Source organism: Macaca nemestrina, chromosome 8 (assembly GCF_043159975.1).
Source record: "Macaca nemestrina isolate mMacNem1 chromosome 8, mMacNem.hap1, whole genome shotgun sequence".
Taxonomy (NCBI): domain Eukaryota; kingdom Metazoa; phylum Chordata; class Mammalia; order Primates; family Cercopithecidae; genus Macaca; species Macaca nemestrina.
The window spans coordinates 134,262,968-134,400,312 of record NC_092132.1 but is presented as its reverse complement, the minus strand read 5'-3'; the positions used below and the strand labels follow the sequence as shown (position 1 = coordinate 134,400,312).

The 137,345-nt window shown below is 47.0% G+C and overlaps 2 protein-coding genes and 1 pseudogene across 3 annotated transcripts; 2 read left to right on the top strand and 1 right to left on the bottom strand.

Moving 5' to 3' along the window:
• Positions 1 to 9,111: 9,111 nt before the first annotated feature.
• Positions 9,112 to 32,337, top strand: LOC105482118 (ATPase H+ transporting V1 subunit B2). The gene is made up of 14 exons (XM_011742062.2): positions 9,112 to 9,274; positions 16,595 to 16,650; positions 19,716 to 19,814; positions 20,638 to 20,731; positions 20,861 to 20,938; positions 21,807 to 21,946; positions 22,280 to 22,381; positions 22,732 to 22,829; positions 23,421 to 23,544; positions 25,482 to 25,632; positions 27,088 to 27,170; positions 27,878 to 27,982; positions 28,796 to 28,925; positions 30,903 to 32,337. Exons 1-14 carry the CDS (start codon positions 9,139 to 9,141, stop codon positions 31,040 to 31,042), a joined length of 1,536 nt encoding a protein of 511 aa, XP_011740364.2. The 5' UTR covers positions 9,112 to 9,138; the 3' UTR covers positions 31,043 to 32,337.
• Positions 32,338 to 40,766: 8,429 nt separating this feature from the next.
• LOC112426709 (U6 spliceosomal RNA) lies at positions 40,767 to 40,862 on the top strand (annotated as a pseudogene).
• A 17,702-nt stretch (positions 40,863 to 58,564) lies between these two features.
• Positions 58,565 to 117,169, bottom strand: LOC105482117 (leucine zipper tumor suppressor 1). Of its 2 annotated transcripts, none has more exons than XM_011742058.2 (4): positions 116,930 to 117,169; positions 67,246 to 67,724; positions 65,209 to 66,012; positions 58,565 to 62,769 (listed from the first exon to the last, which is right to left on the bottom strand). In XM_011742058.2, exons 2-4 carry the CDS (start codon positions 67,588 to 67,590, stop codon positions 62,128 to 62,130), a joined length of 1,791 nt encoding a protein of 596 aa, XP_011740360.1. In that variant the 5' UTR covers positions 67,591 to 67,724; positions 116,930 to 117,169; the 3' UTR covers positions 58,565 to 62,127. The 2 variants fall into 2 exon arrangements, with proteins under 2 accessions (XP_011740360.1, XP_011740361.1); XM_011742059.3 differs by lacking the exon at positions 116,930 to 117,169 and adding an exon at positions 80,725 to 82,669.
• Between the last annotated feature and the right edge of the window lie 20,176 nt (positions 117,170 to 137,345).

Genomic DNA, 137,345 nt, shown 5'->3' with positions numbered 1-137,345 from the left:
AGGAAGGGCCAGTGTTAATGTCTCTTAGACAGAAACGGCATGTTTTCTACAAATATCTTCTTAGAAATACTAGCACACAGAAAAGCAGCATCTGAATGATCAGTTTCAGTCCTGGGTCTGCCATTCACTTAGCTGTGAGACTTTGGACAGACTGCCTGATTGCTCGGTACTTCCATTTGCTGACTTAGAGCATTCTTGTGAATATTCAAAAAAATAAATGAACAATAAACACTTAGAAGAGTGTCTGGCACAGAGTGGGCACATAATGTTTATCCTATGCACTTACTTATCAGAAAAACAGTAAACTACTAACTCTGCTCTCACTGAACTCCTCTTTATGTTGAGGAAATTTCTAAACACTAAGTTCCCTAAAATAAATTCCTCTTCTAAGTGCAGCATTCACCGTGAAATGCTTCAGAACTCTTATCTCATGCTGACCCTGAGAATGCATAAACCTTGCTCAAGACTTACTTCCACCCAGTATTGTTCCTCAAATCCAAATCCTTCCCAAGTTATGTCTAACTGAAAAAACCCACCTCCCCTCCCCAGCCCCCCGTGGAGAACCACCTGACCTAAGCCACTCCTCTTTGACCTTTCTCTTACCAGGTAGACAACCCAGCATGCTCTTCCATACTGTTTTGGATGAAAAATCATGTGTGTCCATCTTATCTCTACAATTCAGCCTTTAGCTGCTTTGAAATAATGTATTACATAGTAATGTCGCCTTTGCTTTAAAGATGTAACCCAAACCTAGAGGCACAGAGCTAGTTAGGCGCAAACCTGAGGCTGCTCCTGCAACTCTCAGTCCAATGTACTCACCACTGAGAGCAGAAACATGTCCTGTGGTCCTTCTGCAGTTCTGCAGTTTTCAGCATCACGCTGAGTTCATGAGCACTGCTCACTCGGTAAGTACTTGTTGATAGAAAATGTCATTCAAGTGCTTTGACTTCTCTAATGAACACATCATAAATAAGCCAGGAATTAACGCCCTTTCTGGCAATGGTCAGATTCAGACTTTGAGACAGTGTTGCCACATTGCCATGACAACTGGTGGAAATGATCCAAATTAGAATACGTCCCTAGAATTTTTCCAGATACTGTCCGATGTTATCAGTCCAGTTGGTCCCCAGGTCATCTTTGACACAGAAAAGAGGCTTCAGGCAGATGTCCAGGTCAGAGCCCGGGCCTTAGATTTTTTATTTCAGAGGATCAGACACCTGCAACCGTCTTAGAAATAATTTGATCTTCCAAAGTTCCCTTAGATGGGGTTAGAATAGACCCTCTATAATTACTCTGCATCAGAAAGGATCTCCCAGACTTACCCAGATTTGTACACAAGCAACAGGGCCAGAACTAGGTGATTTCAGAGGCCAGGGAGGGAAAAAGGAATGGTCTATGGTCTAGAAAGCTTAGATGGCTGGTATCTCACTTCCAGAACTTAGGAAAATCACTTTACTTCCCTAAGATTCAGTTTCCTCATCTGTAAATTAGGGAGTTAAGTCTAGTTGAGTGCTAAGATCTATTCTAGGTTTTATAATCATTCTGGTCTTAGAGGTAAAACAATGAGTTCTCATCTAATGTTGACTCTGTCATCTGTTACTAACCCCTTTGACTTGATTTTTACCAGGCTTCTGTAATATAGAACTTTTTTTCTTTTTTTGAGACAGAATCTCACTCTGTCACCCAGGCTGGAGTGCAGCGGTGCAATCTGGGCTCACTGCAAGCTCCGCCTCCTGGGTTCACGCCATTCTCCTGCCTCAGCCTCCCAAGGAGCTGGGACTACAGGCGCCCGCCACCACGCCCGGCTAATTTTTTGTAGAGTCGGGGTTCCACCGCGTTAGCCAGGATGGTCTCGATATCCTGACCTCGTGATCTGCCCGCCTCAGCCTCCCAAAGTGCTGAGATTACAGGCGTGAGCCACCACGCCCGACCTGTAATATAGAACTTTTAACTTATGGGATTGCATGCTTATTTTACCACCAGCCATAAAACCTGCTCCCTGTTAAAGTGAAAATTACACCATTTTAAACAGAATCACCTTATTATTTCTCATTGTACTTTTGATTCAAAAGCATAATGAATGTTCATGCCAAAATGTGACAAATTAAAAAGGAAAGCAAAACATCTCATAATTCAGAGTAGTCACTGTTAATATCAGTATCTATTCCTTTACAATAAGTTCCAAGTGTATGTGTACACAAACAGATAATACAAATTATATTGTGTATGCCACTTCATATAGAATGCTCTACTCAGTACTACATTACAAAAATTTTCCCATACTTAAACTGTTTTTTTGTCCATCTTAATGTCTGAATACTTTTTCCATCAAATCAAAGTATCTGATTCCTTTTTGTTGGAACATTTGTGATGTGAAAAGGTTGTCATGATCTGGCAACAAAAGAGGGTCTTCGACAAAGGACATTTGGAGTTTCAAGGACAAGTATCCCCATTTCAGACAGCCAGACAACAGGAAAGCAGCACTTGGTAAATGACCTTCCATCTATCAGCTACTTCTTGGTTTTTATGTTTAAACATGTGCATCACTCTCTTAAGTAGCCATCGTTCTGATCATAGGAGGCCCTCTGCTCTCTCCTCTCTATTCTACAACACATCTGTGACCCCAGTGACAAGGAAAGTAATATGGGATATGGAAGAGAACCAGAGATCTCAGTTTTAGGAGGTCAATGTACAGTGTCCAGCCTATACACCTCACTCTGCATCTGACGGTCAGAATTTAAAAATAACCAACACGGCCAGGCGTGATGGCTCACGTCTGTATTCCCAGCACTTTAGGAGGCCGAGGTGGGTGGATCGCCTAAGATCGGCATGTGGAGACCAACCTGGACAACAGGGAGAAACCCTGTCTCTACTAAAGACACAAAAATTAGCTGCGTGTGGTGGCGGGCACCTGCCATCCCAGCTACTCAGGAGTCTGAGGCATGAGAGTTGCTTGAACCTGGTAGGCAGAGGTTGCAGTGAGCCGAAATCTTGCCACTGCACTCCAGCCTGGATGACAGAGCACGACTCAGACTCAAAAACAACAACAACAACAACAACAAAAAAACAGCCAACAACAAAGTATATAAAAAATGAATTAGCTTCCTCTGCCATATTATGCTGAAAATTTTGTATTGACGATTTTATATTGGCATATGCCTTGTTACATAGAAACACCTGAGTCTATTTATTTAATCTGTTGTGGTTTGTCTTCTTAATATTTTCCTTGATTAGAATTTTCCAGCAAATAAAGAGAGATACCCGTTATATGGGAAAATTTCAGTCACTGGCATGAGATTGTCTTACCCCCTCTTCTCTATTTTTCTTCCCCAATAATCATTTGTGATAAGAGAACAAGAGTTTGCATTTCTGTCTAAGGTGTTGACTTCTGGAAGCTTCTTTTTAAATTCTTGAAAAGCAGGCATGACATGAAATCTTCCCAACTCACAGATGGAGATTCAAAGAAGGAATTGAGGATTGGCCCAAGGTGGCACTGTGCGTAAGGAGACAGTCAGCAATGAAACTGGGCTGGTGATTCTGAGTCTCATGTTTTGACCACATTCCCTACTCCTGGGGAATTCCTAGGATTTTTGCGTTCCTTGGGAGTAAAACAAGGATATGATTTCAGCAAATAACAGGAGGACAATAGCCAGTATACAATATCAGTAGGGTGACTCCTCCTTGGGGCGAGGGGGGAACCCTGCGTATGGAAGAATAAGATCGGAGGACAACCGTTCATTTTTCAGAAAAGAGCAACACACTTTCATTTATCTAATAGATATTTACTAAGCACTATGTGCAAGTTACCTTGCTAGGTACTTGAGATAGAAGACAAGAAAATAGGATATGGTCCCTGCCTAATATAAACTAGTCAACTAGTCCAGGAGACATGTCATTTCGCTTTTAGAAAAGAGCCTGACACGGCCGGGCGCGGTGGCTCACGCCAGTAATCCCAGCACTTTGGGAGGCCGAGGTGGGCGGATCACGAGGTCAGGAGTTCAAGACCAGCCTGGCCAACATGGTGAAACCCCATTTCTACTAAAAATACAAAAATTAGCCGGGCGGTGGCAGGCTTCTGTAATCCCAGGTACTCGGGAGGGTGAGGCAGGAGACTCGCTTGAACCCAGGAGGGAGAGGTGGCAGTGAGCTGAGATCGTGCCATTGTACTCCAGCCTGAGCAACAAAAGCAAGATTCTGTCTCAAAAAGAAAAGATAAAAGAAAAGAAAAAAAAAGAGCCTGACACATATTACTTAACATAGTCTATTAATCAATAAATCAAAGCAAGTAATAATAATGTTAGCTAAAACATATCTAGCCCTATTTGCCAAATACTTTGCATTCTTTATCTCTTTTAATACAACAGTTTTATGAAGATAATATTATTATTCTCATTTTATAAACTAGAAAGACGAGATCTAGAGAGAATAAATTTTGTTCAAAGTCATAGAACTAATCAACTCAGGACTTAAACTAAGTTTGTCTGACTTCAGAGTCCATACCCCAAGCCCCTGATAAAAGAAAATCTTCAGGTGAATTAAATTTAAAGGCGCTTAATTGAGCAAAGAATGATTTGCGAATCAGGCAGCCCCCAGAATCACGGCAGATTCAGAGAGACTCCAGGGATGCCTCATAGTCAGAACAAATTTATAGATAAAAAAGGGAAGTGATGCCAGGCGCGGGGGCTCACGCCTGTAATCCCAGCACTTTGGGAGGCCGAGGCAGGCGGATCACGAGGTCAGGAGATCGAGACCATCCTGGCTAACACGGTGAAACCCCGTCTCCACTAAAAATACAAGAAATTATCTGGGCGTGGTGGCGGTGCCTGTGGTCCCAGCTACTCAGGAGGCCGAGGCGGGAGAATGGCGTGAACCCGGGAGGCGGAGCTTGCAGTGAGCCGAGATCGATCCACTGCACTCCAGCCTGGGTGACAGAGCGAGACTCCGTCTCAAAAAAAAAGAAAAAAAAAAAAAAGGAAGTGACCTACAGAAATCAGAAGTGAGGTGCAGAGAGAGCTGGATTGGTTACAGCTGGGTGTTTGCCTTATTTGAACACATTTTGAACACTCAGCAGTGTATGAGCAGCTGAAGTACCAACTGCTGCAATCGACCAAGACTCAGCTACTGTTACAGGCGCAAACTCTTAAGTTAGGTTTTCCATTTTGTCTTCCTATTAAGTTAAGTTGCAGTTTATCCACAAGGACTCAAATACGGAAGTACAGAGTCCTTCTCAGGCCATATTTAGTTTGTTTTAGCACCTCTTACCCTTAATATTGTGCAGGCCCACCCACCTCCAGGTGATACTCTCTCTGTGTGAGTATATGTGACTTTTGGATATTTAATACACAATTTAGAAGAGAAAAAGATTTTTCTTTCCAAATTGCAGCATCAATTATTGACATCGCTGCAGAATTTTCCGCTTTTTACCAATGTACAAACGTGTTTTACACTATTGCAACTGGTCTATATCCGTGCTCAGGTTTCACTCAATATTATTTTGCATAAATAGTTCCATATACTTAAATCCCACCAGCTATATATCATATTCATGTCAGTATCTATTAAATATACACTACTGGTGCAGTTTACTATTACGGGATATTTAGGTTACTACTTCATTTTCACTGTGATGAATAGCATTAGTATAACAAGGTATAAACATTTATTCCTTTGGTTAATAATCCCATCATTGAGATTACAGAATCAAATTATTGGATCAAACTGTGTGAACAAGTTTATGATCCCTAACCTATACCAGGTTTATTTCCAGAAGGGCTGGCCAATTTCCAAAGCCATCAGAAATGAGCTGGTGCAACGCTTAGCCCCGAATCCTGCCAACACTTAAAAAAAATCATTTGGTCATTTTTCTTAATTTAACAGATATAGTAGAACCTCGTGGTCATTTTAGTTTGGATTTCTTCATTACTAGAGAAACTAGAAATTTTCTATATTTTCCGAAATGTATTTTTCTATGCATATAACACTTTATCCTTCGTCTTTCTTACATATTAAGGGGATAATTTAAAAAAAACAAAAACAAGGAAAAGTGTTTATATAATGTTGCTGTAAATAATTCTAAGAAACTCTCAATTTCAGTTGACTAACAGTTTTGGGTTACCTGCACTTTGCACAGGTACCACCATAAGATCCAAATAAATTACACAATGTTTAAAAATGTAGTTGTCTGAGAAGTTAGAGATGGTGTCAAGTAATATCAACTATCTGACACAACTATTTGGCAATTTGATTAAACACTTGTGATTCCATAAAAGGCAATACCACTCTCCCAATTTGTCAGTGATGGTTACTTGATTGTTTTCTTTAAGAGTTTCAGGCTCCTTTGACAATCTGATAGAAGTCTGTGGGTTATTTCCACGGAAAATGTCCATATGCACACATTTTGCACAAGGTTTCACAGACTTCTAAGGGTCCCAAGTTAATAACCTCTGTTTTATAGCAATCTTGGACTTATTTCTATCATTTTTTTTTCATTCGAAATGTTTCTTGCAGCTGCACTGTGCACTACATCCCTCTTGCCAATCCCCCATTCCATATCTAAGGTTACAGAGCGGAAAAGTGAAGGAGAAAGATATATAAATGGTCACTCTTTAATGGTATCACTATTGCGACGAGTTCTGTGACAGAGCTGAGGCCAGCGTGCTATGTAGGAAAGCCATCATCTGGTTTGAGTCTGTGTTGCTCTCCCAGACAATCACAATAGCTTCCTAACTGGTCTCTCAATTTTTCTCTTGTCTTCTGCACCAGCTCATATTTTGCCTAGTAGAACAACATGTCTCTTTAAAGCCTAATCAGATAATATTCCTCCTTCATAAAATTCTACAATCACTCTAAGAATATAATTCAAACTCCTATCCGCATAGCCTCCAGAGCTCTACATGATTGGCCCTGCCCTCTCTCCTGCTGCTTTCTGCTTAACTGTGTCCATTCTAGCCCCACTTTCCTTCTTCTGCCTCAGGACCTTTGCACTTGCAAAATCCTCTGCCTGCGCCACATGTCTCCTGGAGCGTCCCATGATCTGCTGCTTTCTCTCTCCATTCAGATCTCAGATGACTGAGAAGTGCATTCCCTGATCACATCATCTAAAATCTTATCTTCATCTTGATCACTCTTTTCTCCTTATCCTGTTTTATTATTTTTCATCATACCAGGCACTTTATTTACATGTTTGTTTTCTGACTTTTCTCCCTCCAATAGGTGGCATGAGGACAGAGACTTTGTTTATTTACAAATATATCTCCAGGACTTAGAGCAGCACCCCATAGACATGTGTATTTTCTCAACAGATGTTTGTTAAATAAATGTTGGGGTTACCACTCTACTTATACACATTAGACCACAACTAATTTCTATTACCAGAGTAAAAAGTTTAAAAAAGGTTTTTTTAAAGTAAAAGCCATGAAATACTCCTAAAATAATAAGATAAAAATTGTAATAACTGTCTGATATTCATATATGAAATTTACCTACCAGTGTGAAAAATTGACATGAGAAGACTAGATTTGTAATTTTTATTTTTAAAAAGTTGCCATGCATTGTATTTGAAAAAATTAGTACAAACACATGTTAAAGGAGTGAAACTACATAGAAAGATTATTAAATTAAAAATAAAATTTCTCCTGCCGTTTACATATTAATCTACTTTACATGGCATTTTGCAATTGCTTTTTTATTTTAAACCTAATAATGTGTCTTGGGCTTTAAAAAAAAAAAATCTCAACATTTGAGGCTCCACTGAATTCTTTTCAAAAGTTTGAGAAATACCTTTGACTTAATAGGGTATAACTTATGAATGGACATTTAGATTGTTTCTAGGTTTATGCTATTACAAAAATGTTTCGTTGAATATCTGTGTGTATGTATAAATAAATGTATATGTCTGTAGATCACATATAATATATACCATATAGTGTATAATGTAATGTATTATATATAATGGAAAATATTTGTCACATATACTGAGTGGATAGATAGATATAGATATATCTACAAAGAGAGAGAAAGATAAGTTCCTAGTAACAAAATATTTGAATGAGATAGCACCAAATTGTTCTTCTAAATATCATACCAATTGTGCTCTTATCAGTACAGTATTACAATTCCTGTTTAATTTTACTCGTGCCAACTTTGGACATTAAACTAAAAAATTATAAACGGCTGGGTGCAGTGGCTAACGCCTGTAATCTCAACATTTTGGGAGGTCGAGACGGCTGGATCACTTGATGTCAGGAGTTCGCGACCAGCCTGGCCAACATGATAGAACCCCGTCTCTACTAAAAACAAAAATTAGCGGGGCGTGGTGGCGGACACCTGTAATCTTAGCTACTTGGGAGACTGAAGCAGGAGAATCGCTTGAACCCGGGAGGTGGAAGTTGTATTAAACCGAGACTACGCCACTGTACTACATCCTGGGCGACAGAATGAGACTCCCTCTCAAAATAATAATAATAATAATCATCATCATCATCATCATCATCATCATCATCCATTCCGTTGCTCCGGTTTCCAGCCTGGGCTGTCATCCTACACTAGTCCCACCCCTTAGACAGCTTCCACATCTATTCCCGTTTTTCACACCGCTACGCACATCCTATAACAAGTCAATATATGTTTGTTGAATGGATACATGCGTGAACGAATTGGTAGGGAGTAAAGTGAACTAAATGATGCCACGTGTGTTACTAATCACTGAAACATGTTTTCCATTGCTTCTGTTTTTCAAAGCGGTTTTCACAGCTTGAATTCTCTCCATTCAGCGTCATGAAAGCCCATTCGAAAGGGACATCAGCTGACTTGTGCCTGCACGCATTTGCCTTCCTCCCCTCCCGCTTGTCCGGCTCTCTTTTGGCTGGTTTTCCTCTTTCCTGCAATCTGCCCTGTTTCGCTTCCCTTCCCTCTGCGCCCGCGCCCGCCTCCCAGCACGCTGGTCAGCTCCTCTCGCCCGCAAGCCCGCCAGGCCCAGGCTGCGCGAAGTCACGAGGCTGGGGGCGGCCGGCGGCGAAGGGGGCGGGGCGAGGCCGGGGCGCCGCAGCGCGCATGGGCGGAGCCGGGGGCGCGGGCCTCTTTGGTATATCCGCGCGTGCGCGGCGTCGCTGCTGGGCCAGTCGGGACGGAGGAGACAAGATGGCGCTGCGGGCGATGCGGGGGATTGTCAACGGGGCCGCACCCGAGCTACCCGTGCCCACCGGTGGGCCGGTGGTGGGAGCTCGGGAGCAGGCTCTGGCCGTCAGTCGGAACTACCTCTCCCAGCCTCGCCTCAGTGAGTATCAGAGAGCAAGACGTCTCCGGTCTTTGCTCCCTAGCCTAGCCCTTTGCTCCCACTCACCTGCTTAGCCAGCGGGTAGGGTGCAGGATTTATTTTTCCCTCCCGCGTCTCCCCTCCGACCCTGACCCACTTGTCTCTTTAGAAGGAGATTTGCCTGTACCTAGTATTTCCGGGAGGTGGGCAGAGGGCAAGAGCACCAGCAGGAACTTTTTCCTGGGGTTGGTGGGCTCCTGGCTATTGCCCTACACCCTTACCCCCTCCCCTCCCCAGCTTCCCTAGTGGGGAGCATTCTCAGGCAGTTGCTTCCCGTCCCCGAGGGCCACTTCTTGTCACTCCGATCTTAATCTTCCCCTGACTTCATTTGGATATCTAGGGGTCGAGGGAACGCCCCTTCTTCTCCCCTTCCCCTGATGAGGACCTCAGTGGGGTTTTCAGCTACTGCGGAGGGCAGACGGTAGAGCCATCGCTGGCGTGGTCAGGCCTTTCGTGGATGGAGGTCAGGCCAGTTAGCCAGAGGGAGATGTGGCTTGGTGTTCGGTGGAGGGGCTGCTCCACAGAAGGACACCTAGATATCAGAAAACGCTAGAGCTGAAAAGTACCTTGCAGGTCATCCGGTCCAACCCTATCATTTTACAGGTGAGAAGCCTAAGGTTCTGGAAGGGGTAGAATTTGCCATGCTTCAGACACTTATTGGCAGAGCAGGGACTAAAAATCCAGGTTCTTAAATTCCCGCTGGGCCTTCTTCTACCCTTGCCTCTTCATTTACTGACCAGTTAACCGAACTTGGTTGAGTGCAAGGTTCTTTGGGGAAGCCAAGTGGCTTTGCCCATAGATGGTGCGTGTGCATAGGCTTGTTTACGTGTTGTGATTATTTAAATAAAAAGGCCTTAATGAACTAGGTTTAAGTGGATGGCTCAGCAATTCCGAAAGAAATGGTTCTTGATTACTAGGGAATGCAGTTGTGTAGCATCTAACTTCACAGCGTTCTTGGGAACTGGCAATGAGCCAGTTCCCAGTTTTTAAAAAAGTCTCGAAATAGACTTTTTTAAAAACTGGGAAAAGCACATGATGTTTCCCCGGGTGGTGAGGCTGCATTTTCACTGGTTAATTGCCAGAGTGCCTGTCTGTAGGTGGCCGATTGGTTAAAAAGGATTTCAGATGAAGGGTGTTAGCCTGGGCGATCTGAAGCCTGACTAATCCACATCCTGATCTGTCACTGGGTCATGTGATGGCACTGCAGTGTGAAGAAAAAGGAAAACATTTGATTCGGTGGATTGCTGAGATGTGCCTTTTACCCTGGGAATTGTTCGAATTAGACAATGTATGTTGGGGCTTATCTGAGCTGAAGTAGCTACTTCAGGAAATCGGCAGATGTTGCATTCTTATGCAAACCTTGGCAATAAATTTATACCTAGGAATTACAGATTCTCTTTTATTAATTACATTTGTATGCATTGCTTTTCTTTGGGCAGAACAGATAGACGTTAGTGGTGCCTCTCAAAAGAGGTTATAAAGGTGCAGTAGTCAGTTTCCATATAATTAATCATTTCAGAGAATATCAACTGAAATAATGTTGTTTAAAGATACTCCGTGATTAAGATTGTAAACCTTTAAGAGAGATGAACGTGATTTCTCCATAGTTCGTACGTACTTAGCCAGTTGCTGAAGAATTTTTCCAGACATTATTCTTGACAAAACTGTTGTAGCATAGGGCTTCACACTGAACTGTTAGAGGTCAGGGATCCTTTTTATCCCCACTGCCTAGCACAGTGCCTGACACATAGCATGTGTCTTGTAATTGTGTAACTTGTATTTAAACTCCTTGCTCAAATAATTCAGTGGATAGATTGTGAACATGGGCGGAATCAGAGCAGGGAGTTGAAATGCCTGGTTGAGTTTCACTTGTATATCCGTGTTATTCTAAAAAGCATAAATGATATCGTACTTAGGCTAACAACTAACAGCATTTGAATATCTTCTTCTTTTGCCATATTTTTCATTCTACGCAAAAGTTTTAGTTGCTTCTGAGTAAATACTGATTAACGTCTTAATGTTTGTGGTTTTGTTTTGTTTTTTTGTTTTTGACGGAGTCTCACTCTGTCGTCCAGGCTGGAGTGCAGAGTGGCGCGATCTCGACTCTCTGCAACCTCTGCCTCCCGGGTTCAAGCAATTCTCCTGCCTCAGCCTTCTGAGTAATTGGGACTACAGGCTCATGCCGCCACGCCCGGCTAAATTTTTGTATTTTAGTAGAGACCGGGTTTCACTGTGTTGCCCAGGCTGGTCACGAACTCCTGACCTCAGGCAGTCTGCCCCGCTAGGCCTCACAAAGTGCTGGGATTACAGGCATGAGCCACCACGCCCAGCCAACCTCTTAATTTTTGTAAATTGATTGATGATATAATTTAAGGGGATATGTAATTATAGTTATTTTGTGTGTGTGTGTGTGTGTGTGTGTGTGTATGTTGAGACAGGATCTCACTGTTGCCTAGGCTGGAGTGCAGTGGTGTGAGCTCAGGTCACTGCAACCTCCACCTCCCAGGCTCAAGCGATCCTCCCACCTCAGCCTCTCAAGTAGCTGGGACTACAGACGGACACCACTACCTCCAGCTAATTTATTTTTATTTTTATTTTTTATTTTTGGTAGAGATGGGGTTTCCCCGTGTTGCCCAGGCTGGTCTCCAACTCCTGAGCTCAAGAGATCCGCCCGCTTTGGCCTCTCAAAGTGCTGGGATTACAGGTGTGAGCTACTGTGCCCGGCCTAAAGCTTCACACTGAACCTTTAGAAGTCAGAGGTCTTTTTTGTGTCCCCACTGCCTAGCACAGTGCCTGACAAATAGAATGTGCCTTGTAATTGTGTAACTTGTATTTAAACTCAAAAAGTTGTGGTTTTTGAATGAAGAAATGGAGTAATGTTGACAGCTCCACCGTACAAATTAGATCCTTTTTAAAAATAGCTTCCAGATTATAGGACTTTTAACAAGAAATGGAAAACATAGTCAGGCTTGAAATTAGGAAATTATCTTGAGCATTTTAGTTGAATTTCTGAAGTCACAAGGAATGAAAACTTGATTTTGTCTTAAAAGGAAAGGTTCAACAACATACGTAGAGCTTTTGAATGCTATATATTTTTAATTCGGTCGTCTCCATTTTTCTTGAGACCCTAAATCAACTGACCTTAAGTTTCTTATAAGGCAGAGCTAGCCCTGCAAAAAGTCAAAATAGGAATCTTCTCCTTGCTTTTTTTCTAGAACCTCTTCTTTAGGTGCCCACTGCTCATGGTGTGGATCTTTACTCTTCTTTTACAAGAGAGGATGATTACTCTGGGTTTTTGTTTTGCTAATAAGGTGGAGGCTAAAAGACTAGGACACATTATGCAATGGCTGTCAACTTTTTTTCTGAGTGTTTCATAATCATTAAATGGTGTTAGTAGTGTTGAACAGTCTCCTGTCCTGCAGGAGGAAGAGGATGTCGTCTGACAAAATACGTGCTCCTTAAAACCTCTGTAGATTTTGGGTTTTAAGTGTTACTTCATAAATACTTGTTGTCTGCCTGATACGATAGTTCAGAATCAAAGCCAAGACATTTTGGTTGTAAAATATGTTAAGAATGTAATGTATCTTCTGTGTTGTCAGAAGTTCTGATTATCCCCCGTACACCCACCTACGGACTCAAATTCTTGTTCATTTGGAGAGGAGTGGTCAGTATTTTGGTAAATAGAAATATTTAGGTAATTTGCAAATCGGTTTTTGTCTTTTTTGAAGGGCAACTTAATGTCTTTTACCGCCATACTGTAAACTGGTATGTCTGTTTTGGGCTGTTAATGGTAATGGTGAGGAAGGCTGGATAAATACTGTCGAGAGATAAAAGGTAGTGTTTGTTATCATTCTGCTTGGTTTTCTCTCAGATAGTTTTAGTACCATGGAACAGAGCTGTAGTTTTATATAAATTGTCTTTTAGTTCCCACTTGTAGTCCAAGTGCTGGAAGCTGTATGATCTCCATACTTTTTAATTGTACTGGAGACTAAGGCCAGAAATAATATAAGGGTCATAGAGTACCAATCCTAAGATTAAAGAAAAACAAAACAGTTAGAAGCCTGGCTCCCCCATTTAAAAACAAACTTATCAGGGCCTTAGTTTCCTTAGGGTGCATCAGCCTTGCCTATTGTGTTAGCCATTTTCTGTTCCTTTTAACAGAAAACCTGAAACTGGATAATTTATAAAGAAAAGGAATTTATTTCTTAAAGTTCTGGAGTCTGGGAAGTCCAAAGTGGAGGGGCCGCATCTGGTGAGAGCCTTCTTTCTGTTGGGACTTGAAAGAGTCCCAAGGTGGTTCAGGACATCACATGGTGATGGGGCTGAGAATGCGGAGGCACTAGCTCAGGTCTCTCTCCCTTTTGTAAAGCCACCAGTTCCCTTCACAGGATAACTCATTAACCCATGAATGGATTCATCCATTCATGAGAGCAGAGTCCTCATGACCCAGTCCCCTCTTAGAGGCCTAACCTGTCAGTACTGCCACATCAGGGATGAAGTTTCAACTTGTTTTGGAGTTTCCGAGGGGATATTCAAACCCTAGCACCCACCTCGTTGTGTTCTGTGAAGGTGAAATCAGATAGCCTATCTGAAGATGCTCTGTAAAAACATGAAACTCTTTCCAGCTATAAAGCTGGGTCACATTTTTATCTTATTTGGATTATAACATGTCTTAGCTTCGTTTTTATATGTCAGTTGAATTTAAACCAAGCATGTTTAACCTCTGGTTTGTTTCGAAGTGTCTCCTCATCGCCTCATGTTTTTCGTGATTTTCAATGCAGGAAGATGGCTGAATCACCTCCACCAGATTCTCCGTTCTCTACTTAAACTCTTCCAGTAGCTACGACTCCATTGGAAAAAGATTGTTTTGTGATTATGACAAAGCGTAGACACAGGGAAATATTCCCTGATGCGAACAGTAAAAACCTGTTTTTCATAGCTAAAATTGCAGGCTTGCGAAACTGTTTTGGGTGATATCGCTTCATAATTCTTAGAAGATACCATACCACAAAAAATGGACCAGTTCAGTTTTAGAATTTGGGCTGTAGTAGAATCAAAGGATAAGTGGCCCTGGAGCTAGAGTGTGCACGTTCAGAGCCTTGGGCTGGTTGCTTGTGTCCTTGGGCAAGACACAATAATTTCTCTGAGAATAATTTTTCTCTTCTGAAACTTAGAATAATGATAGCTAACTCATATGTCCATTATGGAGATTAAATGAGAATTCCTGAAAAGTGCTTACTAAATGTATGTTGGTGTTATCAGTTAACCTGCAAGGTTACTTATTGGCTTTTTGAAAGGCTGGATACATTATTGCAAATTTAGAGACTTTTGAGGAAGTAGAATCTTGCCTTCTGTAGTAGAAGTCAACTTGATTTACTGTTTCCAGGAAAAGCTATGATTAGTGTTTCTTTTTCTTGGTCATACTTTTGCTCGTGACTGGCAAAATTTCATGGTTTGGAATGAGCTTGAATTTTAAATATGAGATTCTGAAGCTTTATTGTTGTAGAAATTAGACGTATAAAGGAGATACAGTCTTGTCGAATAAAAGATAATTTTAAGAACCTGATGTATTTTACTGATGTTTCATTTTATTCAAAACAGTTTATCGTAAATCTCAACACCATATCCCCTCCCCGACCCCAGCTGTTTGGTAAAGGTTTTGGAAAGGTCTACGTTTCTGCATTTCTGAAAACTGGTTTCAAGAAAACATATTTCTAATGTAGCTCACTTTCCATTTCCACTTGGCAATTTTAGAAAGTCATTGAAAAACAATGTTGGGAGTCTTTTTAAAATGAGAACAATGAAGAAATCTTTTGGGGGTTGGAATTATGTTTTTTAAGAGTATTCGATCATTTTAAAACAGTAGGGATAGTTTTCATAAAAGTGGCAGAGTGGCAAATGGGGTCTTTCTAGTAATCTAGGGGAATGATTAATCCTTTCACATGACCATCCCTCCAAGTAGCTTGCTTTTTATCTAAAGTGAAAAACAAAAAAACAAAAAAACACTTCAGTTGGGGGCCTCTATTGAGACACAGTACAATTACTGATATATTCAAGCAAATATGTGATGTCTGGATTTAAACGTCCGGTTAGCAGGAAAGATGGAAGCCCTGACAGCGCTGTCTGCTCCGTTCTAGCATTTGTACCAGGGCTCTGGCTTCCCAGCCTGAGGCTGAAGGAATTGTAATTTTAAATTCCAAAGCCCCTTGAGTGGACAGACTGGTTAGTAAATGGTTTCCTCATTCCTGGGAGTCCACATCTCTGCCAGGAATCTCTGTGCAAACTCATTATAAGACCTCAAAAGAAATCTAGCAAGTGACAAATTCCCAGTTGCTAGACAGCTTCATATTAATTATTTTAGGCCTTAGAGTAAATTTTCTTCAAAACTTTGGTTCATGTATTTTTTTCAGTTGTTCTGCTTATGAAATTTAGTGAATTTTGTAGGTGTCTGGTAGAATTACTGTCCCCTGAGTGTTCTTATACCTGATCCCCCTTTCACTTGCCGTGCAGGTGTGATAGGCGAGGGCTTTGGGTAGGACCTGCTGGGGTAGAGTAGCAGTTTATTCGTAGGGCGCACTTTGCAGTGGAAAACAACAGTTTCTAACCTGGCAGTAACATTTGACTTTTTTTTAAAAGGATACTTTTCTTATCTTGTTTGACCTCTGGCCTTTCTTTCCATTGCCTACTCCCTCCTTCAAAAGCTCTTTTCTCTTAGTTTTTATGACACCGTTTAATTATGGCTTTTTACCTTGCAGGCTATATACAATTTCTCCGATTTCCTTTGTGACTTTGGTCACTTCTGCTTAACATTAAAAATTCCCTTTCCTCATCTAATTAGCTAAATGCCACCTCCTCTATAAAGTTTTTACTTTTCTCCCTGAGATGAGAACTATTGCCCTGTTTCTGCTGTGCTCCCACAAACCCTCTGCAGGCCATAGTGAGAGCCCTTATCACATCACATTCTAACTCTCTCGTAAGACCGAACTTTCAAAGGCAAGCAGAGTCTGTCCCTCTGTGTCTTGTTTTTGTATGCTGGGTGCTTAGAACAATGACTTACTCTTACTAAGGATTCAAAATATTTTTGGTTGGATGACAGTGAGTTATGAAAAGTTCTGTAGGCACAGACATTTTTATAAATGCATTGAAAAATTTTGTAACTATTTGAGTGTTGCGTATTCTAATAGATATGATAACGTAGAAAGGATTTTTGGTAATGCCAGAGAGCTAATTTAAGCTTTTGTGCTGTTTGACTAAAGCTGACTCTTCTGTATTTCTTTCCAGCATACAAGACAGTATCTGGAGTCAATGGTCCGCTAGTGATCTTAGATCATGTTAAGGTAATACCACTATCTCTTATGGTCTATTTATGTAGTTAAAAATGTGGCATTAGGTCCTATTTAGTACACTTTAAATTTTTGTTATGATTTTTAAGCCATGCTTTAGACTGAGTGTCAGTCAGTCTAAAGCCCAGATACCCTGATACCCTTGGCTGTCAGATACCCTGGGCTAAGCTTTTTACCTGAGCTGTTTGACCAAAGTGTCATCCAAGAAAATAATTTCTGTAATATGTTTTCTAGAACAGTAATTGTACATTGGTTACTGGGGTGGGTCAAGGAGAGGCATACAATTACTAGTTTGTCGAGAGAGGTTAATGATGCGTTTGTGCTTGGCATGTGACCCCTCTGGAAGCAGAAGATACATCGAGAAACATTTCTTAAAAGAAAGGGGCAAAGTGCGTTGCCTCTTCTGCTTTATCACTAAGGTAATATCTTTGTGTGTGATAAGGCACCTGTAGAAACTAATCTCAAGATGAAACCTAGCGACTTTACCTCCTGACTGCAGTTTGATATGTGCTGAAGATTGATTCAAAGCCATAATCAAACTTAAGTTGTACAAGATTTAGGCAGGTGCCCATTAACGTTTTGTGAAAGAATACAGCCTACTCTTTTGTTTTTTGAGAACAATGTTAGGAAGCTTTGTTTGTTTCTGTATATTTTAATTGTTTTCTATATTCTTTGTTAAATAAACTTTTGGACTCATTTTTAAAATACAAATTTTTTAATATTACTAAGTATATTATTGAAACAGCTCAAAAAATATTTGGGCTTAATAGTGTTAAGTGCTGAGCCCCGTACAGAAAATAAAATGGTGAACAACAAGAATGGGGTCTCCCCTAGTTGAGCATAGTATAATGGAGATGCAGATATAGTATCAATGTCTACTTGGTACGTGCTGTGAAGAGTCAGGGTGCTGTGAAAGATTATACTGGGAAGGACTTAGAAACCGTCTCTGAGGAAGTAATTTTAAGAGACCTAAAAAAGCTTCATTGAATGTTACATTGGGGTATAGTTATAGGTGAGGGAAGACTGGTAAATAAATTTTATGTAGTTGTAGAAAAATCTATTTAGATCGTGAGATTTATAGTGATTTGTTTTGATTTTAGATTTTGGCTTTTGTTTTTAACATAAAACATACAGGATCAAGGAACAGATAGTCTCAGGCAAATTATATCAGAATAGAAGAAGATGAAGCACTGCTGCCCACTGATTTTGTGAAGTTAGCATATCTTTGACTCCAAACCAGAAAAAGTGTAGTATTAGAAAAGAAAAATAGCTGTTCTCACTTATAACACAGATGCCAAAATTCTTAATACATTCATGTTAGATATTAGCAAAAATACCTATGTAAAATATCAGCAAAAGTAGGCCGGGCGCGGTGGCTCAAGCCTGTAATCCCAGCACTTTGGGAGGCCGAGACGGGCGGATCACGAGGTCAGGAGATCAAGACCATCCTGGCTAACACGGTGAAACCCTGTCTCTACTAAAAAAATACAAAAAACTAGCCAGGCGAGGTGGCGGGCGCCTGTAGTCCCAGCTGCTCGGGAGGCTGAGGCAGGAGAATGGTGTGAACCCAGGAAGCGGAGCTTGCAGTGAGCTGAGATCCGGCCACTGCACTCCAGCCTGGGCAACAGAGCGAGACTCCATCTCAAAAAAAAAAAAAAATTACATTTAAAAGCGTAGATTGGCAAAGATGGAAGGGATACTTTTTTACACTGCTAAGGAGACTGTAAATTAATAAGGTTCCTTTACAGAGTTAGTTTGGCAGAAAATGGGCATAGCTTGTATGTGGCCCACCAAATGGCTTTGGGAAATTCTGGCTTGTATGAGGAGCCACATGCAAGAATGCTCATTGTAACATTTTTGTGTTCGTGTAAATTTGGAACAACCCAAAACTCCACTGGTAGAAGAACTGCTAAATAAAATGTAGTGTAGTTATCTAATTTAACTGTACGTCCTCTGTTTTAACATTAATTCTAAGGTGCCCATATCTCCAAAGGGTCTTACAACCAATGGCACATCATAGTTTAATTGGCATTTTTTTTTCCACATCTCACAGAATAATGATGCATCTTTCAATTGTGTTGATAAAATAAGTATTAACGTGACAGAATGTCATGTTAATATCAGGTCAAGTGGAAAACAAATTGCGGAAAACAAATTGCAGAATGATAAGTACATTGCCATTTACGTAAATCACCAAACTACATTTTTTGGAGACATGTCTTTTTAAAGAGTAAAAATGGGTTGGAGGAATATGTATCTTGTTAGGAGAACTAGATTGAGGATGAGACTTAAGCATTATCTTATTATAATAGTAATTATTATTTAGTAACTTTTTTTTTTTTTTTTTTTTTTGAGACAGAGTCTTGCTCTGTCAGCCAGGCTGGAGTGAGTGCAGTGGCGTTATCTTGGCTCACTGCAACCTCCGTCTCCCCAGCTCAAGCAATTCTGCCCCAGACTCTTGAGTAGCTGGGATTACAGGCATGTACCACCATGCCCGGCGAATTTTTGATTTTTAGTAGAGACAAGGTTTAACCATGTTGGCCAGGCCGGTCCCCAACTCCTGACTTCGGATAATATGCCCATCTTGGCCTCCCAAAGTGCTGGGATTACAGGCGTGAGCCACCGAGCCTAGCCTATTTAGTAACATTTTATTCTTCCCCTATCAACCACACCTGAAGCACACAGTTGATTATACACACAACCTAGAAAGCAATCATCAGTTCTAGGTGGTGGGAACATGTTTATCTGTACCTTTCTGTAGCCTCAAAACTATAAAACATGCATGCAGAGGAAAAGCAATACATTTAATTGCCATGTTTTCAAGGATTTAAGACCCTTCTTCTGTACCTTATGCTTTGTTTGCCAATATACGTGTCAGTGATGTGTGTTGAAAGGACTTAAACTACCTGAGGATATTGAAAGCTCTCAGCCTAAACCTGTATCTGTGGAGAGTAGGGGGTTGCACATTCGGACACACCATGGTAGAGACAGAGCATGTGTAGTAATTTGGAGGGCCTTTAAAATGTGGGTTATTGATCCTTTATTTTTTTTCTCTTTAGTTTCCCAGGTATGCTGAAATCGTCCATTTGACCTTACCAGATGGCACAAAGAGAAGTGGGCAAGTTCTGGAAGTTAGTGGTTCCAAGGCAGTAGTTCAGGTAAGTTGCACCTGGCCAGCTGAACTGTTGCCTAGCTGCCGACACATAGGGAACGCTACGTGTTTCTTTCTGTGATGATCATTGTATAAGTGTTTTTAGAGTCTTTAGAGATTGGTTACCGGCTGCAGGGAAAAATAATTATCATTGCATGTTTTCTTGCTCATTGTCAGCCACCTAGCTCCACTTAATCCGACAGCAACACAGTCTGGCATTTTTGACCAAACTAAGGACTAAAATTTGGCATTTGACTAATTTGAAATTTAAATGGATAAAATTAGTCATGTAGAAGGAGAGAGATGAAAAGCAGAATTCAGTGATGATGTGATGAAACCAAAAGAGCATCTGTCTGAGTCTCTTCTTTTAAATTGTCTCATACAGTTCCTAGTTTTTAATGTTACCTCACTATGGGTAATGGCAGTTTTCTCAATAACATGTTCCCCTTAAAAATAGTCTAAAGCAGGGATTGGCAAGATTTCTGTAAAAGGCCAGAGAGTAATGCTTTTAGGCTTTGTGGGGCCAACTAAATTCTCTTACATATTCTTCCTTCTTTTTCTTTTTTTTTGAAACAACCCTTTAAAAATATATATATTAAAAAATTAAAAAACAAAACAAAACGTACTTAGCTTGTTTATCAGGCTTGGCCTGTAGCATGAACCCTTGATCTGAAGGTTGACAATTTGATTTATTATATGTCTTTGCTCATTATATCAAAAGTAGTATACATTCGTGTATTTTATTTTATAAGAGCTGTTTAGCAGATGAATAAAATGTAAATGCCCATGATCTAAATTACTTTTACCCTTCTGATTCTTTTTCTTGATAGGTATTTGAAGGGACTTCAGGTATAGATGCTAAGAAAACGTCCTGTGAGTTTACTGGGGATATTCTCCGAACACCAGTGTCTGAGGATATGCTTGGTAAATGGATATTATTCATTCTAAGCTGAGATCTGTTTCCTTTTAAACATATTTCCATAAGGTCTTTTAAAAATTATGAACGTTTGAAAGTCAGCATCTACTTTGTCCTGTCTTGTTACTGATTTCTAGGTCGGGTATTCAATGGATCGGGAAAACCCATTGACAGAGGTCCTGTTGTACTGGCTGAAGACTTCCTTGATATCATGGGTAGGGACAGTAGATGGGTTTCTGTGTTTGGGATAAAATAGCCTCTCTCTGTCTTGTACCTTTGCCAGATAGAGAGTGGTGTTTGTGGTATCATTTCAAGTAGATAAGCAACATACTCCACAGGTTATAAATTATTTTATTATTTAATTGTATTTTCTTAGAAATTATCTTAAAGTTTTATGTATTAATATTTTAAGATACTGTAAAATATCTAGGATGTGTCTGAAATGTATATGGTAAAACCATGAATTTGAAATTAGGACTTCTCGGCACGGTGCGGTGGTTCACGACTGTAATCCCAGCACTTTGGGAGGCTGAGGCGGGCGGATCATGAGGTCAGGAGATGGAGACCATCCTGGCTAACATGGTGAAACCCCATCTCTACTAAAAATACCAAAAAAAAAATTTAAAAAATTAGCTGGACGTGGTGACAGGTGCCTGTAGTCCCAGCTACTTGGGAGGCTGAGGCAGGGGAATGACATGAACCCCGGAGGTGAAGCTTGCTTGCACTGAGCCGAGTGAGCCATTGCACTCCAGCCTGGGCGACAGAGCAAGACTGTCTCCAAAAAAAAAAAAAAGGCATTAGGACTTCTCTCTTATTTGCTATACCTTTATTTTACTTTAGGAACTTGAATTCTATTACTGTTTATTTTGTGAGTCTACAAAAGAGTAAAGGAAAAAATTATTTCAAGTTTTGTATTTGAAAACTAACTGAATTTTTTTTTTTTTTTTTTGGTAGTAGAGAGATGCTTTATGTAGTTCTGGTCTCCTGGTGCTTTTTCTTTTCTTTTAATTTGATATGATTTCTAATTTCATTCATGAATATTGTGCCAACATGTTAAAATTTTCCTTTCTGGAAATACATTAGGTCAGCCAATCAACCCTCAATGTCGAATCTACCCAGAGGAAATGATTCAGACTGGCATTTCAGCCATCGATGGAATGAACAGTATTGCCAGGGGGCAGAAAATTCCTATCTTCTCTGCTGCTGGGCTACCACACAATGAGGTGAGGACTGGGATCGGTTTGCTATGAAATTTAGCAGACAAGAATTTCTAAATGCATCACTGTTCCTGAGAAACCAAGTAAAGGATTTTCAAAATAAATACTCAGTGTTATTGTTTGTATAATCCAGTTACCTTAAATCTTTATTTATGCACATGTCTTCTTGCTTACTCTTGCATATCTTTGCAAAAAGTACAAAATAGTTTCTTTGAATAAATCCCCTAAAACGTCCTGGTTTCATTTATGATTCAATTCCAAAAAGTTGACAGTAAAAGTTATTTTGTTGTAGAAATGTTATTTTAGATTTCAACTGAATTCTTCTACTTTGCTCATCAGATTGCAGCTCAGATCTGTCGCCAGGCTGGTTTGGTAAAGAAATCCAAAGATGTAGTAGACTACAGTGAGGAAAATTTTGCAATTGTATTTGCTGCTATGGGTGTAAGTAGATTTTTTTGTTTTAGTATGATATATAAAATTTTGCTTGTGTTATGAGAACAATGTAGTAAGCTGTACATATATAGTTGAATTTTTCTTTAGGTAAAGAATTTGCAGTCTGGCATTTTTGACCAAACTAAGGACTAAAATTTGGCGTTTGACTAATTTGAAATTTAAAAATAATGTTGTTTGTGCCCCAAACCCGCTCTTTGTTCTGTTGGCTTTTGTGAAAACTTTTGGGATACTTGAGATTTTAAAAGAAGGAACAATTCAAATCTGTAGCTTGGCTTTCATCAGAAATAAATGTTCAGGATTTTTCTTCTCCCAGCACTGATGAAGTTATTGTTATTTAGGTAAACATGGAAACTGCCCGATTCTTCAAATCTGACTTTGAAGAAAATGGCTCAATGGACAATGTCTGCCTCTTTTTGAACTTGGCGAATGACCCAACGTAAGTAAACAGAGCTATTTCTTTCTGTGGCCCAGACTCGGGATCAAAAATGTTTCTTAAGGTTGGGGAGGTAAACCGTGGTAATAACAGCATTTGGACCTAGCGGTGAGGTAACCCTGTATTTAAAGTCCAGCCCTGCTTCCTGATACTTATCTGGCATTGGGCAAATTACTTAGGTTCTGAAACTCGTAAAATGTGGCAACTGATACTTGTCTCATGGAGTTGTTTTGCATATTAAATGAGATCATACTTAATAAATTACCTAATACACAATCAACTCTCTGTAAATGATTTTTTCCTCTTACCTGAAAAATCTGGCTTTCATTTCTTCCCTGTCTCTCTCCTTCCTGCCCCCCGCCCCGCCCCACCCCAGTGTTGAGAAACCAATACAACTGAGAAATTTGAGACATTTATAAATAACTGTTAATACCTTACTTAAGAATTTGTAAAGCAACAATTGCTTTGCTCTCCTGAATTTAGTTAAAACTTTAAAAGGGGAATTGTACTGTTGTTTCCAGAATCATTTCTTTTTGTCTTTTCTTTTTGGTCTTTTGGTTTGAGTGGCCTAAGACTTACTAAGTTCCCTTTCAGCATTGAGCGAATTATCACTCCCCGCCTGGCTCTAACCACAGCTGAATTTCTGGCATACCAATGTGAGAAACACGTACTGGTTATCCTCACAGACATGAGTTCTTACGCTGAAGCACTTCGAGAGGTATCTTGTTCATGTTTTTCCCTCCGTTAAACAAAATTGGTTAATTTTCAGGGTTAACTTGTCGCTTTGCAAGTTTTCATTATTCTTCAATTATGGTTTTTTAATTCCACCGTTCATATATTAGTAGAATGGCTTAATAAATCAGAAAGGAAAATAATTCCTTTTTGTCAACTTGGTAGAAGTGATTAGAGGATAAGATTTAAATGGTTAGCCTGTGTATCTCATACTGTCACTGTCTCCATGGATTAAGAAATGATTGTAAAATGGAGTAAATAATTCAAGCTGTTTATTCAGTTACTCTCCTGGGAAGTTCTGTTTCTGTCCAGACTATTAATTTTTAACTCTTTTTATAATTCCATTTTTAATGAAGTTAATATATTATAAAGACCATACTCTGAAAGTACTCTCTCCAGCACTTTTTTCTTCAGAAAACCTAATGTTTAGGAACAGTATTAAGATTCTAGCAGACTGGGCATGCACGGTAGCTCATTCTTGTAATCCCTGCACTTTGGGAAGCCAAGACAGGAGGGGGCACTTGGGATCAGGAGTTCACGACCAGCCTGGGTAACATAGCAAGACCGTGTCTCCACAAAATATTAAGAAATTGGCCGGGCATAGTGGCACACACGCTTGTGATCCCAGTTGCTCAGGAGGCTGAGGTGGGAGGATAGCTTGAGTCCAGGAATTCGAGGCTGCCGTGAGCTCTGATTGTGCCACTGTACTCCAGCCTGGGCAACAGAATGAGACCTGTCTCTCAAGAAAGAGATTTTGACAGTTACCCCTAGAAGTTTTGGGGTATTTTTTCGAATACGAGTTACTGAAATTTTGAGTAAGTTACTCTTTTAAGCACATAAAAAGACTTCTGAAGAGACAGGCTGTATCAATACCTCGCTTCTTAAAATTCCCTCAGTGCTGTCACCATATCTTACTCTGCTATATTGCTGTTTCAGACTAACTCTAGTCAAGGACTAACTTTTCTCCCCCATCCATCACAGACCAATACTTTTGTAAAATACAATAAAGATGAGTTATTAGAAAAGTGAAGTTTTAAATAGATATATAATTTACAAATGCAAATTTTAAAATTATTAGATTCAACAGGCATAAAATTATTCTGCCAGATTGCCCTGAAAGTTTCTAAGTGCTTATCTTACTTTCTCTGTGATCATTGCGCGTTGATAACAGCTGGTCTGCAGACCGCGCTGTGAGGAGCACTGCTGTAGCACTCTCCTTTGAATATATCAGAGTAGCACTTAGAAGTTGCATTTCATAATGCTTTAGGGTTCTAGTTGATTGTAGGTTAACATGCACGCCTGTAGTCTAGTATCCATGTCTCTAAGGGAAAGATCGTTTATCACCATTCTTGTTTTGTGCAGTGGAATGGACTCCTGACTTTGTGACCCTCAGAAATTGTTTAATTTTTCTGACCCTTGATTCCAACTGTAAATTGGAGGTAACGCCTTCCTCATAGGGTTGCTGTGAGGATTAAATTAAATAATGTTGTAAAGCACAGCAGATGATTCCTGGTGTACATTTCCTTCCCTTTTGACCTTTTTGGGATTAGGTTAGATAAATATAGCTAGTTCTACCACGTGGAATAAATCTTGTGAACCAACAATCTTTTCTGTTTTAAAATTAACTTCCTTTGATTTATAAAATTGCAAACAGATTTTCTTCTAGCAAACTATTTGAAAACTTACATTATGGCAGTATGAGTTTAGCAAAAACCTTGTGGTCCCCCATTGTCAACATTTTTGTTACGGAATACTTTGAATTCATGTTGCCGGGAGATTTTTCTAAATCATTCTTAAGGACAGTATTTAAAACGAACATGATGGGATTTTCAACTTTGTACTTCGGCATGTTCAGACAAACGTGTTCTAACCAAGCTCGTTATAATCTGGTATGTGATATTCTTCTCCTTGACCTGCTGTCAGGTTTCAGCAGCCAGGGAAGAGGTTCCTGGTCGACGAGGCTTCCCAGGTTACATGTATACAGATTTAGCCACAATATATGAACGCGCTGGGCGAGTGGAAGGGAGAAACGGCTCGATTACTCAAATCCCTATTCTTACCATGCCTAATGATGGTAAGTTTTGGTATTTGGATTATAACACACCTAATCTTTTTAAGGAGAGAGAAGACCCATCTTTCTTTTCGAGTTGAAATTATTTTGAGAACCCATCCCCTAAGAGTTTATCTTGGTTATTGGTGGCTAAATAAAACATTTTTCATTTGAAAGTTACCCATAGTTATTATCCTTTTGTGGAGGAAAAGCAATTTTCTTCATAATTTAAGTTTTTAACTTTCATTTATTAGGTACTATTGAGTGTCTGCTGTTTGCAGGACACTGTTCTAAATGTAAAGAATTTTTGAAAAGAATTTATGATCTCTACTTAATGTAAGTTACTCAGTCTAACTGGGGATGTTTTTTATGTGTGTGCCCCGGTAATTTAAGATGGCCACCATGTTAAGTGCCGCATGAGGAGTACAGGTAGTAAGCTCCACAAGACTTAGATTTTTTAACCAAGGGTTGGTTAAAAATGACTTTCCAATGCCTGTCTGCGTGTGTGCTCAGGGTGGCTCCTGGGGTACAACTGTTTAGAATTCCTCTCCTGTATTGCCTTTTTGTCCTTATTTCAGTTTTTCAACAACACTTTTACAAATTACGGTAAGTTATTACTGTAATTGAGCACTGTTCTGAGTGCTTTATAAATATTCACTCATTGCTTCTCATAGCAACTTTGAGGCAGATGCTGTGTGAGGCACAGGGAGGTAAAATGATTTGTTGAGGTTAGCAAGTGATAGATTTAGGACCCAGTTTGAGTTCATAATTCACACTGTTACTCTGTACTGCCTCTGACGTGAAAATGATTTGTTCCAGGGGAGTAGCTACAAAATGATGTAATTTAACAGATTTGGAAATGTGTTGCTTTGTGTGACCTTTTTGGTGCAGCCTGGCTAGTGTTTACTTCTCTGTGTTACATGCCTACATTTTGCATTGTGAAATGTTGTGTATCCATCTGACATAGTTTATGAACTAAGAATGTTCTCAGTATACATCAGGTTGGCAAATTTCTGTAAGGGAACTTCGAGTTTAAAATGAAACTTTACCTATATTGAGAGGGGAGAGCACTTACCTAGGGGAGAGAGTATTTTTTATGAATGCAGCCAGTTTACCTCATAGAGCCAACACGCATCTAACTGCTGCAACCAAACTCAACTGGCCAGTATAGTTGCCATTAGCCACATTTGGCTATTTAAGTTCAAGTTAACTAAAATTAAATAATTGAAATTAAGTTTTTTCAGTTTTGTTAGCCATGTTTCAAGTGTTAGATAGCCACATTAGGCCAATGGCTACCGTACTGCACAGCACAGACACAGAACATTTGCAGCATCACAGAAAATGACTCTAACAACACTCTTCTAAGTAATGTTATAGGTAGTACTGATGGACTTCTTGTGGGTTTGGTTCTGGGAAATGGCCACTGTAAAACTCATAACCTAAATATGCCATGCTTAACGTCGACTGTTCCTCCGGTAGATATCACTCACCCAATCCCGGACTTGACTGGCTACATTACAGAGGGGCAGATCTATGTGGACAGACAGCTACACAACAGACAGGTACTGGACGCGAGCAGTGCTCTGAAACTTGCAGGCTTGCTCATCCATTACTCTTTAGTGACTTGGATTTTGCTTTTGGGAATTGCTTTCCTTAGAAAGTATCAACTTGAATTGTTTTTAATGTGGCTATAAAATTGTCATTTCTGTTATCTTAAATTCTGGTGTGGGCAGAGCACCAGAATTAAGAATCGTCACTTTTCTTTATTGTGTCTTAAAATGGAGTCACTTGCCTCCAACAGCTTTTTTGGGAATTCTGTTCCTTAATGGTATCATCTACCAATCTTGTTTTTAATAGAAAAAAATGACTTTGCCATGCTTTTCTAGTAGATACTGCTAAAATCAGCTTTTAGGAATTACTGTTAATCTTTTTATTTCGTATATAATTTTTTGAGTCAGTTCAGAAGACCATTTTGACTCAATAATGTGGTAGTACTTACCAAACAGATGTTGAAAGTTTAGTTTTTTAAAATAGTCTTGTACAGTATTATAAATGAGACTTTGTTGGATTTGATTCTTGAAAGAAATACTGTGCCATAAAGTGTTTCTTGCTACCTTTTCTTCCCAGGAAGAGACAGTAGAATTCATCTAGGAGACAAATGCAGCAGTTTTCTGTGATTTAAGATGTAATAATGAATTTCAAATGCTTTTTGTAAAACTTGAGTATTGTACTTAAATATAGTATTTTTTCCCCTCTCATTCTACCCAAGATTTATCCACCTATCAATGTGCTACCCTCACTATCACGGTTAATGAAGTCTGCTATTGGAGAAGGGATGACCAGGAAGGATCATGCCGATGTATCTAACCAGCTGGTACGTACATTCTTCTAAGAACGGTGTTTGAAAAAAATGATGCCTTTCTGCTGTCTTGCACCTCTTGTCTTTCACCCTCACCACTTTTCCCCATCCACATGGAATTTTAGTGTAGACTTGATATGAAATACATAATCATTCATTAGAACCACAGCAGCCTTTTCTCATAAGGATAGATGCTGATGATCAACATTAGCTTGAAACCCATGTCTAATGCTATCATGTTTCCAAATAAAAAGCCAAGCAATGAGGTTGTTTAAATTTTTTATTAGCGATTTTAGTGTTAATTATAGAGTATTCCTGAAAGGCTGCTCTCACCTATTTCTTGCTCAACATATTAAGCCATCACCAGAACACTAAAGTGTACAGTTTTATGTAGTCTCTGAAATCCTTGATTTTTATAGTCATATAAGATTGTACACTAACACAAATAAAGAAAAATACTATGGCCATAAAGTAGAAGTGGTAAACTTAGTGATATCACAGATTTTTTTTTTTACTAGAACTTCAAGATGGATTTCTCCTTATGAGTTCTGATTTTCAAGTGGTCTATAAATTTTGAGCTCATTAACATTGAAGAAGTGTGTTTTTTGTAGAGCATTAGGAGTGTCTGTGTATTGTATGCCTGAAAACTCCTTTCTGAGTGAGAATATAGTCCTTCTGGTACTTTCATATGAATTTTATGTGAATTGATTTTGTAAATTCCTTCTATGGGCTCTTGTGAGGAAAACTGGAGCAGTACATTCCTATATCCCAGATGACTGAACATTTTGAGAGCCTCTCTCTGCTGATGGGAACCTTTCTTTTCTTTAGTATGCGTGCTATGCTATTGGGAAGGATGTACAAGCCATGAAAGCTGTCGTTGGAGAAGAAGCCCTTACCTCAGATGATCTTCTCTACTTGGAATTTCTGCAGAAGTTTGAGAGGAACTTTATTGCTCAGGGTAAGATGACTGTTGTCTTACAAACATAAAACGCCTTGTGTGTAATTTTGAAAACTGCTTTCCAAGCCGGAGGGAATTCTCATTGGTTTCTATACAGTTATTTCTCTGGTTAGAGAAGAGGCTCTGTCACCTGCCTGCCTTAACCCTCTGGCTTCTCCTCTGCCTTCTAAATACCTTGGGAAGATCTTGACTTGATTTTCCAGTTACTTAGCTACCATCTCACTGTTTTCCTTCTTCCATCGCACTTCTGAATCCTCCTTCCCAGGCCCTCTGCTGTGCAGCTTCGTTGCCAGTTCTCCTTGCTGCTGACTTCTTAGCAATGATCTGCTTTGACATTTGGGGCTTGGCACTTTCCTGATTCATCCATATTCATCTCTTTTTCTCATTTCTTACCTTCCTGCCTCTTAATTGTTAATAATCGGGAAAGCTCCGTTACCTGTTGTTTCTGCTTTCCCTCCCAGTGCCCACTTTTCACTCTGCTGTGGCTCTACAGTGTGTGGGCCTTCACCCGCTGTCCGGACCTCTGATTCCACGCCTCCAGCCGCCTCAGGAACACCACTGTTGTTGATGCCACCATCCCCTGAGGCTCAGTGTACTCGGACCAGTTTTTTTGCTTTTTCCAAGTGACCTGCCTAGCAGTGCCCTTTCAATTTTTATCTACCTCTGGTATAATCATTGTTCCATTAACCCAAGCTCAGTAACTGGGCATTATTCTTAACCTTCTTTGCTTATTCTCCCGTGATCAATTATTTACTAATTTGTGTTGTTTTCCTTTGAAATATCTTACCCTATTCGGTTTTTATTTCCATTATAATACCTTAGTCCTGTATTTCTTAAACTGTAATATGCTTTTGAATCAGCTGGAAATCTTGTTAAAATGCAGATTCAGATGGAGCAGACCTTGGTGGGGACAGAGATTTTTCATTTCTGTGAATTCCTGGGTGATGTTGAAGCTGCCGGTCTCTGACCACTCTTGAGTCCAAAGGCCCTAGTCCAAACCTTTGTCCCATCACCCTTGGCCATTGGTGCCAACATTTTCACCAGTCTCCTTGACTCCCTGTGTGCCATTGCCAGGGTAAATATATTACTAATTTTATTGGTTGTCCCTCTACTAAAAAAACCTGTAATGGTTTTTATGACGTAGCATAGGCAGGATTTTCAAGCTGTTTTGCTTGGTCTCTCCCATCACCCCTGCTAATGCTAGTGATATTCTCTTAACATCAGTGGTGGTTACAGCAGGTGTGTTTACTTTGGAATAAATGCATCAGGCTGTACACTTAGGATGTGCACCTTTCCAGTTATATGATACATTATTATTCAAATCCCCAAAATATCCACGATTATTGGAATGTTTTTAATGCAGAACCTGAATATCTTAAACAAAATAAAGTTTTCATCTAGAGAGAAGAACCCAGACCTCCAGCCTTGGAATCAAAGAATAAGATTTATGTGTGGGGATAAGGATGATTCTGCCACCAAAAATAATTTTAACAACTTGGAAAACCACTGACCTTCAGCTAGTGATGCTCTGGAGAGGGTTGCGTGTATTCAGGTGCTTGACTGGCATTTATGGCCTTCTGAGCATCTGTGTTAGTTGCCTTCAAATTCAGCCTTTTCTCCTTGTGTGAACCTTCTGTGCCAGGGAGACTTTTCTCACTAATCTCTGGACAAAACATTGATTCTAGTTTCCATTCCTCAAGTATGCTACCCAGTTGTCAAATCTCAGATCTATCTCCCCATCCTCTCCCGCAAGACTGTTCCCTGTCTTCTCAGCCCAGCCGCCTCTTCCGCTTCTCTGGTTCCTTATGATACCGTCTGTGTCCTCTTTTCCTCACTCCTTCTCATTTAGTCTTGGGAGTCCCAACCTTTTTTCCAATATATATTTAATACACTGCTAGTCATGTAACAGTACATACTGAATAACACTGCTAAGTTGGAAGTCATTTGCATTTATTAATTCAATCTCAATTTTTTAAGGTCCTTACGAAAATCGCACTGTCTTTGAGACTTTGGACATTGGCTGGCAGCTGCTCCGAATCTTCCCCAAAGAAATGCTGAAGAGAATCCCTCAGAGCACCCTCAGCGAATTTTACCCTCGAGACTCTGCGAAGCATTAGCTGCCGCTTCTGCGCTGCTCCACACTCTTGTGAAATACTGGTTCTATTTTCTTTATTCCTTTTGCGCTCCCCAATCCCCACCTTTGTCTTGGAGTTTACTGTGTTACCCTGTAATTAAAAACAAAGAATAGGTAACATATTGTGCCAGTGTTGCAACGTTTTAAACTGCTAACAGACCTTAAAATACCCCGTTCAGAAAACCTGGGTCCTCAGTGCTGTGTTTAAAGTAGCTGCAGGGATGGAGTGGCGTTTTCCTATTGCTGTATGTATTGTACATAGTGGAGTAGTTAGTTACCTGATAACGGTCTCATTATTTGGGTCTCTTAGACCTTACCTCTCAACTCCCTCAAGAGTACCAGTCTCTGAAGTTACCATGCTTTGGTCTCTACATTAGGGGCAAGATCCGGTCTAAAAGAAGTCTCCTTTGAGAAGGGCCAAGAGGCTCTTTCCTGAGTGTGTGCTTTCGGTTTGTTGGTGTGCCTGTGTTGCTGGGCTGTGCTGATGCTCGAAGCAGATGGTTTTGACTGTCTACTTGCTCTTTCCTGTATAATGAATAGATGAGTGAAAGCAGTTTTCTTTTTCTCTTTAGTACATATGTATTGGGATTCCTGTGTCTTACAGCTCTCCCTCTCCAAATAATACACAGAATCCTGCAACTTTTGCACAGCTGGTGTCTGTCAGGTAGCAGTGAGGCCCCTTGTCTTGGTGATCCTTACTGGATTTCCAAGCAGAGGAGTCACGTGATTAAAATCGCTAATAGAGTTGTTGTTTGGGGTACAAGATAAGAAGAAAGAAAAACCTACAGCCTTTCTACATTCTGACATACTAACAGTGGTTTCAGTTTCTAAAGTGTTTACCAGATGCCGAAGGCAAGGTGGGGAGCAAACGCACTTACGTTTACGGATATTTTAAACTCTGTTAGAGAGCAGCCTTTGAAAATCCCCAATTTTGTTCTACTTTTTGACCTCTCTCTACCTTTTCAGGGTAATCTTTGTGGCACAAACGATAGCATTTCCAAGCTTTAGAGTTCTCTGAATTCCTGCGCCTTCCTGAACGTGAGCCCTGAGCGATCTTCTATGCAGTTCTGCCATGTGTCCTGTTCGGTCTCTCTGTGTTCTTTGTTACTTGTGCAATAGCGACTTCCCTACTCCGTGCATTCCATCTTTCATGTTGTGTAAAGTTCTTCACTTTTTTCTTTGAGGGGGTGGGGGTGGGGGGAGTCAGCATGATTATATTTTAATGTAGAAAATGTGACATCTGGATATAAAATGAAATAAATGTTAAATTAAATGGAAGTTAACTAAAGTGACTCTGTATCTTCTAACGAGGAAAGCAGCAAGCAAATGTGTAATCACGCATCTCTTCAGTTCACAGCTCTGAGCATCATAACCAGGATTGGGAACCAGCCCTTGTGTTGTAGGGACAAGGCTTCCAGACTGCCCTTGCCGCTCTTTTCAGTACCGTCCCTTACAGCGTGCTGTACTTTGATCCAGGGCTGAGTGTTCCTACAGGTGCTCCCCAGCATTCCTCATTTCAGACCTTGTCAGGACCTGTAGAGCCCATCTGCTGTGAGCGAAAGAGGGTACTAAATAGTGAAACACAACTTGAAGCAAGCCAAAACCTGTTTCACATAAAATCTCACATGGATGTCCAGTGTATAAAGAAACCTGGTGAAAGCACAGGGCGTGCTGTCATGGAGCCTCTCATTTCTCCCCACTCCAGTTCAAGGCAGCTTTCAGGAGATGTAGAGGAAAAAGCTTAATCATAAGGAGAACTTGGTAGACCTGAGTTCTCTTTCTGATTCTGCCAGTACTATATGGCCTTGCTTAGTTATTCAACAAATTGGAGTCTGCTTGTCTGCTTGTATGCCTTTTAGGGTTATTGTAAGGATTGGAGATTTGTGTGTGTAAAACGCTAGGACAGTGCCTGGTCCGTAGCAGGCCACTGTTATTAGTACACCTTTTTTAAGATAAATTTGCCTTATTACTCTTACATAATACTTAGGATTTGTTGGTTATGTAGCACTCTTATTAGTTTGTAACTTATTTTTTAGTGAAAACATTTTCTTAAGGAGCCTTTTTATACCGGAATAAGCCCTAATGAAAAGACCTGTTAGGAAGCCAAGTGTCCTCAAAGGTCAGGCTGAGTGACTCATTCAGCATTTATCCTTGCAGTTGACTGCCACTTCGTTGTGTAAGATTTCCTGTAAGTGAAAAAATGTTTTCAGACTAATGTCATAAATACCTCGCTAAGATGTTTTATTTTTACCAAGTGTGGGGGTACAAATCGTCTGAGGTCAACAGAGCATCCTGTGCTCTTGAAATTTTCTGTTACTCTCGTAAGGGAAAGTTAGCTTAATTCAGTATTAGGAGCCAACAGAAAATAGTTCCCCAGACTACATTTAAAATAGCATTTAGAGACTACAACCAGGAAAACTTGGCAAGGCAGTTCTTGAGGGAAAATTATCCTTTGTGGGGCAACTTAAGTAGAAGGAAGTGAGTTTTCTTAAATGAAACAGTCATGTTCCTTACTCAGCTACCAACTGTAGTTTTATTTCGAGCCATTTTTCCAGTTTGGGGTTGAACACCTGCCTCACACTCAGGCAAACCATGTGGTGTCCCCAGCTGCCCCCTCTTCCGTCTGAAGCCCTGCCGTGGTAACAAGGAGCGGGTGACTGATGTTTGGAAACAATGAGAAATCGCTTCCAGTCACTAATGGGTCACAGAGCTTTGCATCCTGAGCTAGTGGCCAGACTCGTCCAGAAAACTTAGTAAATGCTTTTCAGACACGTGTGAAGGCGAGGATTTGTGGGAGCCTCCCTGAACAGTCTGCCGCATTTCTACTTAAGGGAAAAGCAAAGCATCTGACTGTGGCTCCCCCTGAGGCTGAGGCACACGTGAACAATGCCTCGGTCTCCTTTGTAGGAGCCTGAGGGACCCTAACCTAGAATCAAGCCCATGGCTGTTTGCTGTGGTTAGCAGCTACAAGTAGTGCACATGTGATATGCCACTGTTCTCTAAAGAATTTCATCTCCAAACTACTAGAACATTTTCGAAATCTAATAAATTACAGCATTCCAGGTAACAGTGGTCACATAGCCCTTTATCCGCAGATGCAACTAGAAAATGGCTTGTCCAGGGTCACAAGGGAATGGCAGAACAAGAACTGGAACCTGGGTCTTTAAACCTGGGCTAGTGCTCTTCCCAAAGCACGATGTTAACATCCAACGGCCACTCCACGCATCAAAATGGCGTTCACAAATGTCAGTCTTGCTAGAAACAAGGATTTTGTATTGTGGCTAAAGTTCCGTATCCTGGTGGACAGAATGGTAGCGTGAACGTAAACCAAAGGCCCTGACTATCTGGACCTAAGAACTTCAGGGCCCACACTAAAAAGTTAAGCTTTTAGGGGAAGGTAAGATGGGAATATGTGTACAGACAGTAGTCTCCAAATGCATCTAATTTCTTTTCTAAGCAGTCATATTCTTCATTTCCACAAGAGGGCAGCAGCCCCTGAATGGTGTCGCAATGGCTAAACGTTGAGTTCCAGAAACAGACACTTTCGGCTCAGGGACTGGCAATCAACAGTTCTTTTGGAGCTGCATGTTAGTCTGGGGTCTATAAGGGAACATGCTCTGATAAAAGATAAACTGAAATCGGTGTAAGGAGCCCTGTACTGTGGAATCGGGAGGTCGGGGTAGAGAGATGGCAGGGAAGATCTGGCCCAGCCCTTTCCTGATAACTGAAGGGCCTTCTGAGCATCTGAAGCAGTGAGATCCAGCTTCTGGTGAAGGTGGGACAGTGTCAGGAGGCAGTCCACTCAGGGGTGGGCATCTCTGGTAGTTGGAATAATCTTCCTAAACCAAGAAACTTGCCTCCCTCTAACTTCAGGGAGGGGTATCCTTGGGCTGTCCCCTAGGGCTCTCCCAGGTGTTGACCCTCTACCATTCTGAAGTTAGTTGGCCACTTCTAAGTCTTCAGTCTAAATGTTTCTAGTTCCCTTAACCATCGCTCCCTTTATGAGTAAGGGAGTTACTCATCTCTCTGGTAACTGAACAGGTTTAGAAGTCAGATCTAGCCTCCTGACATAGTACTTTTGTTCTTGAGTCTGTGCTGTCCGTAGAAAATCTCCAAAATCTAGAAGCTCAGCTCTTGGAAATCAAGGCCTCTCCCAAACGGGAAGCTGGAGCTGGAGGCGAGCACTGACCATGGGCCTTGGGACCAACTCACAGAGGCCAGGACTCTCATTCAAGCTTAGGTTGCTGGAAACCTCAATATGCTCTGACCTAAGACATTCTGTTCTCTGGTTCTACTATACTTTTCCGCAGGATCTACTATTTAGTAGCACTCAAGTGTGACCGTAGCACTAAGGAAACTTCATTAGTGGTTTACCTACTAGACGTTCATTGTTCATGTAAAACTTGGAAAGTACAGGTAAGCATGAAGAAGAGAGTTCCATAATCCTATGACTTTGAGGATATTTAACATTTTATCCTATAGAACCTTTCAACAATCATGATTTTACCAGCTGCGGCTTTGCCTTTCTGTCTTGTTAAGCCAAAGCCCACGGCATTTCTGGCTGCTTTCTCCTTGTATATACCGTGTATATATAAGATAATGGGAATCGTGTCAAGAAGATATGTGTTTAAGGTGTAAACTTTCAGTGCATGCGATTACAAAACAGCCATGTGGTTTAATCTGAGGGGTCCATTGAAAAACAAAAGTAATTTCAAAATAACAAAGTTCTGTTGAATTCCTTAGATTACATGTGTCATGAGGGGAATTGTGGTCCTTTAGCAGTACTTCTCAAAAGCCCCTTTCTTCTTCTTTTTTTTTAAATGTCTCACTTTGTCGCCCAGGCTGGAGTGCAGTGGTGTGATCTTGACTCACTGCAGCCTGCAACCTGTGCCTACTGGGCTCAAGCAATTCTCCTGCCTCAGCCTCCTGAGTAGCTGGGATTACAGATGCACACCACCACACCTGGCTAATTTTTGTATTTTTAGTAGAGATGAGGTTTCACCATTTTGGCCAGGCTGGTCTCGAACTCCTGACCTCAAGTAATCCACCCACCTCAGCCTCCCAAAGTGTTGGGATTACAGGCGTGAGCCACTGCACCCGGCCGAAAGCCCCTTGCTTCTCATGGGTCTGCTGCTGTTCCTTTCAGCCACTTTGGTTTTCAGGGAGGGTTCAGGAAACCATCCTCCATTGTGCTGCTTTCTGGCCTTTGCTACCCCTGTTTCCCGTCTTGAGACCCCAGGAACTGAAGTGGTGAGGATGAATCCCGTGGGACAATGAGGAATGAGACCAGGCTGAAGTGTGAGACTCGGGCCCTCCTCCACCTCCACCAGAAGGCAGGGGCGGAGTAAGGTTTGAAGGTTTGTATGCACATTCTTGTGTTATCCAGAGAGGGGAGGAGACAGAGAGTGAGTGAGTGAATGAGTGAGTTACTAGTTACTCTGTGTGTGTGTGTGTGTGTGTGTGTGTGTGTGTGTGTATTTAACAGCTTTACTGCAATATAATTCACATACCATCCAGTTCACCCATTGAAAGTGCCATTCAATGATTTTTAGTCACAGAAGTCACCGAGTGTGCAACTATCACAATCAATGTTATAACATTTCCATATTCTCTCCCCACCCCCAAAAGACTGTACTCATTAGAAGCTACTCTCCATTTCTCCCCAACCCTACCACTGATCTTTCTGTGTCTGGATTTGCCTGTTCTGGATTGTGTGTGTGTGTGTGTGTGTGTGTGTGTGTGTGTGTGTGTGTGATGGAGTCTCTCTCTGTCGCCCAGGCTGGAGTGCAGTGGCATGATCTCAGCTGACTGCAACCTCTGCCTCCCGGGTTCAAGCGATTCTCATGTCTCAGACTCTCGAGTAGCTGGGATTATAGGCATGCGCCACTATGCCTGGCTAATTTTTGTGTTTTTAGTAGAGATCGGGTTTCACCATGTTGGCCAGGCTGGTGTTGAACTCCTGACCTCAAGTGATCTGCCCTCCTCGACCTCCCAAAGTGCTGGAATTACAAGCGTGAGCCACCGGCCCGGCCTGTTCTGGATATTTCTTATAAATGGAATCATACAGTGCTTCTTTCAGTTAGCACAGTGTTTCCCAGTTTCATCTAGGTCATGACACATAATCAGGCTTCATTTCTTTTTATTACCAAATAATATTTCATTAGATGAATATACTACTTTGTGTGTATCCATTCATTGGTAGACAGACATTTGAGTGGTTTCTGCTTTTGGGCCATTAATGCTGCTGTCAACATTCATATATCAGTTTTTGTGTGGATGTATGTTTCATTCCTCTTGAGTATATCCCTAGGAGTGGAATGGCTGGGTCATATGATAGCTCCATGTTTAACCGTTTGAAGAACTACCAAACGACTGACCAAAGTGGCTCCCGCATTTTATATTTTCATTGGCAGTGTGCGGGGGCGGGGTTTTTATGATGCCCAATCATCAGGTTTGTTCAGGAAGCAAGTAACTTCTAGCTTATTTACTGAGCTTTTAAAGATACACTTAATGTTGTTTCTTAAGAAAAACCAGGTCTTTATTTACTATGAGACTCCAAGTGCTTTAATATAGTTGAAACTAAAGAAACATAAATTTTACATTCTGCCTCTTAATTGCATGGGAAACTGCACTTATTAAGTGTTCAGTTTAATGACTATATAACACTTTATCATAAATATACCCTTATTGGCCGGGCGCGGTGGCTCAAGCCTGTAATCCCAGCACTTTGGGAGGCCGAGACGGGCGGATCACGAGGTCAGGAGATCGAGACCATCCTGGCTGACACGGTGAAACCCCGTCTCTACTAAAAAAAAAAAAAAAAAAAAACTAGCCGGGCGAGGTGGCGGGCGCCTGTAGTCCCAGCTACGCAGGAGGCTGAGGCAGGAGAATGGCGTGAACCCAGGAAGCGGAGCTTGCAGTGAGCTGAGATCCGGCCACTGCACTCCAGCCTGGGTGGCAGAGCAAGACTCCGTCTCAAAAAAATAAATAAATAAATAAATATACCCTTATTTTCTCTGTTGTTTAACATTTAGCATGTTTTCAACTTTTGCTTACACTGTGATGGATTTGTTGGTACATAAATACTCATCTGTGTTCTGGGATATTTAAGAGCCTTCCAAAAGTATAGGACAAAGAATATGAACAATACCAAAGCTCATGACTTATATTGGCTCCACTGCTCTAAAAAAGATACATGACAGCCTTTGGTCTCACCATGATTTCGTTGCAGCCTCTCTAGCACTGGGTGTTCATTCTTGTTAAAACACTAAAACCAAAAACGCCTTAATTTTAAGAAAATTTTCTTTTAGAGTAACATACATAGAAAACTGCACAGGTCATTACTGTGATAGTTTGACGCATTTCCACAAAATAGACACACCTGTGTAACAAGACCCAAGTTACTAGACAGGACATTTCCAGCCTCTCAGAGGTCCTCATCCTGTCCCCTTTCAGTGACTAACCATCTCCCCTTTCTCTCCAGAAACCACTATCCTGACTTGTAATAGGGAGAAAAAATCCTTGCTAATTTAATGCATTAAAAAGTATTCTGTATTAAAGTAAACCAAGTTATCACAGAATTCCAACATGTTTAAGCCATCTGTATTTCTTGTGGAAATCCAGGGCCTAGCCATGTACTTTGCAAAGCTAGATTTCTTCCTTTTAAGGTCCCCAGATGGGTGGAGGACAGGGAGCCAACGTGATTTCTACAATCCAGGAAATCTAAATCTGGCCTGCGGCCGGTGTGCCATGGCTGTGCCCAGGATCCCTCTTGGGCAGCACATGGGACCTCTTTCTTGCCATATTCTCTAGGTAATGATGGGCTTTTTCCTGTCCCTTCTATATCACCAAATCAAACTCCAGGGGATGCCAATCCAAGACACAAAGCCAGCAGCAGACCTTTTACACAATGAATGGACCGTTTCACTCAAGGCAGGACACTGCTGAACTCACCGCTCCGCTCCTGATCAATTTTTCTGAGGTGGTGAGCTCCCTTTCTAGAACAGGATAGCCAGGCGCGGTGGCTCAAGCCTGTAATCCCAGCACTTTGGGAGGCCGAAACGGGTGGATCACAAGGTCAGGAGATCGAGACCATCCTGGCTAAGACGTTGAAACCCCGTCTCTACTAAAACATACAAAAAAATAGCCAGGCGAGGTGGCGGGCACCTGTAGTCCCAGCTACTCGGGAGGCTGAGGCAGGAGAACCGCGTGAACCCAGGAGGCGGAGCTTGCAGTGATCTGAGATCTGGCCACTGCACTCCAGCCTGGGCCACAGAGAGAGACTCCGTCTCAAAAAAAAAAAAAAAAAAAAAAAAAATAGAACAGGATAGAATAAATACCTTAGGGGGCCATGGCTCTTTCCCCTACAGACCTGTGCGGAAGTCTGGAATGGGAAGCTCTGGCTTCCCAGCTTAACGACAAGAGGATCTTTTTCTTCCAGACCTGGCACTTTTCCCCAGCTCTGCCTCATGGACTGTGTTCCCTGGTCTTCCCCTTGCTTTGAAAAATACAAATACCAACGTACAGGAAGTAACATTAACACAAATTCAAGCAATTGGAGCTCTCTGGGGAGGTATTTAGTACTCTGCTGCTGCCATGTAAAAAGAAGGAATAAGGAATAGAGTTTTCCTCAAGAGCCCAGGAGAGATTCCAAGTGCATGGCTGTTGTCAGCACAAACCCCCATGCCCACCTCAACCCACTGTCCTCTAATATTGAAGATGGGGCAGGGGGAACATTACCGCCCGCTACCTGAGGTTCAGGGAGGCCAAGTAACTGACCCAGATTTAGTGGAACAACTGGGATTGGAACTCGAGGATGCTGAAATCTGGTGGAGATTCCTTCTGTCACTCTGTGTTCCTGCTGTGCAGAAAGGTCCTCGGATTGTGGTCGCCTAACATGGAAAATCATGGGCTTTGGAAAACAGCAGATCCAAGATGAATTCTGTGTTCTACTGTTACATTATGAGAATTAAAGTTGTTTACTATCTCTGACCCTATTTATCATATAAATGGGGACAATGAACTGTTAAAGATTAAGTGAAAATGCTACAAAATAGCTACCAGAGTATCTGGGTTTGAATCCTGGCTTTGCCTTTTTCTAATTAATTGCATGACAAATGGCAGAAACATCATACAGTAGAAAAGAGAGATGAGAGGTCCTCTAGGTGAGTGGGGAACTGTTTAATCTCATGGCCTCCATTTCTACATCTCTAATAATATACGTTAAAAAAAAAAAAAAAAGCTTAGGGGCCAGGTACAGTGGCTCACACCTATAATCCCAGCACTCTGGGAGGCCAAGGCGGGAGAATGACTTGAGGCCAGGAGTTTGAGACCAGCCTGGGCAACATAACAAAACCCTGTCTGTACAAAAATAAAAATGAAAATTAGTCAAGCCTGGTGGCATGTATCTGTGGTTCTAGCTACTCAGAAGGCTGAGTCAGGAGGATCTTTTGAGCCTAGCAGTTCAAGGCAGCAGTGAGCTATGATCATGCCACTGCACTCTAACGGCAACAGAGCTAGACCCTGTCTCTGAACGAAAAGGAAAAACAAGCTTTATATTTTTATGATAAAATGAATTCACAGTTTTGAGAGATTTAAGGCCCATTCCTCAATGACTATGTCATTTAGCCTTAATTTCCTTACCTGTAAAGCAATCTGAGCAGGGATTATCTCTGTATCACCGGGTGATTGTAGACATCCAAAGTAGGTGCTCACTTCGGCAACAGTATACTAAAATTGGAACGATACAGAGAAGATTAGCATGGCCCCTGCACAAGGATGACATGCTTTTAAAATTTTTTTTTAAAGAAGAAAGAAAAAATCAAAAGTAGATGCAAACTATTTTATGATCTCATGATCTCAAAACAAAGGGAAAAGAGTAAGATTCCTTGTCTCCTAGAAGAATTAGTGATCATAAGTTGCCATGAGTGTCTAGAGGAAGCTAATGTTTTATTGTGTCTCTTATGTGGCTGATGAGAGACATTCTATTTTATTAATGATGGTACTAAAGCCAGATGTTCCGTAACTTGCCCAAGTTAACATAGGTAGTGTGTGACCAGCCTGGCTTTAACTCATGGCTTCTTCTCCAAAGACCATGGTTTTTTGTTTGTTTTGTCTTTGTATTGTAGGGTAAGAAGGTTATGACCAGGCCCTTAAGTGTTATCAGAGAAATAAGGTCAATGGCTATAAAAGTGGGTATGCAAAATTTCTTAGTGGGATGGCTAACCTTAGGGATCCCAGAATTGTATTCCTAAGTAAAACTATTTCAGGAAAGACAGGCTTGGGCCTGGCACCCTTTTCATAAAGAGCAAAATAAAATACCAAACTCTACTGACCTTGTACTATCTTCTCTCCACGTCAACCACCACGACTCCCAACCATATGAAAAGAGAGGCCCCCAGAAAGCTGCCCTGAGGGCGGTCGGCATGGCAGCTGGAAGGTCTGATGCACCCACTAACCCTGAGGACCTCTCCTTTCTGCTATGTGACACCCACCGACGAGCAGGTCTCAGAGGACGGGGATGGGTAGTTACTAGAGAGCTCTTATAGCCTGAGGACAAGACAAGATCCTCGTGGCTCCTGAGGGACGCAGGAAGGCACAAGGAGCAGGTGTCAGCTTCAGAAGCCTTTCCCCTGCAGGTCCCCGAGTCTTGGTGACACAGCCCTGTCCCGTCAAGGAGCAGGTGCCCTTCCCCAAGGAGAAGCTCCAGGGAAGGCAGCCCTGGGCATCACCCCCAGGCAGCAGCTGCTCATGCCCGAGAGAGGGAGCCCACCCTCCCCAGCTCTGGCTGCGCCTTTAGACCCCAAGGCCCAGCCACCACAGCTCAGTTTGGTCATTGACGATGCCTAGAGATTGTGTCACCAGTCCTTCCAGAGCAATAATTAATTCTCAGCTCAGTGCCTCAGGGCTTGAATCCTAATTCCTAGATAGGTGATTGACCACCTCATGGCATCCCCAGCAAGTGCTAATTTTTAAATAGATTTCAAGAAAGGACCAGATATGTCCTTCTCAAGCTGTTCTCTCTTCTCTTCCTCTTTCTCCCCCTCCCACTTCCTTTTCCCAAATCCAAACACTCGGGTGCTCAGAATGACAAGAGACAGCTGTGCTGCCTTTTGGGTTGGCCGGGGCAGCCTGGTTTTCTTTTGCTATTTGGAGGACATAGGGGAGGAAGGCATATTGTAATCAAGCAGCAGCAACAGCTTCTACTCTAGAGATTTTTAGACCCAGAGAGGACTGACTCTCCCCTCCTCTTTTTTTCTTTTTTTGAGACAGAGTCTCACTCTGTTGCCCAGGCCCAGACTGGAGTGCAGTGGCGCGATCTTGGCTCACTGCAACCTCTGCCTCCCGGGTTCAAGCGATTCTTCTGCCTCAGCCTCCTGAGTAGCTGGGATTACAGGCATGCGCCATTACGCCCGGCTAATTTTTACATTTTTAGTAGAGACGGGACTTCACCATGTTAGCCAGGCTGGTCTTGAACCCCTGACCTCAAGTGATCTCCCCACCTCAGCCTCCCAAAGTGCTGGGATTACAGGCATGAGCCACTGTGCCCGGCCTGACTCTTTTCTGAAGGCTGTCCTGGGATTGACCTGGCCCTGAACAGAAAGACGCCCAGCAGCAGCAGCACCATCATGGACCCCAGCGTAAAGCTCTCATAGTTTCAGGTCTGTGTCAGTTGGTATATGTGCGGAAACTTAGAGTGGCCATAGGCGCGGTATCCATGTGTCTGAAGAGGCAGCAGTACTTTTAATCCTGTTACAGAAGTAAAATTAAAAGAAAAACACACACATACACAAAATCTTGCAACTCTTGCTGCATTTCCATTATTTACCATCAGGTGTCAGTAGACCACACGGGAAGAGGGAGCTTTAAGAGCCGGGGTGCTCAAGTTGGTGCCTGGGGAGGCAGCTCCTCTTCCGTATTCCTGTGGATCTCTTAGTGGGAGTCATCCTAGGCACCTCCTTTCCCCGTGCCCGCTGCCCTCATTCCACCCCGGTCTCGTTTGTCCTTGTATTCCCAGCAATTCTACACTGTAAGATACCTTCTGTGTTCTCTGCAGGGCATCCCTCCCTGACTCGGGCTAGCAATGGCCAGAATTCATGCATTTACTGTGTGCCAGCTTGCCCTAATCATCTGATTTACTTATCAAAACAGCTCTCTGACATAGGCACAACTAGTTAGGCAGATTGACAGATCTGGAAGGGGCCTGGAGAGATGAAGGGCAGCTTAGTGGGATGCATGCATGTGGACTGTACCTGGGCGGTTTCCCCAGAGGCAGAGCCATGAGGCAGAGGCGTGAGGCCACTCCTCTCTCCAAATCATGCTAGATCACTGGGCTCTAAGTCAGCTCACAGGACAAGTTTTTGTTTTGTTTTGTTTTTTGAAACGGAGTCTCGCTCTGTCGCCCAGGCTGGAGTGCAGTGGCGTGATCTTGGCTCACTGCAAGCTCTGCCTCCCGGGTTCATGCCATTCTCCTGCCTCAGCCTCCCGAGTAGCTGGGACTACAGGCGTGCGCCACCACGCCTGGCTAATTTTTTTTTTTTTTTTTTTTTTTTGTATTTTAGTAGAGACGGGGTTTCACCGTGTTAGCCAGGATGCTCTCGATCTCCTGACCTTGTGATCAGGCGTGAGCCACCATGCCCGGCCAGGACAACTCTTAATAGTTTCTGCTACCTCATGGCAAAGCCCAAAGACTGACCTTCTAATTCTTCCCAGCACATTACACAGGCAGAAGAGAGACAGTGATTATGCAGGGAGGGCAGCCTCCTTCCTGCCCCAGAGGCCCTGGCCCCAAGCACACCAGTTTTTGTTTTTGTTTTTGTCTTGTCTTCTCCCAAATAAGTCATACTGGAAAGCTCTCTTGCCCTAGCTTTAGGAGAGCAAGTATTAGGGGGGTGCTACTTCTTTGGTCAAAATCCAGCCGGGTGTGGTGGCTCACTCCTGTAATCCCAGCACTTTGGGAGGCCGAGGCGGGTGGATTACTTGAGGTCAGGAGTTCGAGACCAGCCTGGCCAACATGATGAAACCCCGTCTCTCCTAAAAATACAAAAATTAGCTGGACATGGTGGTATGCACCTGTAATCCCAGCTACTTGGGAGGCTGAGGCACAAGAATCACTTGAACCCAGGAGACAGAGGTTGCAGTGAGCCGAGATGAGACCACTGCGCTTCAGCCTTGATGACAGCGAGACTCTGTCTTCAAAACAAACAAATCCTACTCTACACTTAAGTCCAGGTTGAGTAGTGTCCCCTGCCAAAAACTATATATTTAAATCCTAACCCCCAATACCCAGAATGTGACCTTATTTAGAAATAGGGTCATTGTAGATATTAGTTAAGATGAGGTCACACTGAAGTAGGGTGGACCTCTAATCCAATATGACTGGTGTCGTTATGTAAAAACGGACATGTGAAGACAGAGGCCCTGTGTGAAGATTGGAGTGATGCAGCTACAAGCCAAGGAATGCTGAAGGTTGCCAGCAAACCGCTGGAATCTGGGAGAGCTGCAGGAAATAGATTCTCCCTCACAGCCTGCGGGAGGAACCAACCTTGCTGACACCTTGATTTTCAGACTTCCAGAACTGTGAGAGAATACATTTCAGTTGTTGAAACCTCCTGGCCTGTGGTTCTTAGTTACAGCAGCCCACCCAAGCAAAGGAATATAGTTCCTATTCCAATGCCTCCTCTTCAGAGCCACGGGGTCTTTTCCCTGTGGCAGGTCGGGACTGATGTCCCAGAGGGACCCAGGAAGGCACAAGGAGCAGGCGCCAGTGCCAGGAGGCCTTTCCCTCCTGGGAAAGAACAGGCACAGCTCTATCCCTTCCAAGGAGAAGCTCTGGAGAAGGCAGCCCTGGGCATCACCCCCAGGTGGCAGCTTTGCATGCCCGAGTCCACCTTCCCCAGCTCTGGCTGGGCCTATAGACCCCAGGCTCCGGGTGCCAGTGCTGGGAGTTTGTTCAGAGCACTCGCTCAGTGAACCTTGAATTTCAGGCTGTCTTGCTCAGCCTAGGAGCTGTTCAGGTTGGCCTTGTTTTATCTCAGCCAAGACAGATCTGCCCCACTAGGGCCCTAAAAGAGGCAGGTAGCCCAAGAGGTAACGTGGTCATGGCTGAGAAGGGGCAGATAAAGGATCTGGAGGAAGAAAGAAAGAAGCCATCCCTTCTTGAGCAAGGTCTGAGCACAGGAGGCCAGGATGGGGCTACCTGGTGTTTTTCTCTCACCTGACCTCACTCATTTTTGCAGGGAGCAGGTGCCAGGACTTAACCCTTTCTAGAGGCACCTTGGGTCCTAGTGAGGAAAGAGTATGTTGAATATTATTGACAGGTGTTTTACATACAGTTTTTCATGCCCACCCTGTAACGACTGATTCCTGTTTCACAGATGAGAAAACTGAGGTTTGGGTTAGATAACTTAACCAAAGCCCGATGGAGCGCTGGGTCTCACCACCAGTCTCCATAGCTGCTCCTGCTCCTGCTCCGTCTGGTTCCCAAGCCCCAGCTTTCAGAGCAGAATCCTCCTGTCAGTGGTGTTGGTTTTGACTTCTCTTGTGGAGAAGCTCTGGGGTTTAAGGTGGAGCCTCATGGGTGACCCTAGAACAGCCAGCTGGGACCCTCAGCCGCAGGGGAGCCTGGCGCTAAGCATCCTTATCACCAAGGTCACTGCTGATTGTTATCAAAACCACCAAATGTCCCATCCTCCTCCTGCGACCTGCCCGACAGCCTGGGGCTCCTGTAAGTGAGCTGCTGTTAAACAAAGGGCTGCTCATGCCACCCTCCCCCCACCCAGGGCCCAGTGGGGACAGCAGGTATCTAAGCAAATGGGAGCGGGGCCGCAGCTGCCACCCAGCACATTAAACACACTGTTTTCTTAATTCCCCCTCCCTGCTAAGTGCTGATTACCGGGTCTGCCTGGGGCCTGATCCTCCAGCCACCTGACTTCAGCCAGTGGGGCACCCAGAGAACGAGAGCAGCTGGCGGGTCGCACTTCAGGCAGGGCAGCAGATGCAAGACACTGATTATTCTGGGAGGGCTGCACCCAGGGGCCGGCATTTGCACTTCAAAGGGGGATGGGCCCCTGTGCCCCACTCTTGGGACCTGGGTCTATTCTGGGGAAAATCATGTTGCTTTGAGTGAGTTACCCACCCGGGCCCCACCCCCTTCTTAACAGAGGGCGGTTTAAACAACCTCTCGGAGTTCACGGGCACTCGCTAGACACTCCCTGGGACCCTCCCCCGTCTGGCAGCCCTCCTTTTCATGGCGTTTGCTCCTATCTGGACGGAGCAGGAGGGACTTGGGCGTTTAGCAAGCCCCAGGAATCTCAGTCCTCCCAATGCCCCTTTTTATGGATTGAATTGTGTCTCCCCAAAAGACATGTTGATGTCCTAACTCCCAGGATTTCAGAATGTGACCTTATTTGGAAATAGGATCGTTGCAGATGTAATTAGTTAAGAGGAAGTGGCTCTTAATCCAATAGGACTGGTGTCCTTATAAGAAGAGAGACCCAGAGGGGGAAACGCCCCACAGAGACACAGACACAGGGAAGAGATAGCCGTGTAGACAGAGGCGAAGATGGGAGTGATGTGGCTACAAGCCGGGGAACACCTGGAGCCACCAGAAGCTGGAAGAGGCGAGGAAGAAAGCTCCCCTGGAGCCTTCTGGGGGAACGAACCCCTGGACCAAGCACCTCAATCTTGGACTCTCAGCCTCTGGAACTGGGAGAGGATTAATTTCTGTTGTTTTAAGCCACGTGGTCTGTGTAACTCATTATGGCAGCCCTAGGAAACTGACAGACCCCGAACTTCGTGGCAAAGTGTCACAAGGATCTCGCTATGGTGCGATCCCACCCTGAAGCATGGCTGCGATAACCAGCCCTAGGGCTCCCACCCCTCACCCACTCCCCATTTCCCACCCCCCTCCTTGTAATTAAGCCCCGAAGTGATTAAGGAGTAACCAGTGCCCTGAGACCCCAACCGGAAATGGACAGATTGGACTAGACGCAAAGACCACTCCTTCTCTCCCCTCCCTTCCTCTCAGGGCCTCTGAGAGAAAGCAGGGCCTGTCACTGTGCCTGCCCTTCCGGGGACACAAAGCAGGGGGAACCCCACCTCATGCTAAGCCTGCTCCCAGCTCCCCCCACCCCCAGGGTGCTGGGGGTCTTCACAGCCTCCGTGCAGCAGCACGTCCTGCTGTGGCAGGGAAAGCCCTCAGCTGTCCCTGACACCTCCCCCATGGTCGCAGTCTTTTCTCTCTTCTCTCTGTTGGGTACAATAGCCTGGAAACAGCCACTTTCTCTGTCATTTACTGCCTAAAATGGCGGCCTTGCCAGGCAGCCCAAGTCCTTTCCGGGTCACCATGACCCTGTGGGTAGGAGGAGCTGGGCTCCTGGAGGTCAAGGGGTTTGCTGAAGGCCAATTGGGAGAACTGGACATGTAGCTCCTAGGAAGTCTGACTCCCCGTCCAGAGCCCTTCCTGCCCTCCTACTGAGCGTCTGCCGGGGGCCAATGGGTGCTGGGCTGGCTTCTGGGGCCGATGTATTAGAGGATAAGATAGGGCCACCTGTCAGGGGTCACCTACAGCTGAGCTGGCTCTCAGTAAGGAGCCTGGCTCTTGGGCAACCCACAGAACAACTACAAGGAGCCACCTCCGCCCCAGCTCTCTTCCCTCGCCAGCCCAGACTCTGGCTGGACCCCGAAGCACATTGGAGGCATTCAGCCAAGGTTCCTTCTCCCGGAGAGTTTGCTTCCTGTTGACCAGTGTCCGCAAATCTCTACACAGTTGGCTGTGGGGCAGGAAGAGTCACGTGAATGCAGCCCATGCTGCAGCTTGGCCCGGGATGTGCGGTTTGGTTTCGATGCCTTCCATGGAGGGCTTGGGGGGTGGGGACTGGTGAAGGACTCTGCCACATCCATTAGGCGTTGGTTTGTGGGGCAGGGTTCAGAGGCAGGGGGCGCGGCAATGATGAGCGCAGAGAAGAGGGGAGAGAAAGGGGGGCGTTGGGGGACTCGAGGGTGACCCCGATTCCCCTCCAGGGGGAGGCTTTCATTCCCCAGCTGTCGAGAGTGCAGAGCTGTGTCCCTCTTTGAGGCTTGCCCTCGGCTGGAGAGAGCGTCCTGGCCCAGGCACACACCCATCCTAGTTTAGGGAGGGGCCCAGGCACTGGCTGGGGTCTGAGGCTGGGGTAAGGGTGGGGACGTCAAGGCCTAGCCCTCCCACCCCACCCCAGGTGAGGAGCAGCTGGGCCCTCCATTGTGACTGCCCCGTGGTGAACTCGCCTCTCTACCCATCCTTCTGGCTTCTTTTCCCCGAGGTCTTCCCCAGGGAGTTCCCCAGAAAAGGTCTTCCCCAGAAAAGCTTCCCTCAGACAGGTCTGCGTGCTGCGTCCTCATTCGCATCACAGGCACCTCCGTGAGGTTAGCAAGTGCCCTGGTGCTGGTGGGGGTGGGGATGACAAGAAAGAATGGAAGGAAGGCAGCACCTTCCATTTGCAGACACCCTCCAGCCCCTCCTACCCACATCCACACATCCACACACACACACACACACACACACACACACACACACACACCCGCCCTCATGTATACATGCACATACACACAAATGCATACACACATACCCATATACATATACACACACAGATATGCACATATACACACACCCACATGCACACTCACACCTACCCCCATGTATACACACATACACACAAATACATATACATACACATATACATATATACACACACAGATATGCACATATGTACACATACACACACCTACCCCCATTTATACACACACAAATACATACACACATACACATATATATACACACATACACGCAGATATGCACATATATACACATACACCATACACATGCACCTACCCCCATTTATACAAACACACACACAAATACACACATACAAATATGTGTATATACACACAGATATGCACATATATACACATACATACATACACCATATGCACACACCTACCCCCATTTATACACACACATACACACATACACATATACCTATACAGATATATACACACATACACAGATACGCACATACATATGCATACATACATACACATACACTCACACCTACCCCCATGTATGCACACACATACAAATACACACACATATAAATATATATACACACAGATATACACATACATACACACACCTACCACCCCACACACATACATACCCATATACATATGTACACACACATACACACAGATATGCACACACATACACATACACATATACACATATACACACAGATATGCATATAAAACACACACACCTACCCCCATGTATACACACACATGCAAATACACATATACATATATATACACACACAGATATACACATGCCTACATATACACACACAACCTATCACCCCACACACATATCCATATCCATATACATATGTACACACACATACACAGTTTCACACCTACCCCCATGTATACACACACAATACATATACACATACACATATACATATATACACACACATGCACATACATACACTCAACCCACCCCATATACACACACAATTTACATAAACATATACATGCATACACATATATATACATAGACTCACACCCACACATACACACATGCATGCACTTACATACACACACTCACACATATACATGTGGACATACACATGCATGCACACATACACTCACCCCATATATGCATATGCACACATATACATAGACTCACACATGCACAGCTATATATATGCATATTCGAACGCATATACATACCCACATACATACACAAACACACATAAAAACACATGCATGCACACACACAAACACCTCTGAAAAACACATGCATACACACACACAGATACTTTTGAAGTCCTAAGTTTAAAAGACATCTAGAAACTAGAGAAAAGGAGCAGTGCGTGTGTGTGGTGTGTGTGTCTACAGAAAAAGCACATTTGCTTAATAGGCTTTTTCCTTTTCTGATATAGCTGTACCCTTTGGGAATCAATAAGTAGGGAAATTCCTGATCAAACTAGAATATTGTAAGACAGCAGCAGGAAATCGGGCCTGAGCGCGTTCACTGCTCTTGGGCTCAGGAAGCAGGGGGAGACAGGCGGTAACCGGATTGGGTGGCGGGAGCGGGACTTTGAGTGGGGGACTTGCCTTTGGCTTTCTGCAGCCAAAGTCTTGGATGATGCCAGCTCTCCCTGGAGCTGGCCCATTGGCAGGGCTGTGTCCTCTCCCACTTTCTAAGTATAGTCTTGGAGGCCCAGCCAGATGAAGACTGGAGCCAGAATTTCCCTGGAAAGCATTTGCTTCACAGGGGAGGGGCCTGGGAAGCTGGTGAAGGAGGCAGGTGAGGTTGACAGTGGGCAACTGCGCTCAGGCAACTCCTTTCCTCTTTCCAAGGGGTGGGCGGGTCCCAGGCAGCCTTCCTGCCCCCCAGCATGGCAGCAATCCAGATGGGCAGAGCAGGCCAAGCACCTCCCGGCTCAGATGGGTGTTTTTCAGGGGCCAGAAGAAACGGTGACCTGGGAGAGCTGGGCCACTCTGATGCGTAGCGTGGGAGGACAGCAGGGTGACCCTGGCCACCACTGTGTCTCTTGTCCTCTGCTGTAGCAAGGCTGGGAGGAGGAGGCAGTCTGGCAGCAGACCAAGAGCATGTGCCTTGGCCACAGTCGCAGGCCTGGGGCTGCGACTATCCACTGTGCACAGTATGATTTGCCTTGAAGGTGTAGAACGCAGGGGTGCTGTGAGGGTTAAATGCAAGTGACAGGACTGAGAAGTCAGCCAGCACCCAGCCCAGTCAATGCCAGGGACTCCAGGGCACTTCCTTCGTATTTGGCATGGATAATACCCACCACCCCCAGCCTGCTTTGCTGAACCCTTCGAGTCTCTGCCTGGAAGAGCCAGTCAAGCAAAGGGAACCCTGGACCTTGAAACCCACAGGCTATGTGTGCACGGCCCCCGCAACCCAAGAAGCGACCATCTGAATGATGGGCCATGGCAGGCAAATCGTCCTGTTATTTTTGGTGTAAGAAATTTAATTCGCTTCACATGTCACTGATTACAACTGCTGTGGTGAGCCTATTTACCTCTCAATTAGCTGTAATTGAGGCAGTGGGGGGGGGGCAAGGGGCAAAAGGAGAATGCAGGGGGGTGGGGGCTGCACGTGTGCATGCTTGTGTGTGTGTGTGTGCATGTGTGTGCATATGTATACACTCAGGCTGGCACTATGTGGCACAGCTAAAAGAGGAGGGAGAGGGAAAGAGGGGCCAAAGGTGGTGAATAACCCGTCTCTACTAAAAATACAAAAATTAGCCGGGTGTGGCGGCGTACACCCGTAATCCCAGCTACTCAGCAGGCTGAGGTGGGAGAATCGCTTGAGCCCTGGAGGCGGAGGTTGCAGTGAGCAACCTGAACTTGTGAGATCGTGTGGCTGACCTCCAGCCTGGGCGACAGAGTGAGACCCTGTCTCAAAAAAAGAAAAAAAAAAACAAAGGTGGTGAATAAGGATTCCAACCAGCTCCCTTTCGGTCAGTGTCACAGTCACAGGCTGGCCCGGCCCAGCCCTGCTTCCCCACAACCCCCAGCGAATCCCTCCTTGTTCCTTTCTTTCCTCGGCTGTGCCTCTGTACCGGGGCATACCCCTATAAGGCAGCCTTCTGGGGTTGAAACCTGGAGAGAAAAGGCTGCAGGGTGGGGAGACAACTCATCAGAATAAGATCAGTTGTTTCCCACGGGGTAGAGCTTCGCCAGGCCAAGGGAACCTGGGGCACCACTGTAGCCCAACATGGCCTGAAGCAGGGACGCTTTGTTAACAAATACTAATAAGTGTCACGTCACTAAATTGTGGTAGTCATAATAAACAGTAGCAATACTTTAAATTGTATTGAGTATTATCTCATATAATTGTCAAAACAACCCTGGGAAGCCCAGAAAATTTAAGCAATGTATTTATTTTATTATTATTATTATTATTTTGAGACAGAATCTCACTCTGTCACCCAGGCTGGAGTGCAGTGGCGCAATCTCAGCTCACTGTAACCTCTGCCTCCCGGGTTTAAGCAATTCTCCTGCCTCAGCCTCCTGAGTAGCTGGGATTACAGGTGTGTGCCACCTCACCCAGCTAATTTTTGTATTTTTAGTAGAGACGGGGTTCTCAACATGTTGATCAGGCCGCTCTCGAACTCCTGACCACAAGTGATCCACTCGCCTCGGCCTCCCAAAGTGGTGGGATTGCAGGCGTGAGTCACTGAGCCCAGCCTAAGTAACTTATTTATTTTTTGAGACAGGCGCCTCTTTTTTTTTTTTTTTTTTTTTGAGACGGAGTCTCTGCCGCCCCGGCTGGAGTGCAGTGGCCGGATCTCAGCTCACTGCAAGCTCCGCCTCCCGGGTTCACGCCATTCTCCTGCCTCAGCCTCCCGAGTAGTTGGGACTACAGGCGCCCGCCACCTCGCCCGGCTAGTTTTTTGTATTTTTTAGTAGAGACAGGGTTTCACTGTGTTAGCCGGGATGGTCTCGATCTCCTGACCTCATGATCCACCCGTCTCGGCCTCCCAAAGTGCTGGGATTACAGGCTTGAGCCACCGCGCCCGGCCGACAGGCGCCTCTCTTGCCAAGGCTGGAGTGCAGTGGCGCCATCACAGCTCACTGCAGCCTCAAGCTCCCAGGCTCAAGTGATTCTCCCACCCCAGCCTCCTGAGTAGCTGTCACTGCAGACGCACACCACGGCGCCCAGCTAATTTTTATAATCTTTCTGTCTCAGCCCCCCAAAGTGCTGGGATTACAGGATTACAGGAGTTACTTAGGCCACCATGCCTGACCTAAGCAACCTTATCTAACGTCACACAGCTCAACAGCAGAGGAGTTTGAACACGAATGTGGTCAGCTGATTCTCCAGATGAAGGACTTAACCTCTGTACATGCCGCCTCTTTGGGAGCGTCTCAGGTAGAACACAGGACTGGGCAGCCAAGTGGGGTCTTTTCATTAACATTGTGATGGACAACAGGAATCCCTCATTGTTGATGGAGCTAATGGTGATGATAGATGTGATGTTTTAGGGAATGCACTCTGGCCCCTCCCATCAGATTCAAGTTTGCAGAGGTCGGTGTTGGAACCCCACGAAATGGAAAGGCCTGAAAGCCAGCTAAGAGGGCCGGAGATGATTCTGAAGTCAGTGAAGAGCCACTCAAGCTTTTGGGCAGAGCAAGGTCGTGATGGCAGCAGCCCTGGAGGCGTAAATCGGACTGTTGTGTGTGAATGGATTTAATGGGCCAGAGTGCAGGCAAAGAAACTAGCAGGGTTATTAGAGCTGTCAAGGAGACCAGGTCTGTCATCCACTAGCCGTGTGACCTTTAGAAATCCCTCTTGTCTTTCTGGGTCTCCCTTTTGTATGTCTATAAAATTGAGGTGGTGAGAATTAGAAGATGTCTAAGGTCTAAGATGACTTGGACGTTTTGCAATCCTTTGGACGACCTCAGATGAGCTAATAGATGTAGAAAGAAAAGAGGGTGATGGGGAGGGCTGTAAGGAGTGGATAGAGCCTGCAGGATCTACGATCTGATTGGACAGAGAGGATGATGGAGAGGCAGGAGTTAACAATAGCTCCAAACTGCAGTGAGAGACTGTAGGATAGAGACACCCGGAGGGAAAGTCTGGATTATACCGTAGGCAGAATAAACTTGTGCTCGGAGCCCCAGTAAACACATCCCTCCCACCAAAACAAACAAAAAATATTTAGATAAGTTGGTGGGGCATGGTGGCTCCTGCCTGTAATCCTAGCACTTTGGGAGGCCGAGGCAGGAGAATTGCTTGAGGCCAGGAGTTTGAGAGCAGCCTGGGCAACACAGTGAGACCTCATCTCTACAAAAAAAATTTTAAAAATTAGCTGGGTTTGGTGGCTAGTAGCTACTTGGGAGGCTGAGGCAGGAGGATCACCTGAGTCCAAGAGTTGAAAGCTGCAGTTGAGCTATGATTATGCCAGTGCACTCCAGCCTCGGTGACAGAGACTGTCATAGATAGATAGATAGATAGATAGATAGATAGATAGATAAAGTGAATTAAAGCCGAACATTTTTTAATTAAGTTACCTAGAAACTATTTTAATTTCTGCATCTCTATGAGAATTGTGCCATTTCACAAAATTTTGTCTTTAATATCGTATGTGAAAAGAATAATGTTTAATGCTTAAGGCTTTTCAAAGGTCTTTATTGGCAGGTGGTGGGAGGGGTTTGTTTTAGATGGAGAGGAAGGTAGAGATGTCCAGGGGGTGGGAACAAGAAAAGCTGAGGTTAGGGAAGAAAAGTTCAAGTCCCCTGGTAAGATAAGAAGGTACCTGCTGAGGGCTGGCCATGGTGGCTCACGCCTGTAATCCTAGCACTTGAAAGGCCAAGGCAGGTGGATCACTTGAGCTCAAGAATTCGAGACCAGCCTGGGCAACATAGCGAGACCTCGTTTCTACAAGAAATACAAAAATTAGCTAGCCATGCTGCTGTGCGCCTGTAGTCTCAGCTACTCAAGAGGCTGAGGCAGAAGAATTGCTTGAGCCCTGGAGGAGGTGGAGGCTGCTGTGAACTGTGATCGCACCACTGTGTTTCAGCCTGGGTTACAGAGTGAGACCCTATCTTGTGTGCCTGTGTGCTCATACACACACACAGACACAGAAACACACAGACACACATATTTATCTATTGAGACCCCCAGAGAAGAGATCTCTTTTCTCTTTTTTGAGATGGAGTCTCCCTCTCTCTCCCAGGCTACAGTGCAGTAGCACAATCTCGGCTCACTGCAACCTCCGCCTCCCGTGTTCAAGCAATTCTTCTGCCTCAGCCTCCTGAGTAGCTGGGACTACAGGCACCTGCCACCACAACTGGCTAACTTTTGTGTTTTTAGTAGAGATGGGGCCAGGCTGGTCTTGAACTCCTGACCTCGTGATCTGCCCGCCTTAGCCTCCCAAAGTGCTGGGATTACAGGTATGAGCCACTGCGCCCGGCTGAGAAGAGATTTCTAAGAGAAAGAATTTGGCACAGAGGGTGAGAAATCCAAGTTAGAAAAGGACAGAATGGGCTGTCAAGATAGTGACATAAGGTGATATTTGTAGTTCTCCAACTTTCCTTTCACAGTACCAGTTTCCCCACTTCACTCACTCCGCTCCAGTTATAGCACCTCCAGTTTCTCCACAGACAGCTTATATCACCCTCTTTATTTCTTTTGTAGCACTTATTATAATGGAAAATTATTTATTCGTTTTCTTCCAAAGCGTAACCTTAATCAGGGGAAGGGACCTTGACTGCTTTGTTCACCTCTGTATTTCTGGCATCTAGAACAGGGCTGGCAAAAAGTAGGAGCTCAATAAATATTTATTGAAGGAATACATGCATGCATGCATGAAATTGTAATATTTTAGGCCTTGTGGCACCTGGGTTGGGGAGATATTTGGGGACAGCCTGACCTTCCTTAAATAACTCAGAAAACACCTGCTGCTGTGAATGCCTGGGGAGGATCACCGACTGCCTCCTTCTCACAGGCTCAATTGTGCACTGAGTCCGTCTGGGGCTGGATAAAAATATTCTGAGACTGTGCATTCTGTACGGTGGAGGCTGAGGATTGAGCTGCTTGTTGTCAAGGAAGAAGGAGTCTCTCTCCTTCTTTCCATTTCTCTCTCTCTCTCTCTCTCTGCTTTCCCTTTTGTTCTATTCTTTTTCCTAAATTAATAAGCAGAGGGCTGAATGGGGTGGCTCATGCCTGTTATCCCAGCACTTTTGGCAGCTGAGGCGGGAGTATTACTTGAGGCCAGAAGTTTGAGACCAGCCTGGACAATATAGTGAGATCCCGTCTCTACAACAAAACAGGACGAAAAATAAAACAATAAGCATGTTTGGGAGGCTCCAGAAAGGCTGTGTCCTAGGCAGGGCTCTGGAGGAAATGGGGTCAGGAAAAGCCCTCGTTTCTCCACTCTTTTGTCCCCTTTCCTCACTGCTCCTCTTCCAGCTGGAACGGTCTTTCCCACGGCTCTGTGCTTTTCTTTATCTTTTTTTGTTTGTTTGTTTGTTTTTGAGACAGAGTCTCGCTCTGTTGCCCAGGCTAGAGTGCAGTGGTACAATCTCGGCTCACTGCAACCTCTGCCTCCCAGATTCAAGCGATTCTCCTGCCTCAGCCTCCTGAGTAGCTGGGATTACAGGCTTGCACTACCATGCCCAGTTAATTTTTGTAATTTTAGGAGAGATGGGGTTTTGCCATGTTGGCCAGGCTGGTCTCGAACTCCTGACCTCAGGTAATCTGCCCGCCTCAGCCTCCCAAAGTGCTGGGATTACAGGTGTGAGCCACCACACCCGGCCAGCCCTGTGGTTTTCTAGGGGTGCGTTTTTTTGTTTTTTTTTTTTTGAGACGGAGTCTCGCTCTGTTGCCCAGGCTGGGGTGCAGTGGCCGGATCTCAGCTCACTGCAAGCTCCGCCTCCCGGGTTTACACCATTCTCCTGCCTCAGCCTCCCAAGTAGCTGGGACTACAGGTGCCCGCCACCTCGCCTGGCTAGTTTTTTTTTTTTTTTTTGTATTTTTTAGTAGAGACGGGGTTTCACTGTGTTGGCCAGGATGGTCTCGATCTCCTGACCTCGTGATCCGCCCGTCTTGGCCTCCCAAAATGCTGGGATTACAGGCTTGAGCCACCGCGCCCGGCCTCTAGGGGTGCTTTTTTATGTCATTCTGAGCCCTTTGGATGGAGAAAGGCTTGTGAAGTAGCAAGCAAAGGAGCATGCTGATGGGCATTCTGGTGATGAATCTTTATGCCGTGTAATAGATCCCTGACGTCAGCGGTTTAAACACACCGTCATTTACTGTGCTTAGGGATCTGAGGGTAAGGACTGTGGCAGGGCAGAGTGGGGAACAAGACTCTGTTCCCCATGGGGTCGGCTGGGTCCAGGGTAGTCACTCAACTACGCTCAGCTAGATGTGGGACCTAGCTGAGACTCTGGGACAAGTGATCCCTCCTACCCTACGTGGCCTTTCCAGCAAAACAGGACGGTGGGCTTCTTATGTGGCATCTTAGTGCTCCCAAGAGTATAAAAGCGGAAGCGGGCCAGGCACAGGGGATCATGCCTGTAATCCCAGCACTTTGAGAGGCCAAGGTGGGAGGATGGCTTGAGGCCAGCAGTTTGAGACCAGCCTGGGCAACATAGTGACCCCTGCCCCCGATCTCCATAAAAAAATTAAAAAATTAGCCAGGTATGGTGGTGCAAGCTTGTGGTTCTAGCTACTTGGGGGGCTGAGGCAGGAGGACTGCTTGAGCCCATGAAGTCAAGGCCTCAGTGGGCCATGATCACACCACTGCACTCTCCAGCCTGGGTGACAGAGTGAGACCCTGCCTCAAACAATAGAATCAAAGTAGAAGCTGCTAGGCCTTCTAGGCTTAGGCTGAAACTGGCAGAGCATCACTCCTGTTGTATCCCATTGGTTAAAATGAATCTCTGGGCCTGCTCGAATTAAAGAGGAAGGGGTAACCCAAGAGTGTCATTAGTGACAGGCATGTTTTAGTGAGGTCACCAGCCTAGGCCAGGTCTAGGAGGAAGACAGGGAAGAGTTACCCCAGGTCGGACATGACTCCTTTGTCCCAAAGCTGGAGCTTCTATGTTAATCAGAATTTGGCTCCTGTCCTGGCTCAGTGAGTTGAGCTTCTGCGTGGGCCCCTGCACCCTGGTCCTCCTGCCTCTCCAACCCCCAGTGCTGCTCTTTTCCCATCACAGGTGGGCAGGCAGCTGTGTGAACGCCTGCCCCGGAGACATGTTTCTAGTCCTTTCCTCCCTCCCACTCTTCTTGTGTCCTACCCTTGCCCCAAGTCTTCTCCTGCCTGCCTCTTCCCAGATCCCCCAGTCTACACTAACCTTCCCCACCTCAGAGGACTTGTCATCTGCCCCTTATGTGCCCCCTAGGCTGCCTTGCGATTTCAATTTCCTCGTAACATGTCCCTTCTGTCTGTCGCCATCTGAGCAGCAGCCCTCTGGGCCTAGGCTGTGAGCCCGGGATAGTAGGGAAGGTTGTCAAGGGGGCACCAGGTAGGCTGGAACCAAGAAGGCTGGACAGATGGCCATGGTGGTGACTGCACCTGCCCCACCAGGGGGCCCTGGGGCAGTGGCAACTATAGCCATGCTGGTCTTTTGCCAAGAGGCCATATGCGGTAGACCCAGGAGTTGGCTGGTGAGGCGAGCAGCCGGTGGGGCATGCGGTTTGGGTGGGGAGGGGCTGTCTTTTGGAGAGGATGCTCTGACTCTACAGGGGCACCTGTCCCTGAGTCCCTTTTCCTCTCATTTCACAGATAAGGTCCCGGGGTAGGTGATGGGGGCAGGGGCCAGCTAAAGCCTATCTGACCCCTAGCCCCCCCTTTCCCACTGCCCTGTGCCGCCTTCCTCACCCCCCTCTCTGGTGGAAGGGACGTCATCTTTCCTGTTCTGAGGGAAGAAGTGCCAGGGAGCTGCCACACCATAGCGAGGGGAGAGGAGGGCAGACACGTGTGGCTCTAGAGAGCGTGAGAAATGGCATTCTTTATTCATAAATAAAAACATAAAATTGCAACAAATAGTTTACATGGCCAAAAAGTGACATCAAAAATAAAATGAAGCTGTCAAAAGCAAACCAAACCCAACAAGAAACCACAAAGAAAAACAACTATGTACATCTTCCAAATGCTGGTCTGCCCCAGCCTGCCTCTGCTGGGAGCTCCAGCTCTGCCTGCAGGCACAGCACGAAGTCCACCTTGCACAAGAGGTGGGTGAGCAGCCTCGCTGGCCCAGGGGTACAGCCTCTGTCATGGCAGCACCCACTGCATGATGACTTGAGGTCTGCAGGGAAATCCCTCTCCCAAAGCTGCTGCTCCTACAGCCCGGCCTGGCTTAGTTTCGGGCAACTGTCTCACCTAAGACATGGCCCGGGATAGGACCAGGCACAGGAGGCTCAGCAAGGACCTCCTTGGGGAGAGATGCCCCCCACATCCCAGTCTCGTGTGAGCTCAGTGCTATAGGGGCTGCGAGTGCCTGGCAAGAGTTCACCAGGAGAGCTAGGAGGGAACCCCGTGAGAGTCCAGTCATTCCGAGGCCCAGGGGCAGAGTTCGATCCTTGGTGAGGTGGTGCGGAGCGCTGCTCTCTCCTGCAGGCATCCTTTGGGGACACAGCAGGTTGGTCCATTCGAGTGGGTCAGCATGCCAGCAGGCGTGCCCAGAGGGAAGGGCAGGAAGCCCACCCCATCTGGGGCCTGGGGCCGGGCTCTGTGCTTGGAGGCCTCTGCTGTCCAGAGCCTCTTTCCAGAGAGGCAGAATCTGGCATGGTCCAAGAATAGTGAGGGCGCTTTTGGACAGGGCGGGAAAGAACACCCACAGGACGATGAGGTCGCGGGGTCGCGGGACACCTGCGTTCTAGTGCCACTGTGGGCCACTCTGGGGCCGGGGCTGGTGGCAGCCCAGGGAAGACATCTGCCACCATGGATGTTGGACAAGGCCTGGGGGGAACACGTCTGGGCCGGCCTGGGACAGGGCCATGGAGATACAGAGAAGGCTGCGCTCCCCTGTGTATGGAGGGCACCGGGACACCATGGCGGAGCACAGTCTCATGCTTCAGGGCCTTCCCCTCGGTGTGGCAGCCACTTCTTCTCAGGCAATGTCTGAGGGCAGAGCGCTGGACTTTGGCTGCTCTTTCCTGGGGTGGGGGGGGGTCTCCAGCCTGGGGAGGGGGAGCCAGCCCTTTCCTTTCTCTCCATGGGGCAGTCTCACTGGGAGGAAAAACTCAAACAAGGCACAGCCTGGTGGAAATGAAGGAAATGAGGGCCGGGGGGCAAGGAATGGGACATCTTTGACTTGGGTCTGAACTGTGCGCAATGGAGGGTACCGCCCTCAGGCAGGGGGAGGGACTTTTGGCTGGTAGATTCCAGGTTCAAACCTAGCTTGGGACTAAGAGCAATGGTTTGAAATCCCGGAAAACCTCCTCTGTCATTTGAGGAGGGCGGGATGGGCAGCGTTTAACCCCAGGGGCAGGAAGGTAGAGCCAGCCACAGAAAAGGTGACTCTGGCCTCAGCCCACACTCAGGGAAGGGCTAGGACCCATGAGGGTGGGGGGCAAGGAGAGAAGCATCTCCCCACCCCCACCTCAGGGTCTCTAAGGGCCAGGGGTGGGCGAGGCAGAAATGGGGACTGGCCTCGGACTCGCAAGTTCCCAGACGCCCCCCTCCTCATCTCAGCAGGCAGCAGGCACAGGCATGTGGGAAGGACTGCTGTCCTGAGAACAGCAGCTGTGGCTACAGTCAAAAATAGAACATGGAACAGCCTGCTAGGTCTGGCTTGCTTCTGAAAAGACAAGAAAGCAAAAAAGAAAGAAAGAAGAAGAAAAGAAAAATCTGGCCAGGCACGGTGGCTCACATCTGTAATCTCAGCACTTTGGGAGGCCAAGGCAGGTGGATTGCTTGAGGCCAGAAGTTTGAGACCAGCTTTGGCAACAAAATGAGACCCCGTCCCTACAAAAAAAAAAAATGAAAAGTTAGCCAGGCATGTTGGTGTGCACCTGCAGTCCCAGCTAGTTGGAAGGCTGAGGCAGGAGGATTGCCTGAGCCCAGGAGTATGAGGCTGCAGTGAGCTATGATCATGCCACTGCACTTGAGCCTGGGGGACAGAGCAAGACCCTGTCTCATAAAAATAAAAATAAAAACAAAAACAAAAATAAAAATAAAATCCCTGAACCAAACAACAGAGAAACTCCCTTTTATCCTTTTCCACCACCTCCAGCTCTGCACATCTGCAGAGAAACCCTGGGCCCCCTGGGGCACTGCCCAAGCTCCTGAGAAAGGGAGCTGCTCTCCGGGTCCTTTAGTCTGGGACAAATGGGGGCATGAGGTGGAGGGAGGATGGCTGGTGGCCAGGCTATGCACACGGCTGTGTATATGCCTCTTTTTCTTCCTGCTTGGGGCTCTGGCTCCCTGGCACTCTGAGGAGCCGTCCTGACCTGTAGAAACCCAGAACTCAGCCCTGAAGGCGCTAAGGGGGGAAGGTGTGCCGCCGAACCTGGCTGTGGGCAGAGGAGGAAAACGCCCAGATCACACATGTGCCATCTTAGTGATATGGGCTCTTCTGGATCAAGGAAAAGCTTGATTCTGGGGAAGGAAAAACATTCCAGAGTAGCCGCTGGCCACTGTGAACCAGGTAGGGATTCCCAGCCTCTGGCCCCAGCTGGACAGATGGGGAGGCTCCCCGAGGGCAACTGGAAAGCCACACCCTCTGGTTCATGGTGGCTTCAACCCTCCCTTCCCAGCACCCAGCCGGGGGTCTCAGGGTCTATGGCTTAAAGAATGATCACTGAGGTCAAAGGCCACTGGCTGTCCAGAGGCTGCTCAGCTCCCATTCGCAAGAACCAGTAAACAGGGACTGGGCCCCAGGGGTTGGCCATCACCCGCCACTGGTTCCCAACCCTTGGATTTTCCCTCTGCCCTCCTCTGGCTGTGGCAGCGTCTCCACACTGCGGGTTGCCTGGCTCTCCCCTCCTTCCTGTGGCTTGTCGAGCCCAGGACAGCCCTGAGGTTTCAAAGCCAGCTTCACCACAGCTCATTTCACCCCTACACCTCTGCAGCCAGAGAATAGCTCAGGTTCTGATGGGGCCGGTTCCAAGGCTTCTGGTCATATATGGCTTCTTTCTATTTCCAAGGCATTCCGATGTGTCCAGGGGGAAAAAGAGGTTGGGATGAGAAGTAGAGGGGAGCCCCTGTACTTGCTGTGGCCACCTTCCCTGGAGGAGGGGGAGAGGATATCTATTTTGAACAAAGGCCAAAGTTTAGGGACCCCTTAACCAAAGCAGAGAGACCCCTGGACCCATCTCCTGGGAAAGCCAGAGGAGTCAGGGCCTGAGGCCTGGTGGGCTGCAGGGCTGGTGAACACTGGGAAATCAGAGAGGGAAGGAAAGGCCATCCTGCCCTCCCCTCGGGGGTCCTGGGTCTGTGTCCCAGGGAGTGGTGTCTCTCAGAGGGGTCTGAGTTGCTGAGCAAGGGGGAGGCACAGGAGAGCCCTGCCTCCCAGTGCCAGGTCCCCAGACTCGCCTTCCCAGGCAGCCCCTCAGATCTCGGTGGCTATGATGTCCTCATAGGGGATGTCAGCCCCTTCCAGGTCAACCTCCAAGGGCTCCCCGGCGCTGTCCCCGCGTGCCAGCTGCTGCAGGGCCTTCTCCAGGCGCTGGTTCCGCTGGTACATGGCCACGTAGCTCTGCTGCAGCTGCTTCTGGTATTGAATCACCTTCTCCTTCTCCTCCTTCCACACCAGCCGTTCGTGCTGGAAGCCCGAGGACATCTGGTCATGGCCTTGCCTCTCCTCCCGCAGCTCGGCCCGCAGCCGCTCCAGCTCCCGCTGCAAGGCGGGGACATCCTCGGGGAAGGTGGGTGGCACCATGTCGCGGGCCAGCGCGGCCTGGGCCCGCAGCTCCTGCAGCTCCTGCTCCAGCAGGTTCACCTTCTCCCGCAGCAGCTCTGCCTCGTTCTTCTTGCGCTGCAGCTCATTCTCACAGACCTCCAGCTCCAGGCCCTTGGTGCGCAGGGCCCCCTCCAGGTCCTGGGTCCTCAACTCCAGGCCCTCCAGCTTGCCCCGCGTGTCCTTCAGCTGCGCCTTGAGACCCAGGATCTCGCTAGCCTTGGCGTTCACCTCCGTCTGGGACTCCTTCAGCTGCTGCTTCAGGAGGGAGATCTCGCCTGACTTCTGGCACACCTGCCGAGGGCGGGATAGAGACAGAGCGCCAAGAGGTGAGTGTCCTTACCCAGGGAACTGACAGCTCAGCTGCCTAAAATAACCAAGCCACTCCGGATGCGGTGGTCTGGTGTTAAGCATTCCAGCCTTTGTCCCATCTGAAAGTAAGCTGGACATTGCTGTGACCCTTTCCCCAGGTTATTGAGCTAGGCTATATAGTAAACTGATAAAATAATCGTCATCATGTATAATGACACATAGTATATTATTATTGTTGTTATTTGAGAAGAAGTCTCACTTTGTCACCCAGGCTGGAGTGCAGTGGTGCGATCTTGGCTCACTGCAACCTCTGCCTCCCCTCCCGATTCTCCTGCCTCAGCCTCCCAAGTAGCTGGGATTACAGGCACCTGCCACCATGCCTGGCTGGTTTTTGTATTTTTAATAGAGATGGGGTTTCATCATGTTGGCCAGGATGGTCTTGAATTCCTGACCTCAAGTGATCTGGCTGCCTCGACCTCCCACAGTGCCGGGATTGCAGGTGTGAGTCACCACGCCTAGCCACACGTAAGTATATTATAAACATACTTTCACTAATAATTTATAGTGTTATTAAGTGCCAAGCCCTACATTTGCTCATCTATTCCTTACAACTCGATGAAGTAGGTACTATTACTAAGCTTCAATTTACATCAATGAAACTGAGGCACAGAGAGGTTATGAGAGCAAATAGCTGGTGAAGTGACCAGCCTGAGGGCATATATATATATATATATATATATATATATATATATATATACACACACACACACACACACACACATATATATAATATATAAAGTATAAGAGTAAGGGTCTGATCCTAACAGTTTAATCACTACACCCCATTGCCACCATGGCTAATGTATTTAGAATCACCTGGATCATAAGCGGTCAAGCTGAGGTTCAAAGCCAGGCCCATGCCTCAGCCATGACTGTCACTCCCTTCATGACATGAATACAGGGTTGGCCTTGGAATGAAATTCTTGGTCCCAAGCAGGCATCCTGGGTAGGGTCGGATTTTCTCCAGGACTGTGCAGAGTTTCACTGAGGGCAAGGGGACATTTCTACTGGGAAAGGAAATGTGAAGGTGGCTTCCAGGCTTGCTCCAAGAATCCATTTTGTAGAGCCACATGCTCTGGCCTTCATTCACTCTTAAGATTCAGTCAGACTGGCCTTGGTCTCCCATGACCCCAAATGGCCAAGATCCAGAGACACATGGTTCTAACCTGTGGCTTCGGTTTTCATCATTGCTTTTGGCCAAATTTTGATGGGGGATAGGAGTGGAAATAGAGAAGAAGAGCAAGAGGAGAAGACAATGATTCCTCGTTTGGCAGATGTGGACTGGGCTCTGCATCCAAACCAGCATGGTACTAGTCACCGGGTACAGCAGTGAATTTGCAATGTAGTCTTTACCCCAGTAGAGAGGAGAGAGGAAGGCTGGGTGCATGCAGGCAGGGGTGAGGTCAGAGGGTGTGAGTATAAACATGGATGACAGAAATCAGGCTGACACAGAGACCAATACAATTGGTGTTAAATGGGGGTGATACAGCTGCCAGCAGTGGGCAAGTTAAACCACTGGTTGTTGACTTGTACATAAACAGGGATTTGCATGTAGATTGAGATTTGAACTCTGAACTGGGGGTGAGGCAGGCACGTGGACGGACCAAGCAGGGTGCGAGCATGTAAAGAGCCTCAACGATAGACTTCAACTCCATGGGTCATCCAGACCACTGGGCTGGTGAGAAAAGCTGGCTTCCCGCTAATAGGATGCAGAGGTTATGGGGTTCTCCAGCCCGGTCAGGTCCGGATGCCCCATTTCCAAGTGTGACCAGGTGAGTATGTGTGAGTGTGTAAATGTGCGAGCGTGGGACTCTTTCCTTCCTCTCCTAGGTTTCCATCTCAGCTCACCAAATAGAAGTTCCACTTACATTTCTGCAAAGAGTGGCCACTTCCATCACTGAAACCTGCCACCAATGGGGTGTCTCTTCCTAGTGGGTGTGGTCCCTCCCTCCAAAGCAACAAATACATTCTGTGCTCTCTTGGGCTCCTGGCCCTGCGTGAACTCAGGCATAGCTTGTGCTTCTTCTGAGCCTCCTGTGAGCAGATTGAAGGGAGGATGGCCCACAGCCTGGCTGAGCCTTGGTCATCTGGCTTCCGGCTTTTTGGTTCATGGCTCACTTGGGGAAATTGAAATCTAGGGGACATGAGGGTGATGGTGGGGATAGAAGGAAGCTCAGAAGTAAGTCAATCCCCCAACATGGTTTGCAGGGAACCCCTTCTTTGGGTGATAAAACCAGCACGTTAGCCTCACTTGCCTACACGGTCTGTGTTTGCACGCTATTGGCCAGCACCAGAAGGAGAGGAGGAGGACTGGCGCCAAACCGCTGACCACCCAAGCCCGTGAGCGCTGCGTGGCCTCACCTCCCACTGGGTCTCCTCCAGCGCGGGGCCGAAGCTGGTCTTCTCCCTCTCGTAGGACCTGAGCTTGGTCTCCAGCAGGTCCTGCTCCTTCATGAGGCTCTCGAGTTCCTGCCGGAGCTGCCGCTTTTCCTGCTGAAGCTGCAGTACCTGCAGATGCAGGACCTGCTGTGCGCGCTGGCTCTTCTGTGAGGCCTGCTTGAGCTTGCTGCCGCCTTTGGGCTCCGGGCCCTCCAGTTCGTCCCTGCAGCGCCGCGGCCGCTCCTCGTAGGCCAGGCTGGAGGCGAGCTCCTTCTCCTCCAAGCTGCGCTGAAGTTTCTGGAGGGCGCCTTCCCTCTCCAATAGCTTCTGCTCCAGCTCCTGGATGCTGCACTCGTCCGTGGAGATGGGGGAGCGGACGCACGAGGGGCCCTTGTCTGCCTTGTTCGCGTGGCCCAGCTTGCTACCTCCGTCAGAGAAAGACAGAGCCTTCAGGCTCATCATGTTGCTGTCCTGGAGGATGATGCCCTGGGTGATGTTGTGGGCAGAGCCCCCAAAACGGCTGGTGGGTCCCACGGGTGTGACCAGCGGGTCCAGCTGGTAGCTGCTGCTGGTGCTGTGTGTGGGCAGGCTGGACATGGAGTTCCGGCCGGAGTCAGACAGCGCCCCAGAGCACAGGCCAGGCTTCAGCTCCTGCTCCTTGGGCTTGTCTGGAGGGGCGGGGTGCAGCTGGTGACTGGCACTCTCCGGGGAGGAGTGCAGGATGGCTCCTGACCGCGGCAGCACAGGCTTGAAGGCTGTGGGCCTCACTGCACCCTTCTCGGAGCCCTGTAGAGGAAAAGGACTGCGGTGATTCATGCCTCCCCTGCACGCGCATTGCACCCTCCCTCCCCCAGCACGTGTGCCCACCTTGAGCCAATCTGGGTTCTCCCAGCACATGCGGCACCCCTCTCGGTCACTTGTCTTAGCATACCTTGCCTGTTGCTTTGAAGCAGCTGAATGTGATAAATCTCTCTTAGGAAAGAAAAAACCCTAATGGTGACTTGGGCACTTTGTTCCATGAAATAGCAACCTGCCACCAGCGTGTTCCAGCCCTCCCGAGGTGATAAACACCATCTTGAGGCTCTAGGTCTCTGTGTGGAGCAGGTTAGGGCATTAGGTTGGCCGAGCTTGCTGTCCCTCTCTAGGTCCGTCCCTTCTTCCTGTTCACTGCCTCTTCCATTAAGCCTGGAGCAAGGACATGGACCTGGTCTCCTTACAGGGTTGGGAGCCTCACTCCAAATCACAATCCTTTTTTAAAACTGTCATTTTCCCTGGTAAAGTGCTTTGCAGTTTACAAGCCCCTCAGTTTGAAAAGCTGAGTGCTCTATGCAAACATAAGAGGCTCTTTCCTAGTAAATCAAAACCCGTGATTCATTTCCCCAGGGCAAGGGGCAAAGGACTGAATAGGAAAATTTATTTCAGGGTCCACTCGTGGGACGCATGAGGGCTCGGGCTGGTGTGAGGGCTGGATTTCGGAATGCCTGGGCCTCTTTTGCCCTCATCTCTGGTAAATGGATGACAAAATTCCAGCCTGTATTCAAAGATGCCTCCAGGCGCAGCTTAAGCAAGGAGCTAAGGCACACCAGGGCAGCAAATGAGAAGACCCCACCCACCCGCACGAGTCTTCTGGGGAGAGAAGTGGTTAACTCCCCGCCTGCATCCTCTTCATCTGTGCTTCTAGATGAGAACAGGGCTCCCTCTCCTTCCCGAGGTGTCCTGCGCTGACAATCCAGCTACATTCCAGTGGGACTCCGGACAGCTTACGTGTCCCCTGCGCTCTTTGCTTATGGTCTGACCTGAGACTTCTGCTTCAGGGGACTGAGCAATGCTCTGATTCCTTTGTGCAACCTTTGATCTCTGCCGTGTGGCCACAGGCTTCTGCCGCACCCCTGCCGCTCTGGCTTTTTGGAGTCTAAATGCTCAGGTCACCACTCCCCCTGAACCCCCAGGCTCTCCACCCCCATTTTGCTCTCTCCCGCCTTTCCAACCCACTCACCCTTGCCAGCGACCCCCACTTACCATTTCTAGCTGATTGGAGAAGGGCATGAGCTTGGGGGGTGTGGACGGGTCGAAGTCCACCCCAGCCTGGCCCCCTAAGTCCCCGCTGGACAGTGCCGTGTAATCTGGGTGGTGCGAGCCCCGGGCTTTCTGGCTGACCTTGATGTAGAAGAAGTCTTCGCTCTTGCCCATTTTGGAGCTGGACTTGCCATGACCCGAGTCCTGGGAGAAGCCAAACCTCAGCAGCCCGTCGGAATACCGGTTGAGCTTCTTGAGGTGGGAGGACTTGCGCAGCTTGTACTGCGAAGCCCGGCAATGCTTGCTGTGGAAGCTGTGGCCGGAGATGAGGCTACTGACGCTGCCCATGGTGACTCGGGGCTGAGGATGGGGCAGGGCGAGGCGGGCACCTGGAGAGGCTGCGGCAGCAAGGGGCAGTCCTGGCTCCGCGAGGGGACTGAGGTCATAGCAAAGCCCTCACAGAGCCTGCGAGAGCCGGAGACCTGGAAGAAGACACGAGACAGAAGTCAGCGTGGGTGGGAGTGGTCACAGCACAGTGCTTATTCCGACTTCCAAATCTGGGCAGTAAAAAAACACATGTCAGAGCCCAGCACTGTCTCCACCAGCGGGTGCTCTGTTCCTTCTTCCTTTGTCTGATAATTCAACAAACATCCACCAGGAGCCCCCTTCAGGTGAGCCTCTACTCTAAACACTCAGGACCAGCAAGTGACTAAACAGTCACAGCCCCTGCGTTCCTGGAACTTAGGGTTACAGTGGTGTGGAGAGGCCAGGAGCAAACCAATGTATACTATAGCAAGTGGTACCAGTGCTGCGGGGGAAACTGCAGCAGAGAGAACAGAACAGAATTCTGGGAGGCGGCTGTTTTATGCAGGAAGTTCTCTTTTGTTGGGGTAGCATTTTAAAAGGCCTCAAGAAAATGAGGGGGGTGCCAGGCATGGTGGTTCGTGCCTGTAATCCCAGCACTCTGTGAGGCTAAGGTGGGCAGATTGTTTACGTCCAAGAGTTCGAGACCAGCCTGGGCAATTTAGAGAAACCCCGTTTCTACTAAAAATACAAAAATTAGCTGGGCATGGTGGTGCGCACCCATCATCCCAGCTACTTGGGAGGGTGAGGTGGGAGAATCATCTGAGACCCGGGGGTCAAGGCTGCAGTGAGCCGCAATCGTGCCACTGCACTCCAGCCTGGGTGGACAGAGTGACACCTCGACTCAAAAAAAAAAAAAAAAAAGGAAAAGAAAGAAAGAACAGAAAATGAGGTGCAAGCATATGAAAATCTCAGGGGAGAAGGGTTACCAAAAGAAGCCCAGGTATAAAAGCCTGAGTCCCTGAGGCAGAGGGAGCTTGGCTGTGAGACCCGCACGGCAAGCAGACTGGCTGGAGAACCATTAGCAAGGCTGGGAAGGAGAAACAGAAACCAGGAACCAGCAGACTCCAGACAACAAGGATGCTGTGCAGCTGTAAGAGCTCTGGCTTTCTTGGGTTGAGACAAGGAGCCCTTGGATGACTTTAAGCAGACGACACCTGGATCTGCCTTAGGTTGGGGAAGGTTACCTCTGGCTTCCAGCGGGGGAAGAGGCTTTTGAGGAGATGGGGATAGAAGTGTTGGCCGATTACAGACTAATAGAGCTAGTCTAGGGTGGTAGTTGTGGATTAAGTTTTAGATGTGGCGGTGGCTCATGTCTGTAATCCCAGCGTTTTGGGAGGCCAAGGCAGGAGGATCACTTGAGGCCAGGAGTTCAAGACCAGTCTGGGCAACAGAGTGAGACCCTGCCTCTAAAAGGCAGTTTTCAATGTAATTTTGAGGTTGAGGTGATAGAACTTGCTAAAGGATCAGATGTAGCGAGTGAACGAGACAGAGGAGTCAGGGACGATGCCAAACAGAGGAGTCTGGTTGAAGCCTTCAGTTTGCAAAGCCTATCTGGCATCCGGGGAGTGATGGAGAGTAGGCAGGAGGGAGAGTGGGCAGCTGCTGGGAGCTGCAGATGCACTCGTCAGAGCTGGGAGTGTGGACGTGGCTATGAGACTAGACGGGGTCACCAAAATAGCGGACGCAGAAAGACAAGAGAAGCCTGAGGATGGTTAACGTGGAGTACTCAGCATCCAGAGGTCAGGCAGGTTAGGAGAAGTGAGGAAGAGCAGCAGAGGTTTTCAGGGGGATGCGGATATAGAAGACCTAAGAAAGCCAAGTCAAGAAACCGTTTCCTAAAAATGGTGTCAAATGGTCAGGCGCAATGGCTCACGCCTGTAATCCCAGCACTTTGGGAGGCCTAGGCAGATGGATCACCTGAGGTCAGGAGTTCAAAGACCGGCCTGACCAACATGGTGAAAGCCCGTCTCTACTAAAAATACAAAAAATTAGCCAGGCAAATTGGGCATGGTGGCATGCACTGGTAGGGCCAGCTACTCAGGAAGCTGAGGAACCTGGGAGGCAGAGGTTGCAGTGAGCTGAGATCACGCCACTGCACTCCAGCCTGGGCAACAGAGTGAGACCCTGTCTCAAAAAAAAAAAAAAAAAAAAAGGGTGTCAAGTGCTGCTGAAGTCAGACAACAATTGAGAATTAGTCAATGCATTTGGCCATGTGGAGCTCTTTGGTAACCTTGACAAAAGCAGTCATTACAGCCTGAAGTACCCAGCTGACTTGGTGTGCATTCTAGTTATATCACCTGCCAGCTATGACATGGAAGGTAAATTGTTCAACATCTTTAACCTTCAGTGTTACAAACTAATTCTAATATACCTTTAACTTTTTTTTTTTTTTTTTTTGAGATGGAGTCTCACTCTGTTGCCCAGGCCGGAGTGCAGTGGCGTGATCTTGGCTCACTGCAATCTCTGCCTCCTGCGTTCAAGTGATTCTCCCACCTCAGCCTCCCAGGTTGCTGGGATTACAGGTGAGCACCACCATGCCTAGCTAACCTTTGTATTTTTACTAGAGACAGGGTTTTGCCATGTTGGACAGGCTGGTCTCGAACTCCTAACCTCAGGTGATCCACCTGCCTCAGCCTCCCAAAGTGCCAGGATTGCAGGCGTGAGCCACCAGACTGGGCACATTTTTTTTTTTTTTTAAGTAATAGGATAGCATCTAATAATCAATGCTTAAACAATAACAACCTTGTCAGTCACCAGACAGGAGAAATTGGGATGTCAATGCCAGTACATGTGCAGATTCAGACACATCTCTAAGGTTAGATCACACAATTTTCAAAGCTAGAAAAGGTTGTGTGATTGTCGTGCACCGTGAAGTATTTCTTAGTTAAAAGACAGATGATCCAATTAAGAGGAGGAAAGTCACAAGTTTTCATAAACCAGGAGATGCGGAAGGAGCCTCTGTTCTTTGCTCAGCTCTAAATTATACCATCCATCCTAAAGGGGCTAAAGAAATCCCAGGTGGAACATGGAGAACCGCATGGACACAGCTGAAAGGGAGCCAGAAACTCTCTGACTCTGTTTTTTAATTGTAATTTTATTTTACATATATTTTGTACAATTAGCAGTTGTGCATGGAGACTCTCTGACTCTGAATATCTAGGCTTTGATTCAAACTTGCATTATTATCCTGAAGAATAAACAGGTTATGTTATGAATGAACATGTTCTATATTTCATTAGGAAAAGCACAAGACAATGAAACTTCATCATATAAGTTTAATACATGTTTTGATGTGAAAAGCTTTTATTGAATTGATGGCTTTGTAGACTTAAGGAAACACAGTGAAGCCTACCTTATAGGATCATTATGAGAAATTTAAGAAATACCACCATAAGATAACAGCTGTGGAACATTTACTCAATACTTAGTACATAGTAGGCACTCAATAAATGTTAGGCATTCTTATTGGTATCTGTTACCTATCGTCCTTGCCAGCATCCATCATCCCTATGGATCTTGGGATCTTCAATGTCCACATTCACTTTCCAAAACTAGTCCTTTCCTTCTAAATGGAACCTTTCTGCCTCCCATTCCTGCGAGGTGTGACTTAGGAGCACAGGGTAGCTCTGCTGAAATAAACTTGACACTGCCAAAATGTGTTTTCATCCCCCTAGGTCATCCATCTCTAGCTTAGCTGAGACCTCTAGGTCCTATGGGGAGAAAATATTACTCTGGTCCACATGCAGGGGTGTCATTTTGGGTCAAAAGGCCCTCCCACGCTCTGCGCAATACGCTCAGCTCCTTCCATTTTTGCCATGCAATACACATTGACGAGCAGCTCTACCTGCAGCGCTGTACAGACCAGACCATCGGCTGCGGCATGGGCAGGAGTTTGATTTGAAAATCAATCTCTCTGAGGTTTCTTCATTTACAAAATGAAAATATTAATATTAAATAGGAACATTAGGGAGATGCAACAAACGAACAGAAGGAAAATACAATGCCCAGCACGTGGTAGGTGGTCTTCAGATGTGTGCACGGTATGTGTTGCCTTCAAGCCTGTGACACCACTAGAGGCTATCGACAACATCGGTGCTGAAGGGATCTGTTTATGGCTCTCATCCATCTCCTCTCACCTCCATCTCCTCTCACCTGGGCCTTTCCCCAGTCTGTTCATCAGACACATCTGAAGCGTCCAGGTCATAGCACTTCCTAGTGGAAACCTTGCAGGCTTCCCACTGTGTTAGAGTACAATGCGGACTCCTCACCTTGTCCTGCATGTCCACAGGGACAATCACACTCATCTCTTTCCCGGTGGGCGAACACACAAAGCCTTGACCCATCTAGGAGTCTCTGCACTTGCTGCTACTTCCCCTGCCTGGAATTCTCCTCCTGGGCTCTTCACACACATCAGCCTTCACATACATCATTTTCTAGTTCTCAACTTGAGTCTCACCTCCACAAGGTGGCTTTCTCCAGTTACCTTGAAACCCCTGCATCCCTCCCCCATTACTTTCTACCAACCTGTTTATTCCCTGCGTAATGCTTGCTCTCACCTGTACTAAACTTATTAATTTTTATTAATTTTTAAATTTTACAAACAGAGTCTCATTCTGTCATCCAAGCTGGAGTGCAGCAGGTAACAGTGATCACAGCTCACTGCAGCCTCCAACTCCTGGGCTCAAGTGATCCTCCCACCTTAGCCTCCAGAGGAGATGGGATGACGGCACATACCATTACTCATGGCTAATTAAAAAATTCTTTTGTAGAGATGGGGTCTCTCGCTCTGTTGCCCATGCCAGTCTTAAACTCCTGACCTCAAGCTATCCTCTCACCTTGGCCTCCCAAAGCACCGGGATTACAGGTGTGAGCCACCACATCCGGCCATATCTTTCTTATTTATTTATTTATTTATTTATTTATTTATTTTTAATTGAGACAGAGTCTCACGCTGTCGCCCAGGCTGGAGTGCAGTGGCATAATCTCGGCCTACTGCCAATTTAGGGTTTATTGTGTGTATCTCTACCAGAATATGAGCTCTCTGAGAACAACGGTTTTTGTGTCTTAGAACAAAAAAAGGGAGGCTGAAGCACAGACTTAAGAGGTAGGATGCCATGGCCCTGGCCACTCAGTGACCAGTGACAGAGGTGGGATTGGAACCCACGCCCAAATGCCATAATCTCCATGCTAAAGTCACACGCTGCGACTGGGGACTGTCAGTGAGACCCAGAGATGTTAGGGCTCCCGTTCCAGATAGCGAAATGAGCTTCCTGGGTTAGGAAGAGGAAGCCTAGAGGAGGAATCAAAAGCAGACTTCTTTAGCCAAACTTCATTTCCCTTTCGGGCCAACGCCAGCAAGGTTGTAGGTACTCGGAAGCTCTGTTATTCACCTGGGCAGCTGCCCTGTGCTGCGTCCTAGAGGGTCAAGAGGAAGAAGATGGACAATGCCAGGAGCCCAGGAGAGGGTGGCTGAAGAATGGCCACCTCCAGGCCTCCTGAGAGCATTTCTGTCCCTCAGCCCAGACACCCAGCTCGCCAGTCCCCAGGTCTAGACACACAGAGGAGCTTTGAAGTTTGCGGCGACTTTGGGATCCACTTGAAGCTAAGCTCATCACCTTTAAGCGTCTAGACTTGTTTCACTGTCAACTTGGAGATAGCATTACACACAACTCAGCTGTGTTCCATCCTGGTTCCCAAATCCATCTTCTCATCTGCCCCCATCCACCTTGCTGTCTCTGCCCTCCATAAGAACAGGGTCAACAGACACATTTTTATTTCTGGGAAACAAATTCCCACTGACTGGGAGTACCTATACTTGGGGTGAAAACAAGACATCGCACAGATGTTGGGGATTCGGGAAGGGGACAGGAAGAGGGAAGGATGGAGAGAAGGCAAAGGAACAGCAGAGCCTCACACTCCACATGGCATGGTGACCTGCTACGTGAGTTCCTACGGAAGGAATCCAGCTAGAGTTGGACTTTAGACCTTAGGAGAAGAGAGAAAAAGAGAAGAGGAACCCAAAGCCGCTGGTGGAAAGGGACCATCCAGCCTACCCGTCTCAGAATCCAGCCCCAGGACCAGTCCCAGCCCTCACACCCCTCCTGACACGATCTCCCCTCTGCTAGCCCACCTCACTGTGGGTGGCTGCTCCATCAGAACGGGGAGGGGCCCGGGATATTGTGGGAAGCCCTCACTTTTGAGTGGCTTCCTCTCAAAAGTAGTGTGAGCACCTGAGCTGCCCGGTCCCCACCCCCATTCTGCATTTTCCTTCCCAAAAGAAACCGAGGCTCGAGACAAAGGGAGAGCTGCCTCGGAAGGTCCCTTTCGGGAATGTGGAGACAGAGGCATGGAGTTGCAAAGTGTCTTTCTGGGTGCAGAGAGGTGTGAACTAACCTGACTCATCCTCCCATCCCAAACCAACAGTCTCCCTTCCCATGAGTTGAAGCAGCTATGCCTTGGCCCACGCCAAGTCCCGGGTTCTGGCTGGGAAGGGGAGTGGAGGATTCACACAAGCCCTCCTCCTCCTCTGCCGCCATGCAGTGTGAAGAGGTCACTCGCCAAGCCGGAGATGCTCAGCCTCCAGCCACCCCGCCTCCTGCCTCCCACTCAGCTTCTGTTATTTCCCCTCCTGCTCCCTGACATCCTTCCCTCCTTCTCCCCCTCTCCGTCCCACACCTCCTCCCCTAAGCTGTAAGGAGCAGGGGGAAAGGCTGCCAGCACTCAGCAGTGAGCTCACGGCTGCGCTGTGCTTCTGGTATCTCTGCAGTCTGCACTTGCCCCCTCTTTACCCCATCCATTCCCCGCAACACTTTTGCCCTTTGCAGGCCCACAACGATGCAAGTGTTGTGCTGGCCGCTCCCCAAGCCCACTCAGCCAAGTGTGTCCTCAATAACTGCTGTGCCAAGTAGGCTGTTGGCAGGACTGAGCTGATGCGGCTGCACTGTGGGGGTACATTTGGTCATTTATCCAACAAATATTTATTCAGCATCTGACATGGGCTAAGTACTATGCAAAATGTACAGGATCAGGTGAGGAAGAGGGGAGGGGAGAAGGAAGGAGAATAGTTACCGAATGGTAGATAAAACAAAAGCCAAAGAGACAGGGAGGACAAGTGTGTGAGTGTGTGTACATGTGTGCACATCTCTGTGTGTGCACGTGTGAACGTGTGTGTGTATATGTGTGCATGTGTGTCTGCTACTTTAGATGGAGTGTCCAGGAAAGCCTCTGAGAAGATGACATTCGAGAAGAGCCAGCCTGATAAAGTGGTTTTGTAAAACGAGCCGCTCATCGGGAACAGCAGGTGCAAAGGCACTGAGGTCTGGATGAACTTGGGCTTAGTATCAGAGCAGCAGTTCTCAAATGGGGGTAGTTTGGCAGGACCTGGAGACAAGACATTTCTGCTTGTCATGATGGGGGTGCTACTGTTATTCAGTGAGTAGAGGCCAGCGATGCTGTTAAACATCCTACAATGAACGCACACGATAGCCCCAAGACAAAGAATGATTTCAGGCCGGGCGCGGTGGCTCAAGCCTGTAATCCCAGCACTTTGGGAGGCCGAGACGGGCGGATCACGAGGTCAGGAGATCGAGACCATCCTGGCTAATGCGGTGAAACCCCGTCTCTACTAAAAAATACAAAAAACTAGCCGGGCGAGGTGGCGGGCGCCTGTAGTCCCAGCTACTCGGGAGGCTGAGGCAGGAGAATGGCATAAACCTGGGAGGCGGAGCTTGCAGTGAGCTGAGATCCGGCCACTGCACTCCAGCCTAGGCGACAGAGCGAGACTCCATCTCAAAAAAAAAAAAAAAAAAAAAAAAAAAAGAATGATTTCACCCAAAATGTCAATGGTTCTGTGGTTAAGAAACTTGGTTTGGGGGGAAGAGAAGGAAAAGATGTGTTTAAAACCCCAGCTGAGTCACTGATTCAGTGTGACCGTGGGCCTGCTATGTAACCTCTCTATGCCTCAGTTTCCTCACTTGTAATATAAAGGTAACCACACCGGCTCTGCCACGTGACTTCAGTAGGGAGAGGAAAGGAAGTAGGAGCTTAGAAAGCATTTTGAAAAGTCCCCAGTGCTGGTCATTGTTAATTTTCTTTCTCACTATTACTCCCCAGGAGAGCTCGCGGAGATGCTCTGTTGATTTGAGAAGCATTGCGGGGCTGGACTCCCAGGGCAGAAGCTGGCCTGGCCATAGAGGTCTTAGTGCCACTGCCTGTACCATGACCACGTTGAACTTGGAAGCAGGCGGAGACTGGGCAGGGAGATGTGGGTCTTCCCTTCACTGGTGCAGAACTTCCAGCCCCCTCTGGGCTCCGTTTCCAACCACAGCACAAGGGTCTGGATTCATTTCAGTCTTTTTTTTTTTTTTTTTTTTTTGAGACCTCTTAAGAATTTAATGAGAGCTGTCAACCCCCTCTTCAGAAAAATGCACCGCCTCCAACATTTTGGCTCGGACTTCTAAGGGTTCCCTGACCCCTAATGCCCCTTGACTGACCTAGTTTAAAAACATTAATACATCCTGCTCTGGGGGATAGAACATGAACTTTGGAGAGGAACAAATAACGTGGTTTTGGATTACTGACTTCACTTTAAGGACTCCCTGCTTCCCTTTAGGAACTGGAGAGACCACTGGAAGTGAAACCAAAGCAAATGTGTTGCATCCTCTCAAGGCAGCCCCATCCCTCCACAGACTCCAGCCTGCAGCCAGTCCAGTCCCCAAGAGGTGGGCGGACCTTAGACCACTCAAAGTGGGGTACGAGGTGGAAGAAGGGGTCTGGGCGGTCAGATGGGCAGGCCCTCTGGACTAGCAAGCAGGGCTCAGGGAACAGTGTCTCCCGAAGGCTCGCCCGATGCTCATCGGACATCCCCCGCGGCAGCTTCCTTTTCCTTGTGTTTAACAAATTTTTAAGATATGGAAATATGTACAAAAATAACCCAAGTACCCCCATGCAGAATCGACAATTGTTAAAATGTTGCCATATTTGTTTCAGAAATGAAACAAACAGTCTCGGAGTTGGAGTCCCCATTCCCTATTCCTTCTCCCCACTCCTAACGGTAATCTCTCTCCCTCGGGGGAAAATTCTCATGATTTGAGTGGGAACATTTTTGGATCATTAAACATATTTTAATGTCTATAATACTATATGTTTCTCACTTTACATAAATGGTATCGTGTCATATATATCATTCTGCAACCTTGATTGTTTTACTCGACCTTTTATTTGATACTTGGGATCCATTCATGTTGACAGTATGTAGAGCTAGATCTTCCCATTTGCCCGCTGTGTCATATTCCACCTCATTTCTTTTACTATTCCCTATTTAGATGTTTCCATTCTGTTGCAAAAACTCTCTTACATATGATTATTTTTCCACATGTGAAAGCTTTACTAAGATTTATTTTATTGGGGTCTCAGAAGCTGTCAGTTTTCAAAGCCACCTTCCCTAAATTGTCCAGGTGAGGTGACATCTAGGACCCCTATTAGCCAAGACATCAAAGGAAGGCAGGAGCAGTGAGACAGAGAGCCCCTGAGTCACACTTGGCTGTGTTACCCTAGGGGAGGGGAGGGGAAGTTGCTGTTACTCAGAAGAGTGGCACTGGCAGAATTGAGGCCCAGGGAGGAGCCCTGTGACCAGGTGTGGTGAAGGAGCTTTGGCCGAGCAGAGGAGTTGACCTGCTGCCGGTACAGAGGAGCCCCCTGCTCTACGGCAGCCTGGAACCTGAGGCACAACCAGCCAGGCAGGACCTCGGCTGTCTTCTGCCCCAAATGCTTCACTACACCCTGAGGCCAGAGCGGAAAAGGGATTTGCCAAGCTCATATCACAAATTCCAGGCTCCAACCCGTATTCTGTCTATTTGACTAACAGGACAGGGCCCACTGGGTTTCATTTCCAGCTGAGGGAAAGAGGGAGGGGGGAGAAAGAGCATCCCCTGATCTACCTGGGCACGTGTGGAAAGGGGGGGTGTGGGGTGTGTACGTGTGTGTGTCAGGTTGTCTGATACAAATGGGAGTCCAGCCTGTTGGGTTCACCGTGCTGCTCCAATCAGAGACGGTCACCCGTGGGTTCAAGTGCCTGGAAGGCAGAGGAGGCTGCAGCTGCAGGCCCAGGTCAGGGAGCAAGCTTTCTCCAGGAATGGCGAATGGCCGGTGGTTGCCGGGCAGGGATTAGAGTTCTGCCTGTAGCTCTCTCCTTCCCACTGGGGCAGCATCACCAGCCCAGGGTAATTTCTAATCTTAGCCATGGGAACCACGCCTTTGCATTTTCATGCTCAGTTCCATCTGTGCAACCTGGAGAACTTCACACTCACTATTATTCATTCACATTGTCCCCCAGAGTAGCGGCATGGCAAGCATCATGTTGACTGCAGAGAAAAAGAGGAGCAAGGCGTCTCATAAAGAACTTGCATCTCAGCTAGGCATTAGTGGCTTATGTCTATAATCCCAGCACTTTGGGAGGCCAAGGCAGGAGGATGGCTTGAGGTTAGGAGTTTGAGACCAGCCTGGGAAAAATTGTGAGACCCTCCCTGCCATGTCTACAAAAGATTTTTTTAAAAAAATGAGCCAGGCACAGTGTCACAATGCCTATAGTCCCAGCTATTTGGTAGGCTGAGGTAGGAGGATTGCTTGAGCCTAGGAGTTGGAGGTTGCAGTGAGCTATGATCATGCCACTGCACTCCAGCCTGGGCAACAGAAAGACTCTGTCAAAAAAAAAAAAAAAAAAGGCCGGGGAGAAAACAACAAACAAGAATCTCATCATGAAACCTCAGCTTCCTTTCCAAGAAAGAATACAGCCCTGTTTCAGGACTGGCTCCCATCTCCCTGCTCTGGGCAGAGGGCAGGAAGTTCCCTCGGCCACAGTTGCTCCTTAGTGCTCAGCTCCCTTGGCCCTCAGCCTGCAGACAGCTCTTGCATCATCTAACTTTTCAGGGGTGAAAGTCTGTCATCCCACTTATCTTTAAACCCTCTTGAAGGCAGAGATAGGGCTAAAGCTTCTTTGTATCACACACAGGGTCAAACACAGTGCTAAGAATACAATAGGTGCTCAATAATTTTTTTTTTTTTTTTTTTTTTTTTTTTTTGGAGACAGAGTTTCACTCTGTTATCCAGGCTGGAGTGCAGTGGTGCAACCATAGCTCACTGCAACCTCAACCTCCCAGGCTCAAGAGATCCTCCTGCCTCTGCCTCTCGAGTAGCTAGGACTACAGGTATAAGCCACCATAACTATCTAATTTTTAAATATTGTGTAGAGACAGGGCAGTGCTTGCTATGTTGCCTAGGCTGGTCTCAAACTCCTGAGCTCAAGTGATCCTCCTGCCTTGGCCACCCAAAGTGCTGGAATTACCAGTGTGAGCTACCACGCCCGCCCCTCAAGAAATATTTTTAATAAAATCAGCTCATAAGGAGGCACAGTGACTACTGACCTCGTTCACAGAAAGGAAGCTGAGGTCCTGGGAGGGCATGTGACTTAAACTGAGGTCTCCACATATGTAGATAACGAAGGCAAGTCTTTACTACCAGAACCCAAATCTGGTTTTCGCCTGAACAGTCATCACTTAGACTTTGAGACAACTGGTCACCCGGGGGGAAGTGCATCCATCCCCTTCCTCAACAACCAATCCTGTTCAGAGTTTTGGACCAAGACAAAAAAAATACAAGGCAGAGTTTCTGTTTTGGAGGATCTGCTTGAGAGATCTGACAGCTATGTACATCTAAACAAAAAGGGTTTAAAAAGCACCACAAATTTAACTGAAAATACAGCTTTCTTAGGAATTTGCTGAGTTAGAGCCAGTTTGTCTCTGCCTCTAGCAGGTAAGTGGTTTTTAATTTTTTCTTTTGTAGAAAAGGAGGTGAAAGTTACTCTCTCGGTGAGGCGTGGTGGCTCACACCTATAATCCCAGCACTTTGGGATGCCAAGGGGGGCAGATCACCTGAGGTCAGGAGTTAAGACCAGCCTGACCAACATATCTCCACTAAAAATACAAAAATTAGCCAGGCATGGTGGTGCACACCTGTAGTCCCAGCCACTCAGGAGGCTGAGGCAGGAGAACTGCTTGAACCTGGGAAGCAGAGGTTGCAGTGAGCCAAGACTGCACCACTGCACTCCAGCCTGGGCAACAAAGTGAGACTCCATCTCAAAAAAAAAAAAAAAAAAAAAAGTTACTCTCTTATCTGCCTCACCTCACAGGTGCCCTGGTGGAAGATACTGTCTGGGCTGTCAGGTAACCTGGTTTCTGGCATTGTCCTTGTGTTCTTTTCCTCCAGGTTCTTTGTCCCCAGGGTGCTGAGAGCCCAAGAGTGCAGACCTGCTCTCCATGTTGGGGGCTGGATAACAGAGAGGTGCGGGAGTCAGAGGGTGCTGCAGTCAGGGAACCAGACACAGTTGTAGGTCCTTAGGAGGAAACCATCAGGCATCATTCATCAGAATTCACACTTGGTTTTTCGCTCGTTTGTTTTTTGAGATGGAGTCTCACTCTGTCGCCAAGCTGGGTGCAGTGGTGGCGATCTCGGCGGCTCACTGCAACCTCTGCCTCTCCGGTTCAAGTAAGTCTCCTGCCTCAGCCTCCCAAGCAGCTGGGACTACATGCACGCACCACCACACCCAGCTAATTTTTTTGTTTTTAGTAGAGACGGGGTTTCACCATGTTGGCCAGGATGGTCTCGATCTCTTGACCTCATGATCCACCCGCCTCAGCCTCCCAAAGTGCTGGGATTACAGGCATGAGCCACCATGACCGGCCCAGACCTCACACTTGGCACACACTTTACTTGCATGTTCGCATCAGGCCCTAGACAAAAGATACCAGACCGATGGATCTGCTGTATCATCAGGCATACGATTCAATCTTTCAGGGTCTCCATTTCCTCATGTGTCAGATAAGCACAGTTGATACCAACACCCAGCCACTGACAGGATTAAATGCAATCACAGATATACAAATGCTTGACCAGTGAGAACAGTACACGTTGGATGCATTGAAACCGAAGTGCACGTGAAATTATAGAGCAGTATGGAAAGATGCTAGAATTAGATCCCCGCATTTCTTGAAGTTAAAAGTGCAGGTCCTTTAGGAAGGACTCCCCACCCCCATCCCCACCGCCACTCCCATTTCACCAGACCTGCCTCTCGGCCTCCAGGAGCGCAGCTGCTCTTGCAGAGATGTGAGAGCTGTCCCCAGGCATCTGCCAGCTGGGGCTGGGGGCCCCAGGCTGCACCAGACTGGTGGGCGGGCCTCCAGCCAGCTCCCCAGCAGAGGTCTCTCTGGGGCTGAATGGGGCACGTGCCCAGGGCTAATTGACTCCCCTTTTATGATGATTCTCCCCATTCCCCCTCCCCCCATACATACTCTGCCCGATTCAGCTTTCCTTATCTGGAATTCCTCCTCCTGTTTGTATTCCTTGTCCTTGACCCTTCCTCCCATTTGCTGCTCTAGATGAGGGGGAAAGGGGTCGGGGGGCCAGGGCTGGGGCAGGGGTGAGCCTTTGAGCTAGTTAATCATCTCAGCCCAGGCTGCAAACCTCCCAGTGCTCAATTTGCAGACGCCTGAAGGGCTACATGAGCAAAGCTCGATACAGATTTTCTGAGTGAATGCATGAATGAAAAAGAGGCGAGAGTGGAGGAGGAAGGGGGGGGGGAACGTGGGCAACATGAGGAGGGGCTGAGGTTGCTGAGGTGCTGGGGAGAGAGGCTGCTGGTGGGTTGGGAGCAGGGGCCCACGCAGCTCTCAGTTAAGTGCACTTGGATTCCGTGGAAAGGCAGAAAGTGAAAGGGAAATCGCTGGCAGGCTGAGTCATTCCATCGGGTCGAACAATCGGAAGCAATTCGGCTTCCCACTGCTCTGGAGGAATCAAAAGCCACTCTGCCGGGCGGGCTTTTGTGCGCAGGTTGTCAGCGTTCAGCTGCCGGGGAGCCTTCCTCCGTCCCGGTGGGCAGCTTGTGTCTTAGCAGCGTTGATTGACATTTCTCCCCAGGAACAAGATTACCCACCAATCCCAACCTGCCCTTCCCCCTTCCAAAAATAAAGCCACAGTTACATGCAAAGCTCATGCAAATTTCACCCTGCTGCTGTTTGTGCTGCGGCTGGTCCCACGTGAGAGAGCAGAAGGCAGGCTCATCCGCATTCATGGCTTGGACACCAGGGCCCAAGTGAGCCGGGCACCGCCGGAGGAAGGGAGCCTCTTCCGACGACCCGTGATACAGATCTTAAACCGGGGAGTGGGTGTAATCTCGAGGAGGGCTAGGCATCTGGCTAGGCTCCCTCCCATCTTACCTGGACAGACAGAGACTGGAACCTAGGAGCAGATGGGACTCTGGAGTCCAGAATGCTGGGGGCAGATGGCCCCCTGCCTGCCAGGTTTTTAACACCCAGAGTTTTTTTTTTAAAGATCCCAGGTCTGAGTCTGAGTGATGAACCGACAAGAACCAATAGGGCCTTGGATGGGAATTGAAACATAACTTTTACCCATTGACCAACTGGGTATTCTGAGGCCAGGTTTAAGCTCAGTAGGGAAGAATCAATGGAAACAGCGATGGCATGCATGGGCAAGGAGAAGGGGAGTGGAGCTGCTGTGAGCTCCCTAGGCAGGTTGACACCTGGTTAGCCTTTGGCAAATCCGACAATCCCAGATTGGGTGGGAACTCTCTCAACGGATCTCTGACTTTGTGGGATGCCTTTGTAGCTTCCCTCTCTCCAAAATTCTGATCTTCCTTCACCGTCCCCAGGTCCACACTGTGGTCCTCTTCACTCTCTAGACCAGGGTCTTCCATGGAAGGAAGTGCAGCAGGTGCACGACTCTCCATTTCATGCCAGGAGATGGGATGGGCACAGGAGCCTCTCACTAATGGGCACCCTCAAGCAGACAGAGGGTGTTGGGGCCCCTTCAGGGCATCACAGAGGTACCCACCTCCTTACTCCACCTATGCCTGAGGCCCTTCCTGAGCAGGCAGGACCAGGCGTCCCAGGCAGTCAAACGAGTTGGCACCAGATCACAGATGGAACCACAGAATGGAGAAAAGCTGTTAAGGCCAGCGATGCTTCAGTGCTCCACGAGTCCCACAGAGGGTAGGTGACATGTCCTAGGCCACTCAGCAAGGCAGTGGCAGAGCTGGGCTGGAAGCCTGACTCCCCCCCACCCCCCGGCTCCCTCCCCAGTGCTCTTTCCTTTTACATCGTTCTTTCACAACAGAGCAGGAAGGAGGCATAGGTGGAGGGGGAAGATCATTCTATGCTGAGAGGCACTGCTACAAAAATACTCCCATCAGACTAAGGATGAAGCCAGGTCTTCCGCCCTGCACCCCAGCAGCCTGCGGCTTCCTGTGTCATCAGCGATCAACAGTGGCTGAGGGCAGGTGATACGTGCTGTCTTTCCACGGAAAATCAAGGGCAATTTGGAGCTTGCGAGTTTGGATGGGGCAAGAGCATGACGAAGGACAGAGGTGGCGAGACAGCGTAGGAAAGAAACAGGCAGCCTGGAAAGCCCTCTGACGCCTCTGCCACCCCTGGGAGGGCTCTGCTTTGGGCAGGGAAGAGGGAGAACTTAGGACAAAAGGCGCAGACTCTTCCAGGAGGTGGGCAGGTGTGGGAGAAGATGAAGGGTGGAGGAAACACAGTACAAGTTTTAAAGATGTTTCCTCCCCTTCTGGCCTTGCCCCTCACCCCTACTGCAGTATGGCTCACCTTTTAAATGTACTGAGTGTGTGTGTGTGGTGGGGTGAGGGGTGGAGCAGGGAGACCTGGTTGATTTCAGATTTCTGGGTTTCAGAACCCAGAAAGGATTGGGATCGAGGAAGCCCCGGCAGGAGGCACAGCTCAGATTCCTAAGTTTGGGTGATGGAAATGACCTGGTGTGGCACAAAGAGTTTAACCTGGTCCCTCAGCGAGGGCAGCTTTGGGTACCTGGCACTGTCTGTGTGTGCCTGAGTGTATTTTTGTGTGCTCAACAGCATGGGAGTCTGTGTGCACAAGCCAGGAAGCCTGTGGCCGTTCCCAACGAGTCTCTGCCTGTCCTGAGTTAAAGCTCTCTTGGTACCCTTTGATGTGTCTGGCTGAGGAATTTTGACTTCTGTGTCACCTCTGCCCTGATTCCTCAAGCTGCCTGCCTCCTCCTCCAAGGCTCCTCGGTGAACTAGAGGCTCACATTTAGTACAGGAGCCACTGAGCCTGGGTTGAGCATCCGGCCATGTCTCCACTCTCCTGGAGCCTGCAGACCCCACAGCCCCTGACAGTGAGATAATTAACCTCTTGTTGGAAGCCCAGGGCTCCTGCAGTGTTGGCCCCGAACTACCACCTAAGTCCCTCAGCTGTGCCCCCTCTGTCTCCGTGAACCTTCCTGGTGAATGTTACCAGCTGGCAAGGCCAGAGGTGCTTAAAGAGGCTCCGAAGAGCCACCTGTAGATGCCAGCACGTCAGGGTCACTCCCGCTTTGCTCCTGAACCTCCTTGCCCTTCTGGCCCCGGTGATGCCAAGTGGCTTATAGGCCCCATATGCCATCCTCTCGGTGCTTTCCCACCTACTCTTCCCTCTGCCAGGAACAACTTCCCTGACCGTGGCTGCTTCACCTGTGCAGGGATGGTGGGAAAGCGCCTTTCCCTCCCTCTTGCCTTCCCTGACTGTGTCTGAATAAAGCAATACCAGTCTTATGCTCTGTTAAGAATTCAAACCCAAGACTATGCATTTCCATTGCCTGTGGTTTGGTGGGTGCACGGCGGCTGCTGGACAGCCTAGCCATAGGCAAGCAAGGTGAAAGCAGGGCCAGGACCCGGCTTGATGTGCCTGGTGGGGCAGGTGCAGTGGGTGGGGGCGGGGGTCATCTCCCAGTACATGTGTCAGCACTAGCTTTGACAGGGAGAGAGCAGCCACTGGAGGGGTGAGCTGCTGGGAGCACCTGTGCATTTTTTCAATATTCACAAGTACTTATGGAACATTTACTGTGCACAGTCTCCATCAGGGCCCTGTAGACATAGCACTGAATTAAGAATCTGCCTTAATTGAATCATGTCATGAATCACGTCAGAGAATGAACACATTTAACTTGGCATCCAAGGTCCGATGCCATCTAAGCCCAACCTGTCTTCCCAGGTCATCCCCCACTATTTCAGGCTAGAATGACTAGGCCTGCTTCTTGACTGGTCCACGACGCGCAGTCACTGATACTCTGGGTCACATCTGACCTCGAGAGTGACCTTATTGGTGTCCCTTGACCACCCTCAAGGGCCTGTCTTGCCTTTTCCCTCCCCCGTGGCTTTGCTCATGCCAAATTCTCCCTGCTGAGCCCGACCCCCCATCCCAGATCAGGTCCTCATTGGTTTTCCCTGCTGAGTGGACTTTGTATTTTGAAGTGGTGCCTTTGTCCACTAGATATGGAACTCCTTTTGAGCCCAGATGTCGATGGGGATCCAAGAATCAAAACCTCCTAGCTGACCTGTGCTTCTCTTGCTCCTTTTGCGTTTCTCAAATCCTATCAATCATTTGCCACTTACGAAGCCCTGTACCCACCTCTGCTGCCATACTCCCTGCAGACAACTTCATCTCTATAATACAGAGATAGGCAGAATCATTGGGAAGAAACTCCCTCAATTCCCTGAACTCATAAACCTGCAACTGACGTGACTGCTGCCTCCTCTGTGCCTGTCACCATGAAACAGAAGTCTGTCTTCATCTCAGACTAATCCTTCCAGCCATGGCGTGACTCTCGTCAACGCCAACCTTCTCACTTCCAGTTTTCTATTATTCTCTCCCATGAGCATTTAAACGTGCACAAGTCTCCCAGTTCAAAAATAACCTACAAGCTCCTGGACTCCATGTTCTTCTCCAGGGACTGCTGTCTTTCCTCCTGTTCACAGCCAAACTTCTCGAGAGACACAGAACATCATACTCACTATTGCTGCTCGCTCATTTCTCACTGGCTCTTCAAGCCACAGAGGCCCTGGTTTCTGTCCTCGCCAGTCCGCTAGAACTGCCCTCCAGGATGTTGCTAAATCCAAGGGACCTTCCCAATAGTTTGCAAACTTGACGTCTCAGCGGCTTTGTCTCTTTCTTTTTCAGTCTGTGTTTTCTGAAACACTGCTTCCCTGGCTTATATGAAACTATGATTGCCTGGCTTTCCTCCTGTTGCGCAGCCTCTCCTTCTCTGTCACCTTTACCTCTTTCATTCTCTAAATATGGATGCTTTTCAGGCTGCATCTGAGACCCTGACCTCTGCCCCTTCTGCACGGCTTCAGCTGCATCCCCATGGGGATGATTTTCAGATCGGTATCTGCAGCCAAATCCTCTCCCCTGAGCTCCTGCCCTAAACATGCAACTGCTCTTCCCTCGGAGGAGCCACATCTCACCCTCGCACATCCACTGTGGAATTATTCATTCTCTCTTCCTTGCCAGGATCCATCTGCCTTCGGCGTGCTCTTCCTTCTGGAATCCCAGTGTTAGTGAATAGCACAACTGTGAACAAGCCAGAAACCGGTCCCACGAAACCTAAGCAAACCAGGAACTTTTGATTCCCATTCAGCCCTCAGCCTACTTCTGACCAGCCACCAAGCCCTGTCTTACCATGGCTTTTCCTCCAAACCAGCATTTCCCTGCGATTCCACGGCCACTGTCTTAGTCTTAAGTTGCTATCATACTTCCCTTGGGAAATTAATAGACCTGCTATTTGTTTTTTTTCTTAGTTCTCCCAAGGATACCCTACGGCCCCCAAAATAAAGCCCAAATGTCCTAACATGGCAGAGAAGGCCTTCATGACTGGGACTCTGTGTATCTTTGTATCTTCATGTCATCCACCACCACTTCCTCTCCTCCTCTCCCCAATCCTGCCCCCTGTCTATTCTGAGACTGGAGTGTGTAAATCTGTCATTTTCTCCCTCGGGCCCGGCCCCAGGTTTTCCCACACTCCTCCCTAGGCCCAAAGCCCCTGGGACTTTGCTCAGAAGGCACTCTTCCACTATGAAGCCTTCCCGTGTCTGTGAGGCCCCTTCTGCGTCTTCTTATAGTGGGCGTTAATCACTCTGTAGCACAGCTGCTCTCTGCTTTGAGCTCTTTCTCAGTAGATGGCAAGACTGTCTTTCACCCAACACTGTACTCCCAGCCTCGAGCACAGCACCCAGCCCAAGACTCAATGCTTGTTTGTTGAATGAATGGATAAGCATGTGTTTATGCATCATATTTTATTTTATGGTGCCTGGGTTCTACCAGCTACCCTTTCCCAGCTGCAACATCACAAAACACTCTACACAGTGGGTGTTTACGAACTTTTCATCCCTTCTCCCCATCCTAGGGAACCCCTTGGAATACACTAGGTAGCTTGGAGCACAGCGGCAATCATCTCCATCCCAGTGTGTGATGAAGGCTTCTCCATGTGGGCACTCAAGCCTCAGTGGCACCCCGGCCTGGGCACTGGGTTCAGGGCTGTGGACGTGTTGGAGTCTGTGGGCCTGAGTGTTAGACTCCCTTTATGTGGAGATAAGATCATAGCTGGACGATGTTACCCACTGGGGTGTACGTGCGTGTACCAGCGTCAACACTCCCTTGGTGTTGAGCTTTTCTGCACTCCAAGCTCCACTTTGTGAAAAGATCTGCCCGGGACTGTGGGAATTTCTGGGACGTGGGATGTCAGTGCTAAATCACCAGGAAAGTCCTAGTAAAGTGGGATGTGTTGGTGGCCCCATCTAAACTGGAAGTTAGGATTTGTACAAAAGAAGATTGAATTAGTTCTCAGTGACCCCTTGACCTAACCCTTGGTCCCTCACTGAGTGGGCTCCCTGGAGCGCTGTGATCAAAAACAAAGATAGAGTGGCTGCCATGAGACTGTGTGCGTGTGTGTGTGTTTGTGTGTGTGTGTGTCTCAATGGGATTACCTCTCAGGAGTGTGATCTTGGCTTCCTGGAGGGAAATGTCTGAAGGGCAGTGGGCGGGGGAAAGAGACTAATGTGTGTGGAAGAGATGGATAGGTCATTAACTGGGGACAGAAAGAATTATGGCTGGGCGCCACGGCTCACGCCTATAATCCCAGCACTTTGGGAGGCTGAGGCGGGTGGATCACCTGAGGTCGGGAGTTCGAGACCAGTCTGGCCAACCCCAGGTGAAACCTCGCCTCTACTAAAAATACAAAAATTAGACGGGTGTGGTGGTGGGCACCTATAATCCCAGCTACTTGGGATGCTGAGGCAGGAGAATCGCTTGAACCCGGGAGGCAGAGGTTGCAGTGAGCCGAGATCGCGCCACTACACTCCAGCCTGGGCAACAGAGCAAGTCTTCATCTCAAAAAAAAAAAAAGAATTGTGCATGTGGGTTAGCTCCCAGCCTTACCTCCCCTCACCTGGGAGAAGCTTTCCTGCAGACCCCAGAGAGAGGTGGGCTGGGAGTTGGGGAAGGGCCTGAGCAGGAGGAAAAGTCTAAGAAGGCATAGGCGAGGGAATCCTACAGGGTAAGGGGCAATCTGGGGGTAGTGGAGGAGAAAGAGAAGGCAACAAGAAAGGACAAGGAAGATGGAAAGTGCTGGTGGGTCCAGTCCTAGCAGCAGACGGAGGGGTGAGACTTGGACTCCGGAGAGGACCTCCACTGTGATGTAAATGAGTGACTGGGCAGAGGGAAGGGGCCGTGTGGGAAGGGTGAGGGTGCAGGGCAAGGACAGCAGTAAGAGCTGAATGCAGCGACTGTGTCATAGCTGCTGGTTATGAGGATCGGGTTTCTTTTCTGCAGATGTCATGTGCCGGGGTGAGCTGTTATTAACTAAAAGGAGTCAGGGCTTAGCTGCAAGCAAGGAGGTATGTGGTTGAGTGCATTTCAGCATGGGTAGAAGAAATAGTGCAGCCTGCAGAAATGAAGGCAGCTTTTTGGGACCGGAGCACATTTTAATGGGAGGAGAAGTCTATAAAGCTACCAGCCCCCTAGCTACTCCCCCATTATAACTACTTCCAAAAAATAAAGAAAGCAAGAAAATATGTAAGAGGCCTTTAGGTTATCAAGAAATAATGTAATCCTGGGATAGATTCATTTTAAGATATGACGGTTTAATGAATGGATGACTATGATATTATAAAATATATATTTGGTCTTTGACCCCATTTCCTGGCATCCTAAAATCCTTAGAGTCTCCAGAGTGATTTTTTTTTTTTTTTTTTTTTTGTAGGCTAACGGTTGACTGTTGGCTGGTAGCTTCAGAGTAGGGCCGGTCACCAGAAAGACCAAGGCAGGATTAGATGGTTGGGACTTTCAGCCCTTGCCCCTAACTTCTGGGGAGGAGAGAGGGGCTGAAGGTTAAGTTGATCACCAATGGCCAATGGCTTAATCAATCATGCTTATGTAATGAAGCCTCCATAAAAACCCAAAAGGACAGGGCTCAGGAAGTTTCTGGATAGTTGAACACCTGGAGGATCTTGGAGGGTGGCGTGCCCAGAGAGGGCTTGGAAGTACCCCACCTCTTCTCCCCTGCCTTTCTCTATGCATCTCTTCATCCATATCCTTTGTAATATCCTTTGCAATCAATCAATAAGTTTGTTTCACTGAGTTCTGTGAGCTGCTCTAGCAAATGAATCAAACCCAAGGCTGGGGTCATAGGAACTCCAATTATAGCCAGTCAGAAGTACCAGTGAAACGACCTGGTGAATTGATCTCCAAGTAGGTAGTGCCATAAGTGAATTGAATGAGAGGACATCAGAGGGTCCTCTGCAGAGCTGATTGTTTTCTTGTTGGTTGGGAAAACCCCGTACACGTGGTAATATAAGTCTTCTGTGTTGTTAGGTTGTGAGATCAGAGGAAAATCGTTTGTTTTTTTCCACTCAATATTTATTAAAGGTGTTCCCAATACTGGACATTAGGATTAACGGTAAGCATGTCAGAGGCATTTGAACCAGAGCAGCTCCATGTTGAATAGGGGCTGGGTAAAATAAGGCTGAGACCTACTGCGCTGCATTGCCAGGAGGTGAAGGCGTTCTAAGTCACCCGATGAGACAGGAAGTAGGCAGAACACACAGGTCATAAAGACCTTGCTGATAAAACAGGTTGTGGTAAAGAAGCCGGCCTGAACCCACCAAAACCAAGATGGCGATGAAAGTGACCTCTGGTCGTCCTCTCTGCTCATTATATGCTAATTTAATGTATTAACATGCTAAAAGATATTCCCACCAGTGCCTTGACAGTTTCAAATGCCATGGCAAAGTCGGGAAGTTACCGTATATGGTCTAAAAAGGGGAGGAACCCTCAGATCTGGGAAGTGCCCACCCCTTTCCCCGAAAGCTCATGAATAATACACCCCTTTTTTAGCATATAATGAATAAATAATTATAAGTATATTCAGCTGAACAGCCCATACATACTGCTGCTCTGCCTATGGAGTAGCCATTCTTTTGTTTCTTTACTTCTCTGGTAAACTTGCTTTCACTTTATGGACTCGCCCTGAATTCTTTCTTGAGCAAGGTCTAAGAACCCTCTCTTGGGGACTGGATTAGGACCTCTTTCCAGTAACAAGTATATAAGGCTGGTATTAATTCCAACAGGACAAACCAAGAAATAGTTTAAGAACTGGACCTTTAACTGTGGCTTTTCACTTTGTAGGCTAATCTATGAGTTGGAGGAAATAGGGTGGGGTGTCAGAAAATTCCAGCAACTCCAGGTGGGCGAACTGTCCTAAAAGCACCCTTTTCTCTGTTTCTACGCACCATAGTGCCAGGAATCTGGTGCAAGATCCAAAACAGCAGGATTTGTCAGCCTCCTGGCCATTTCCCAGTAGGACTCACTGTGTCTAATGCCAATTCTAGCTTGGTGTGGAGCTTGGGAAGTCTGGGACTGGAGGGAAGCTGGGAGCAGGAGAATGTGTGTATGGAAACAGTCCCATCTACTATGAGCACCTTGGAACGTCTTGCTCATCACTGTATCACTTAGCACAGCGCCTGGCACATAGTTGTGTTACAGTAGGTAGTCAGGCAGGCATGAGCAGGGCAGGAGAGTCCCCGATCCAGGAATGCCAGGTGACCATCAGATGGTCAGGCGGTTGTTACAGTGTCTCTCTAAGACAATAACTGGTCAACAGCTGGTGCCAGGGAAAGGCAGTCTTCCAGTAGGTAGAAACACCTGAAACTGGTGATCAGCAGTTTCCTGATAAGATCTCAGGATTTAGGTGTGTGGGTTCAACCGCGCGCACTAAGAGGCAAAATGGTACAACCGGTATATGACCTTCGTCTGGGAACGAGACAAGTAAGGAGAGAATTCCTCAAATAAGCTTGTGCACAATGTCAGTAAACACACGGTACATGCACAGCATTTGCCCTCCAAGTGCTGGCAGGCCGCCGTGCATGTGGACAGCGCACTCCAAGAGAAGAATCAGGGAGGAAATCACACAACCTGGGAAGATGCCAACATAAGACCCCAAGTCAAAGGTCAAACGGTGCACTTGACTCTCTCAAGCCTCCCACCTGGCTCTCTTACAAGCATACTTCACTTCCTTTCATTCCTGCCCTGACACTTTTTAATACACTTTCACTCCTGCTCTAAAACTTGCCTCAGTTTCTCACTCTGTCTTAGGACTCCTCTGTCTAATTCTTTCTTCTGAGGAGTAAGAACTGGGGTTGCTGCAGGCCTGTATGGATTTGCCGCTGCTAACAGCTGGAGCTCAATACATGTTCATCAAATGAATGAATGAATGGACTTTCTACCTTAGTTCTCTCCTAGCTCAAAAATAGATCTTCCACATTGCAGCAACTGGGCATTGCCATTCTAAAACACAGACTTGACAGCTTCAGGTTCTTTTCCAGCCTTTCGTCTCTCCAAAAATTGTCTTCATTTCCTTCCTCGGGGATCTCTACTCATTCCCTGCAGTACATTCAGGACCCTTTATGCCCTGGGTCCCAAGTCCAATTGCCAGTTTTGTTTGTCCTGTCACCTGTCACTGCTTTCTCACCATTTCTTCCAAATACCACTCAGCATATAATGCTCTCATGTGCCGCTGGCACAACCTAGAATCTCTTTCACAAAACTTTTCCCTGTATCTCCAGCCTTCTGCCTGTGAAAACCCATCCTTCAAGGTCCAGCTCAAATATCACTTCCTCCAGGAAGCCATCCTACGTTTTCCTTGCTGCCTTGTCTGTCGTTGTACAATGGTGGACTGAAACTCTTAGAGCATTGATTTCATTCTGCTCCTTAAGTAGCCTGTTCTTTATCTGTCTATCCCCTCTATTAGTCTTTGGGCTTCTCGAAGACTAACACTGTTTCATTTGTCTCCATTTACCCAGCTAAACAGTCATCCAAGGAAGGAGGGAGGGAAATCAGAGAGGCTCAAAGAAGTTGGAAGATGTGTTAGTGGGCTGGTGACAGGAAAATAAAAAATAACAGACATCTAGCTATTTGCCTTAGAAATTGCTGGACTTTAGAAGTCTGAACTGAGAGAATTGCCTGAGGCCAAGGGTTCGAGACCAGCCTGGGTGACATAGTGAGACACCCTTGTCTACAAAAAATTTAAAAATTAGCTGGGCGTGGTGCCATGTGCCTGAAGTCCCAGCTACTTGGGAGGCTGAGGTGGGAGGATCGCTTAAGCCCAGGAGTTCCAGGCTGCAGTGAGCTACAATCGGGTCACTGCATTCCAGCCTGTGTGACAGAGCAAGACCCTATCTCAAAAAAAAAAAAAAAAAAAAAGAGGCTGAGCATGGTGCCTTATGCCTGTGTAATCCCAGCACTTTGGGAGGCCAAGGTGGGCAGATCGCTTGAGTTCAGGAGTTTAAGACCAGCCTAGGAAACACGGTGAGACCCCATCTCTAATAAAAACAAACAAAAACATCAGCCGGGCATGGTAGCACATGCCTGTAGTCCCAACTACTCACGAGGCTGAGGTGGGAGGATCACCTGAGCCCAGGAGGTTGAGGCTGCAGTTGGCCATGATCTCTGGGCGACAGAGAAACCCTGTCTCAAAAAAAAAAAAAAAATGCTGAAATTGCCAGTGAATTTTTTTTTCATGATTTCACTTCCATCTCAAGAAGTAGAATTGCTACTGACCAAGAAAAGAGAGGTGAAGGAGGCCTTAGACCATCCTCCTACACAGGAGACAGTGAAAGTGCTCTTATTCCCTTAGGCACCACCCCAACGCCAGATGACGCTGGATTTCCCTCCTTCGCTCAGTTCTTTCTTTCGAAGACTCAGCCCTGATTTTCTTAGAGTAGCCCACAATAAGGGTGCACCCTTCCTTCTGCTTTCATCTGCCCAGTAATAGTGCTAATTGGAAGGACTTTGGCTCTTCCCGCAGCCTGGCTTTGTCAGGCGTAACAGTCCTCTCTCATTCTCTGGATGTGGCTCGTGTTCCTGCTGGCAGTCTTCCTCAGAGTTCACTTGTCATTCAGGCCTCTGTGAAAGGCCCCCTTACAACTTGCTCATTCACTGTACCTCATTGTCCCTGCCCATTCATTGACATTCATGGGGATAATTTCTCCCACTGCCACATGCACGGAGGCGCGTGCACATGTGTTCAGACCCCATGTCCCATTAGCAGTGAGGACACTTGAAATAAAAAGCAGCACCGCCTGAATGCGGAACTGCTTTCCTGTTTAATAGTAGGGGAGTCGATTGCGCTAATGTTATTTCAAGAAGTGCCAGGAGAATTGGTGGGCACGGCAGAGCAGGGAGGGAGGAAGGGGCCGGGTGGTCTTAATAGTTCCCTTCCTTAAAGCACTGTCAGCGACATCACTCCAGACAGACACAGCTCTCCTCCTCCCATCCTTCCTCCCTAGATCCAGCTAGTTCTGGGAGCTGCACTCCCTACCTTCCACCTGGACATTAGCCTGGCATTCAAGGCTCTCTAAAAAACGCTCACAAGTATCTACCAGACTCACCTTCTACCTCCTCTCTAGGCTGAATTATTCTCTAACCAGCCAGGTCTATGCCTATGATGTGCAGCTCACACTCTGCTTACATATTCTTTCAAATCATTGCCCAGGGCCTGGGTAGTTGCAATGGCAGCAAGAACAGTTGTTCTCCGAGCTACTCAGCAAAGACGGTGTCTACTCAATATTTTGTAACATAATGGTTAACGAGATGTTGAAGAAAATCATTACAGAAGCAGGATTAGGGTAAGATTGTGAGATGGGAGAGGATATCACTTGGATGTTTGTCCCTTCCAAATCTCATGTTGAAATTTGATCTCTAAGGGTGGAGGTGAGGCGACAATGTATTACCATCTTTTATCCCAAAAATGCCAATGGGGCTGGGGACGGTGGCTCACACCTGTAATCCCAGCACTTTGGGAGGCCGAGGCGGGTGGTTCACCTGAGGTCAGGAGTTCAAGACCAGCCTGGCCAACATGGTGAAACCCAGTCTCTACTATAATTACAAAAAAAAAAAAAAAAATTAGCTGGGTGTTGTGGTGGGCACCTGTAATCCCAGCTACTCGGGAGCCTGAGGCAAGAGAATCGCTTTCACCTGAGGCAGAAGTTGCAGTAAGCCGAGATCACACCATTGTACTCTACCCTGGGCAATAAGAGCAAAACTCTGTCTCAAAAAAAAAAAAAAAGAAAAAAGAAAAAAAAAAAAAAGAATGGCTGAGTGCCCTCCTTACAGTTGTGAATGAGTTCTTGCTGAATTTGTTTGCACAAGAGCTGGTCATTGAAAAGAAGCTGGCACCTCCTCCTCTCTCTGTTGTTCCCTCTCTTACCATGTGATATGTCTGTTCCCCCTTCGCCTTGCACAATGAATAAAAGCTTCCTGAGGCCTCACCAGAGCCGAGCAGATGCTGGGGCCATGCTTGTATAACCAGCAGAATTGTGAGCCAAATAAACCTCTCTTCTGTATAAATTACCCAGTCTCAGGTATACCTTTATAGCAATGAAAAAAGAAATGGACGAATACAGGAGATAAGAGAGAAAAGAGTTGGTGGAAGGATGGAGCTATCATTATAGTTGAGTCTGCTACCAGCCCCCCAAAGTATAGCTCCTGGCCACCCCTGACCTTCGGGAACAGGCTCCTTTCTCTCCAATGTTAGGACCTGAACTTCTCCTCTGAATACTGCAATCCCCCCACCAGGCCTTCCAAGATTCACTTTAGTTCTGCCTTTCCATGAAGAGGGCCTTCCCTAGTCACTACGAGGGTCCATAGTCCTTTGACAGCCATGGGATTCTTGGCAATACCCTCACTGGCACTTACAAGGCCCTTCATATACACACATCATAATGACTCATTAGAGACTTCAAGTTTCAGGGAGGAAGAGGCGGCGGCTCATGCATCTGTAGCCCTCCAGAGCACTGGTGGGAAAGGCTTGCCTCTGAGCAGCTGCTCTCTGAGCCTGCTGGGCCTCTGATCTGGCAGATGCAGAACAGTGTTTGCTGGCCATGTGGAAAACAATAGAATGCGTTATCACACAGATATGACAGATATGACCTGCGGGGAGTTGCTTCTGAGCACCAGGAGCATTTGGTAACCAAAGAAGCACAGGCTCTAAGGTCAAACAGATGAGGACTGCAATGTGGCTCCTTCTTGACTGGCTGTAAGAACTGCTACCTAATTGCTTTGAACTGCAGTTTTTCCTTTTGCGTTTAAGTTGTGCTTGGGCTTCTCCACCTTGGCATTATTGACAAAGGCTAGGTAATTCCCTGTTGTAAGGGGCTGTTCTGTGTGTGGTAGGACTTTTAGCAGCATCCCTAGCCCCTACATACTATGTGCCAGTTGCACTCACTCCCCTCTTCCACTGGTGGTAACCTTTAAAAATGTCTCTAGATGTTGCCAAATATTCCTTAGGTGGGTGGGTAGGGGGCAAAATCTTTCTCAGTTAAAAATCGCTGATCTTTACACCACCTTGGGGTTTTAAAGATGAGAGGATGTGATAGCACATGGGAGTTGTCTGATGATGTCTAGCATATAGTAGTACTCATACATGTTGGCCCCACTGGATATTTCAAGAATAGAATTCTTTGAATAGAATAGAATAGAATAGAATAGAATAGAATAGAATAGAATAGAATAGGACACTTTCTCTTCCATCCTCATGCACCATGGAGCATCCCTGGGGGCTCGGAAGTGGGATGGAGCCTGACTAGGCCTGAGAAGAGCTCTGGAGGAGGTATCCCCACCCAGTGATCTCCCCAGTGGCTTCACTGGTCAGGACTGAAAAGAAGACATTTCATGGATGCTCAGATGTGTTCTGGAACTGTCTCATGGGAAAGGGATGTTCTGTAGCTCACTATGGTCTGAATGTTTGTGTCCCCCCAAGATGCATATGTCAAAACCCAGTGACCAATGTGATGGTATTAGGAGGTAGGGCCTTTGGGAGGTGATTAGGTCATGAGGGTGGAGCCCTCATAAACGGGATGAGTGTCCTCAGAGAACTACCTTGGCCCTTCTACCATCTGAAGACAGCAAGAAGGCACCTGCTATGAACCAGAAAGTGGGCCCTCACCAGACACTGAATCTGCTGGCACCTTGATCTTGGACTTCTCAGGCTGCAGAACTGTGAGAAATACATTTCTGCTGCCTATGTGCTACCTCGTTCATGGTATTTTTTTATAGCAGCCAGAACAAACTGGAGTCTGTTCTAGAAACCCAGAGAGGGATGCAATTTCAGCAGTTTACACGGAGAGCCATTTCCAAGCAGACAGCCCGTTTCTACTTCAGTTCTTCCTCCACACCTGGTTGTTCTGGGGAGACAGATGGTCCATTCTAGAGGAGGGAATATGAGTTATGCAGAGTAGCAGCTCCTACCAGCAAGGACAGAGTGTGAGACACACTGCTGAGATGTCAGCTTGGCTGGAGTGCAGGATGGAGGGACTCAGGGTCTTCTGGCTGCAACTTCAGGTCACAGAGGAGAGACTAACCAGCTGTGGCCACTGCACATCTGGCCTGAACAGCTACAACATCCTGCCCGCCCAAATCCAGGCCTCTCCATTCCTTCAGGCCTAGGATCAATGGAAATCTTCCAAGTCAGCAAATCAGGCTTCCACCAGAGGCAAAACCAACTGAATATAGGAAATCTCAGGGTTGCCCAAGCAATAGATGCCCCAACCCCTCTTTCCTGATGGTGGAGTAGAAATGACAATGGATGGGAGGTCAGGCATCTTGGACTTGAACTTGGTCTGCTGGGCCATTGACTAGTTGTGTGGTCTTGAGTGAGTCATTCTCTCTGGGGCTTCCTTTCATCATCTCCCCTTGGGCAGCTTCATAACCGCTCTTTCCAACTGAGAGACCCTGGCTGGATCAGCAAACAAACACACTTTGAGAAGAGAGAAAGGATTGTTGGCAAATGCCCACCAGCAAGTTCAGCCTCATGTTGAGGAAGCACGGGCCATGCCAGGGCCATTTAAAAGGGAGTCACTGGATGAAGGACTGGGCTAACAGGATGAGCACAGACCAAGGAGGACCATTTCTGGGAGACCAGAGCACAGCTACCCTTCTGAAGATAACCAGATCAGTGTGGAATAAGAGCTGGGAGCCCGCAGCCATCAGAGCAGGGGATGAGAAAGAAGGAGCTTATTGTTTGTTTTTGTTTTAATCGCAGGATTAGCTAAGAGAGGGTAAAGGCATGCACATTTCACTTTTTTTTTTTTTTTTTAAATGGAGAGAGAGTTGAGAACCAAAAGCACAAGGGACTGTGCTTCACTCGTACATGTACATTGTCCATGGATACCTGTAGACCTGACCTCGGGGTACCAGGCCACGCTCTGTGGTTCTCCGCTCTGCATTTGCTCGTTTTCACCCTCTCTGCTCCCTACCTTGGGGCCTGCATCATCTCATGCCTAGTGTGTAATGACAACCTCCAAGGCGGCTGGCTTACCTCTTCTGCCTCCAACCCATTCTACACAAAGGTCATTCTAAACACAGATTTCAGCACTTGGGTCACTCATCTGCCTGATAACCTTTTCCTGCTTCCATAGCCTATCTCATCAAGAGTCATGCTCCCATCTGATAGTCTTAGAAAACCTCTCCATTAAGTGGTGAAATGAAAAGTCTGTGATCGAAACTGATCTTACAACTACTTCCTCATAGGGAGAACTTGGCCAAGCCTCTTTACTCTCTGAGCCCAGTTCCTTATCTCTGAAAATGACATAAAGAGCTCACAGCTGGTGACCTCATAGGCACACAGTGAGGATCAATGATACAATGGATGCAAAGCGCTTTACAAACTCTAAAGTGCAGTACCACCATTCCCATCCATTCAAGTCTCTGCAAGATGGCTTTCTTGTGGTTCTCACATTGTTTCCCTCCGTAGAGATTCTCCCTCCTTTCACTCATCAGGAAAATCCTGCCCTTGTGAGCTCACCAACTTCCACACCTTGATGCCTTCCTTCACTGACCATATCCTTTAGGACTGAGCCTGCCACCCTGACCTGCCTCAGTTCTTCCACGTGTAGATAGGAGTTAGTGAGCCCCACTATGTCTCTGGGGCTTACCCATAATCTCATTTACTTCTCACAATAAATTAATATACAAAAACCAGCTGAACTTCCATATACTCGCAACAAATAAATCAAAAAAGACATTGAAAAACATTTAATTTACAAAATGTGTATGCTTGGGAATGAATACAACCGAAGTGGGGTAGGACCTCTACCCTGAAAACTCTAACGTATTATTGTGATAAATTAAGTAAAATCTATATTAATGCAGAGATCTGCCAGGTTCATGGTTCACAGACTTGATAATCTAAAGATTTACATTTTATACACATTGACCTAGTGACAATACAATCACAATCAACATCCTAGCAGCTTAGACATTAAAGTGCAAAGGGGCAAGAATAACCAAGACCATTTGGTAAAGAACTAAGCTGGAGGGTGTATGTCAACAGACAGCAAGACTTAATGGTAACTAAAACAATGTGGTATTGATACAGGTAAATAAATTGACCAATGGAACCAAATAGAATTCAGAAACAAACCCAAATACATCAGATCACTTGATTTATGAAAAAAGAGACATGGCGGGGCAGTGAGAAAAAAAAAATGCTGCTGGGTCAACTAGTGTCCATTTAGGAAAAAGTAAATATTGATTCCTACTTCCTACCACACGTGAACATTTCCAGATGAGTGTAGATATAAATGCAAAAGGTAACGCCCTAAAGCTTCTAGAAGAAAACCAAGGATAATATCTTCTTGACCTTTGGATAGGCAAAAGTTTCTTGGCCAGGTCATTAAAAAAGCATTATTCTAGAGGAAAAATAGTAATAAATTAAGAATTTCTCTTCATCAAAGGTCTCCACTTGGAATGAAAAGGCATGCCATAGAATAGGATATATCTACAATACACACACTTGACAAAGAACTCATTATCAGAATATAGAAAACAATTCTCATACATCTCCAATAGAAAAACAGAAACCAAATTTAAAATGAGCAAAAGATTTGAACAGGCACTTCATAAAATAGGACATGCTAATTGACAAAAATATATAAAAAGGTACTGTGAGTACTGATTAGGAAAATGTAAATTAAAAATCATAATTAAATACCTACCACTAGGCCACCATTCAATGGCAAAATGAAAAAGTCTCATAATACCAAGTGCTGGTGAGGATGTGAAGCAGGTGAAACTCTCATACACTACTGGAGGGAGTGCAGACACGCTCAGCCACGCTATGAAAATGTTTGGCTGTGTCTATCCAAGTTGAATATAAGTCCAGCAATTCTACACGTAGATGTACACCTGGCAGAAATGGCCACATGTGTTCAATTAAAGACCTAACAGTTTTGTGAGTAAGAGTCCCAAACTCAGAATGGCTGGAGAACTAAATGCCTATGCACCATAGAATGAAAGGGCTGGGATTCATGTGTAGAGTGAATCCCAGGGCACAAATGACAGCATTGCTGCTACAATCACAACATGGACCAGTTTCACAAACAACATGTTCTGTGCAATTCCATTCAGTAAGTTTAAAAAGAGGGAAAAATTATGGTGTCAGGATGGGGAGTAGTAGGGATTAGCAGAGGAAGACAAGGAGTTTCTGGGGGTACTTTTAATGTTCTATCTCTTGACTAGGCTTCTATTTATATGAAAAATTTGCAAACTTGTCTAGCTGTTCACCTATGGTTTGTGCACACCTCTGTATGAATATTATACTTCAATACATGGATTTTAAAAGATTATCACAATAATCCTACGAGGTGGTTCTTTCTGCCCAATTTACCAATCAGGAAACATGTCTCAGAGAGGACAAGAAAGGTATTCAGTGCCAGTCACTTGGAAATGAGAGACAGAGCAAGAATTCAAGCCCATGCTGTGTGAGTTCCTAAACACCATCTCCTGACTTTACATGGAGTACTGTCCACCCTTTCACGGGGCCCAGCTCCTCACTGGAGCTTCGTGCCCCAGAAGGCAGGGACTCTAAACTCCTATATGTTTGCTGCCAGCACAGAGCTGGACACTGCTGCTCAGCGGATGCTCAGCAAGAAGTAAAAGGTGAGAGTGAAATGTAAGCTCTTGCCCACCTCATTCTTCTTTCGCTCTCACCCTCTACTCTTCTTTCCCTTACTGGCTCTAGAGAGGGTCTGTGAGCTTGCCCTGGCTGTTGACCCTGCCTTGCTCCTCTGCAGAATCTGAGCCGTCTCCAGGACAGGGAGGCCACAGCAATGCTCCCAGAACTCAGTCCAGAGGGAGAAGAGTGAGTGAAGGGGAGAAAGAATGCTGCTGCCCGGGCCCAGGCATGGTGGCTCATGCCTGTAATCCCAGCACTTTGGGAGGCTGAGGCGGGTGGATCACCTGAAATCAGGAGATCGAGATCAGCCTGATCAACATGGTTGGTGCAACCCCAACTCTACTAAAAATACAAAATTAGCCGAGCATGGTGGCACATGCCTGTAATCCTAGCTACTTGGGAGGCTGAGGCAGGAGAATTGCCTGAGCCTGGGAGGTGGAGGTTGCAGTGAGCTAATGGCGCCACTGCACTCCAGCCAAAAAAAAAAAATGCCAGCCGGGCGCGGTGGCTCAAGCCTGTAATCCCAGCACTTTGGGAGGCCGAGGCGGGCGAATCACAAGGTCAGGAGATCGAGACCACAGTGAAACCCCATCTCTACTAAAAATACAAAAAATTAGCCGGGCGCGGTGGCGGGCGCCTGTAGTCCCAGCTACTCAGGAGGCTGAGGCAGGAGAATGGCGTGAACCCAGGAGGCGGAGCTTGCAGTGAGCCGAGATCGCGCCACTGCACTCCAGCCTGGGCAACAGCGTGAGACTCCGTCTCAAAAAAAAAAAAAAAAAAAAAAAAAAAAAAAAAAATGCCACCTGGCTTCTTCCCCTCCCCTAGGCCAGCCCACCTGCAGATGGGCCATCCCCAAGCAGAGGGTGGGGTCCTCTACTCCTTTGCTAGGGGTGGTGAATCCCAACTGTGGATCTGCCCAGCCCCCACCTCCTGCTTCTCTCTGCCCCACGTGCAATCCTGACGCCCGCTCCGTCTCAGCCTTACAAGCTCCTTCTCCTTCTCAAAGAGGAGTGAAGCTTTCCTGGTGTTGTCAGCTCAGCCAAGCAGAGCTTGTCTTCCCACTGTCTCCCTCCCTCCCCCACACAGCTGGGAGATTCTGAAATCACCGCCTCGCTGCAGAATCAAGACCTGGATGTTGTCAGGAGCCTCTGCAAAGGCTGACTGCCAGCGTCCCACGTCTCAGGAAGGGGGTGGCCACTGCTCGGGAGAGGCTGCCTGGAGACAGCCTCCCTGCCCCGCCATCACCTCTGGCCAGAGGCGATGCCCAAGTGGAAACAGCAGTGCCCAGTCCAGTGGGGGAGGACACAGCTTCCTCTTGGGCTTCCATTCACTGTGTGTGTCCTGTGCACTAGGTACAGGACTACGTACGACACACACATGATCTGGTGCATGCCTCACCCCAACACTGAGAGGGGGGGCACTGTTACTACCCTATCTGATGGATGCAAAAAAACGATGCCTCAGGTTTTATATCTGGCCAGTGGCAGTACCCAGCTTCAAACCTAGGTTGCAGTCAACAGCAGTCCAGCAATACACACAGAGGCATCGAGCACACGGCTCTCCCACCACTGGAGCCCCTGGCACCCCTCTTCCCACAGCTCCCCTGCTCCTCTAGAACTCACCCCAACTCTGTCCCCAGCCCTCCCCTCCTCTGCCTCCCCTGTGTCTTCCAACCCTTCCCTCTGGGTTCAGGCAATCCCTTCATTTAATCCTCTTCCCCCAAGTCTTGGGCCACTACTTCCATTTCCTTATCTGTAAACTGGAGCTACAAGTAGTATCCACCTCATTGGGTTTTGGTAAGTAATGAGTAAAATCTTATTTGTAAAAGAAGATATAATTAAGAGCTTAAAAATAGCAGCTGGTTTTTTTGTTTTTTTTTTTTTTTTTTTTTTTTTTTTTTTAGACATATGGGACTTGGTGACTTAAGACACAGCGGGATTGCTGGGACTCAAACTCTTTTTACATTTGTCTCCAACTTCGCAGGGCCCTGGGCTCTATTTCTTCTGGCTCGTTATCTAAAGAACTCACAACAATGCCATTTGGGGGCTTTAGAGATTAGATTTAGAAAAACAGATTCGTAATCATGTATCGATTGTTTGCGGGAATTGCTCTTAAAGTGCTTGGAAGTCACCGATCTAACCAACAGATGAAACATTTCCTGAGGACAGACCCTCCTCTCTGGAGGCATCCTTCTATCATTGGGTATGGAAACAGATTTGCCTGCAAAGGCTGAGCCCTCCCTGATCCTTAGGAGAAGTGGGCCAGGCTCCTGCTACCTCCTCCTGCGGAGTTCTGTCCTGCCCCCTCAGAAGCTCGGGTCTGGGCAAGACCCCGAGACCAGCACTGCAATTAAACCACATCCACAATTGGCAGCTGCCAGTAGATCCCCACCCACCTCCTGGTCCCTCTGCTGCCCCAGGGTCAGGCAATGGAGCACAGTTCTCAGCTGCTGGCAGGAAAGCAGGGAGGGCTCTGGGTTTGCGTTGCCACTTCCTCTTGTCTTCTGTCCTGGGACCTCCCTAAGACCCTCCCGGGTGGAGGCTTATTAAGCAGGGACCCTATCGCAGCACCATGATTTCAACTCTTGGCAGGCTTCCCTGAAAGCATTTTATGCCAATGCGAGTGAGGCCTAATTCCAGGCTGCCTGAGTTTAACAAGTTCCCCATCTCTCATCAGCTGCCGACTCCCCAAAGCAAGGTCAAGTGGGAGTTTAATAGCTGTTCCTGGGACTGTGCAGAGGGCAGCCCTTTGAACTCGGTGTCTCAATCCCACAGGTGGGAGGTTCCCACCACGGTGTAATTTCGAGGGGGAGGGCCGAGACTGCCTGAGGGGAAGTCCCACGGCTCCCCCGGTTCCAGGCAGCTCTTTGATATCTCCTGGAGCACTCCTGGTGCTAGAACCAGACAGCTCTCAACTGAACTGGCACAAGTAACAAACGCAGCATCCCCTCTCCTAGGCATTCCTACAAGCCACGCGAGCCCCGTGTTGGTGGAGACGCTGCCTTCTCCCCGGCAGATACCAACATGTTAGAAAGGAGAAACCGTCTATGGCCCTACCACGCTGAACACGCCGGATGTCATCTCATCTCGGAAACTAAAGCAGGGTCGGGCCTGCTTAGGACTTGGATGAGGGGATGGATAAATCGCTGGACTTTTGACGATGCAGGTTTTAACATCAGATCGGAGCCCTAATAGCTGTGTGTCTCAACTGTCTGTAGCTGTGTGTCTCAACTGTCTGGGCCACGGCATTAACGGGGAAAAGTTTCCTCCACTTTAAGAAAGAAAAAGACAAAGAGGAGAAGGAAGGCAAGGCGGAGCTCTCCTGGAAGGTACATTAAATCATTAAATGCCAGCACGCCTGCTTCACGTAGGAGGACTCGTATATGTATTCCTGGTAGGGAATGTATGTCCAAAACACCAGCATCTTCTTCTCAGCCCACCCAGGCTGCCCCCATCTAGTTTGATACCGTTTAGGCAGAATAACTATTTCTCCAATTTTCCAGTGCAGAATTAGACTATTTAACTTGACTTCTGCGTTCTCCTATGTGAGACTCTGACGGATCTATGTCCTCTCCCACGTGTACAACCCCCATAAACTGAACTAAGAGAGAAGTTTCATTTTATTTGTTTTTCTTTCTCTCCCTTTCCTGACCTTACGTGCTACATAATCCAGAAAATGATCCAGATGGGAAAGACATTGGCTTTGAAGCAGGAGGAAGGAGGAAAGAGGAAGGAATAAAGGAAAGGAGAATAACCCTACTTCTGTCCAGCCGCTGATCGTGGGGAGAAATCTCCCTCCCCTAAAGTCCGTCCCATGCACGGGCTCGAGATGGTATTGTGGGGTCCTTCCCGAGGGAGGACAGAAGCCCAGCTGACTTGGATGGCCTCCCAGCCTTCTCCCCTCACTTCCCCTACTCCTGCAGCACATCTGGCGTAAGTCAATCTGAGCACGACACCCACTTTCAGCGCTGAGTCCTGACCTCAGGACACTGAATGGTGTCACAGCCACCTGTTCTACATAACTTCATAGGCTTTCAATCTATTTTAACGCAGTCAGATTGACCACATAGATGGAGCTCCAGAGTTATCAAGGTACAAATGACTCCTTCCCATAATGTTTCCCGTTAAACCATCTCCCTTTGCCAGAGTAAGCAGATAACAGGATAAAGAGGTAGCTCCACAGGCAGCACCACCTGACTCTAAAGTTGTCCCTCCCTGACCCCCTGGACACCTGCCTCTACCAAGCACTCATAAACCTCCTGCACAGGCAACTCAGTCACATGCATGGTTTCCTCCCTTCGGAACTGAGGGGAAGAGGGTGAGACTAATATTAACTGAGCTTCTACTATGCTTCATGTGCTTTCACTTCTACTGGCCACGTAATTTTCATAAAAATTCTACATGAGACACAACACATTTTAGAAATGAGAAAATTGAGGCTCAGAGAGGCCAAGTGACTTGCCTGATGTCACACAGCTAACAGGTAGCAGAGCCAGGATGTCTCTCGCCATTGTTCCATCTGCCATTGAGCACCCTTTCTGCAGAAAGTAAAGATTGCCTTGCTGAGAGATCGTCTGTCTCCATGCTGACTTTTCTTTGCAGCACCAATTATCTATTTCTAACATATTTTACACATGAGAAAATTGAGGCTCAGAGAGGCCAGGTGACTTGTCTGATGTCACACAGCTAACAGGTAGCTGAGCCAGGATATGAACACTGATCTATCTGATTCCCAAAATCATGTTTTTTTCCACCGTCCACTCCCAAACTGGGCCTCGGGATGAGCTCACAGGAAAAACCTCATGCCTTGTCTTTAGAACTTACCTGCTCTCTCCACCTGCTTCTGAGACTGCCAGCCAGGTGAGGGTGAGCTCCTCTGGGAGACCAGGGGAGGCTGACATGGGTGGAGGTGTTTCCTGAGGAAGGCTCTGCCTCCAGGGGTCCCCTCTCTGGAAACCTCATGGGACACTGCTACAGCTTTGTCCCCTCCCTTGGCTCGCCGGGTTTTTAGAAGGCAAGATGAAAACGCCTGAGCGGGTACCAGGCTGAGGAATCTTCCAGAGGAAGGTGGGAGATGCTGTTCTGAGAGTCTCATGGCAGTAGGCAGAGGGACCCCTGGCATCCAGTGTGTCTGAGATTGAGGGATGTGCCACCTCTTCTGCCCTGTCACTGACATCCCACCTGGCATTTGGACACACATCTGCCTCCTGTCTGGAAATCTCTCCCTACGTGGTGTCGCTCTATGGGTGGCTAGCCCTGCTGACTGGCACCCAGCAACCCTTCTGTTTTGTTTGGGTTTGGCTTAAGCTGTGCACATATGAGAGAGGCAGAGAACTTGCTTTTCAGTTTTGAAAGTACCGACTGTTAGCAACTGCGACCAGCACAGCCTTTGCTGTCACAGAACCCTTAGGACAGAAAAGGCAGAGGAACAGACGGAAATAAGATGCCTCCAGCACTCAGCGAAACAAGACAGAAGAGTGGCAAGAAAAATACAGAGCGCTGTATCAGCTGTCACAAAAGTCCAAGGGCTCCTTTGACTGGGGTAGGGAGAAAAATCTACCAAGATTGAAAGCCTCTTTCTATTGCTGTGTTCTCGTATGGCCCCTGGGCAAATCTGCCTACCATTGAGGTCTGAGGGTCTGATGAATTCTGCTGGCTCTTCAGTCCTCATCCACCGACCCCACAGCATGTTCGTAGAAAGAGCCCTGATGTGGACCATCGATCCTGGCTCTGTCCTGTCCCTCAGACATGGGACCCTGAGAAAGTCCCCTCCCTTCTCTGGGCCTCTATGTCTTCATCTATATAAAAAACAAAAGCCCTCTGTGCTTTCGTTCAGGTCCAAAGCAAGGAGGTATTATCCATCCGTCCCATTAAATAAATAATCCTGGGCCCAACATCTTGACCTTGGATTAGGAACTTCTCTCTCTTTGAAGCCTTGGTCACCCCAAATATTCCCCGGCTACAAGAGGTCTCTGGGAACCTGTGCTATCAACTAGGAGATATGACACGAACATGGGTATTCTAATAATGGTATTTCTAGAAAGAAGTCTCCCCACCCTTGAATCTGTTCTATATTCCATTGCTAGATTCACTTTCTAAAACCAGAGTCTGCTCTAGGCCGCCCCTCTGCCTCTGACTTCAGTGGTTCCCTGCTGTCTACCAAATAGCATGCACTGTCTCCAGCCGAATATGCAAGGTGGGTATGCAAGGGCCTCCTCAATCTGACTCCAGCATGCCTTTCTAGAAACGTTTCTTTCCCCACCACCTGCTCTTCCCTATCTTGGCCACCCCTCCACTTCGTCTGCCTGGAAATCACACGCAGCCCTCGGGGCTCTTCTCCAGCTCTGTATCTTCCATGAACACTCGGTGCTGATTCTGTTGTGTAGAATGATGTTTTTCTGGATGTGCTGTCTCACTCCCAATACCGGACAAGTGACTCGTTGTGGCAGGGTCTGTGGTTGCTCATCTTGCTCCTGAGGGTAGCACAGGGCTGGACATGAACTAGCCTTCTGTGACTTTAAAAGGATGGAGTTGAAACAGAAAGAGATGGGGGGCGGTGGCTCCCACCTATAATCCCAGCACTTTGGGAGGTTGAGCCTAGGGAGATTTCTTGAAGCCAGGAGTTCAAAACCAGCCTGAGTGACGTAGCAAAACCTCATCTCCACAAACAAATTTTAAAATGGGCCACGTATGGTGATGCCCACCTGGGGTCCCAGCTACCTGGGAGGCTGACGTGGGAGGACCACTTGAGTCTAGGAATTCGAGGCTGCAACAAGCATGGATTGCACCATGCACTCCAGCCTGGACAACAGAGCATGACTCTGCCTCAAAAAGCCTAAATAAATAAATAAATAAATGAAAAAAAAAAGAAAAAGAAAAAAGAAAATGGAAAGAACTGGGTTCCTGGGGTATGATATAAAAGTTCTTGGCAGTGAGTACTTGTATGTGTGTGTGTAGGGGAGACAGGGAGAGGATGTGGATAGAGTGGTTTTTAAGCATCCTTTCAACCCTGAAGAGTTGTGTTTGCATGTAGAGTATCTGAAGTTTTTTCAGCACAGGCTCTTTTGTGTCCCGACAAATCTTAGGACCCTAGAGTTGGAAGTCCTGTCTGTGGCTCTAGTATAGAAGTAAGTCCAACATCAAGAAAAAGTTTCTAAGTCAACAGATGTCTGAGGTACTGGTAGAAGCCCAGAGAAGCCAAATGTCTGGTGCTTCTAGTTTGATAGATGAAGAAATCCTGTCTTGGGAATAGACACACATTCTGCCCACACCTGCCCCACCAGCCACCAGCCGGCTGCAGAGCCTTTGAGCGGGGCCAGCTGCGGGCCTGGCAAGGGGAGGAGCCGAAGGCAGCTGGGGAGTCCTTCCCAGGCCTCCTTCAGGGGCTGGCTCGCTTTACAGTGCAGGTGGAGGCTGGGGGCTCCTCCTGGCTCCTCTTGTTTTCCCCACCTGCCTGCAGTGTGGTTTGTCTGCTGGCGCCACGGAGGCGTTGGGGCTGGGGGAATTTGATAGGCAAGGAGGGGGAGGCTGTCTCCTCAAGATGTGAGTGCCGTTCAGTCCATGCTTCCCTCCCTCCTCCCCTTGCACTGAGGAAATGCCCTTTGCGGTGGCGGGGAGCAGGGAAGAGCTGAAACTGGAGTGTCTGAAGGTTGCAATAAATAAGGGAAGCTACCCTGAGTGTGCTGATTGTCCTTTTGGACCTCTGCTGCCATTGATCATGGGAGACAGAGGGAAGGGCAGACCCCACACAGGTACCTACAGACACCAGGCATGGGGGTGCCTCTCTGGAAGGTCAAGGGCAGCCTCAGGGCTCATCCCCATATCCCTCAGGGCTCATCCCCATATCTCCCCGCCTCCCTAGCTGGGGAGGCTTCTGTTCTTGGCATTTTCCTATTATCTCCCCCAAGCAGAGTGTGGGAGGCAAGGAGCCTGGGTTGAGGGCCCCAACAGGTCCCAAGCCTGCTTAGGATGGCATGAGTTCCCTTTCTAACCTCTCCCTGGGTGCCTAAACAAATGTTATCAGTGACTCAGAGAGCCTCCTGTCAAGGTCAGTCTGCCCTGCCTGACGCTGTCACTGCTGCCTGATGTGAGAACCGATTCTGCTTCCTACCTCCTGCTAGCCCCGGCACCATGCCTGGGCACTGGGCATTAGATGAGCTATCAGTAGAGCCCGTGTGCCAGGTGGAGATCACCCCGAGCCTTCTGCACGAGGACCGCAGGTCTCTTAAGTTTCTGCTTTCCTGGCTGGTCTGTTCTGCAGTGTAACCCTTTCCCTCCTTGGAGCTACCCACTGACATTGCAGACCAAGCCCTGTAGTTTCCCTTGCAATTCCGTCTCCTTTTGCTTGCCTGGCTTTCCAATTTCTGTAGCCCTTGAGTGGCACATTGAGATCTGAAGTGGCTGGGTAGAAAGAAGCACTGTGGGCCTTAGTGCCATCCATCTCAGCCATTTGAGACCGAGCCCTAGAGCATCCCCAGGTCCTGGTGCTATGTATCAGATGTGGGACACGCTTTCTCTTTCAAGGGCCTTATAATCTATGCTGGGAGAGAGGATAGAGATAAAAAGCTAAATACGAATACACGGGAACAAGTGCTCAAATGGGAGTGACAAGTACGTTGTATGCTGCAGAATTCAAGGAACAGGGAGTTCACGGAGGGCAGAGCCCTTCTCTTCCCATGGCTAATGTCCTTTCCTGCCTCCAGACCAGGGGTGGGAAGTCACTCAGTAGCAGGTGGACCCCTCTGTCTTCTCCCACTGAGCCAGGACCCGCTCACCGATAACGCTCCCCCAATCCAGTGTCACTGGGGTCAGCAGGGAAAGGTACTGGCAAACCCCAGGCCTTGTTTCCCTGCCTCCTTCATGCTGTCTTCCCTCCTTCCCTCTCTCCCCTCTCCTTGCATGTCTATACTCAATTCTCTCTCTTTACAGCAGGAATATAATGTTCGGCTGCTTTACACCCACTCTCTGAATGCTGCCAGCGAATAATGACTAAGGTGGTGGGTGGAAGTACAGCAAGTTGAGACCAATTTAGCAGTCCAGGGTGCCAAGAGGAGGGTGATTTAGCAGCAAATGGCTTTGCAGCAGCAAGAAGAGTGAAAATGCCCCCCAAGCCAACAGGTCAGGGAGCCAAGTGCACGGCCCTGCCCTGGGCAGGGATGGCCTCAGCCACCCGACAGGTTATTCCGTGAGGTCAGATTCATGCACAGGAATGGGAGGGTTTGAGAACAATGCCCACTCCCAACCCCATCTCACCTCCACTTTCAACCTCCTTGAGGGGCCCCAGTTCTTGTACCCCGCTCAGGCTGAACGTCTCACCTAGACTGGTCCATCCTCTTCCTACAGAGTGTCTGTAACTCTGATGGGCTCGTGGCTGCCCAAAGACTACCCCGGGCATGGTATCAGGGAGGGGCTGTCTGAGCTCACCTCAGACCATGCCACAGGTAGGCAGAGGTGTGGATCTCCTGGGTCCTGACATCTTGGGAGTCTCTGAAGATTTGTGTAATGTCATGTACATGGGCTTGTGAGTTTGGGTATCACAAGAAAGCATGTCTCAGAGGGAGAGACGATGAGAGTGGATGAATGAAATGGATGAATGTGCGTGTGCGTGCACGCGTGTGTGCAGGTGTGTGTGCCTGGGCTCTGGCACTGGCCTGAAGGCAGCCCTATCTTCTCACACAATGATTAACTGACATGAAGCACTTCTATTGGCGATCTCCATGAGGCAGCTCTTTGCTGTCTTTGTTCCAGGTGCTGGATGCAACCCACATCACATCTGTTCAGACACCAATTTGGCCTGTCACTTAGTAAGAAAAATCACCTCTCTGCTGGATTGATTAGAACAATTAGCTTTAGCTGTTAGCTAACACACACATTCCCTCTCTGCTTGTCTTCTGTCTCCATCTTCCGCCTCCCTTCACTCTTCTCCTTCCCACGATGCTCCATCCAATTCTCTTCTCACCTGGGGGCAGCCTCCATGTGTGATTACCCCTGAAGTCTGGTTTCCACACACTGTTGAGCTACCAGTGAAGAGACTGCTATCCCATTTTAGTTCAGAACTAACTTGCTCACAGACAAGGTGGAAACACTGAAATATATTATGCAATTAAGGTTGGCATTCCAATGAAATGTCGTTAATTCAAATTCTGTGGAGGCAATATTTGTTCTAATTTCAACGTGGAGTGGACTAAACCTTTTGAATTGACAAGCTATAAAGAAAGAACTGATACATGATAATTTTCATTCCCTAAAGCAAATCCCAAGTAGACATTCCATTATCCTAGCTACATCCTAGTTTATTGTGGGTTTTTGTTTGTTTGTTTGTTTGTTTGTTTTGAGACAGTGTCTCCCTTTGCAGCCCAGGCTGCAGTGCAATGGCGTGATCTCGGCTCACTGCAACCTCTGTCTCCCGGGTTCAAGTGATTCTCCTCCCTCAGTCTCCTGGGTTGCTGGGACTACAAGCGTGCAACACCATGCCCAGCTAATTTTTTGTATTTGTAGTAGAGATGGGGTTTCGCCATGTTGGCCAGGCTCATCTGGAACTCCTGACCTCTGGTGATCGGCTCACCTCGGCCTCCTAAATTGCCGGGATTATAGGCATGAGCCATCGCGCCAGGCTCTAGTTTATTGTTTATTGAACTTAACATATACGCATCACAAGCACTTAGAAGAAAGGGAGATGGGGGCTGAAGAGAGCACAGAAAAAGTGAAGAAGATTCAAATGCCCTCCTCATGCTTGAATTACAATAAATGTGAAAGTAACTGCATTCTTATAATTTTAAAAATCTCTTTTTCTTGCATATTAAACACCAACAATTTGATGAGCCTAAATCCATTTAATTAGTGAATCGCAATGACTTAATAGTTATAGCCCAAGATTGAGAATCAGAACAGCTGGTGTTCAAATCTCAGCATTCTTCTTAAAAATCTTGCATAAACTCCTTCACCTTTCTTTTATTTATTTATTTATTTATTTATTTATTTATGAGACAAAGTCTTGTTCTGTCACCCGGGCTAGAGTGCAGCAACATGATCTCCACTCACTGCAAACTCCACCTCCCGGGTTCAAGAGATTCTCCTGTCTCAGCCTCCCAAGTAGCTGGAACTACAGGCGTGCAGCACCACATCTGGCTAATTTTTGTACTTTTAGTATAGACAGGGCTTCATCATGGTGGCCAGGCTGGTCTTGAACTCCTGACCTCAAATGATAAGCCTGCCTCGGTCTCCCAAAGCGCTAGGATTATAAGCATGAGCTACTGTGCCCAGCCCTCCTTCAGCTTTCAAAGGTACACTGGGTTTCCTCATCTGTCAAATGGCAAAAGGAATCTTCTCACAGAGTTGTTGTGAGGTGTAAATAATAATAATAATAATTTTATTCCCCTTTTTACAGTGTAAAGTCCTATACAAGTAAAAAGCGCTATTGAAATCATTATTAAGGAAGTCTAGGGATGGCGGAAGTCAGTGTCCAGCAGGAAGCAAGAGTGTGAAGCTCTCTCTGAAATATATTATGTAATTAAGGTTGGTATTCCAATGAAATGTCATTAATTCAAATTCTGTGGAGGCAATATTTGTTCTAATTTCAATGTGGAGTGGACTAAACCTTTTGAATTGACAAGCTATAAAGAAAGAACTGATATATGACAAATTTTCATTCCCTAAAGCAAATCCCAAGTAGACATTCCATTGTCCTAGCTACATCCTAGTCTATTGTGGGTTTTTGTTTGTTTGTTTGTTTTGAGACAGAGTCTCGCTTTGTAGCCCAGGCTGCAGTGCAGTGGCGCGATCTCGGCTCACTGCAACCTCTGCCTCCCGGGTTCAAGCAATTCTCCTGTCTCAGCCTCCTAGGTAGCTGGGACTACAAGTGTGCAACACCATGCCCAGCTAATTTTTTGTATTTGTAGTAGAGATGGGGTTTCGCCATGTTGGCCAGGCTCGTCTGGAATTCCTGACCTCTGGTGATCGGCTCACCTCGGCCTCCTAAATTGCTGGGATTATAGGCATGAGCCATCGAGCCAGGCTCTAGTTTATTTTATTGAACTTAACATATATGCATCACAAGCACTTAGAGAAAAGGCAGATGGGGGTGAAGAGAGCATGGAAAAAGTGAAGAAGATTCAAATGCCCTCCTCATGCTTGAATTACAGTAATTGAATTACTGGGTGCGGTGGCTCACACCTAGAATCCCAACACTGGGAAGCCAAAGTGGGAGGATCACTTGAGGCCAGGAGTTCAAGACCAGCCTGAGTGACATAGTGGGACCCTATCTCTGTAAAAATTAAAAACAATTAGCCGGGTGTATTGGTACTCGCTTGTGGTCCCAGCTACTCGGGAGTCTGAGGAGGGAGGATTGGGGATCACTTGAGCTTAGAAGGTCAAGATTGTAGTGAGCTGAGCCGTGATCACATCACTGCACTCCATCCTGAGAGAAAGAGCAAGATCTTGTCTCTAAAAAATAAAGAAACAAACAAAAAAACCAGCGGGAGAGACACAGGATGGAAACTGCAGCAACGCAGCAGGCTTTGCCAAATGGTAAAGGGAGCTAACTAGCCGTAAGCTCACCAGCTATGCCCAACTGTAGCTGACACATCCCCATCAACTTCTCCAATCCTTAGAGGAGGGGATCTGGAGGCTAATCTGCACACTGGCTGGAGGCAGTGGTGAGAGGTGAGAGGTTGAAAACCTCCCATTTCTTATGCACCACCTCTGTTTGGTCTGGGTGGCTGGCCAAACCTGGCATAAGGAGGCAACAGGCCCTGGCTAGGGTTCTTGGAAGAGAGAGCCCTGTCTCCTCAGCTCTCAGCTTGTATCTTGGAGCCGTGAACTTGACTTCTGCTTCGCTGACTCCCTTCCTACCCTCCTCAGGTTCAACTTCGAGATTCAGTTCACGGCTACCTCCTCCCTGGTAAGGAAGGTTCTGGCTCACCTGCCTCCTGCTGAGAAACTGAGAAACTGCTGTATTCAAAGTTAGTATTTTGATTGCAAAAACCACCAATTACTTTTGCACCAACCTAATGCAATCCAGTTTTCAACTTACTTATCATTGTTTACGTGTGCCAATTCTTCTTCCCAACCGTCATCACAAACTTTAGTCTCAAAGCATTATTTATTTCGTCTTTTTGGCTGTTGTTCCCCACTCCCTGGCACCTCACACGGATAAGACCTTTAATAAATAGTGAAATGCAGCGTTTTTCAAACTTGATCAATGATCTTTAAAAGGAAAACTTACCGTGGACCCCCGAGAACACAGGTTGTAATTCCAATATGAGAAATAACAGGGCGATGGAAAGGGCATGGGAGGACAATCATCTGACCGCGTGGCCTTGGAGAAATCATGGCCAGATTACCTCCCCAAACATGGTAGCAATTCACACTCTCCACTGCAGGTCTAGGAGTGTCCATTTCAGGCTTCAAACTGTAGCAGCACAAAGATCTATTCAACAGCAAACTCAAAGAGCTAATATGTAAATCACCTCAAGATTCCCCAGGCAGTTGGATACTCCTTTGTTGGCAAAATCCCAGAAACATCTCATCATTGCCCTGGAACCATCTGGCCCCTGGGGCTCCAAGTGCAGGATTTAAAACCCCAGGTCTAGGTCACACCTAGAACCTCCCCTTCTACAACTGTGTTTGTGGGTTGATTACCTGGAGATAGAGTAGGTGGGGGCGAGGGTTCCCTCAGGCTCCCCGAACTGTTGGTGGGGCCTGAGATGGCCCCATCTAGGGAGAGGTCTTGAAGGAGCTGGCCCAGTAACAGAGGAAGGAAAGTCAGTGGCCACTCTAGCAAAGGGCACCCATGCAGAAATCTACTGTTGGGAACAGTGCTCCTGCCAAAGGTCTCTTTCCCCTCACCTTATTAAACAAGCATTTACTAAGGGCGTACTCATAGTATCTACAGAAAGCCAACACTGTATTTTGAGCTCGGAACTCACGACGCAATCTCTGCTTCTAGGAATTTTGTAGACTTCTCAGGAGCCAGTGGGTAAATGCTATAATATACTGATATGACGGTAGGGACTCCGCGGAAGGTACCTGACCCAGAATTAAGGAAAAAATAGGGGAAACTTTCTTGGAGGAGTTGATCCCTATGGTTAAAACCCACAATGGGGCTGGGCGTGGTGGCTCATGCTTGTAATCCCAACACTTTGGGAGGCTGAGGCCAATGGATCACTTGAGGTAAGGAGTTCAAGACCAGCCTGAGCAGCATGGCAAAACCCCATCTCTATTAAAAATACAAAAAATTACCCAGGTGTGGTGGCAGGTGCCTGTAGTCCCAGCTACTTGGGAGGCTGAGGCAGGAGAATTGCTTGAACCCGACAGGTGGAGGTTGCAGTGAGCCAAGATCGCACCACTTCACTCCAGCCTGGGTGACTGAGCAAGAAATTGGGAGCCAGTTAAGTGGAGAAGGTAGAGAGACCAGGCAGGAATATTTTACGTAGAAGAAACAGTGTTCCTATGTTCAAAGGTAACAGAATAACATGGACAGAGCCAGGGTCCAGAACCTTACTAAGCTGATCTCAAATCCCTGCCCCTCGGTTTTGTAGCCTGGCTAAATTACCTAACTCTCCTCATCTGATAATTATACATACCCTGCAGGGCTGCAGTGAAAATTAAATGAGATAATGAATAAAAAGTCCCGGGCACACAGTGTATTTAGTGGTTGGTATTAAGTGTTACGCTATTATCCATTACACTAGTCTATAAGGTGCTTACCCATATAGGTTTGTCATCATTACATTATTCATCTTCCTAGCCTCACTGCCTAGCCCAGAGCCCTGCATTTGGTAGGCACCCAATGAATATTTATGAAATGAATGTTGAATAAGCACAAGGCATATAAATAAGTTTTCAGGATTAGAAAGCCATTTATATACGTCTGGAGCCCATGTATAGCTTTGCTATACACGCTGACCCACGGCTTCTCAAAACTGAAAGGCACATCTTTCCCTCACACACTCCCAAAGCACTGGCTTTCCCCAGCACACCCCACACAGCAGCACTCCTTCTATGATAGCACCCCTGTCCCACATCGACCCAGGCACACACAGTTGGGGGCACTTCCTGCAGACAAGCTGAATTGCTGAGACAGGTTTACTTCGTGAAACACACAGTCGCTGCTATAAATGTTAAATAACAACCATCTTCAGCACATCAAATGTCCCATCCTCCCTTTTGCTTGCATATAGACACCCACAGAGATGCCCTTTCTTTTTCTACTAGTTTTCTTCTCTTCTTAAGCAGATTGAGCGCCGCACACTCACATCCACCCAGCTGAGACCTCTTACTAGGACTCCCAGTTGCTCCCTCCCATTAGCTGTAGGACCTCAGGGAATGCCTTTCCCTTCTGATGCCTCCGCTTCTTCACTGGCAGGCACAGAGAGCCCACCGGGCCAACCTGGTAGTTATGTTGTGAGGATAAAGGAGATAACATATGAGATAACGTCTATGATGAGCAGAAAGCGCCTCCAAAGAAAAGCGCTGGATAAATACAAGGTGTAACGCCACGCCTGATTAGCCTGTATGCTCTCTGCCCGCAGACTCCTACCCACAGACTATGTTCCATTCCACTCTTAAACATAAACACCTTTCCCCTCTGTAAATGCTATCTCTAATACCCATATGCGCACACTCTTCAGACACCTCCATACTCCCTCTGGATGCCTGCTGAAAATTGTTTTTGAACTTAGAGAAAGCTCAGGTTACAAACACCCTCTTGCCCGCAGACTCTTCTCAGGGTCTTGGTGCAGGAACTGCCAAGCAGATAGCTCATCTCTTTGTGGCTGGGCTCCTGGGCTCCCAGCACTCCTATTAGGCTGCACTTCCAGCAGAGTGTGGGATCCTTATTAGGAGCAGCGCCTGCCCAGCACGGTCCAGAACTCAGTGCCTCCTCAGTAGTTTCCCAGCGCCCAGGACCAGAGAGCAGAGAGACTGACGGCAGCGGGACGGCGTGGAGGGAATAAGCCAGACAGGAAACGCTTTAGGAGGCCAGATCCCTAAGCACTTCTCATTCCTGGGAAATTGAGGACTGCGAAGCTAACAAGTCTGGAGCACTTTCCCAGGCCTGACATACTCGTGGGCGAGCACAACACTCATTTGCTCCACAGTTCAAACCTTTCCACTTGGAGCAGGAAAGAGAAACATCACCTGGCCCTTGGTGTCTCGGGGGTGCCTGTTGCTGCCGAGCTGCGACCTCTGAAGCCTCTCCAGCCAGAGCAAAGCCTGTAGCAGGGTGGAGGGGTGAGGTCTGGCTGCCTAGGGTGGCGGTGGAAGAAGTGAAGTTAGTGTGGTGCTCTGTGTGTGCGTGGTGCTTTGACTAAATTCCTGAATTGCACACCCAGGACCGACCCCAGGAACCTGTAGCCCCAGGGAACCACTTAGACACTCCGATATACCACCGTCCTCTCTAACCGTCTCCCCCCGTATGACTTATTCCTTGAGGTAAACCTTTGAAATATCTCGCTGCATCGCACCGATGTCCTCCCCACCGGTGTGGACACAGCTTATCCGCAAAGTTCCAGGCAGCGAAGTTCAGCGGCCCGGCGCGACCGCCGGACCTTCTTCCTGCGGCCCCTGCTCCTGCGGCCTCGCGTCCCCACGTCCCACTTCTTCACCTCCGACACCAGTGTCACCTAACACTGACGTCCCCGCCAGGATCAGCATCGGGGCTGGAAATAGACGAGCCCCGTCTGCAGGAGACACGGAGACAAAGACAGGAGGACGGACGCACCTTCAGGCACCTCCTCCGGGCCGGGCCGGAGCAGCGGCGCCCACCCTGCAGAGGGGAGACCCTGACAGCTCCACGCGGAGACAAAGACACCTCGACAACCACGGACACAGACAGACAAAGACGGACGGACGCGCGGACGCACGGACGGGCCAGCCCGGCACGGGGAGCTAGTTTTCCCTCAGCCAGGGCAGCAGACCCTCCAGGGGCGGGGAGACCCCCGGCCACCGCATCTTACCTGCCCCCTGCGCCTCGGGCGCACTTGAGATTTTTTTTTTTTTCCCAGTGTTTCCCGGTGTGTTCTCGTCTCTCTTTTTCCAGAGCTGCTGAGCGGGCCGGGCCGGTCCCACCGCGCGGGATGCAGCTCCCGGCTCCTACTCGCCGGCCGAGGCAGGCAGAGAAACTTTCGGCCTCCCCGCCCGGCTGCTGCCAACCCGCCAGCTCCAGGCGCGCCGGCCTCTGCGCGGGTCCCGGAGCCTGGGCGGGGCGGGGCGGGGAGGGGCGGGGCCGGCCCGGGGCGGGGCCAGCGCCGGCACCGCTGATTGGCAGCGAGCGCCGGCAGCCTGGTTTGTGCCGCTCCGCAGCCTTTGTTCCGGGCTGACAGCTGGGGCTGCCGGCGACCTCGCTGCTCCTTCGCGCCCGCGGCCTGCGCGGGGTCCCCGGTCCGGTCTCTCTGCTCTCACTTCCATCAGCCCCATCGGGCGACCCTGCCCCCTCGGTCTTCCTTTCTTGCCTGGCCCCCTTTCTCCGGTTGTTCCTGTCTTGCTCTTTACGCATCCTTTTTTCCCTTTCATTACCTGAAATTCTTACTCCAGTTTTTTTTTTTAATCCATTCCGTCTCTCGTTCTCTGTATGTTCCCCATTCTTCATTACCCCTTCCTCTTACTCGCCAGTTTCTTTTTCCTAATACCGTCTCTCCCACTCCCGACTCTCACTAAAGGGCGTGTGTTTTGTTCAAGGACTGGACTAGCACCCAAGTGAGGGGCATTGCACACCACACCGGGATTACAGACTCGAGTCCAGAGCATCGAGACTCCCACTCCCAAAACATTGCAAAGGCAAACTTTTCCAACTCTGAGAGAGCTGAGTTTCAGGTGAAAGCAGAGGCCTGTTTCAAGTTTATAGCTATTAATCTCACCCAGTGCCCTTCTAACACTATCATTTTCTCTGCCACCCTCGCTTTTAACTTGTAGCAATTGAGCCAGGAGAGGATACAAACTTACAGGGTTTCGTAGGACAAAGGGTCAGTTAACCGAAGTGCCAGGTGCTGCCTGAGGCTTGGGGACTTGAGGGTGCACTGAGGCTAATCAGCTAAAACCAGGCTTGACGGGAAGGTGGCAGCTCTGCCCAAGGAGTGTCAGCCTCACCTTGAAAAAAGCGTGTGTGGGGGGAGGTGGGGAAAGGGATAGATGTAATGGATTAGGATTGACATGACCAATCTCTGATTATAAATAGCATGGGGGCTGGATGCGGTGGCTCATGCCTGTAATCCCAGCACTTTGGGAGGCCCAGGCGGGTGGATCACTTCAGTCAGGAGTTCGAGACCAGCCTGGCCAACATGGTGAAACTCCGTCTCTACTAAAAAAGAAAATAATAATAATACAAAAATTAGCTGGGTGTGGTGGCGGGAGCCTGTAATCCCAGCTACTTGGGAGGCTGAGGCTTGGGAATTGCTTGAGCCTGGAAGGCAGAGGTTGCAGTGAGCCAAAGCGCCACTGAACCCCAGCCTGGGTGACAGAGTGAGACCTTGTCTCAAAATAAAATAAAATAAAATAAAATAATTAAATAGAATGGTGGGGGGTGGGCAGACAGCTCAAAGGAAAACAAGCCATCTGGTTTCTGTCACACCCCTGCTCCCTGCTCAAAACCCTGTAGGGGAACCTCACTGCCTTCGGGTCTTGACCCTGAAGACTCTGACCCTCGAATCTAGGCTTCCTGAAAGATGGCACAGCAAGGGGTTTAAGAACACAGGCAGACTTTCTGCTTGTTATTTGAGCCAGTACCTTCCCCTCCCTCTATCTCAGTTTTTTTCCTTCTTTTTTTTTTTAATTTGTGAAATGAGGTAACAAATCCCAGAATGTAAATTCCCTGAAGGCAGGAACTTGTTCTCTTCTGTTGGTGGCTGAGGGACTTGGTCGGTTTTTTCATAGATGTATCCCTGACACCTAGAACTTGCCAGGCAACATAGTAGTCACTCAATATGTATTTGTTAAATGAATGAATTTCTCATGTATAGGTTTGTTCTGATGATTAAATGAAACTCACTGCCTTGTGGTAAGTACATACACATGGCAGTGATTACAAGCAATACTACAATTTCCAAGTGTCAGCCCCAAAGGCTAACCAGCATTTTTCTGAACATCACCTCCTTTTCCCCACCTTTTTGTATGCTTGCCCCTCAGTCTGAAAAGCTTTTCTCCTGCTCTTCTAACTCTACCTCTCAAAATCTGAGACAAAACATGGGACCCTTACTCATACCTTCTCTTACTGTCCTGGGCAAAATAATGCCTTCTTTTGCTAAAGCCCCATGCTTCTTTGTGTTCCATTCATTGACAGAGAACATGTATTCTTGCTTGCTGGTGAGAGTATCTCAAGAATTTTAGCCGAATAAGTTAATATCGATCAAACATTCCAGCACTTTAAGGAAAGGGCAGATTCTTGGAAGGTAGATTAAGGGATCAGGTGGGCTCCAGACTTCAAACTCATTTTTGTGTCTTCAGAGGTGAGGTTCCATGGAAGAGACAAAGGACTCTGGAAGCCCACTTTTTGTTATGGCCCTACCGCTGACTATATGCTGTTGGACAAGCCATGTCCCTGATGAGGCCTCAGTTTCCTCATCTGGAAAGTGAGTGGTTTGGAGTCCCTGATGAGACCTCGGTTTCCTCATCTGGAAAGTGGATGGTTCGGATGAGAAGATACTCCTTAAAGATCCTCCTTCAGCACCGACACCATTGTCAGTGACATGCTAGGTGAACGCTGGGTGTGATGTGACGCCTTCCTGGAATGACTGAGTCGGGCAAAGGGTATGAGGAGTGTGTTGGTTTGTGTATGAGGGGTGGAAATGGGATACTCTATGGAACAACAGAAACACCCTGCAGAAGGGATACTTTAGAGACAGAGTAGAATGCGTCGAGAGTGGGGGTGGAAATGAGAAGGCAGAATGGAGGAGGAGACCAATGATGGACAGCACAGCATGTGTGTATGTGTTATGGTTCCGTGTGTGTGCATGAAAGCCTCAGGAATGTGGTCTCCAGCAGTACAAAGCCATAATTAGCTCCCTGATTCAGCAGTTGGGTATGGTAATGCAATGGCTGGGTGTGTCTACCCCCAACGCCACCAGTGGGTTCTCAGTGTGGCTCTTTTTCTTCCTTGTCTAATGAAGGTTCGCTGCCCTTCCTGAGTGTCTGGGTTCCTGAGAGGTGTCTCATGTGAAACTCTGCATCCCTCAGGCTCTGCCTTGTCTGAGTTGAGTCTAGAAAGCTGGGTCACAAAACGTTTCTTCTAACAATCTCCTACCCTCCTCATCTATTCATCACCTGAGATACACAGCATCTTGCTTCATCTCTAGAACCTAAGATTGGCCACACTGGACCAGACCCATAGACCAGTTAAGCCAGGAGCTTGCTTGGATTACAGACAACTCTGCCTTCCTCAAGGTACTTTCACTTATCACAATTTAATTAATTGCCTGGCTTCTTGTTTGTCTGTTCAACTCTTCTGTAAGTTTCTTATTCAAAGATCATGTCTGTCTTAGTCAACACTGAATCCCCAGAACTCAGCACACTATTGGTATAAAGCAAGCACTCATAAAGCTACTAGAAAAAGCTACTAGAATGAGGGGAAGGGGGTGAGGTGATGTTTCAGAGAGATAAATTGACTCGAATTCAGAAAATCCACATGTACTCCTACTTCTTCCAATCTGCAGTGTTCTCACAACCTTTTGGAGGCTTAGTTGGCTATCAGTAAAAGAGTCCTAATAACATTTTCCTTATCTATCTTTTGGCAACAATACAAAATGAAAAGAATTAATAAAGTCAAAGGTGGTATGAAAAATACAAAATATCAAATAATTGTTTAATATTATTTCAAGTCTAAAAATCCAGGGCCTTGTGTTAAGAGACAGGAAATGCTGACTATATTTAAGTGAGATTAGATAATCTCCAAAAACCGGTGAAAAAATATGAACCTAGACCACTGAGCAAAGGTTTAAGGAATCAACTGAGGCCGCTACTGATTTCTCAGTGACCCCAGGAAAGGACCAGGAAGAGCAGTTTTTCTGCAGCCAGAGCCAATGGTCCCATGACCTTAGAAGATGTCTTACCACCTCTGTCAAAAACAGTTCCGGTGGAGTTGCTCTGAATGTGCAACTTTTTTTTTTTTTTTTTTTGAGACGGAGTCTTGCTCTGTCGCCCAGGCGGGAGTGCAGTGGCGCGATCTCGGCTCACTGCAAGCTCCGCCTCCCGGGTTCACGCCATTCTCCTGCCTCAGCCTCCCGAGTAGCTGGGACTACAGGCGCCCGCCACCTCGCCCGGCTAGTTTTTTGTATTTTTTAGTAGAGACGGGGTTTCACCGTGTTAGCCAGGATGGTCTTGATCTCCTGACCTCGTGATCCGCCCGTCTCGGCCTCCCAAAGTGCTGGGATTACAGGCTTGAGCCACCGCGCCCGGCCCGAATGTGCAACTTTTTAACAAGGATTTTCATTCCTTACCTGTAGGTCTCTGAGCACCTTGAGTCTCTTATCCCTGGGCTTCAGGAAACTTGTCTTTGAATTGGAAGGACCATCTCTTCTCCGTCTTCTCTGCATGTTACAAAGACAAATGAGATAAAATGAAAGTAGTATTTCTACTTTCCTCGAAAGTGTTGCACGACTTCAAGAAAATTGTTAATCATCATCATCACTAGCATTATTATTCATAACTTCATTCTAAGTCTTCACCTGTATTCAGGTTAGGGAGACCAGAGAGGTTACAGAGAGAGCAAATGCCCTTAGATGCCCTGGGAGAACTTGATGACATACAACATTCAACATTCATAGGTCATTCCTATTCAATGATGACCCCTCCCTGCTAAGACGCTCAAGTTATATCAGGAAATATGTCCACCCTACTCTTTCAGAGAAAGGAAAACTGAGCCAAAGTGCAAGACAAGAAATTGACCCAGCTTCACTGGAGCCAGGACATCAGAGTTTAGTGGCATGTGCCTCCTACATGCCTCAGAAACCTTGTAACTGACACAGGGCCTGAACGTGGTTTGATTTGGGCAGTGCTGACCACAGACAGGCAGCCTTCACCTGAGCAGAGAATAGGGAGACAGCTAACTTGGCTAAAGCAACGCGAGGGCTCAAATGGCACTAACGGGCTGTGCTTGTGAATCAGCTTTGTTTAGGTACCATCTGGCAAAGCTCATCTGAAAATTAAGTAGCAAGCCCTTTGATGTAAACTCAGGGTTGAACTAAATTACAGAGAAATGAGAAGGAAGTATTTTGAGTTCACTTCCTCGCTCCATCTTTTTCAATAGTGTATAATAGACTGTTTATTTCCTTCCTTTCCTTTTCTTTCTTTCTTTCTTTTTTTTTTTTTTTTTTTTTTTTTTGAGACAGGGTCTCACTCTATTGTCCAGGCTGGCGTACAGTAGTACAATTTTGGCTCATTGCAACCTCTGCTTTCCCAGGGCTCGAGTGATCCTCCCACCTCAGCCTCTGCAGCAGCTAGGACTACAGGCATGTGCCACCACCCCTGGCTAATTTTTGTATTTTTTTGTAGAGGCAGTGTTTCGCCATGTTGCCTAGGCTGGTCTCGAACTGCTGAGCTCAAGCAATTCGCTCACCTCAGCCTCCCAAAGTGCTGGAATTAGAGGCGTGAGCCAGTGCGCCTGGCTAACAGACTAGTTCTAATTTAACATCCAGTCTCTGAAAGGTCTGGCCTATCACTTGTTCTGAAATTTATCTCCTCTGTGGTTTTGTCAAGTTTGTCCACAATTATAAATCTTGAGGCTATTTCCTTGTACAGGTAACAGAAAAGCTTGACTCAAAATACCTTAAACAATAGGAAAAAAACCTCATGGATTAATAAGTTCAGAGATCAGGTCCCAGGTTCCTTTGTACCTTGGCTTCCCAGTGGCATCAGGAATCCGGCCTCGCCACGTCCCTGCTCTGCCATGCTCAGAGCATGAGCTTGGCTTACCCTTGGGATGGTTGCTTCATGATCACAGGTTGAATCTCTTGGTCTAGTCGGGACACCAGAACTAGCAATGGGCTGAGGAATAAAGGACCTTTGTTCCTACATCTCTTTCTCAAGATCAAGGAAACCTTTCCCAGAAGGCCTTCAGCTGACCCTAAACAGCTTGGCCACATCATCCAGCAGTCATGGGCACACTCAGTACAATCACCCTGACGGGCTTTGACCAGTCCATTGGTGGTAGATAGATACTGGAACATACCTGTGTAGCTCACCTTTGTCTTCAAGAAGGGGGAAGGAAGCCCTGTAGAAAACTAACAGCCATTGCTTGCCTATCACAGACCACACCTTTGCTGGACATTTTACCTACAGTATCTTACTTAATAATCACAGAAATTATTATCTCTGTTTTCCAGATGAAGAAACTGCAGTTCAGCATGGCTAAACAATTTGCCTCAAATGCCACCACTAGTAGTGGAGGAGAAAGAATTGGAATTCAGGCTTATCCACACCCTTTGCTCTCTCTAGTCTTCCAGGCTCTCTCTCCAGAGTCTACTCTTTTCAGGTCTACCCAAGGCTGGAGACCCCCCTCCCCCACCAAACGAATAAGAGCCTTCTAGGACCACTGTAAGCACAAGGCCTAGAATAGCTTCCCCTCTTCAGCTTTCCCACACCCCCCACCTTCCCAACATACACATCTCCTACATCACCCCAGAGCTCCACATTGCCTCCCCACCATCAAAGCCACGTCCATATCCGTCCCTGTCTTGGCCCTCCTTCAAGCCAGATGGAAGCGTCTTTCAAGGCCTTCGCCAGGTCCTGACCCCCCCTCCTTAATCTCCCACTCCCACCCCATCGAATGAAGTTTCACTGAACAACACATACATGTCCTACTATTCATTGCTTTATTGCGCACTTTGTAACTTAGGTGCCATTGTTTCCCGTGAATGAATCTCATTTTCCTACTGGTTTTGAAGTGCTCTGCTCAGTGCTCAGTACATAATAGGCACTCAATAAACATTAAAGAAATACATGAGGACAAAGACCACCCCTTATTTTTCTATATCTTTCATAACACTCCGCCTGCTGCTGAGCACATGGCTGGTGACTAATGGACCCATTGACTTGGGGCTAATTTCCCCCCAGGGCTAAGGAATGGCACGCAGACAAAGAAGCTGGCACGGCCCTTGTCAGTTCTGAGGGAGGTCTTTTGCAAATGGGCCCTGTCAAACTCACATTTGCTTGTAGCCCTAAACTCATTTAAACAAATAGAGCATATGAGATCATGACTTCTGGGAAATCATTTAGTTCCCCTATGGGGAATGCTGGCATGCTCATTTCCTCTCCCCAGGGGGGAGAAAAAAATAGCAGAGGCTTTGGAAACCCTGTGTGCTGCAATTTAATTTACACATTTACTCAGTGGTTTCTCAGGAAGCGGCTCCAGGAGTCCTAGAGGAGAGGATGCCGCACACAAAGGGCTGGGGAGATCAGAGACTGGTTGTCTGGGGCAAGGGACTGCCGTGGGCTTGGGGTCCTGCAGGCCTGCTTGGTTTTCTAATTGAATCCTCCTGGTCACTGCCCCCCTGAATGAGCATCTCCACTCTTCCCTCCTGTCTTCTGGCATTAACTACACTCCCTTTACTCTGCATATCAGATTTTCTAGGTGTTGACCATATATTTTGCTTTTATTCCCAAGACTGACTGTAGTCTCCAAGAGATGGACTCAATCTAATCACTTAATTTGGGAGGAGCATAAGGGGGCAGGCGGTTGCAGAAGGTCATCACTGAGGTCAACACTGAGATCATTTCCAGTGTTCTCTCTTTCTTTCTTTCTCTCTCTCTCTTTCTCTTTCTTTCTTTCTTTCTTTCTTTCTTTCTTTCTTTCTTTCTTTCTTTCTTTCTTTCTTTCTTTCTTTCTTTCTTTCTCTTTCTCTCTTTCTCTCTTTCTTTCTCTCTTTCTTTCCCCTCCCTCCCTTCCTTCCTTCCTTCCTTCCTTCCTTCCTTCCTTCCTTCCTTCCTTCCTTCCTTCCTTCCTCTCTTTCTTCTCTCTCTCTCGTTTGTCCATTTCCCTCTGTCACCCAGGCTAGAGTGCAGTGGTACCACCAGAGCTCACTGCAGCCTCAGCCTCCTGACTAGCTGAGACTACAGGTGCTCACCACGACACCCAGCTAATTTTTTGTAGAGATGGAGTCTCACTGTGTTGCCCAGGCTGATCTGGAACTCCTGGCCTCAAGTGATCCTCCTGCTTCAGCCTCCCAAAGTGCTGGGATTACAGGCATGAACCACTGTGCCCGGCCTCCAGAATTTTCTGTCTCTTTTCCCCCAGTTTCTAATAACAGAAAAAAAAAAAAAAGGGCAGCCAGGTTGAGTGGTCCATCCAGAAAGGGCTCTTGGTAAATGCTGACTAATTTTGCCTTCAGGGTTCAATAGAAACAATATTTCGAAGTAGCATCGGTTTGGTTAAGGTTTCCCAGGCATTGTGTCTACCTCACAGTGTTGCGGTGCTGGTTAAATGGGCTAATACTTGTGCAGAGCTCAGGACAAGGAAAATGTATAGGAAAACTCTTAAGTGTTAGTTGTGGTTGTTCTCTTTGCCACCTCTCCCCAATCATGAACCCAGAGCCCTTTCTACCCTATTTCTTCTAATTAGAAAAGGTCTCATGATTTGGCCTGAAGCCCATTCAGCATGACGCAGTGGAAAAAAACATTTCGAGTCTATAGACCTGGAATGGAAGATCTCGGTTGGAATTCTACTCTGCACCTAGCAACTGAGTGACCTTGGCCTAGTCTTTTGACTCCATAAGCTTAAGTTTGTGCCCTCTTGAGTGATATTAACAATAATATTCCACGGGACTGGACGCAGGAAAAACGTACAACAGACTAAAATCTACCACAATCCTCGGTGATAGTGATTGCTATACAATGGAACACTTAGATTAACATCTACCACAATTCTCAAGGATAGTGACTGCTGTACAATAGAACACTTTCCACTACTGCGAAGGACAGTGACAGTGAAATGTTACTTCCTTCCCAGTTACAGCCCCACCCCTTCCCTGAGGTCTTTTCCTTTTATCAATGGAGATGATCAATTAATCTAAATGAATGAGGCAGCACTGAACTTCCTGGCATTAGCAGTGGGCGGAGGAGGTCCTTGGTTGGACAGTGGAGCTTCATCTTGTCCTTGACACCCCAAGGTTAGGTACAGAGTGGAGATGGAAGGCAGAGAGCGAAAGCCTTTGCTCCAAGTTAAGAGAGACAGCCAGGGGAACCGATCCAAAATGGCAGCTTGAGAGGAAGCAGTCGGCTGCCTGTTCTGGAACCTCTCGGAGCGGTGTTTAGAATGTTCTCTCTCATTAATCCTATTTAAAGCCCGGCTGCTGAGAGGGGAGGCGGGGAGTCTTGTTTCAACTTGCAGCGGTGAGGTTCGCTGCCGCCACTGCCTCTGCTGTTGATGCAGGGCTGAGCCCAGTGCTGGGAGGGGCAGGGGGATTTCTCGGGGCCACCCCTGCTGACTCTGACAGCCCCTCAGGAGAGCTGCTGAGGCATCCCCTCGCCTCAGACCTGCTTCTGACTCGCCCGACCCTGACCCTGAATCTTGTTGTGGGAGAGGCTGTTTGCTAAGAAAGCAGGAGGTGTGGGCTGGCCTGCCGGCTGGTGATAAACAAGTGTTACAGAAAGGTGACTCTCCATTGAAGTGCCGGGGATAGTGGGTAAAAGAAAGCGGGGGCGGGATTTTGTGCAAGAGTGTTTTCTGGGAAATTCCCTCTCCCTCTGGGCCTGGGGAGGTCTCTAGCTGGTTTTGAAAACTAGGAACAAGTATTCCCAGCCTTCATCTTTGAGGTTCTCCTGGAAGAGCCAGATCTAGGGAACTGGGGGCTTCCTCACCTTGAAGGGGAAATGTGTGAGTGAACCTGCCATGAATAATGTAGAGCCAGCGTTTGCAGAGAAAGAATAGTGGACAAATTTACCTCTGTGGCGTTATTTCTGGGAGGCCAAAAAGAGACTATTTCCCCCCTAAATATTTCCCTGTAGTTGATAGTCAATGCTTGGGGTTCATCTATGGATGGGCAGGTGTTATCTGCAGCCCGGAGCTCTTGGGCAGCTCTGACATTTACTAGCTACATGATGGTGGATAGGTCATTTATTGCGAGCTGACTTCTCTGTGAAGTGGAGAGAAGCCCGCTGCTCCTGTAAGTCATGTGAACACATGGCAGATGCATTCCTTTCACTGGGGAATCTCCTCCTCCCTTGTGCAGATTTTAAGCCTGTGGCTGATACTTTTCCCCAATATTCCCATTTGCTTTAAGGGTCAAACACTGAAATTTTAACAGAGACAAGCTTGCTGTCCTTGTTTCCTCCTCTTGATTTGGGGACAGTTTCCCTGGATCTGCTTCTGACTGTCTGCGAAGGTACGGTGGAGAAGGTCCCAGCCTTTCTTAGCAAGGCTGGCCTGTGATTGAGACACCTGTGTGCTACAATTATGAGAGTGAATTGGGGGTAGAACTGACCCCCAGGACAGGCAGAATCTTCCAGTGGCATCTGAAGATTTTGTAGCAAGAGTAATTTGCCAAGAGGAAGCCAAACTTGGGTTCGGCACCGCTCAGGCCCAGTGATCTTTGTGTAGGCTCCTCAGGGTTCTGTGTCTTGTTTTTTCCTCCCAGTAAAATGGGGATGATAAAACTCATCTCGTGTTTCCATTTGGCTTGCATGAGGGTGACAGGAGACTGTGAATGAAATGCTGAAAACGTAAGGTAATTTAGGCTCCTGGGATTGTCGGCTCTCCTTGATAAATGCCCATTTGGCGGTGCTCTTGTTATCTTGAAACACGGCCAACTTCACTCTGATCTGCGTTAAACTCCCACATTGCCAGGCACGATCCTCATTGCCTTGAAAGCAGTAAAGCAGTTGGGTAGAAGATGCTATTTTAGGACTTAAAACTGAAAAGAAAAAAAAAAAAAAAAAAAAAATCAATGTGTGCATAAAGGGATAATTTAACAGGCTTGTACTCGTGAGGGAAGGGAAGAGATATTGTATATGAACTTCTAGTTCTAGTGGAACTTCACATTTATGTAGCAAGTTAAGTCACCACAACTGAAAAACAAGTTGATAGCCCTATTATCACCAAGTAGGGAAAGAGAGAGAGGTTAAGGGAAAAATACCCTTGTTTTGGACTGACAGAATCTTGGCCTGGATATCGGGGGATGTGTTGTTGTGAATTTTCTATTCTCCCTAAGGAGCAGAGACTTAATATATTTGTAGAACACTTTATACTTTCAAAGTCCAAACAATCTCTCATTTGATCTTTGCCAACCTTTTAACATATGGTGGACAGGTGTTACTATCCCCATTTAGCAGATGAGAACACTGAGGCTCAGTAAGATTAAGTCACATACCTACAAGTCACAGAATGAGGCAGAAATCACTTATTTCTTTGGTTCCCATTCCTGGCACCAAAACTGAAACACCCAGCCTGTAATTAGAATTTCACAGAATCTGACGAGGCTAAATGTCTTCCTGTCCAACTTCTCACCCAATGCAAGAATCCTCACCACCAGGCACACAGCAGGTGGTGTTCCGACTCGGCTGGAAGACGTATATTGACAAAGAACTCACTACTTTATGAGACAGATCATTCTATTTTTTCACATCTGTAAATGTTGGGGAGTTTTGATAAAATGAAAACAAAAATGTGTCTCCTAGTAATGTTTACCCATCAGTCAGTGGTATATTAAATGTTGAAGCCGAAAGAGATCTTAGAAATGATGCAATGATGGCTCAGGTCTAAGTGATGGGGTTACTACGAGTGGGTGGGTGAGCTCAGGGCTCTGCCTACCAGTCCAGTCCTCTTAGCCCAACTACGCCAGGTTAGTTCTGCCCACCTGAGCAACCCTGATGAGCCTACTTTTCACCTGGAAGTCTTGCAGATCTCTGAAAACCACAATCCAGGCTGGGCGCAGTGGCTCATGCCTATAATTCCAGCACCTTGGGAGGGCGAGGTGGGTGGATCACCTGAGGTCAGGAGTTCAAGACCAGCCTGGCCAACATGATGAAACCCCATCTCTACTACTACAAAAAAAAAAAAAAAAAAAAAATAGCCGGGTGTGGCAGCATGCGCCTATAGTCCCAGCTACTCAGGAGGCTGAGGCACGAGAATCACTTGAACGAGGATGGCAGAGACTGCAGTGAGCCGAGATTGCACTACTGCACTCCAGCCTGGGCGACAGGGCAAGACTCGGTCTCAAAAAATAATAATAATAATAAAATAAAAATAAATTAAAAAATAAAGAAAACCACAACCCAGTCTATCTTAAAAATTTTTTTTTTTTTTTTAGATTCAGGGGGTACACATGCAAGTTTGTTACATGAATATATCACATGATGCTGAAGTTTGGGCTTCAGTTGAACCTGTCACCTTAATAGTGAACATAGTGGCCACTAGGCAGTTTTCCAACCCTTTCCCCAACTCTCTCACCCCTCTAGCACTCCCCAGTGCCTATTGTTCCCATCTCATGGGAACAAGAAGATATCCCATGCGTACCCAATGTTTACTTCCCATTTAAGAGTGAGAACATGTGGCATTTTATTTTCTGTTTCTGAGTTAATTCACTTAGGATAATGGCCCCCAGCAGTATCATGTTGCTGCAAAGGTCATGATTTCATTTTTTATGGCCAGACAGTATTGTGTCTATGTATCACATGTCACATTTTCTTTATCCAACCCACAATTTTTTTTTTTTTTTTTGAGACAGCCTCGCTGTCTCCCAGGCTGGAGTGCAGTGGCACGATCTCGGCTCACTACAACCTCTGTCTCCCGGGTTCAAGCAATTCTCCTGCCTTAGCCTCCTGAGTAGCTGGGATTACAGGTGTGTGCCACCACGTCTGACTAATTTTTTTGTATTTTTAATAGAGATGGGGATTCACCATGCTGGCCAGGCTGGTTTCGAACTCCTGACCTTGTGATCTACCCGCCTTGGCCTCCCAAAGTGTTGGGATTACAGGCATGAGTCACCACGCCTGGCCTGCAATCCACTATGGATGGAATCAAGGTTGATTCCATGTCTTTGCTATTGTGAATGGCACTGTGACAATCCTGTCTATAGCAGTTTCCTCCTGTCCAAGTTTAGTGTTCCCACTTGACTTCTTCCTTATTGTGTGATGTGATTTTCTTATTCATTCAACAAGTACTTCTGGAGAATCAACTCTGCTCAACATGTGCTACGTGCCAGGAACAGAGTAGTGAACATTCAGATTTGTCCTTGTCTTCATGAAGCTTACAGTCTGATGGGGAATGTAGTCATTGAACAAATAAAATACGATGTGGTGAATGTAATGCTGTAGGAGATTAGGCGAGGCAAGTGTTATGCTGTTGGAGGGACGGGGACATCTAGGAGTCATATTAGGGAAGGCACCCAATCTGTGCTGCTACTAACCTTCCTTGTTGCTTATGTACCCACATGCTGTCTCGTTAAGGTCTCTTTAATGTGTGGGCCCCTGAAAAGGTTGTATCAATTCAAATATTTGCTCAAGACAGAGAGCAGCCATTCTCATCTCTTTCTCTCTCTTTTTGCACACACCATGCTTTTGTTAAGGCACGCTAAGGCTGAGTTTGCATTTTCCCCAGATGCACGGTGTTGCTGGCTTCTAGTAGCCTGAGCTCACCTAAAATCTATGTGATCTACTGTGCAGTCTGATCTGTTTAATGTTTTTAGTGGCAGTGAAGCAATCGACAATTTACACATATTATATTTCATCCTTTTGGTTTGACTCAAGATTCCAGTCTGTAACGATCTCTTCTTGTCTCTGTTTCTGTTAACAAAGATATGTTTGCAAGAACTAGAAACATGCTCAGGTTATCTGAGTTCATGGGAGTTTATTGTAAAGACAAGAAAAGCTTCTGCAGACTCCCATTGAGGGTCCCAGAGAGAGGACTATTATTCATACATGAGGAGGTGACCTCAGCAGTTGCAAAAAAGAGAACGGCCTTGGGACATGTCTACCACTGAAGTATTCTCCCTCCTTTACCTCTTCTTCCTACTCTATTCTCTGTTCTTTTTCCTCCTCCTTTTTTTTTTTTTTTTTTTTTTTTGAGACCAGGCTGGAGTGCAGTAGCCAGATCTCCACTCACTGCAACCTCCACCTCTCAGGCTCAAGTGATTCTCCTGCCTCAGCTTCCTGACTAGCTGGGACTACAGGCATATGCCAACATGTCCAGCTAATTTTTGTATTTTTTTGTAGAGGCGGGGTTTCTCCATGTTGCCCAGGCTGGTCTCGAGCTCCTGAGCTCAAGTAATCTTCCCGCCTCGGCCTCCCAAAGTGTTGGGATTGTAGGCATGAGCCACCTCACCCAGCCCTCTTCCCTCTTCCTTCTCTCTGTGGTTTCTATTCATAATTTCTTCCTGTTGCCTTTTCCTTTCCCCGCCCCCCTGCCCTTTTTTTTTTTTAAGAGACAGCATCTCACTCTGTTGCCCAGGCTGGAGTGCAATGGTGTGATCATGGCTCACTGCAGCCTCAAATTCCTGGGCTCAAGCGATCCTCCTGCCTCAGCCTCCTGAGTAGCTGGGACTACAGGCATGAACCACCACACCTGGCCTCTTCCTGTTGTTTTTTATTTTCCTCTTTCCGCTTCTGTACTCTTCTGTCACTTGTATTTGCTGCTTCTGATGCTCAGAAGATCTGACTGAGTCAGCTACCTGTGTTAAGAATCATGTGTCCACATGGTCCTGGCTATTTGGATCAGGTACTATCTCTGTTCTGATTAGCTATGGACAGGGCTGTGGCATCGTGGGGCAACTAGCACACTCACTGGCACATAAAGAGTTTCTCAGAAGAGAGATGTGAATTTCAAAACAGGGTCTTGTTCTGTCACGCAGGCTGGAGTACAGTAGCATGATCACGGCTCACTGCAGACTCCACCTCCCAGGCTCAGTCAATCCTCCTGCTTCAGCCTCTCAAGTAGCTGGGACCACAGGCATGAGCCACCATGCCCAGCCTCCTAAGGTGCTGGGATTACAGGCATGAGCCACCACACCTGGCCAGAACACAGGCTCTTAAATACACTGAAAGTGTCTGAGTGCCTCATAATGAGCTCCTCATCTATACAGGGATTTAATTTATTTAAATGTTTGTTTTATGTTTCTTAGATTTTATCCTTCTCTGTCTCCATTTCAGACATGGTACCTCCTTTACAAAATAAGTAGTTTTCATGTGTGTGCTGAGAGCCAAAAATCGTGATCTCAGCCACTTGTCACTTGAACCAGGAAAGATTTATTACTTTTAGTCTGAATGATGCCTGTTATAACAGGTATGTCTTATGCATCAACAAAGATGTTCCCAAACTTGCGGTGGAATTGACAGTCACTTGGTGTCTTGCCCTATACTTTATCTTTTTTTTTTTTTGGAGACAGGGTTTCACTTGTGTTGCCCAGGCTGGAGTGCAATAGCCAGATCTCCACTCACTGCAACCTCCACCTCTCAGGCTCAAGTAATTCTCCTGCCTCAGCCTCCTGAGTAGCTGGGACTAACCAAGAAGGGAGACACAGAGCTGGTTCTCTGAAGGGATGGGGATATATGCGTCTGTGGTCCCTGCAGTCAGCTATTCTAACATCTGCTTTTTTTGACTGAGCTTTATAGTATCTTCAGGATTTGAAGTCTGCCACTCAAAATCATACCTCACCAAGGGTCGATTGACTACTCCCTACTTCAAACATGACATACAATTCCTCTTTGAGCTGCTTACAAGCCAGGAATGAAGGTGAAGTCAACTAGTGCTGGCCTCCATAAAATCTCCGTTTGGCTATAGACATCAAAACATGCATTGAGATAGGTAGAGCAGAAGTTCTTTAAGTATGGAATTTAAGTATGACTGTGAAATCAATGTGCCCCTATTGTCTATCCTGTGATATTCAATGTATGGAGACTTACTAGAAAATGCAGTATCTCTGCTAGGTTTGATGGCTCAAATCTGTAACCCCAGCACTTTGAGAGGCTGAGGCGGGCGGATTGCTTGAGGTCAGGAGTGTGAGACCAGCCTGGCCAAAATGGTGAAACCCCAGCTCTACTAAAAATACAAAAATTAGCTGCACGTGGTGGTGCTCTCTTGTAATCGTGGGAGGCTGAGACATGAGAACCGCTTAAACCCAGGGTGGAGTGGAAGTGCAGTGAGCCAAGATTGCACCAGCCTGGGTGACCCTGCAGCTTGGGTGTCAGAAAGAGACTCCATCTCAAAAAAAAAAAAAAAAAAAGAAACAAATGCAATATCTCACACAACTCCCCTACCTATAGAACCAGAAGCTCTGAGGATGGGGCTACCGATCTGTTTTGTTTATTTCTTTCTTTATTTTTGAGACAGGGTCTTCCTCTGTTACCCAGGATAGAGTACAGTGATGCAATCATAGCTCATTGCAGACTCAACCTCCCTGTCTCAAACAATCTTTTCACCTTAGCCTTCTGAGTAGCCGGGACCAAAGGCATGCACTGCCACGCCCGTCTAATTTTTCTGATTTTTAGTAGAGACGAGGTCTTGTTATGTTGCCTAGGCTGGTCTCAAACCCCTTAGCTCCAGCAATCCTCCCACCTCAGCTTCAAAATGTACTGGGATTGCAGGCGTCAGCCACCATGCCTGCCTCGATCTGTGTTTAAACAAGCAGCCTGGATGGTTTTGCGGCACCATTGAAGTTTGAGGATCACTGCTTTTAATCTGAGAAATCAGGGCCAGTTTTACTTTTGCAAATATCGCTTATCAAGATAAAGGGTAAAATAAATGTGTATTGTAGATGTGTATAATAACAAATGACACAATTGTGAGTGTAAGTTTATATAGACTTATATATTTATAATTTCATGTATATGTGTACTTATATTGTTACATATTGTATACTATATTAATATCATTCTCATAGGTACACATATTAGTGTAAGCATCTGAAATAGACCTTGTAAACTACATGCAGTTTGAAGATGATGGTCTTTTGGGGGTTAAATAACACCATTTTTTTTTTTTTACTTTGCACTCAGAATCAATTGATTAATAAGACAAAGAAACAATGGACGTGCCCAAAAAATCAGAACTCCACGTTTATTATTCACAAAGACTAGGTTGGAGAATGTGGCTTGAGTCAGTGGGAAAGTATCCCAAAAAACCCTCCTGTGAGGAAATGACAATCAGGAAAGCCACACATCACAAGGAAGGAAACATCAAAAACAGGTGCAAAGCATTGCTCCTTAACAAACCCTGGATGCTTAACCCCCAGGGTTTAGCCTTGAAACTGAGGGCCAACTAATAATATGGCTCTCTCCATCGAGGGTGAAGATCAACACTCAATCAGGGCAGTCCAGCTTCCCAGCTTAGTCCCCACCTCCCAGGTTTCAGCTACAGCGCTGTTGGACATCTTCCTGGTGCTTCTACAGGACAGCTTGGATTTTCCCTGAAGGCTCTGAAATAAATCATAACAGTCCACTGATTAAATAAACCCCAAACTGCTCTGTACCTGTGGTTGAAACTGACTCCCTTTCCCATTCCAAATTATGTCCAACCCCATTTTTCAACATAGTACATCAGAAGTCCTTGAATAAAATTGACTGATCCATTAAGATCCTCTAGTTACTAACTGCATGAAGACAATTCAGTAATAAAACTCCGGCAATTTCAGAACACCCCAAATTCAAATATAAATGCCTCTCATTATCGAGTTCCCAAGGAGAATTCAAAGCTCAAAGTCTAAATTCCCTTGGTAAGTCAAAGTTCAAAGAAGCTAATCTCCATAATCAAATTCACTTGCTTGTGTGAGTTAAAGTTCAAGGAAATTAAAGTCTGAAATTCATCCTCTTCGATTTCTTATTCTGCTCAGACTCAGCCAGAAGAGTTCATGATAGCTGGGTGGAGCTGGGATTCTTTCAGCAGCCTCAACCTGGATTCTCACGAGATCATGTAATCCTTGCAGGGCCTTAGGAGTTTTATTAATGCAATGCGAAGTCTTAGATACCTCACTTTTTTTTGTTTTGTTTTGTTTTGAGACGGAGTGTCGCTCTGCCGCCCAGGCTGGAGTGCAGTGGCGCTATCTCAGCTCACTGCAAGCTCCGCCTTCCGGGTTCACGCCATTCTCCTGCCTCAGCCTCCCGAGTAGCTGGGACTACAGGCGCCCGCCACCTCGCCCGGCTAGTTTTTTGTAGTTTTAATAGAGACAGGGTTTCACCGTGTTAGCCAGGATGGTCTCGATCTCCTGACCTCGCGATCCACCCGCCTCCGCCTCCCAAAGTGCTGGGATTACAGGTGTGAGCCACTGCACCCGGCTGCTTTTTTTTTTTTTTCTTTTGAGATAGAGTCTCACTCTTTTCCCCAGGTTGGAGTGCAGTGGTGTGATCTTGGCTCACTGCAACCTCTGCCTCCTGGGTTCAAGCAATTCTTCTGCCTCAGCCTCCTGAGTAGCTGGGATTACAGGCACCTGCCACCATGCCCAGCTAATGTGTATATTTTTAGTAGAGACAGGGTTTCACCATGTTGGCCAGGCTGGTCTCAAATTCCTGACCTCAGGTGATTCACCCGCCTCAGCCTCCCAAAGTGCTGGGATTACAGGCATGAGCCACCGTGCCTGGCGGGCAACACCTCACTTTTAAAAAGCTTGATCATTTAACAAGACACATAAGATGATGACAGTTACAGACTTTCCATACTCCTACACCCCCAGTTAAGAAAATCAGCCAACCTTTAGCACTTATCTCAGGTAAAATTACATTCTCAGACTCTAATATTTAGTGCTGTCCCAGGGCCATTCTGAAGGCAGGGGAACAGACAGAGGAGACCTTGGTTTCCACTTCACCATCATGCCTTTCAGTGGATGTCAGTCGTCTGGGATCCACAGCTGAAGAACTTAACCTCAACTGGAAAAAATCTCCTAGCAAAAGGTTAATTTTGGCACTACGCATTATTTTCAGCACTATAAACTTACGTAAACTGGGGCAGGACTCCATCTGTGTATACCGTCTGCACTGTATGAGAAGGACGTCGAGATGCTTGCGGAGCTTGCAAATTCGCATTTACATTGTCTCTGTAGCCCTGAGTTCTGGAATTTCAGTACTTCACTGAGGGGTGAGCCCTGACGGGTAACAGCCTCCATTCTACCAAGTGAGTAGATATTTTCAGTTCTAGGCCACAACAACAGCTGCCACTGGTTCTTGTTATGGAATTGTTTAAGACCAAGAACCTTCTGCAGAAGATTTTTACCTCATGTCCACATGTTTTTAAGCTGGGAAAATTACCCTCTGATGATTCTGGTGAGGAGTTGCTATGGGCTTTAAAACCCTTTGCCTCCATGACCAAGAAAGAACCAATTCTTCCACCTTGACTTCTCAAGGCATTGCATTTTCTAGACTTCTAAGTTCTATACATGTCTTGGACACATGGCCACAGGGCCCAACCAGTGCCCAATGTCTACCTACAATACATGAATTATCTTGAAAGTTGCCTGGAAATACCATTATTTTATTTTTTGTTTGCACCTTAGAATAAGCCTCATGAATACAAAATTAATTATTCCAGATGCTCCCTCCTTGAACCTGAATGCAAAATGGTATTCAGGAAAGCAAATTTGGCTCTGCCAACTTAGGCCTGGAACTAATAATTGCTTTGTTTTGAGTCAGGGTCTTACTTTGTTGCCGGGGCTGGAGTGCAGTCGTATGATCTCGGCTTACTGCAACCTCTGCCTCCTGGGTTCAAAGGATTCTCCCACCTCAGCCTCCCCAGTAGCTGGGATTACAGGTGCATGCCATCACGCCTGGCTAACTTTTGTATTTTTTGGTAGAGATGGGGTTTTGCCATGTTGGCCAGGCTGGTTTTGAACTCCTGACCTCAGTCGATCTGTCTGCCTTGGCCTCCCAAAGTGCTGGGATTACAGGTATGAGCCACCGTGCCTGGCCCTGGCACTAATAATTTAAAATTAGAACCTCAGTAGTACCTTCTAACAAATATAGAACTAAGATGCCTTGTTTTTTCAAAGGACCTGATACTACCCTGCCCTCTAAGGACTGAAAAGATCAAATCTCATCTCAGCCTAGCCTGGGATACAGGTCTAAGCTGCTTCTGCATAGTAAATTGCAGCAGCCTGCATGGACACTACTGTTTCTGTGTTGAGGCCACAGCTGACTTACCAGGCTGGTGTTTTCTCTGGCCAATCATATGGCCTGAGTACTTTTGCTTAAGGCAGGTACAGCCTGAGCAGCATTTGCTGGAAGCTGCCCATAATTCAGTCCCCCCAACTCTATTTTTTTTTTTTTTTTGAGATGGAATCTTGCTTTGTCGCCCAGGCTGGAGTGCAGTGGCGTGATCTCAGCTCACTGCAACCTCCACCTCCTGGGTTCAAAAGGTTCTCCTGCTTCAGCTTTCTGAGTAGCTGGGATGACAGGTGCCCACCACCGTGCCTGACTGATTTTTTATTTTTAGTAGAAACGGGGTTTCACTGTGTTGGATAGGCTGGTCTTGAA

Bases quoted from the DNA above. Each gene is read 5' to 3' on its own strand.
- LOC105482118 (XM_011742062.2), top strand. From the start codon at position 9,139: ATGGCGCTGCGGGCGATGCGGGGGATTGTCAACGGGGCCGCACCCGAG. The intron at 16,651-19,715 runs GTAATACCACTA...TTTTCTCTTTAG, and splicing joins TGATCTTAGATCATGTTAAG to TTTCCCAGGTATGCTGAAAT. The intron at 20,939-21,806 runs GTAGGGACAGTA...GAAATACATTAG, and splicing joins AGACTTCCTTGATATCATGG to GTCAGCCAATCAACCCTCAA.
- LOC105482117 (XM_011742058.2), bottom strand. From the start codon at position 67,590: ATGGGCAGCGTCAGTAGCCTCATCTCCGGCCACAGCTTCCACAGCAAG. The intron at 66,013-67,245 runs GTAAGTGGGGGT...TTTCCTCTACAG, and splicing joins TCTCCAATCAGCTAGAAATG to GGCTCCGAGAAGGGTGCAGT. The intron at 62,770-65,208 runs GTGAGGCCACGC...CGCCCTCGGCAG, and splicing joins TGGAGGAGACCCAGTGGGAG to GTGTGCCAGAAGTCAGGCGA.